The 144,179-nt window shown below is 38.1% G+C and overlaps 3 protein-coding genes across 5 annotated transcripts; 2 read left to right on the plus strand and 1 right to left on the minus strand.

Moving 5' to 3' along the window:
* Positions 1 to 2,191: 2,191 nt before the first annotated feature.
* Positions 2,192 to 61,811, plus strand: LOC121370856 (WD repeat-containing protein 64-like). Of its 3 annotated transcripts, XM_041496365.1 has the most exons (33): positions 2,192 to 2,533; positions 8,540 to 8,670; positions 9,535 to 9,640; positions 17,340 to 17,446; positions 19,447 to 19,476; positions 20,797 to 20,907; positions 21,568 to 21,782; positions 26,064 to 26,106; positions 26,442 to 26,539; positions 27,128 to 27,261; positions 28,033 to 28,160; positions 30,001 to 30,085; positions 31,010 to 31,098; positions 31,597 to 31,656; positions 31,868 to 31,991; positions 32,912 to 33,075; positions 33,900 to 34,082; positions 35,407 to 35,531; positions 38,565 to 38,696; positions 40,010 to 40,121; positions 40,570 to 40,660; positions 41,408 to 41,589; positions 43,936 to 44,041; positions 44,671 to 44,732; positions 45,199 to 45,311; positions 46,086 to 46,203; positions 46,821 to 46,912; positions 47,046 to 47,142; positions 49,316 to 49,396; positions 50,220 to 50,324; positions 54,376 to 54,420; positions 55,748 to 55,757; positions 60,912 to 61,029. In XM_041496365.1, exons 1-32 carry the CDS (start codon positions 2,377 to 2,379, stop codon positions 55,748 to 55,750), a joined length of 3,429 nt encoding a protein of 1,142 aa, XP_041352299.1. In that variant the 5' UTR covers positions 2,192 to 2,376; the 3' UTR covers positions 55,751 to 55,757; positions 60,912 to 61,029. The 3 variants fall into 3 exon arrangements, with proteins under 3 accessions (XP_041352299.1, XP_041352297.1, XP_041352298.1); XM_041496363.1 differs by lacking the exon at positions 55,748 to 55,757 and having other exon boundaries at positions 60,912 to 61,811; XM_041496364.1 differs by lacking the exons at positions 54,376 to 54,420; positions 55,748 to 55,757 and having other exon boundaries at positions 60,912 to 61,811.
* Positions 61,812 to 79,318: 17,507 nt separating this feature from the next.
* Positions 79,319 to 81,493, minus strand: LOC121370858 (testis-specific serine/threonine-protein kinase 2-like). Its single transcript, XM_041496367.1, has one exon. The coding sequence runs from the start codon at positions 81,367 to 81,369 to the stop codon at positions 80,260 to 80,262; it is 1,110 nt and encodes a 369-aa protein (XP_041352301.1). The 5' UTR covers positions 81,370 to 81,493; the 3' UTR covers positions 79,319 to 80,259.
* A 22-nt stretch (positions 81,494 to 81,515) lies between these two features.
* Positions 81,516 to 91,507, plus strand: LOC121370857 (testis-specific serine/threonine-protein kinase 2-like). The gene is made up of 4 exons (XM_041496366.1): positions 81,516 to 81,897; positions 83,182 to 83,330; positions 86,473 to 86,680; positions 90,172 to 91,507. Exons 1-4 carry the CDS (start codon positions 81,586 to 81,588, stop codon positions 90,685 to 90,687), a joined length of 1,185 nt encoding a protein of 394 aa, XP_041352300.1. The 5' UTR covers positions 81,516 to 81,585; the 3' UTR covers positions 90,688 to 91,507.
* Positions 91,508 to 144,179: the final 52,672 nt, after the last annotated feature.

Consider the following 144,179-nt stretch of genomic DNA (forward strand, 5'->3'; position numbering starts at 1 on the left):
AAATGCCATGAACAACATCGTGGTGTAAATGCATCGTCAATGATATGTGCACTCAGTCTGTATAGTATATTTCTACTATTAGTCTGTATCAAACATGAGTAATTTTCGCTTAAAATAACGCATATCATTGTTTATTTACACTGAAAACCAGTTAAAATGCAGCTAAAAACTGTATAACAAAATTATATATGCCCTCGGTAAAAATGAGCAATAATATTGATGACATTACAAATTAAAATTACAATCTATTACAATCTATTTGAGAGGGATGGCCTAGTCACAACTCTCTTTTTTTTCGCCACATCACCTTTTATATTTTCCTTTAGCCCATAAAGCGACTCATAGTGTGCCCCCTCCCCCGCCCCCGCAGTGGCTATACCCCAAAATAAAATCCTGGCTAAAGATTTTCGAATCAATCTTAGCGCTACGATAGATATCGTAAAATCGCCGTAAGCTATGACGTAACTATGACACACGCCGTAACCTACGATGGTTTTACGATATTGTAGCCCTGAGATAGTTTCGAAAATCTGGGCTCTAGGCTACGCCAGTGGTATACCGGAAACTAAGTATACCGGAAACTAATTTCAATATACAATTTTATACAAAATTCGTTTCAAGACAAAAATAAAAAACCGTGATGATATAGCCATAAAATCTATTTGTACTAATATACAATCAAAGGTTTATTACTGCACTTTCCCCCCTGTTTTTTCAATGTTGAAATAGACCAACAAGTTCGCCTATTGCATAAATAGTCTCGACCGATATTTTTAGAACTTGTATGCTCCCAAATAACGTTATAAAAGGCGAAGTGTAATTGGTCGATATTTAAATTGTTATTTATAGATGAAATGTCACCTGGTCATGGGAGTCCACGCAATGCTGTTAGATCTACTGGTGAGACCAGTAGAGCTAATTTTAATCAGATTGAAACAAACGTGTCGAGTCCGGTCACGTAACATGTGATAAACTGCTAATAACCGTTTATAACGTTTATTATTTTGCTTTAAACGAGTACTATAATCTGGTAATGCAAAACAGTTGTTGCAGGATAAAATTAATATGTTGGTTATCTGAACTTTCCTTAGCTTTTACATTTTAATGTTTTTATTTGTATAAAGAAAACAAAAACAAGAAAAAAAGAAAAAACCCATACTGAATCCAAAAAAAAGAAAAAAAAGAGAACAAAAAGTACTACGCTTTAAAGCTTTTGGATTGAGTAGGCTTACTCGTTGAAAACCACAATCCGTGTACACACACAACTGGATTGTTCTTTTATTTATTTTTTTCTTCGCCTCTAGTGGCTTATCTTTTATGCAGTGTCATCGGCAGCCCTGTATTACACGCAGGTAAATAAACATTTCACCCACAGCTAGAGGGTGAAGACATTAAAGAATTAACAATGAGTGGTCTAACAATACTCGGGATAAGTCGTGCGCACCTGTAAATCAAGTGTGCCAGAATTATCTACAATGCACTTGGCTATGCCCACTTAACAACGAACCTGACAACGTAGGGCCGTATCTAGTATGGATAGGGAGGAAAAAAGGGGGGGGGGAGGGGAGAGGGAGGAGGTAACTGCCCCTCCAAAAAATTAAAAAGAAAAGAATATACCATTGTAGTTTAGACGTCTTTCTGTTGAAATAAAGAGGGTAATATTATTTTCCACCGATCTTTTGTAACTGCAAACTGGCGCGGATCCAGAATTATACAAAGGGGTGGGTGGGTGTAACATTAATGCAGAGTAGTTCGGAGACGTTAATAATGAAGACTGCTCACTCAATACAAAGACAAAATTAATTATTTGACCCCCCCAAAAATCGACTTCTTGGGCCTCTGACTAAAAATCCGCACCTAACACCCCTATTAGTTCAGACTTAAATACGCCCCTGTAACGTGAGTGAAACCGAGCAGAAAAAAGTTATCTATTGTTATATTAAAATAAATAATACGTCTAAGAAAAAACCTGAAAAGAAAACCATTGTCCGTCCCGGTAGACACTGCTGTTTGGTTGGGGTCCATTTCTCTCTCTTTCTCTCTCTAAGTTATTTATTTACTGTTTTGTATTCATGACCCGTGTACAAATGTCGGCGATCCGCTTAACGCCGTGGTTGCTAGGGCGCTAACAGCCAACTCCGCATGAATGGACGTCGATAAGCCGTCCTGATCACTGTGGCCGCATGTACAATCTCACAGCTGATAGAAATACTAAAAAAAGAAAGAAGAAAAAAGACACTACTGTGGATTTTAACCAAGTTAACCGCTACTACAGAGGAAGGTATTGTTTTATGCGCGCAGTGTGTCAAGAATGACAGATTCTTCGTGGACTCTCTGGATATTACATTTGTAACGGGAGGGGGGTTGTGACTGAAGATGTCCACTTTGGGGGAATCCGGGAGCACGAGTCTACAGCGGCCATACACGGTGACGTCGTTCCAACACAAACTGGACATATTCGAGGGGCTGATCAGAGAAATAACGTACCAGGACTCCCAAGCTACCCCCGAGGAACGCCGGCAGTGGATAACAGGTACCACAGTTTTTTAGTGTAGGGTGGGTGAAACAAATCAGGATGGTTTATGAAACGAATGAGGCGTGTAAAGTGAAACACAAGTACAGAACCTTCCCCCCCCCCCCCCCCCCCCCCCATACACAGAACAGTTTACACCCTGATAATAATGTCCACTATAGACAGTGAAATGTCCACTATAAACGAAAGGGACAAGAAAAGTATGAACAAATGTACAGAACAGTGGCGGATCTAGAAAATCCACCTCGGGGGGGGGGGGGGGGGGGGGGGGAGAGCAGTGACATGAGGTGGAATGCCAAGGGATCTTTGGGGAAAGTTTGCAAGGGGATCGTAAAAAATGAAAATTAATATATAATAAAATTATAACTATCGCAAAATTTAGGGGGGGGGGCGGCCCCCCTAGATAACAGCGAAGGTCCTACCCCATCTCTGACCTGTACAATCCTAAGGGCTTAGAACAATTCTAAAAGGAAGGAAGGGTCGAATTTAAATGTTAAAATGTAAGATCAATGGAATATATACTTAAGAAAATCTTCGGTTATAAAATTATATTTATATGAGCAGCGTATCCTCTCCCCCCCCCCCCCTCCCCCACTATAAATACACGGTTTTAAAATGTTAAAAACCTAATGTAAAATGTCCTTTACTCCAACTAAGAACATCTACGGTTAAAATATACATAAAATAAAATTAAAAACCCACATTATCCTCATTATTTTAAATAGCTTACAGGCTTCAGGAATCAATAATAAGTTTTTATTTTATTTATGTCTCCCCATTCCAGCGCAAAATGTTCTTTCTTTAGCAGACTTTATCCGGGTTCTATGTCTTACGGCTTTACGATATCAAAAATCAGCGATAAAATTCCTATGTTTGAGTGTACCGAAGTTACCTATTTAATACCCTCTGTGATATGTTGTAACCTACACTCTCAATTACTGGGGCAGTGTTGAAACTATATGTAAATATCTTTCTTAGCGAAATTATTATAGTTATTTAGTTATTTGTATAACAACCCACTTTTCATTACACATGTCGGCACATACCAAATGTAATGCACATAACCTTTGATATAATCGTCCCATTGGGACATCAAAGGCCGTGGTATGTGTTATCATGTCTGTAGCGGATATCCTTTCTAAGACTATATGTCAAAATTACCAAATGTCAGAAATCCAATAGCCGATGATTAATACATCAATGTGCTCTAGTGATGTCGTGAAACAAAACACACTTTGATATATTCATCTTCGGAGCTCTGAATATAACAGAAGGAAGCCCAACACAATACTATAAGGATCGAGTTAAACATGTTTGCTTTAGGAATAACACTTATGTGCTAAACGAAAGTGCTGGAGTGATTTGGAAATTAATCTTTACTGACACGTTTTGGTCATTTCTTTTGATCGTGGTTCACCCAGATCTACCACTCCTTTGCTTTCCAAATACAAACAGCTTTTCTAATTCTACACACTGAAGTAGCTGCACTACAATCAGTTTAGTATGCTAGGATTTTGGCTGAATCCATAAGCATAACACAAATATAACAAATAAACACCTTACCCCGTCCCCCAGGAAGATCTACACACGATAGATAACAAAGACAACTTACAAAGGCACAGTTGTGTATCCAAGCATTAAACAGCTCAGCAGAGTATAATTATACATATATGCGTGTGCGTTTAACACGGTTAATGAAGTTTACAAAGTGTCTTTAACCGTGTGAAATACATATAAAAGACACAAACACGTTTTGTCGTACAAAGGTTTCGCTCTTTTTGAGACAAAGAAGAGGCAAACAAATTACCTAAAGGACGGACGGAGTAACGGACGAAGGGACGGGTGGATGAACGAACGAACGAACGAATAATTACTTATTAACGACTCCAAAACATGAATGAATCTATCGATGTCGGTTTTGGGTGTCGTCACAACTGTCTATGCATATAACCGCGAAGTCCTATCTTGATCAGGTTTAAATGTATGGTCCCAGTCATGTTTGGTAGTGGCAGTCTTCCTGCTAGCGGATCAGGGAGGATGTATGGTTCTGGGTGGCAATCCACGTGTATGTTTGGACAAAGTGTATTTTAACGACATACAATTTACAGTTTAATTACGATTATATAGAGTCGAGTATGTGGCTAAGGACTACAGAGATAATTATTAGAGAGGAATCCCACTGACGTATTTCCATGTGCTACTATTTTTGATTGATTAGCAGCAACGGCTCTTTTATATGCAGCATACCACAAACAGAATAGTACATAACAGTGCACCGCGACTGGTATATGAAAGGCCGTGGTATGTGTTATCCTGTCTGTGGGATGGTGCATATAAAAGATCCTTACTGCTAATCGAAAAGAGTAGCCGATGAAGTGGCGACAGCGGATTTCCTCTCTCAATACTTGTGTCGTCCTTAACCGTATATATCCAACGCCATATAACCGTAAATAAAATGTGTTGAGTGCGTCGTTAAATAAAACATTTCCTTCCTTCTAGTATCTAAGTGCATGAGTGTCTTTATATTTAAAATATACTTATGTTCAATCTCTTTCGTTGTGTGGTCATTAACTTCGAGTTCTTTATTGCTTTGCCGGTTTTTTTTTTTTACTTATCAGCATAATGCAAATACAGTAGGGCCAGATCCAGAAAATATTTTGCAGATGGGGGGGGGGGGGACTAACGAGAAAATGGCACATAGACCAATTCATCAAAATGACACCCCCCAAAAATCTTAAAAGATGAAAATAAAAGACTTAAATATTGGTGTGGTTTTTTTGGAGGGGATTTAAAACTTATTAATGACAAATCTGAATTAATACAGTGTTGCAAAAAAACAAAAACAAAATATATTCACTGTTTAAGTGCATGCTACTGTCAGCTTAGTTCGTTTAAAACTTCAGATCATTGTTAAGCAAAAACATCAAGTACAGTAGTACGTTATATAATATTATTTTCCAAAGTTAGTTTTGGTAAATAGATAGATAGACAGACAGACAGACAGACAGACAGACAGACAGATAGGTAGATATAGTATTGGTATAAAGGGTTGATACTGGCATTAGCTACTGGGAATTTCCATATTAGCTCAGCCGGCAGAGTCCGCGGTTCGAATCCCCTCAATGAACGTTGATTCATCTGGTACACATATATAGATTATGGATGCATGCATGGATGGATTGATGAGTGAATGTATTAATGGATAGATACAGAGATGGATGGATAAACAGTTGTTAGCTTAACAACATCCGGGCGTCTATAGCATGTTTTTACCAACACAAAAATAAAAATAAGAAGAAGAAGAAGAAACACAAAAAGGTAATAAAAAAATAAAAAATAAAAATAAAAATAAAAAGAACAAACAAACAAACAAACAAACAAATAAATAAATAAATAGATTCTAATAGACCAAATCAATTCCTACTGCCGATAATGTTAACGTTTACTAATAAAACTGATATAAGTAGCGTTTCAACACACCCAGGAAGTACAGCAATAGAAAGTGTGGCACCTCACACCTAATCTACCTGCTAGAAAATGGGGGGTGGGGGGGGGGGGGGGGGGGGGGGGGGGGTGGGGGGGGGGGGGTGGGTGACGTATCATTTAAGAGATTTAATTAATGTTTTTAATAGCAACCGTCATTTTTGCTGAAAATTGCAGTTCCATTTTTGGGGGTACCCCGCATTAGTTTCAACCTCTGGTATATACTGCATACCAACTGTATAACAAATAAAAGTGTATTTATTTATTGTCAATGGATAATAGTATTTGCACAAATAATCAGTGTCACATATTACTACCAATTACACCCACAGCTGCTTTTACTCCGTAAATATTTCTCGGTGCACATCGAACTTTGACACGGAACTCTCTTCTTTGGTACTATGCAACCATAAAGGGCTAGGATTTCTGTCTAGACATCTGCGGAGTTAGAATATGTGAGTTGATCATATTAATTTTTGGTGGACATAATACCGACGTGCTAAAACCCGACACCACGCAGTGCTCGCGAGAGGCGAAACTTGAATTACAGGAAAGCCAAATCGATTATCTGTTATGCAATCGAAATAACCCTCGGTTTGATATTGGACTCTCATCGAACGTGTACCACGACACCGCTGATTCAACCAAGGGTTAACAGTTGGAGGCTATACGTCATCGATGTAACTGTCAGGGATGGCTGATTAAATTGACATTTACATTAAACGCGTCTTAATTATTACCTTTACTCAAATATCAACATACTCACGTGTGCAATATTTTATATGTCATTAAGAGGGAAAGAGGAAAGGAGAGAGGGGAAAAAAAACCTATCTCCTTTTTCATCACCAGTCATCAAATTATATTATTAGCAAGGTGATTTAGTTATTAACATTTAATACGTAGTCAACTTTAGATTGTATTAAATTCCATTCGAGTTAGGTTCATGTACCCCCCCCCCCCCAAAAAAAAAAAAAAAAAAAAAAAAAAAAAAAAAAAAAAAAAAAAAAAAAAAAAAAAAAAAAAAAAAAAAAAAAAAAATAATAATAAAAAAAAAAAAAAAAAAAAAAATCGACTACATGTTATTTACAGCCGTTGCTGACACGCGTCAGAGACACATGATTGTCAGGTTAACTATACGTCACAGACCGGTCTACAGGCTGGTAGGTACTGGGTTCGGATCCCAGTCGAGGCATGGAATTTTTAATCCAGATACCGACTCCAAACCCTGAGTGAGTGCTCCGTAAGGCTCAATGGGTAGGTGTAAACCACTTGCACCGACCAGTGATCCATAACTGGTTAAACAAAGGCTATGGTTTGTGCTATCCTGCCTGTGGGAAGCGCAAATAAAAGATCCCTTGCTGCCTGTCGTAAAAGAGTAGCCTATGTGGCGACAGCGGGTTTCCTCTAAAACAATCTGTGTGGTCCTTAACCATATGTCTGACGCCATATAACCGTAAATAAAATGTGTTGAGTGCGTCGTTAAATAAAACACTTCTTTCTATACGTCACAGTGTAATCTATTTCCATCGTGTAGATTTTCATTGGATGTATGACACTGGTGACCTAGTATTTCACCTATGAGCAGCCAGTCGTATGTCTTAAAATTGTTAACACAGGTGCATGTGTAAACAACTATGTGTTATAAAAAATAACGCATGGTGTTCTCATCAACAGGTTTGTAAGAAAATGTTTTAATCCGATGGATCTAGGTGGGTTGTTTTTACCAGAAGCACATTGGATCTGCCAGATTTCTTTCGCTGTCCACCTCAACATCCCAGTCCTTGTCTCTCCAACCGCAACATGTGCTTGTCACTTGTGGTTATCTGTGCCACACACCTGCCATATCCCATCAGTTGTTAGGGGAGTGTTCAGTAGTTACTTCTGGCATTGTTAAGAGGCACTTGTAACCACCTACTATGCACCCTTACTACCGGCGGTCGTTAGTTAGTGCCGTGGGTCAGACCAGCTTGACTTGCCAGACGTGACAGTTTAAGCCAAACGCTGTAATTTAACGTTAAAAATACAGTGATAGCTGAACATAGTTTACACTGTCTAATAACTAGCGTCCTCGACTTTAAACTGTATTAAGAATATTAATATTAACACTACTTGCGTTCACTACACAGGTTGATTTGAATTTTAAAAAATATAATTATTTGTTTTAGGGTGTCGTTTAATTCATATACACAAAACTGCCCTTGGAGATAATCAAGATAACTACATTACACTCCATAACAATAGTCCACGTATTTCAATTGTTCAACTGTTAGCGACCTGATCGGTTGTAATAAACATTACGTAAACTACACAGGACTTGTCTGTTTCATATGTAAATTAGTGCTATGACATGCGTTTATTTTGATTATCTCAAACTTGGCAAGTCCACAAACTATAGGTGCACCCTGCAGAGACCGCGAATACAATACAAATATGTTTTCAATATAATTTTTATACAAAAATGTCTACGTAATATGCAGTAAATTTGATCCCAACTCTAATGTAGGCCTCATTGTTGTGTTTCAGAAAACCTTCGCTTTGACCAGTTCTGTGAGAAAATCCGTGACATATTCGGACCAGACGTCAAGAACCATGATCTTAAAGCCATATATCGAAAAATATCCACTAACCCGGATGCTAAAGTCGACTGGAGTGAGGTAAAACGATGTTGTATATATCCAAAGTAGTGCTTCACCTTTGACCTTTAAGCTATATGAAAACTGCAAAATCACATGGACCTCGTCGGCTTTGCAGTTAAGCCATCGGGTTAAAGACAAGATTTGGATTCGTATCCCAGTACTGACTCCAAACAATGTGACATGACGTAGCTCAACTGTGAGACTCAGCGCTCTCGCCTGCCTCTCTCTCTCTCTCTCTCTCTCTCTCTCTCTCTCTCTCTCTCTCTCTCTCTCTCTCTCTCTCTCTTCTTAACTACTATCGGTCTAAGATCGATCGCCGTCAGTGGGCCCATGTGGCTATTTCTCGTCCCAGCCAGTGCACCACGACTGGTATATCAAAGGCTGTGGTATGTGCTATCCTGTCTGTGGGACGGTGCATATAAAAGTTCACTTGCTACTAGTGGAAAAATGTATCGAGTTTCCTTTCCAAGATTATATGTCAAAATTACTAGTAGACGATAATTAACAAATCAATGTGCTCTAGTGGTGTCGTTTATAAACAAAACAAACTCTAACTTTAGAATAAGCAATACATATGAATTGTCTGATACATCATGGTCTTAGCTTTGTAGCCATGGCATGTTTCAACATTGCCTTGTCCCTGTCCATAATCGTATCAGTATTGAAGAGGCAGTGCCATGTTAGAGGGCATTAACGCAATATTAACATGAACTAATGGGATGCTCACACTTTAATGATGCACTTTAATGCAAAATAATGTGATGACAACATTATCAATCGGTTGACATGCGTTCATATGAATATTTTAATACAAAATAGAATAACTAATTCATACAATATTCATACAGAGGCTATATTTATATATTGTTTTACCACTTACAGCTGTTTGGGTACTTCCAATCAGGAGCGGATGAAGAGGAGATAACTGTCGGTGAAGAGATCAGCGTCTTCATGGTTGCTAAGCGACGACGTGTCGGAGAAGCGGCCGGTAAATTTCTGACATATTTATACACCACGCTGTTCAGTTTATGACACATTCCCTATTATGTACTTTCTCTATGAACACTTTCTATTGATCGAGATAGGCTAATATCATTAATATTTATCCATTAATATTTATCCAGAGATCATCTGTTAGAAGTTAACTATTTTATTTATACTGACATAGCCGGTTACAGGCACGACTCTAGCCCCCACCCCCACCTCCCAATAATTCTGAATCAAAATTATTACTGGTAGTAAATTTTAAGGCATATATGAATTTTACTTGTAGAACACCCTAGAAACTTTGCTTTGCGCAATCGATCTCAGTCAGCCCCCCCACCCACCCCCAATGTCTACTTGCTTCCGCCGTCCCTGAGTTACATGCCTGATGCTAGCCAGATTCTATAATTTTGACCCGGGATTTACACATTTCATTTTCAGAATCTAATTTGTTTCCCCATGTGAAATTAAAGCAACGAAATATTTGTTTAACAACACATCTGCGCATTTCAAATTACGCCTATTTAGCGTCTAAGATATGGATAAAGAAAGAAAACGCAAAATTCAGCACAGTACATACCATGGACATTGATTTACCGGTCAGAAGGCACTAGAAGGAAAAAAACCCCAAAACAAAACACACCCCCCCAAAAAAACCCCCAAACAAAACAACAACAACAACAACAACAACAACAAAAAACCACACAGAAAAAGAAAGAACAAGAAAAACAGATCAAGAAAAAACACAATCAATAGATGATGGTCAAACCTATACGACATTTTATTAAGCTGCACCACGCCCGCATATAAGCACGAACACATATTGCATAATGCTGTTACACGTAACCAACTGTAGACGGAAAGTCCTCATTATAACACTAATTACCAATGATTAGATGGAGTATTGGGTAGCTAGTTACAGCCGTGACATTTCGATTACGTGAAACGTGTTATATTATTGAAAGCATGTTACCTCTTTAGGGCCTTATAGCACCCAATCAAATCCCATAGAAGGCAATAGTAACATCTGTGGCTAAAACTCCTACATCCAGCGTACCAATCAGCATATACACCATGAATATAAACACTACCACCAATCACCCTTGTAGTAAATCAGAAAACATTGGGGCTTAAGCTGCTCATTTCAGACATAGTGGGTAGCGTTTATGATTATTATAGTTTCGCACAAAACGTGTCATGCTATTTTTAGTAGGATTCCACACATGTTTCAAGCACAATGATTGTTGTTATCTTGACACTATTTCAAATTAAATTTTAGAAATTTACTGGTCAGATGAACCAACATTGTAAGATGTATCACCAATGTCAGGAGTTGTGGTATTAACTGCTCTATCAAAAGTTAGGTTCATCTCGAACTTTGACCCAGCCGGATGTTATTTGCTTTAGTACTACCTATAAGAACAACTTGTCATGCCTTTTTTCTATTTATTTTAACGCAGTATTTATTGCTTTAGTACTACCTATAAGAACAACTTGTCATGCCTTTTTTCCATTTATTTCACTCAGTAACGCAATCAAGTATAAATAACATAACCAATAATGACACACACAGCCTCTGAAGGCCGACTGAAAAAAGAAAGAAAAAAAAGTTAGGTGTTACAAAAACGTCGGGGTTGATGGTTTCTGAGATTGCAGATTTTTTTCTCTCACTAATTTAAATCATCTGAGACCACCCACATACGCAAATACCACACACACATGGCGTCTCTCTGTTACCAAGTGGGCGGGACGTAGCCCGGTGATAAAGCGCTCTCTTGATGCGCGGTCGGTCTGAGATCGTTCCCCGTCGATGTCCCATTGGACTAGTCCTTGTTGCAGCCAGTGCACCACGACTGGTGTATCAAAGGCCGTGGTATATGTTATCCGGTCTGTGGAATGGGACATATAAAAGATCCCTTGCTACTAATGGAAAAATGTAGCGGGTTTCCTCTCTAAGAGTATATGTCAAAATTACCAAAATGTTTGACATACAGTAGCCGATGATTAATAAATCAATGTGCTCTAGTGGTGTCGTTAAACAAAACAAACTTCTTCGTCTTCTCTGTTACCAACGTACGTTGTACATTAAAGTAACAGATCCTAGTTGTTTAAAGACTACGGAGTGTTTTGCACTTTTGGATCGTTTTAGATAATTAAAATCAGACATTACTTGCATTTTACTGTTTAGATTATCCGTTTCTGCAAATTCAAAGTGTTTCTGGTCATCCTGGTGATTAAATATCAAGAAATAGATTTTTAATATTTAAAACGCACGTACTGTTATGGAGACGAGCTCTAGCCTATTTTAGAGGGTATTTGCCCATTTCAAAGTCACAGACTAACTTTTTACTCTATTTTAACTTTATCCAGATGAGTTAACCAAACGTAACTTCCAGTCGAAACTAGGGTCTGCGACTTTTAACAGTTGCAAAGCAGTCAATATATTTACATAAATAAGGTTGCATGAACTGCAGACGTGTCTGATACTGGTGTTGACTACTGGCATGGACACGGTTCTGTTAGGTTAGTAATTGTTGTTGATTTCATTTCATTTCAACATATTTTCGTGCTTATATCCAATTAAGGTTCAAGCACGCTGTCCTGGGCACACATCTTAGCTATCTGGGCTGTCTATTCTAGACATTCGGTTAGTTGTTAATTGTTAGTGGTTAGTGAGAGAGAAGAGGGTGTAGTGGTCTTACACCTACCCATCGGGTCCTTAAAACTCGCTCTAGGTGGGAGCCGGTACCTGGCTGCGAACCCTGTACCTATCAGCCTTATGTCCGATGGCTTAACCACGACGCCACCGAGGCCGGTCTAATTACTGTTGAAAGCCCGTGCGAACGTGAAACCATTAAAAATTGTTGGGTGGGGGGTGGGAGTGGGGGTTAATTTAAATTATAACTGCGATTTTCTACGAATTCGGCATCTTGAGTACAACACTGCTTTATAAAATATATTAAATAGAGTTTAATATATCCTGCTTACTTGTAAGAAAATTAAGCCTAAGAAGGTGGGGGTATTAGGGTCATATTTAGCAGGAGAAGGAGAAAAGTTGTCCCTACGCCCCCGCCCCCGCCCCCCCCCCCCCCCCCGCCCCCCGCCCCCGAAAAGACTAAAAATAATGCATTGGTCCTTTAATGTAGCTTGAGAGGACTCTCCAGTATTCTACCCTGGTTAAAGGTGCTATCTCAAAGTCGCATAACGTTGTTTTGTTTTATTTAACGACACCACTAGAGCATATTGATTAATTCATCATCGACTATTGGATATCAAAAGTTGCATAATAGTAAGCTCGAGCCAAAATAATTTAATCAGTTTTGCTTTGAAATTTAAGTGTATACCTTGAATTATATGCCCTAAATTAATTATGCCCTGAATTAAATACACTAACATTTTTAATTTACTATTTTTAAAAATGTAGAATTTGAAGGATGAAGTATGGAAATGACGCGACCAGTTGAGGCGGACGCTTCGTAACGTTATCCCAGGAGAGTGTTGCCAACAAGTTTGCTGTTTTGAGCAACTCATCTGTCTCTGACAGCCTTATCTAGCCGGCGATAGTCAACTTGCAAGATTTTGTGGAGAATCCTATTTCTGAACATTTGAAAAGACAGGGAAATAGTTGAACAGAAAACGATTCTGTTTATACCGGGTCGGGACGTAACTCAGTGGCATAACGCTCGCCTGATGCGCGATCGACCTAGGATCGATCCCCATCGGTGGGCCCATTGGGCTATTTCTCGTTCCAGCCAGTGTTCCACAATACGTGTAACAAAGGCCATGGTGTGTACTATCCTGTCTGTGGGATGGTGCATATAAAAGTGTCCTTGCTGCTAATCGGAAAAGTAGCCCATATAACCGTAATTAAATGTGTTGAGTGCATCGTTAAATAAAACATTTCCTTCCTTCCTTCCTCTTTACACGCGGCGTACACGCACATTACACTTTCGATATTCCTGAATTAATTATGCAAATATCATGTGTGGAATCAATAAATGTGCAGCTATTTATCACAGATAAATGTGAACATAGCGAAAAATGTCACTTGCAACTATGACATAGCAACTTTAATGTTTGCTTCTCTCTAGTTATTTAAGTCTAGGCTTATATTTTCTGTGTTATCTCGTTCCTGTTCGTAGAAAAATCGAAGCACAAAATTATAACTTTGTCACCAACGAGAATTTATATTCAACCATGCAACCTAAGGTCATCAACACGACGCCGGTTACAACAAATTGTTGATAGAAAACAAAATTTGTTATGTTTAACGACACCACTAGAGCACGTTGATTAATTAATTATCGGCTATTGGATGTCAAACATTTGTTAATTATGACTCGTAGTCAACAGAGGAAACCCGCTACATTTATCTTAATGCAGAAAGGGATCTATTACATACACGTTCCCACAGACAAGAAGGCAAATACCACGGCCTTTGACCAGTTGTCGTGCATTGGTTGTGATGAGAAAACCCCCGAATCAGCTGAATTGATCCACCAAAGTGGTTCGATCATGCGACGCAAGCACCTCAGGCGAGCATTCAACCGACTGAGCTAAATCCCGCCCTTTGTTGATGGAAGTAGCAGTCTATTGATTTGGGAATACAGCATCACCGAGTCTTAAATCACAGCGGCGTGGTGTATGGTTGATGCACACGTCGAATGCTAAACTATAAACCATATACCTTTTATGCGCTTTATTTCGATCGCTGTATTCCAGTACGCCGGACATATTGACAAAGTAATGAGAACTTTCGCCGCAGAAGACATTAACACGACTGTTAAGAAAAAGACGCACTGTTCCGGTTGATCGATACAACCAAAGTCGAGGAATATTAAGGGCTATTTAAATATGGTCGAGGGTGGAATTCTGTTTATTTCCAAAACCCAATATTCATGAGAAGTAATGAAATAATTTGGGTTATTATCGTTTAATATTTCCAGTAGAGAGAGTACTGGACCCCCCCCCCCCCCCTCCCCCCCAACCCCCACCACCTGTTTTGATCATTTCTGGATCTGCACTGAATACTAGATTCCAATTGCAGTTCATGGATGCGGGTGGTGACAACATAGGACTTATTTTGTTTTCTGACAGGTTGAAGCGACGACACCATTCTGTTAGTCACCCCTACCCTATCATGTTGTGTTCCCCTTCTCTAATTTTCAAATTCAATCTAGTATGCCGTAAAATGTAATTATATTTATGCTTGGAAGACACGCACAGAGTGATATACAGACAGACAGACAGACAGACAGAGAGAGAGAGAGAGAGAGAGAGAGAGAGAGAGAGAGAGAGAGAGAGAGAGAGAGAGAGAGAGAGAGAGAGAGAGAGAGAGAGAGAGAGAGAGACAGACACAGACACAGAGAGAGAGAGAGAGAGAGAGAGAGAGAGAGAGAGAGAGAGAGAGAGAGAGAGAGAGAGAGAGAGAGAGAGAGAGAGAGAGAGAGAGAGAGAGAGAGAGAGAGAGAGAGAGAGAGAGAGAGAGAGAGAATATACCAAGAATCCCCCCTCCTAAGATATAATGAGAAAAATAAATACATGAACACTTAGACCAAAGTTCAGTCACTATTAAATGCAATATTGAACTGAATGCCAATAATGTGGGATTGAATGTCAGTAACGCAATTAACTTCCTGATGCTATGGATGAGTGTTTTGGTTGCAGTCACTCTTTCTTGTTAGTGTTGGTATGATCCCTTATTTCTTTCCATCAGTAAGTCCACGTAGAGGCATGTTTTAAAAACGAAGCCGGCCCCAGTGAATACGATACTAGAATCAACCAGTGTATAATATCGAATACGGTGTAATAACGAGCCCGCCCCAGTGGATGCAGTACTAGAATCAACCAGTGTGTCATATCGAATACGGTATTATAACAAGCCCGCCCCTGTGAATGCAGTACTAGAATCAACCAGTGTGTCATATCGAATACGGTATTATAACAAGCCCGTCCCTGTGAATGCAGTACTAGAATCAACCAGTGTGTCATATCGAATGCGGTATTATAACAAGCCCGCCCCTGTGAATGCAGTACTAGAATCAGCCAGTGTGTCATATCGAATACGGTATTATAACAAGCCCGCCCCTGTGAATGCAGTACTAGAATCAGCCAGTGTGTCATATCGAATACGGTATTATAACAAGCCCGCCCCTGTGAATGCAGTACAAGAATCAACCAGTATGTCATATCGAACATGGTGTGATAAACAACATCGGTCGAGTGCGTCGAACCAGCGAGTCGAGGTATCGCATGTGTATCGATTACAACTATATTGATTTCAACATGTCCGATATTGCACATTGTAGTACGTTTTATGATGATTACTATACACTATTCCTCGAGCTGTCACCGTGTATCTGTTCCGATGTGAATATGAATCAGCTTTCGTTTTTTGCATGGCAGATAACATACCAGTACCGCATTTCAATCCTGCTTTGAGATAAAACTGAATATATACAGAATAATAATTTTTAGTCAAGTAAAACTTTGTTATTGTCCATTTTTAACTCTCATAAGCAAAATATATAATATTATTTAATATATTTCATATATTTCTTAAATATCAAAATAGACCATAAGTATTTAACATGTATTTATGTCATTCAAAATGTATGTATGGTATTTATAAACGCGTGGACCTACCACATTCATAGGAAAATTATGTATTAAACATGGCGTGACATCTTAAATCCAAATATTTGAAACCTATAAGAATATCATTTATATGTCGTTTAGAAACAGGCAATCTTTAAGCTTAGCTTATGCTAAGAACAAAATGCCGACTTTTGCATGGTAAGATATACATAAATTCATGTCACACACTGACACTATCTGTAAAAACTACAATTGCAAGCGCGACAGACCACACGTTGATAACTTTATCAACAGAACATGTCATTCTAAGTATTATTTCAAAAGTCAATTCCGATAACTCCGTGTGAGTCTACCTCACGCTATTTTACAGTGATAATATTAAAAAAACACTAAAACAAACCCCACTGTTTCTCGCGTTGATGTTTCTGATTATCTAGCGACCGAATATTGCTTACCCCCACCCCATAAAACAAGAAAGAAACGAAAACCTCACAACCCTAGAAACAAATCCCACAACCCCCCAATACCCCCCAACAAAAACAAACAACAAACAAAACCTGAAACGAAAAAAATAAAAACAATAAACAACAAATAAACAAAGAAAATACCCCACCCACCCAATACAACCAGATCGAACTAAAGATATCATCAAACACCAACACCATCAACAACAATAATGAAGCAAAACAATAAAATCAAATGAAATGAAATCAAATAACTGCGGAATCACAAGGTGCACTATTTTCTTCCTTTTTCTTTTTTCTTTTTTCTTATTAATAATTACATGAACTACTGCTGTAAAGTTTGAATCTTGTTTTCATAAAATATAATTACAATGGTCACAAGCTAGACCGTCGCAAACGCTCTGCTATAGATCTACAAAGTTGAATTGGTTTCAACTTCCTTAAGCTATTGCATATCCAACACAGATCGAAGTGGAAAAAAAAAAAAAAAAATAAAAAAAAAAATAATAATTCTACATTGAACTGCGTCAATCTGCGACGGCCAGCGCCGTTTTGCAGTTTTACGGAAACCTATCTTGAAATGAGTGGATATTATCGTAAATCGCCGTTATATGGTTATTAATAGATATTTTATGTTTGTAGGTGACAGGAAGCGTCGGGATACGGTGCAATGTATCAAGTACATCCAGGGGATCGACTCCTACTTAAGTGTGTCTCAGAAGGGGGCGTTATCGATATGGACCAACAAGGTATAGATACTTAACTATATTTAATGATCTTAAGGTGCGTTCTCACCACACAACTTATATTCACAGCTTAGTATTTTATATAATATGAATAGAATTGAGTCTTATAAAATAGCCGGAATTTTTGTTGAATTCTACATGTATATCTATTTATGTATGTTGTATTTCCTATCACTAATCAAAAGTGATTGGCTTATCGCGTGTTACATATAAAAAGGAAAGTAATATTTATTTAACATCACCTCAGATCATTTTAAATTAAGTCTGTTTGGTGTCTAACATATTGTAATTTCAACATTTGGTCGACAGAGAGATAAAAAAAAAACCCCGCTGTGGCAACATCCGCTACCTCTTCCGCAAATGCAGCAAATAATCTATTATATATCCGCATTCCCACAGACAGGATAGTACATACCATCATTTTGGCATTGACCTTGACAGAGTATGATCGATCCTAAGACATCGCATATCAGGCTAGTTATCTGCCACTTAGCTATATCCCATCCCGCTCATGTTACATATGTTTACAAAAAGTCGTGTCGTGGAAGTGTAGCTTTAGTTAGTGCATTCTCTGAATACGACAAAGCGGGTACCCGAGCAGTCTATTATTGGTCTGTAAACGTATAAGAATTATACATGGCTGACAGGAAATAATCACATAACTAAGGTTTCGTTCAAGATTAGATATTCGCGGCAGTTCCATATTTGATAGGTTTATCTCAGCGGCTGTTTGGGTTTCATTATTTATTAATACACTCTTACGGTTGACTACAGAATAAAAATAATGGAATTACGTAAATAGCTGAGATATTTTTCAGCTCGCAAACAAGTGATTTGTTTTTTTTCTTATGATTATGTTCTTTCAATTTGTTGTCCATGTTTTGACGTCACTTGGGATTCAGTTTTTTTCAGATACCTTTCAAGTGTTGATGGGCATTTTTGACAAATTATTATTATTATTTTGACATCCAAGCAGTCATTGATATGTTTGTTTTGTTGTTGGTGGGTTTTTTTTTTTTTTTTTTTTTTTTTTTTTTTTTTTTTTTTTGCCAAATGATCCACACTTAAGGTTAGAGTATCATACATATGAAACCAAAACTTAACGAGGAAAGAAATTAACGATTTTTGGCTCTTTCAAAAAAGAAAAAGGAATGAATTTTTGTTTAACGACAACTCAAAAACATTTTACACTAGTGCTAATTTGGTGTCCTAACATATGATTATTTCGAAACTTGCTGCCACCAGATATGGCCTATTCCTACTAAATAACACTTAATGTTTGCATTTACCATAATTTCACAGCGAATAGCCGATATATGTTTCGTGCTGGGTTGTCGTTAAACATTCATTCATTCGTTCAGTCCTACCAAATAACTTATTGTATGTGGTAATTTTACTCGATTTGCATATCACGATTTTTGATGTACCTGTCGATGGTCCACCGAGGATGTTCAATCACACGACCCATTGCTCTCAAACGAACGCTGACCACGTGCTGAGTTTGGTTTTATTTAACGACACCACTAGATCACACTGATTAATTAAACATCGGCTACTGAATATCAAACAATGGGTAATACTGACATATGATCTTGGAGGAAATTCGGTACACTCCCCCTCCATTAGCAGAGATGGATCTTTTATATGCACACACGTAGGACAGCACATACTATGTCCTTTAATATACCAGTTATGAAACACTGGTGGGCACAAGACAAATTATCAGAGAATGGGTCCATATATGAGGTTCGATCCTAAGGTCCATACATCTCAGGCGAGCGCTGTACCGACTGAGCTATATCCTACTCCTCATGCACTGCCACTGAGTACTGTAACCACCTACATATTATAGTTGAATGTAATAACTACGGTTGATAACAAATCACTGTCTTGATGATTATCTTCCATTCCTATATCTGTACCCCAAATGTACCCCTCATTGTCACCTGAACTCCCAGTAGGAGAGTGTGTAATTAATATTATATTCTTCACTTTTATTGCAGTTAAGACTTCAGTCCTGTGTTGATATAAACGTGAGTATTCGTATATGAATTACTAGTAAGTAATATGCATTTGTATCATAACATGTCTCATACTGCAAGTGACATTGTTTTGAAATACTAGATATATCAGTTAAGGATTGTTTTTGTTATTAACTAGTGTCTTATGTGTTATCTTGTTTCCTTATAATACCATTTTCTTTATCTGTACTGAGAATTTATTATGACTAACATTTTGAGTCAGACTTTAATGGTGTATGAAGAGCATACAAAGTTATGGATCCACCGAGATTAACGTTATTTCGCAGAGTATCGTTCGTTCGAAATGTGCTTCCTGTAAAATGCCGAGAGGTTCCGAGTGTAGTCTGAAAAGCCATGATGTGTGAGCAATGAAACCAAAGACTGACAATGTAATAACAAATTGTGTGTATGCACGAGCGTAAGAAGGTGCCAAAACGTAGGGGGCACACACACACACACACACACACACACACACACACACACACATACACACACACACACATACACACATATATACATATATATACACACACACACATATATATACACACACACACACATACACATACATACATATATACATACATACACACACACACACACACACACACACACACACACACACACACACACACACACACACACACACACACACACATACATATATATATATATATATATATATATAAATACATGTAAAATATATAAAAACCATCACTGCTGCTACAAAGTTGTTCTCCCGCTTCCTACGCCAGTGTGCGTATGTGATGTTTTCCCGCTTTGTTTCCAATACTGAGTGGCGGTCCTCCTAAGGACGAGCACCTGATACTGTGATAGTGGATTATTGAAACAAAAACGATTTGGTCTAAAACATCATTTTGACTCTGCCTTGTGCAGATTTTGATCACAGAATACGATTTTATAACTCAACATTGTCAATATATGTAGTTACACACGTAAAAGGGAAAACAGGCTTCTTAAATTCGGCCCATCATGATACTGATATTATTTGAACATGGTTTGATTGATGACATACTGCAACATCAAACAGACAGCAATGAGATGTGTACGGGCTAGCCAGCACATTTAAAACTGATATGTATGAAAGAAAACCTAATTTTAAAAGGTTATTTTGTCCTAATGCCTGGAGTAACTATATCGTTGATACAAGTTTGCTTTTCTTTGCAACAAATACCTGTTGTGTTAATTTTCCTTCAAATTTAATAGCAATTTGAAAGTATATTTTGTAGCTACGGGATTGTCATTACTTCCAGATATTTTCAACTAATTGTAAGCAATATACTGAATATCTGTTGTATTCCATACTAACAGGAAGCGGCGTGGGCGACAGGGTGCGACTATTTGCCGAGTATTCGGAGGGTGGCCTGTTGCACGGAGAGGAGTATCGTCATTTGGGACAACAGAGCGAAGGGGAAGAACCAGGTAATATAATAGGGATGCTACGTCTCTATTTTTCACCCGGGTAACATATCGTGCATGCCTTGCTACACGACTTGTTACCCTAGCGAGGGTGACAAATCGTGTAACGATTGTACCTTTTTGCATGCTAGACAAAGATTCACGGAATCAACCACTATTTTGCAAAATACCCATTCGATTCTGCATTATGCTGAGATACAACTCTTGGCCCCGTCCCACGAAGTGATCTTAGCCCTAAAATAAACTTAAGTACATAGGGTAGCAATGCGCTTAAGGTAATCGTTGTGCTAAGATCGCTTCGTGGAACGGGGCCATGATCACGTATTACGGTTTTGTTGTTCAGATCTGGATAGAACGTCCATAATGCTGTGTGTGTGTGTGTGTGTGTGTGTGTGTGTGTGTATGTGTGTGTGTATATATATGTGTGTGTGTGTGTGTGTGTGTGTGTGCGCGTATGTGTGCGTATGTGTGTGTGTGTGTGTGTGTGTGTGTGTGTGTATTTAAGTATTATTCTCAACAAAGTACATATTGCCATAAATATTGGAATTTAATTACTTAAATTCAAACATGAATAACTAAAAAGGTTCTTCTTATCCTTCTAATCTCAGATACCAAAACAACGTGATAATATTATACCCTCTATATGATGTTTGTACTTTACAGCACATATTTTCCATCAAGCCCATAGAACACTCTCCACAGTGTATGGTCAGCGTGCCCCTGGCCACCTCCATCCACGAGGACTGCATCCTGTTCGGGGACGACCAGGGCTACGTGAACATCCTCACAGTCACCGCCAAGGACCTGACCATGAAGAACACCAAGGGGGAGAAGAAAAACACACACAGTTATGTCATAGACCCTACTAAACTGGCACAGTGAGTATTTCAACACCCACAGTTAAGTCATTGACCCTACTAAACTAACACACTATTTGAACAAATACAGTTACGTCATAGAACCTACTAAGCTAACACAGTGAGTATTTCAACACCCACAGTCACGTCATAGCCTCTACTAAACCAACACAGTGTGTTCAACGATTATTCTACACGATTATGTCATAGACCCTACTAAACTAGCCCAGTGAGGTCAACGTATATTCTATAGTGACTTCGTAGACCCTACTAAACTAACCCAGTGAGTTCAACATCTATTCTATAGTTACGTCATATACCCTACTAAACCAACACAGTGTGTTCAACGATTATTCTACATGATTATAGCATAGACCCTACTAAACTAACACAGTGAGTTCAACATTTATTCAATACAATTATTGCACCATCCCACAAACAGGATAGCACATACCACGGCGTTTGATATACCAGTCGTGGTTCACTGGCTGGAATGAAAAATAGCCCAATGGGCCCACCGACGGGGATCGATCCCAGATCGACCGCGCATCAAGCGAGCGCTCTGACAGGGTGAGCCCTGCTACTACATTAATACTGTGAATGTACCATTTATTGTACATCAACACTGTGATTTTCCATTTATTGTACATCAGTATTGTGAATTTACCGTTTATTGTACAGCAATACTGTGAATTTACCGTTTATTGTACAGCAGTACTGTGAATTTACCGTTTATTGTACAGCAGTACTGTGAATTTACTGTTTATTGTACAGCAATATTGTGATTATACCGTCTATTGTACATCTATGCCCACAAACCTTTACGTCAACGACTCTACTAAATGAAAACCGTTCGTCGAATCGTCATCGACCCTACTAATTAATTAACAGTGTTCAAGCAATCAACTAAAATGTACACATAAATAGCACACATATTGTTGCAAGAATATTCAACATATCTTTTCTGGAATTTAGTTAAATAGGTACTAATCCACGGAGGCTGGTCAAATATAGCATTATATCAAACTAATGGAGTAAGCGAAACCATAAACTCTCCCTTGGGTATTGTAACTATTGTTGGTTTAAATAACATACGAAACTGTATACAAGAAATATTAATAAGCACACGGCATTGAATGCTTTCGAAATTAATCTATGGAACGAAAGTAAGAGACGTTGTATGAAAATAGCTAACAAAACAACTCATTTATGTATTAATATGCAGCTTTGTAAACTGACCCACAAACTAATCACAAGACTATTCAAGCAGAAGTAATTAGTACTTTGGAATAGGAAAATTATTAAAATAGTCTTTGTAGCATAGAAATGGTTCTATAAATTAGAATACTTTAATGCAATCCTATCAAATGACGCACCTGTTTAATTTGGATCATACTTTGCGGGGGCGGTCACAATTATTTGTTAGTTTAAAAGTACTTTTTTGCCTAGCTGAAAAAACAAAAACCCAACTGCATTACTGTGTCCTGTTTATGTTTTTTTAATACCTATCCCTAAATGTATTTTTTAAAGTTCAAAATCATCTCCCTCAATTGACACGTAGTGGCTTTCTGTCTCCCTTGCTCATATTAATCATTACTAGTAAAGGTTCCCTCCCACCCTACGAACTCATATTAATAATTACTATTAAAGGTCCTCTGCCACCCCACGGTCTGATATTAATCATTACTATTAAGGGTCCCCTCCCACAATTCACTCATATTAATCATTACTAATAAGGGTTCCCTGCCACCCTACGCACTCATATTAATCATTACTAGTAAGGGTTCCTTGCCACCCTACGCACTCATATTAATCAATCATTACTAGTAAGGGTTCCCTTCCACACTACAGACTCATATTAATCAATCATTACTAGTAAGGGTTCCCTTCCACACTACAGACTCATATTAATCAATACTGTTAAGGGTTCCCGTTCCACCGTACGGACCCATATTAATCATTACTATTAAGGGTCCCACCCCACACTACAGTCTCATATTAATCATTACTATTAAAGGTTCCCTGCCACCATACAGTCTCATATTAATCATTACTATTAAGGGTTCCCGTTCCACAGTACGGACTAATTTTAATCATTACAATTAACAGTCCCACCAAAAACTACGGACTCATATTAATCATTATTATTAAGGGTTCCCTGCCACCCTACGTACTCATATGAATCATTACTATTAAAGGTTCCCGTTCCACCGTACGGACTCATATTAATCATCACTATTAAGGGTTCCCCCACACTACACTCATATTAATCATTACTAGTAAGGGTTACCTGCCACCCTACGGACTCATATGAATCATTACTATTAAAGGTTCCCGTTCCACCGTACGGACTCATATTAATCATCACTATTAAGGGTTCCCCCACACTACACTCATATTAATCATTACTAGTAAGGGTTCCTTGTCACCCTACGGATTCATATTAATCATTACTATTAAGGGTTCCTTGCCACCCCACGGACTCATATTAATCATTACTATTACGGGTTCCCTCCACCCGACGGACTCGTATTAAACATTACTAGTAAGGGTCCCCTCCCACACTACACTTATATTAATCATTACTTCTAAATGTCCCCTTTCACTCTAAGGACTCATATGTATCCCTACTAGTAAGGGTTCCCTGTCACCCTACGGACTATCAGTGTTCGTGATCCTACATTTTGTATTACTGTCAGCAATAGAACAGTGGTTATTACTCTATCTGTTTTCTCTCTACTCACGTTGTACTCACATTATACACGCAACAGGACATACACAGATACTATTGCAAATGCCAAGCGCATGTTACGGAGCAATTTAAAAGCTTTTAACGATTAATATGATATGATGTTATGATGTTGACATCAAACATCACGTGCTAATAGCGACGTTAAGTTCAATTTGTATCTGATATGTTAACAGTAAATACGACACTGTAATAATTTATAACCATAATTTGCCATGGTCAGCTTATTAAAAAGCTGTGCCATAAAACATCAATTATTATCGCACACTACCGGGACTGGTCAGTACTTAAAGTTACATATCATGTATCACTGGAAACGTATGTATCAGTTACGCCGTAAAGTGCCCTCATAATGACATATTGATTTTGGAAACCCTATTATATAAGCATGCGGTTTATCCGAGTATTAGTGCGTTGCTTGTTATGAGTGGGTTGTAATTTAATAGTACAGCCACCATCTAAGCGCTCGGTGGATTTATACCCCCCCCCCCCCCCCCCCACACACACACACACATATCCAAACCATATCTTAGGATTGGTCCATCACAGACCGTGAAATATACGTTGTCTTGCCTATGGAAAAGTGTACCAATGCGGCGTTAGCAGTGTCAAACTAATCAAATGCATGTGTTAGATACCAACAGGAGAGAGAGACAGACAGAGAGAGAGAGAGAGAGAGAGAGAGAGAGAGAGAGAGAGAGAGAGAGAGAGAGAGAGAGAGAGAGAGAGAGAGAGAGAGAGAGAGAGAGAGAGAGGGAGGGATTGAGGGAGAGAGAGGAGAGAGAGAGAGAGAGAGAGAGAGAGAGAGAGAGAGAGAGAGAGAGAGAGAGAGAGAGAGAGAGAGAGAGAGAGAGAGAGGGAGGGAGGGAGAGAGAGGAGGGAGAGAGAGAGAGAGAGAGAGAGAGAGAGAGAGAGAGAGAGAGAGAGAGAGAGAGAGAGAGAGAGAGAGAGAGAGAGAGAGATTGAGAGAGAGATTGAGAGAGAGAGAGAGAGAGAGAGAGAGAGAGAGAGAGAGAGAGAGAGAGAGAGAGAGAGAGAGAGAGAGAGAGAGAGAGAGAGAGAGAGAGAGAGAGAGAGAGAGAGAGAGAGAGAGAGAGAGAGCTAGAGAGATAGAGAGAGAGAGAGATAGCGAGAGAGAGAGAGAGAGAGAGAGAGAGAGAGAGAGAGAGAGAGAGAGAGAGAGAGAGAGAGAGAGAGAGAGAGTTCTTTGTACGTACCAATGTACCGCGAATGTTTCAGGTATGCCCATCCCGGGCTTAACTTTTGACATCAAGACCGGGACCTGGGGGGGGGTGGTGTGTGTGTGTGTGTGTGTGTGGGGGGGGGGGGGGGGGTTGAAAGGGTAAAATACCAACAGAAGTAGTTTTCAAATGTGTTGTGTTGTCATTAATCAACTATTCATTTCTTTCGCTTAAAAACTATTTAAAGCCTCCTTTCACAAACCTTTCAGCACAGGCACTAAAGTAACTGTTTCTATTAAAACGATTTAGTAGGACGAAGACAGTTTGAAAAGAAGTTTTAAGTAAATCCGTTTTTGTAAATTTGCTTTTCAGACCCATTGTCAGACGTCGACTCCATGATGACTGGGTACTTAGGGTAAGGAAAACATATTGCTATTGTAAACTATGCAGTAAAACGCATTACAGCCCGACTGCTATAAATACAATACATTACATAACACCAACTGTCTGTATACTTAAGAACCTTCAACGTACAAATATATTATAATATGTGTGCCAACTAATTGTATTTGGAGACAAACTGCTGATAAATGCCAATTTGAGTTCCTTTGGTAACGTTTGTAGACATTTCCTAGTATACTCATATATAAATACACATTGTAAAGGTGACACGATTGGGTTTGTATTTGTTTTAAACTTTATAAAGGACAATAATAATAAAAACAAACAAACATTATTTTAATTTTGCAGGTCAAGTATTTTCCAGAATTGCGGTGTTTTGCTTCCTGTTCTCCCAGCAGCGTTCATTCGTTTGTCTTGGAGGAGCTTGGCAGAATATACGACAATGTGTAAGCGACTGGACTTAACATGTCCCTTTAACATAATGAAAAAAGCAAAAGTAAAATGCAGGCATTACTCAGTTATGAGTGATACACCTTTGGATGTATGTGGCAGCAAACAAGTACAACATATCCTACTTTAAAAAATTGCATTGATTAATTGGATAATGGCATATACTTGATAAATGGTATATACTTGATAATGGTATATACTTGATAATGGTATATACGTGATAATGGTATATACTTGATAATGGTATATACTTGATACTGGTATATACGTGATAATGGTATATACTTGATAATGGTATATACGTGATAATGGTATATACTTGATAATGGTATATACGTGATAATGGTATATACTTGATAATGGTATATACGTGATAATGGTATATACTTGATAATGGTATATACGTGATAATGGTATATACTTGATAATGGCATATACTTAAGTTTATGGCTGTTTTCTAGTACTCTCGCCTACTTCGCAGGTGAAAACAATAAACTTAATATGAAATCAATATTTGGAGTGTGTTCCTATAACTATATTTACATACAGGGAATGCAGTATGAAGTTTCACATTTTAATTGCAGAGAAATACGGGGAGTGTCCGTCCCGAAAGGAGTTAACTGTTTCGACTACTGTAGTCGAGCCAACATCATCGCCACCGCTGGAGTGGACAAGATTATTCGAGTGTGGCATCCGCATATATTCTCAAGACCCACGGGTTAGTGTCTTGTAACGTTGAATACATACTGGAATTAATATTAGAAATAACGCAAAACCTCCATTCATTAACTAGATCTTAGTTGTTGAGGATATTTAACGATTGGGAGAGTTGGACCATTAATCTGAGGCAAATATGTTTTCTTGAACGAAAATAATATTTAAAAAAAATTTCTTTATATGTTTATGACTGTTTAAGCGATTGCATTTTGAAAATATGCACAAAGCACACTAGTCAAGATTGGTATGTGATGTTTACATGCCTATTGTTAATAATATAGCCTCGGCGTTGTTGTAGTTAAGGACGACAGGTGCAGGGTTCGCGCCCCAGAGCCATCTCCAACGTTGAGCAAGTTTTAACCCTCAGTGTAAGGCCTCTTTACTCACTAACAACTAACCACTAACAATTAACCATTATTCCCTTTCTCTTACAGAAATCCCAGATAACTGAAGTGTTTGCTCACAGCAGCATGCCCAAATCTTAAGTGTATTTACACAAACATTTGTAAATAAAATTGAAATGCCTTCTAAAATATACACCAAAACAAATTAAAGGAAGAACAAGAAATTGTCGATTCTTTTTTAATAAAAAATAGATGAATGCGCAGATCCGTGATATTTCTTAACTTGATGTTTTAAAATGAAACTCACTACACATATAAAGCTATTTAAAACTCCTTTTGTATTACTTTCAGCAGTTAATTTTAACAGTGCCTAATTATGTTCTGTTTTAATACGTGTTCACGTGTGTTGTTGTTGTTATTTTCTACAGGCAAACTACTGGGTCACCTGTTCACCATCACCGACGTGGCCTGCAATGAGCGTGATCAGCACATCATCAGTCTGTCGACAGCTCGCGTCTTCCGAGTGTGGGACATCCACACACTCACGTGCCTTCAGGTAGATAGAGGTCCCCATACAAGATCACATATCACACGTTTCATTTCAACTTATTTTCTTGCTTATATTCAATTAAGGTTCAAGCACGCTTTCCTGGGCACACACCTCAGCTATCTGGGTTGTTTGTCCAGGGCAGTTGGTTAGTTGTTAGTTGGTTAGTGGTCAGTGGTCAGAGAAGAGAGTGTAGTGGCCTTACACCTACCCACTGAGCCCTTAAGAACCCGCTCTGGGTTGGATCCGGTACCGTGCTGCGAATCATGTACTTACGAGCCTGTAGGCCGGTTGATATCACACAGTACACATTTTTCCCCCGACTATTTCAGAGAAGGTTTAATGGGCGGGACATAGCCCAGCGGTAAAGCGCTCGCCTGATACGCGGTCGGCCTAGGATCGATCCTCGTCATTAGTTTATTTCTCGTTCCAGCCAGTGCACCACGACTGGTATATTAAATTCCGTGGTATGTCTTGTCTGTGGGATGGTGCACATAAAATATCCCTTGCTACTAATGGAATTTTTTTATCAGTTTTCCTCGCTAAGACAATATGTCAAAATTACCAAATGTTTAACATCCAATAGTCAATTGTTAATAAATCAAGTTGTGTTCTAGTAGTGTCCTTAAACAAAACAAACTTTATATATATAAAACATATATAACATATATATATATATATATATATATATATATATATATATATATTGTTTCCACAATTTGATTGAATATTTGTGTATTTGTACACACATATGTATGCCGTGTGCCTGTGAGAGTATATGCGTATATTTGGGTTTATAAATGTAGAATGCATATGTTTGAGCCCATGTATAATTATATGTTCGTGTGTATGTGTCACTGTGTGTGTGTGCGCGCAGAAGATGTTGCTATTAGGCTATTACGAAAACCATATAAGGGTGGGGTTTTTTTTCAAAATAAATAATTGCTGTCTACATATGCACTCAAACTCCATTTAACGAACTTTTCCTTACTAATTTATGAACAAAAAAGTCAAAACATTCCCACTAGTAGCGTCAACATAACCTTTTCGGTAACGACAGCGTTAAATTTTGCTCGTAGCAATCTTATCTTTTAAGTGTTGGATATTTATTCCTACATCACAAACTATACGTATTTTCCCCCCATATTCGTGTATGTTCATGTGAAAAAAAACCCCAACAACCCAGAACTGGATTAATCCAGGATTTTATATAACAATTCTTTTTCGTAGAGAACGTGGGCGAGGAATTAAATCCGCTGAATTATTTTCTTTTTTCTAACATTTTTCATAGATGTCTAATGACTAACGAAATACCTGGTTTAAACACTAAACTAAAATGATGGAAATATTAAATGAATCCGGTATTTTATATTACTTTTTTTTTCGTACAGAATAACGTAGGCGAGGAATTAAATCCGCTGATTTTTTTTTCTAACATTTTTCATAGATGTGTAATGACTAACAAAATGTCTGGTTTAAACACTAACAGACAAAAAGATGGAAATATTTGTATTTTAAAAATATTGTTATCAGTAGTACGTATGTTCTGTCGCATGATGTGCGGTCGGTCTAGGGTCGATCCCCGTCGGTGGGTCAATTGGGCTATCTCTCATTCCAGCCAGTGCACCACGACTGGCATATAAAAGGTTGTGCTATGTTGTATCCCATCTGTGCATATAAAATAAACTTTGCCACTGACAAATGTAGCGGGTTTCCTCTCTAAAGCTATGTCACAATTATCAAAACTTTGACATCCAATAGCCGAAGATTAATAAATCAATGTGCTCTAGTGGTGTCGTTAAATAAAACAAATTTTAGCATAATTGATTTGTTCTTCAATATTCCGCAGGTGTTCACAGACAACGAGGAACGTCCAGGGGAGAAGAGAATCTATTCAATGTTGTTTGACAACAAATACGACCGGCTATTAACAGGTGCGATATTTAATTTAAAGGTGTGTACTTAATAGTTCAAGGGGCGGGGTGTAGCCCAAAACAGAGGTCGCAGTGTTCCAAATTGTATCCCACCAGTTCAGAGTTCAAAATGTATTAAATATAACCACGTGTGTCATTGGTGAGATGTATGACAGGACTTGTTGTCATAAAATGTTTCATCTGGTGAGACATTGCTCCACGGCAGTCCCACGGTAAGACACCCGACTCCACCTAAATATATTAAACTGCCTTTTTTCTGGCTTTTGGAAAAATTTAATTGTGTTGCTCTTTTCACAAGTTGATCTATGTGCCCCCCCCCCCCCCCCAAAAAAAAAAAAAAAGAAGAAAAAAAAAAAAAGAGAAAAAAAAAAAGAGAAGCAAAATATATTTCCTGAACGAGTCCCTAAGTATTGTCTATTAGGAAGTGGACCATTTTGTTTCTGGATCCACCCTTGAGTTCTGTATATGAGAAAGTGGACTAAATGTTTGGGAATAGTAGATAATGTGACAATATTCCAAGCTCTATACTAACTGTCAACATACTTATACGTTGACCTCCAAATGGCTATAGTTTAAAATGTGTTAAGATGTCATTATTTTTAGCAATATGATTTCTGATTATACTGATATGTTTTTCTAGCTTTATATGTTTAATTACGAGTGCGTAAACATTGTTCACTGTTATGTTGTTGAAAATGGACTAAAGTTTTAAGAGGAGTAGACAATGTGACAACATTCCAAGCTCTATACTAACTGTCAACATACTTATACGTTGACCTCCAAATGGCTATAGTTTAAAATGTGTTAAGATGTCATTAATTTTAGTAATATGATTTCTGATTATACTGATATTTTTTTCTACCTTTATATGTTTAATTATGAGAGTATGCACATTGATCACCGTTATGCTATTGATTCACGCAGGCTCCAGCGTCATTGACTCGTGGCCTCTGACTAGGGCAGTACAAGACACGATGCAGGTTCCACATACCCACGACAGACCACTCAGCCAGGTTAGAATATTATAGCAGACTTTTCTCTCTTTTCTACCAGCTTCGGAGGGAACATGTCGTGGTCAAGTCATAGCCTCTTAGCCTGCCAGGTGCTGAATTTGCATTACGGTACAAACTCCCACTCAGAGATAAAAAATGTTTATCACTAATCGAGGACACTAATTACATACAACAATTCTTTCTCACTAACCACCACCTATCGCCCTGGAAAGAAATAAAACAAAGAAAGAAAGAAAGAAACCTACAAAAACATCCCCACCACAAACACCCGAAAACAAACCGACTATTGTTTGCATTACTAATAAAACAAAACAAGACACCCCACCCCAGCCCCGAAAAAAACCCCTACAACACCAAAACAAAACAACAAAATAAAAACCAAACAACAACAACAACAAGCATACAAACAAACAACTAGGCCTTTTATTAGTTAAAAACTGTTGATATTAATAAGTTTTTCTACTTCATTTGTCGAAATAATTCTCATTACTATTTAAGGTATTGTACAACAGTGAGCTGAATCAAGTGGTTTCCGTTTGCACAGAATCATTTCTGAAGGTACGGTTTTTGTATTATAATATATAGTAGATAAATCGTTCTAATCCTGCTGACAATATATGTAAACATCATCAATACGCTGACATAAGTGTATTCTTTTAATGGTTCGTGCCTTTGTGCTTTTAAAGAAAGATAATTTATTAAGTTTGAAACTAGATTTTATTTCGCATTGTGGAAAGTGATGAGCTCTTGTTTAATATTGTTTATTTAGGTTTGGGAGATGGACACAGGCAAGGTCATATACTCCATTACAGAAGCACACGGTCCAGGAATTGAAATTACTGCAATAACGCTAGACAAGTCAGGTTACAGACTAGTTAGTGGAGGCTATGATGGTATGTAGTTGTTATTCTAGAAAACAATATTTAAAAAATGATTGTTTAAGAGCAACTCAAGTTTGAACAATCAGTGAATCAATAAATGAATCAAACAAACAGACAAACAAACAATACTTCATTTCGTGACAATTAATTACTGATATAATTTTTATGTCCTTCCTATATTTTGGACTTGTGCAGAGATATGCAACTGAAAATGTTAATTATTATTAGTTGTTTAGAATACATATTTGAAAAAAAAGTCAAAACATTAAAGAATAACCACTTCAGATCATCTGATGTTTGTTCTGCTACACATGTTTCATTACACCAATAGATGAAAGAAAATACCAACTATTTTAACTTGATTAAAAGTAACAGACTATGTTTATTTGGTAAAACGAATTTATAATTGTTTATAATATTACATACAATTGCATTTTACTTCATGCAAATGATTTACATCCACTAGTATGCCATCATGAACATGTGTCTGGTTTGTTAAATATCAACGCCCTTATTCCAACAAACCATTCTCTCAATAATATGATTTTCCTCTAGTCGACAGTTAAAGAGTGCGATTTTTCATGCTCCTTGGTTTTTCAAAAATGAAAATCCTTTGATTTGCAACAGAGATAACATATTTGTCATAAACAAATCTACGGACACTGATAAATATTATCAGGGATTATCGTTTTTAATGTCTATGTTCTATTATACTCACGGATTTTAGTGGTTTTGAAATGATGGCATTCATGATATAATGTGTTTTTCATGTTTAATCTACAGGTTCTATTAAGATCTCGGATTTGTGTGTAGGTTAAATGATGGTCAGGTGGCATTCACTATGGTATTCTATGTTTAAATGACAGGTTTTAGTGTGACCTGGTCAAAGGTTGGAATTCACGAAGTAATATATTTTCATGTTTAATGTTCAGGTTCTATTAAGATCTGGGATTTTGGCGCTGGTCAGATGATCAAGTCGAAGTCAGGGCGAGGCGTGGATGAAGACCTTAGCATCACGGGATTGGTCTACTACCGCTGTGAGAATGACCACGTGTTACTGGCGTGTGGGTGGAACAACAGAATCAAGATGATATTGGTTAGTATATCAAACTATGGCTATTTTATGCTTACATGTATACAACGTTTATCAAACTATCCACGGAGCTCTGAAGTTTGCAGATTCATGTAGTATTTTGATAATAATTCTGTCGATGTTTCCTAAATATATTATTCTGAATGTGTTTTTATATGGTTTAATCTATACGATTATGTAGTTTATCTTCGTTCAGTTATCTGAAAGATTATGTCATCTTATCTTTAATCAGTCATTAAAATGAGTATGTCATTTTATCTTTTTCACGATTTCTACATAATTGATGGGTGGGAGTGGGGTGTGTGTGACGTATCCCAGTTCTAAAGCGCTCTCCTGATACATGGTCGGAGTGGAATCGATGCCCCAATGGTCGATTTATCGTTCCAGCCAGTCGTGATTTATGTCATTCTGTCTATGGGATGGTGCTTTAAAAAGATCTCTTGCTACTTATTGAAAAAATATAGCGATTTTTCTCTCTAATCCAAGCATCAGACTACCAACTGCCAGCAGCAAGTCGGCCATCTATCTACTGTCACGACGTTTACGGCTATCCATTTGCTAGTGTGAACACACTTACAACTCGATTTACGCCGTATAACCCATTAGTTGTTAAGTCGGAAATTGGAGAAATTACAACACAACCGTTAAGTTGGTCAACATCGTCGTGACAGTTCATAGTCTGATCCTAGCATTATACTATATCAAAATTACTAAATGTTTGACATCCAATAGCCGATGATTAATAAATCAATGTGATATGGTGGTGTCGTTAAACAATACACACTTTATCTACACAATTATGTGCTTTTATTCCTGTTTGTCCACAGGATCCGAGTGACAGCCACGATCTGCCAGTCCTCCACGAGTTTAGCGACGTGTACTACTGGCCGAGAGAGGCGAGTTTCTCCCTGTGTAGCGAGTCCAAGTCGCCCACCCTGAACGAGACCAAGTCCTCGTCGAGAACCGACACTAGTCTGCCTAACGCACAAATCACCAATGTGTTCAGAAAAGTGAGTCTATACTGGACAAACAAAAATAGTATCCCCACCCCCCCCCCCCAAAAAAAACCCCAAACCCCCCAAAACCCCCAAACAAACTTAAAATGGAAAGAAAAAAAAAAGATGAAAAGAAACGCGAATGTTACTTTTATTTACATTATTCATTTTGAATCCAATTAGCTTTTGTGTCTGTCTACAATTACTAACGTTTTATGAACATTTTTGTTCCTTTTTGATATTCTGTTTACCGAAATAATTTGATCACAAAGAATATATATACACTAAATTATTCGTGACGAAGAATATATAGCAATAAGGAAAACGTGCCAAGATTTGTTTTTATTATAATAGAAATGAAGGGTCCACGGGAATAACCAATGTTGTCCAAACAGGTAGTCAGTATTATAACGGTCGTGTATGTTAAGGTTACATTGACACGCTAAATTAAAAACCTATAATTGTGGTTGGTGGTAAATTATCGTCGGCGAAATGACAAAAAGGTCGTAACTACGCTTTTGGCGAGAAATCACTTTTTGAAATTTCCAGAGTTAGAACGTTCATATTCTGCTTTTGTCAAAAGATCGTAACTATCGGCCTATTAGAAAGTGGTTGACTGTCACATGACAAATAGTCGTATTAAAACTGGTCCAAGAAACAAAATGACAAAACGTCGTATCTACAAAGTGGGAAGCTAGAGTGTGGACATGACGCTCAGCATTGCATTATGTTCACACATTACATGGATTACATGTAAATAAAACCAGTTAATTACACCTGATTGTATGTGTATTTAATCCATGTATAAATCTTGCCTCATTCCTTCAACCTGTGTTAAATTCTAGATCAAAATGTCGTAACTGACATTTTTAACGACATTTCAGGTGTAAAATATCGTAAGTACATTTGTAGACCTGACACATAGGGTAAAACGTCCTAATTTCGGACGTAGCCTAACTATGGTACACCCACTATTAAGTAGTTATCACTATTAACTGTTAATATGTTCGCATAACAACGACTATAACAAAATAACGTATTTTTCGAAAAATATTCAGTTTGTTTTTCTATCCTGTAACATTTTGAAAAGTGTAGTTACGACGTTTTGTCATTTCGCCAACGTTATGCTTCCTTAGGTATAAATATTCCACGATTGCAGGGTTGTAAACTTCAAAAAAATTAAAATATCACATTACCTAAAATGTGACATAACAGGTTAATCCCGTGCACCCTTCAAATACTAGTATATTAGCCCATTTTAAGTAGGCCTATAAATTAAAATTAATTAGATATACCAACATGATATACTGCTCTATATCTTATACAACAATGATTGTAGGACTACATATTGTCTTCCCATGAAGTGACGTGTATGGTTGCATTCAAAGAGGAAGTCCTATTTACCGGGACAGGAAATGGCAGTATCGTTATGTGGGATATGAAAAAGTCACTTGTGAATAGAATGTAAGTATTTCCCATACACTGATCTGTAGTTGTACACCAATTGTTAAAATTTACATGATTGCATGTAAAGACGCAATCAGATAATTTTAAACGTTAAAGCATATTAATCATTTGTCCATTGGCTTTCATTTGCGTAGTTGGTGTGTGTGTGTGTGTGTGTGTGTGTGTGTGGTGTGTGTGTGTGCGTGTGTGCCTGTGTGTCCATGGAAGCCGTGACCCCCAATATATAGTCTTCACACCATTTTATATTTAAAGGGACATTCCTGAGTCTGCTGCAGTTTTTAAGATGTTATCGACTAACAGAGACTTTTTAACGATTGTAATTACATATCAAATATATTTTTCTGCATAAAATATTAGTGGCTGTATATTAAACGTGTTTCTGATCGTTCTAATATTTGTACTAGGTTAAATTTCATTTTATTTCCTAAAATATTATTTTTTCATACGTACGGCATTATTTGAAGACACAATCTAGTTTGGGCTTCTTACAAATATTAAGACGACCAGAAACACATTGAATATACAGACACTGATATTCTAAACAAGAAAATATATTTAATTTGTAAGTTTAATCGTTGAATTATTTTATTAGTCAGAAACATCTGACAATGCAGTAAACTCAGGAATGTCCCTTTAAAATTTAAATTTTCGACAACTGCCAGAAACATTCACAAAAAGGGAAAACACTGAAACATGTACGTCACCAAAACCAGGGATGGATTTATCTTGTAATCTGAAAACCTGCTATTTGTTTTCTTTCGCGTAGACATGGCATTTGTCAGTTGATAAATAAAAACAAATCCTTTCTTTAATGAAAGAGGTTTTTAAAAAAATTACAAATACAACTCTAGACTTTCATGTTTTTATAATGATCGTCTTAAAACATTGATCAATCGACCACCTCATTAATCATCTACTGGTTCTGTATTCACGTAAATCACCTGTTACAGAGTTGGGATTTAGAGCAATATATAAAGGGTCATGGCATATAATGCGATGGTGTATGCAGGTCTGACTATGAGAAGACACATACGCAATGCCATGTTCCCTACACAATACGTGCAGCCTATGGTGTATGCAGTTCCCTCCATGGGAAGATACATACGCAATGCCATGTTCCATATACAATACGTGCAGCCTATCGTGTATGCAGTTCCCTCCATGGGAAGATACATACGCAATGCCATGTTCCCTACACAATACGTGCAGCCTATGGTGTATGCAGTTCCCTCCACGAGAAGATACATACGCAGTGCCATGTTCCCTACACGAAAGGTGTAGCCTATATGGCGACAGCGGGTTTCCGCTTTCTCCGTCTACACAACATCGCAATAAACATTTTAGACACAGGATAGCTGTAGTTATAGTGCACTGATAATAGTGTTGTTATGTTCGTGCCTTCTATTACAGAAAGTAATTGAACTCATATGTTTTAGGCACGCAACTAGCTTAAGAAACTGTTTATTGCTGCTACCTTCAGATGTCTACTTAAGCTATAGCACATTTTAAATCCATACGGTCCTATTCGGAAGTGCGGCTTCCATTCTCTTTAATTATTAAAAGCAATGACCTTTTCTGTAATCAATATGGTAGTCGCAGTTGACACAATAGATTTTCTGGACAAATGTTTATTGATGTCAATGTTTTATCAGTGTACACATATTGGCCAGACGTTGACGCCACTGCTATATCAACAAGTTCTGATATAGCAAACACGACTATTGGAAAGAGCAGAGGTTGAGGCGATGGTGCTTGGCACCTTGACATTTACATATCAGCTTTGTTTTTAAATTTGTTAAAATGGAAACGATTGAATCGGGACACTGATGGTAGCTGTTTGAAAATGAATACACAGTCTCGTGACCTAAGCCACATTTTTCTAGCAGTAAAGGTCATATGCTCGAATCGGTCTGCGTAATGTTTAAAACGTTAAATATTGTTTTATTTAACAACAACACTAGAGCACATTGATTAATCAATCATCGGCTATTGGATGTGAAACATTTGATAATTCTGACACGTAGTCATCAGGGGAAACCCACAACACATTTCCTAATGCAGCAAGGGATCTTTTATATGCACCTTCCCACAGACAGAAAAGAACATACCATGACCTTTGACCAGTTATGGTGCATTGGTTAGAACAAGAAGAAACTCAGTCAGTTGAATGAATCCACCTTAGGTGGTTCTATCCTGCGATCCAAGCACCTCAAGTGAGCACTCAACCAATAGTGTGTGTCCGGTTTGTTTTTTCATCTAAAGTAAAACGTAGGTTTACTATGTGGTTCTGATCATCTTATATTCAATAAAAAAAATACATTATGTGCAAGTTCGAATTATGTGTTATGGTAGGCATCATATAATTAGCAAGCTTTTATGTATTATAAAACATTGTGACCAATGCCTTAACCCTTGGAGGTCAGAGGCCGATTGCCAAAGAAAAAAAGAAAAAAATGTTTTATTTAACGACGTACTCAAAATTATTATTTATGGACATATGGTTAAGGACCACACAGATAATGAGAAAGGAAACCCGCTACGGCTACTCCAATGGCTAGCACCAAGAGATCCACAAACATGATAGCACATAGCACGACCTTTGTTACACCACTTGTAAGCACTGGCTAGAACGAGAAAAAGCCTAATGAGTCTACCACACGACAATCACTATACCACTGGGCCAAATCCAACCCCTTTTATTTTACAAGTGCTTCAGGTAGAAAATAGTCACTGTTACTGTGCCATACTTGATTTATTTTAATTTTAATTTAAAAAATTGTTGTTATTTATTTATTGTTCATGTTGTTCTTTTTCTTTTCATTATTATTGACTGCTCGTTAGTTATTGTCATTCTACGACCCTGGTGAAAAGTTACAGTTTTCGTCGCAGACTGTCTGCGACTATGTTCCCACAACCTTTTTATTTGGTCTGTGTCAATCTGTGTCGGTCGCCGATAAGTTACATATTTTATGGAAACCATTTTTGTTTTTAATGAAACAAAGCGTTGTTTAAAAATGTATTTGCCATTAGTTTCCAGCTACCCCCTGCTGACCCGGAGAGTACAGACATTCAGGTGAGACTACTCCAGAGTGGGGAGCGGAGGGTGAACGCCATCGGAGTTCTCGTGCATAAAGTTAGAAAACCGGATCCTGCGTATATCAAGTAAGCTTTCTTATTTATTGTATTAGTAAATGTGGATAACGAGAGCTAAACGCATTAGAAATTATTGTGCATAATGTTAGAAAACCCAAAGCTTGCACACATCGAGTTCCTTTCCTTATTTAATGTATCGATTAATATTTGCACGTTAACATTATTGAATGTTTAACAACATCCCAGCACAAAAAAAACCCCCAACCGCATCGACTATTGGGTTTCAAACTATTTTCACGTTACTGTTTTCTTTTTTACTTAGTTCATTTACCTTTAATTATTAATGTATCTAGATAACGTATACTGGTGGTCCTCGGGGGAATGATCGGTAATTTGTGGAGCGGGGGGGGGGGGGGGGGGGGGGGGGGGTAATATTCTAAACTGGCAAATGTCAAGCTGAAATTTGTTCAGTAAATAAATAATAAATTGTCGTTGCTCGCTAGTATAATTAAGGCTCTTGCAGTGCTTGGGATAGTTGCATTCACCCAGAACCCCCCTGAATCCAACCTTGGACCCACATCTGCCAAATGTAGAGTTAAGCTTGCATAACGTGACCATGGTAGTAGGGAGCAACGACTAAATCACTATTGATTGATTGTACATGTAGACAAATCAAGGGTTTGCCCGGGCAGTGTGTAACTAGAATATGTTAGAATGATGAGATTGTTTTTCTCAATGCTTAAATTATATGTTTGACCTACACCCATACTACTGATTGGCAGCGCACCAATATTACATCCTATACTGCCATTCCATGTCTCCTCATTCCATGTCTCCTCATTCCATGTCTCCTCATTCCATGTCTCCTCATTCCATGTCTCCTCATTCCATGTCTCCTCATTCCATGTCTCCTCATCGTTGTTTCTTTCATTCCTTATTTATTTAATGCTATGCTCAGGCTACCGACTGTCACGACAAAGTACGCCAACTTTATGCTGTCACAACTTCTACGACTGTTCAGTTGCTAGTCTGAGCGCCCTTACAACTCGATTCTCGTCGTATCCAACTTCTACGACCGATAAGTTGTTAATCTGAGCGCAACAGTCGTAAGTCGGGAGTTTGGGGGAAATTACAACGCAACCGTCGAGTTGGCCTACTTCATTGTGACAGTTGACAGTTTGAACCTAGCATTAAGCAACCATGCATCTCTTCAAAGTGTCTGTTTTGTTGTTCTTCTTGTTATAGTTATAGCTGTTTTGTTGTATTTTGACACGCCAAATATACCCAAGCATTGACTTAATTTTAATGTGTATAAACATTACACAATTATACTACATATATTATTATACTTAGCTAATATTCTTGTTGTAATCAAACTTTAGAAAGCTGACTGAATTACACCATGTAGAGTCGGACCAAGACGAAGTTTCTACGTCCGCTGGCGAAAGTCATCCTGTGTCTAGAGATTCTGGCACAACACAAAGCCACAAGACAGTGAGCAAACACAGATACATACCTACATGCATCTTTATAGGAAACTAGTTTAGTAATGTTATAAGTACACGGTGCAATAGAAAAAAAAGGAAAGAGAGAGAGAGAGAGAGAGAGAGAGAGAGAGAGAGAGAGAGAGAGAGAGAGAGAGAGAGAGAGAGAGAGAGAGAGAGAGAGAGAGAGAGAGACAGACAGACAGAGAGACAGACAGAGAGACAAACAGAGAGAGAGAAAGAAAGCGAGACAGGGAGAGTGCTAGGGACAGAGAGAGACTCACACACAGAGAGAGAGAGAGAGAGAGAGAGAGAGAGAGAGAGAGAGAGAGAGAGAGAGAGAGAGAGAGAGAGAGAGAGAGAGGAAGAGAGATAGAGATGGGAATGGAACAAATAAAGCTATTCTGTCATATGATGAGCTTTTGTCTTCCATATCATTTTTATAATGTTACTTTTAGACAAGTAGAGATGGACCGCCAGGTGAACATGAAACCAGTCAGAAGAACACACCAAGCACCGCCAAATCGCGAGAACAAAGAACCCAACCACGTAAGAGGCAATTCATATTGTTCACTGTAGTTTATCGATGGTATACAACGTTATAAATATGTTTTGATAGAAGGAAGGAAGGAAATGGTTTATTTAACGACGCACTCAACACATTTCATTTACAGTTATATGGCGTCAGACATATGGTTAAGGACCACACAGATGTTGACGGAGGAAACCCGCTGTCGCCACTTCATGGGCTACTGTTTTCAATTAGCAGCAAGGGATCTTTTATATACACCATCCCATAGAGAGGACAGCACATACCACGGCCTTTTATGTACCAGTCGTGGTGCACTGACTGAAGCGAGAAATATCCCAATGGGCCCACTGACTGGGATCGATCCCAAACCGACCACATATCAAGCGAGCGCTTTACCACTGGGCTACGTCCCACCCCATGTTTTGATAGATATGTCAGGGTTGTACAATTACCTTGTTTTCATTGGGAAGGGTGTGGAAATAGGGCGTCATGTAAATCAATGCAAAAACAGTATTCTAGCTTATAAATCAGTTGATATGTTTGGACTTTCTTCTATGGGATTGAGACACAATAATGTCATGAACGTAGTAAATTAATAAAAATATAACTGCTTTCTAAATTAAATGATGAGTTATCATGGTTGGAAAACGTTTACCCCATGATATCTGTAGCAACTACATCCAGATCTCGTTGTTACCTGTAGCACTAAAATACATTTATAGAGATTTCATTTTGAAACTTTTCTTTTCTTTTTTTTACCCCAGATGGACGCGATGTAATAGTGAACATGAGCGGCGCCGAAAGCACGTCGTCGAAGGGTAGTAGTAAACGGGTGCGGATGGAGGATGACAACGTGGACCCGGATGCTAAGATGATCGTGGAGGAGCACCAGCCCCTGGTCGTGACGGCGCACCAGGATTCGTTCATCAGGTTCTGGAACTTTGACGTGAGTTCTTATAAACGTAATTTGCATTCAGTTAGGTTAGGAGAGAGTCAGTGGAGTAAGTGACTATGCCATCGGTCTTAAGGCTTGTAGATACAGTCAAACCTGTCTTAGCGGCCACCTGTACCTTTCGGTCACCTGTTTTAAGCGGCCACCTCCCCCCCACCCCCAAACGATTTATAATGTAAATGCACCTGTAATAAGCGGACATCTGTCTAACGCGGCCAGCGGCCACCTAAATCGAATCCCAAATCCCTAAAATACTGGGATTGAAACCTTTATAGCAGTTCCATCCCAGAGCTAGGTGCATTGGTTTCTCTCAATTCAACTGATTGTGTTTTTTTCTCTCATTTCAACCAGTGCCCCATTCCAACCAGTGGTATGTGCTTTCCGTGGGAAAGTGCATATACAAGTTCCCTTACTGCATTAGGAAAAGTGTAGCGGTTTTTCTCTGATGACTACGAGTCAGAATAACTGTATATTTGACATCCAATAGCTGATGATTAATTAATCAATGTGCTCCAGTGGTGTCGTTAAACAAAAGAAACTTTTGGTTTATCTCACTACCCACTGTCAGCTAATCATTAACCCTTGTCCGAGGCATCTGACGTGTATTATCAGAACAATGTGTTTAAAACGCCAAAATTGTTATCACATTCTAACAAAAACATGTTTTATTTAACGACGCACTCATCACATTGTATTTACGGTTATATGGTGTCGGACATATGGTTAAGGACCACACATATATTAAGAGAGGAAACCCACTGTCGCCACTTCATGGGCTACTCTTTTCGATAAGAAGCAAGGGATCTTTTATATGCACCATCCCACAGACATGAAAGTACATACCACGGCTTTTGTTACACCAGTTGTGCAGCAAAAAAAAGAAGAAATGTTTTATTTAACGACGCACTCATCACATTTTATTTACGGTTATATGGCGTCAGACATATGGTTAAGGACCACACAGAGTTGGAGAGGAAACCCGCTGTCGCCACTTCATGGGCAACTCTTTCCGATTAGCAGCAAGGGATCTTTTATTTGCGCTTCTCACAGGCAGGATAGCACACATCATGGCCTTTGTTGAACCAGTTATGGATCACTGGTCGGTGCAAGTGGTTTACACCTACCCAATGAGCCTTGCGGAGCACTCACTCAGGGTTTGGAGTCGGTATCTGGATTAAAAATCCCATGCCTCGACTGGGATCCGAACCCAGTACCTACCAGCCTGTTGACCGATGGCCTAACGACGACGCCACCGAGGCCGGTCAGTTGTGGAGCACTGACTGGAATGAGACATAACCCAATGGGTCCACCGATGGGGATCGATCCTAGACCGACGGCGCATCAAGCAAACGCTTTACCACTGGGCTACGTCCCGCCCCTTTTTAGGAGAGCGTCAGTGGAGTAAGTGGCTAATAGCAGTTCCATCCCAGAGCTAGGTGCACTGGTTTCTCTCACTATGCGGTGCCAACTACTCATTAACCCCTGTCCTGGACAGACTTCCGAAGCATCTGAGGTGTATTATCAGAACAACGTGTTTAAAACTCTAAACGACAAAACTGTTATCACATTCTAACAATTTTCGTAACTGAACATGTAAAATGTGAAAAGGGAAGATCGTTTGTGTTACCTGGTAATAATTTGATGTAAATTTCTGCGTCTGCAAATATTTTTATAGTTTATAAATCCGAGACTTAATTCACAAGTCTCTCTTAAAGTGACAGAGTTAAACACTATGACGTATTTGATAACCATTAGAATCGTTTCTGATAATTGAAATCCAACATTACTTAAAACTTTATTGATTAGGTTATCAATCTGAAATTTGTCTGGCCATCCTTGTGCTTCCAATACTACAAAAAGGTGAGGGTTTTTCTTCATATTTTAAAAACGCTGGTACCTCTGAAAAGTAATGATTATGGATAGAAGCTCTAGTTTATTTTTAAGGGTATATCCATGTTTTAACGTCACAACCTCTCATTTCACTCTATTGTAACTTTGTCCAAATTGATTGAAAACATATTTTATTGCATAAACAAAAGGATTAGACACCCTTCTGCCAACTTATTAGGCCCTCTCCTATATACTCACAATATAATGGCAACAATTACTTAATTATAATATAATAGTAACGTCCAAATGTACTACAGGTTTGTAGTTTAACCAAACTTGGTGTCCATTTTCATTCGTTGAAACTTCTGTCTGCGACTTTAAGCTGCACGCTTACACAACATCGCATCGTCCTTATAAGTATTTTTGCATCACACCGCGAGACCGTAATGCTGCGAGTTGAAAGTGAATTTCAGTTAGGTCCATGAATGACACCTGTTTTGTGTTGTGCAGGGCGACCTCTTGCGGGAAGTGATGCCGATGACTCGACGGACGGGGACGGCCATCACGGCGCTGTGTTACGACAAGGACGTCAACATCCTGGTTACTGGAGATCACAGTCAGTTTGTTTTACACATGACCCCTAAAACTTAAACATTATTTTTTGTTTAACGAAATGATGTCCCGTACCACTGAACACTTTTTGGGGTGTTTTGGGGTATTCGTTTTTTCACAATAGAGCAAAATTAAATACACGCACTTGTTTTTAATAATTACACCTAACTTTCACTTGTTATAAGTATTTTTAGTGGTAGAATGCGAACGAGTCCTTACTTTAATTTGTACGACTATGACAAACACTAAATATAATATCGCAGCAATGTTTAGAGTTGTCTTAACAATTACCTTACCAGAGGGCAGCAGATGAAATGAGTGGATGATTCGATAAAAAAAAAAAAACAATTTGGGAGTAAAACAACAACAAAAGAAAAAACAACAACAAAATATAACAACCCCCCCCCCCCCAAAAAAAAAAAAAAAAAAAAAAAAAAAAAAAAATCCAACCCCAACAATAATAATAATAATAATAATAATAATAATAAAAAACCCAACAAATTTCACAAACAGCAACAAAAAACCCTACAAAACAAATGGGCAATGCCTGCTCACTATCAACACTTGCAAATAACAGCTAGACTAGAACAAATGTGCAAAAACGCTGATACATATTTAAAATAATTCTTTCAGAGGGTTACATCACTATGTGGGACGTGAAGAAATTTTTAGAAAGTCCGGAAGCTGAGGATGCTGTGAGTTTGTTTGTTTGTATCATTATTTGTTTTGCTTTTTGTTGAAAGTATTAATTTCTTAAATGTTATGCAAATCCATTAGTTCATAGCAGTGGGGTCACAAATTAAACTACACCACAAACACAAATATCTTGGGTAGGGTCTTATCGGGTGGGCGGGCTGGGATATTCACCACGTATTTTTTATGTGGCCTTATATACAAGACAGTACGTGATTATGTCATAAAGACTATATTTAATGTTTCGAATCGGGATGAAAACTTAAATTTTTGTTTACTATTGCTAGATTAAGTCTTAACGATGCTCAAACGGTAAATCATGTAGCTCGTGTATAATTTATATACAAAAATATCGTTAGAGTTTTACACCTGTCCATTTTGGTATAACAAATATTATCCCAGATCCTGAAATCGTCTGACATTTATTAATACTGTAACTCTATATTTTGTTTCGTTTTTTTGACACAGGAGCCGATAAAGCAGTTGATTTGCTGGAGAGCTCATCTAGTACGGATTGTCTCCCTTGTGTATGTGGATGCACACAAATCTATTTTGTCTGGATCAACGGACGGATCTTTGAGGTTTGTCTGATAATTAACTACGGTAACAGACCGATTGGGGACGACTTTAAACGTGAGGTGGGGGTGGGGGTGGGGGTGGAGGTGGGGGTGGGGGTGATAGTGTGTGGTATATTATGAATACGCCTAGAGAGGGTAAACATGCAGGAAAAGGACAAGGCGTGCCCAGCTTCTAATGGATCTTTGTATTACTCATAAATATTGGGAATTGACAGAAAATGTTCACAGGGATATATAACATTGCTATACAAACAAACCTAATAATAATATATTAAAATTATAGTTATCGTACGTGCTGTTTTCAGTTATATGTCAGGCCCATAGCAACTATATCTGAAGTGGGGGCGGGGGTTCACTCCCCAGTAGAGAGGGGCAGTCTCTAATCTCTTGTAGGGGTGGGGAGGCATCAGCTAGATTTTTATCTTAATTTGTATAAAGTAGGACCAAACAATGTACAGTTTGACCCTCAAGTGTGTGTGGGAAGTGGGTAGGTGGGGATGGAGTGGTGGTACAGCCCCCTGCACCCCGATCACCCGGTTTCTACGGGTCTATATGTGAATACAAACAAAAGAAACACTGTTCTTAATTAAAAGTGGCATTGAATTTCTGTGACCAGTTACCACAGCATGAAACCCATTATACATTATACTAGGATATGGTTCTGTATAACATTTATTTCCTTCCATTCAGCAATTAGTTAAATAATAATTTTATAAATTAAAAGTCTAGCTATATAGTTTTTCTTGTTTTATACAATGTGTTCCTTTTCATTTTTAGGGTGTGGTGGGGTAAGAAAGGTAAATTTATAGGTTTCTTCAGTCAGCATCGTCCATTCCTGTTCCCAGTGTCGGAAGAACTAGCTGGCTCGCCGTCTCTACCGTACGATATCACTGAGGTGAGTTCACAACCATGGAGGCATGGACATTAGGCTTTGTTGTTATATCTAGGAATAAATATTACAGAACTCATCCTTCTGTTTGAATTAATTCAGTTAATACCTACGAATAATGTAAATGAATTAAATATCTTAAAGACAGGAAAATATTTATACAAAATGTTTAAAATACGAGAATCTGCAGTTATGATACAGTGAAACCTCTTAAAACCGGACCGTCTATAAACCGGAATTTCCTAAAAAAAACGACATTTTTCACGGTCCTTTTTTAAAATGAGTACAGAATTTAACCCCTATAAACCGGATACCTCTTAAAACTGGACATTTTACATGGTCCGGAGGGTGTCCGGTTTAGAGGTGTTTCAATGTATTTTGATACTTTGTGTTCTCAAATTTTGCGAAGAGTTTTTATAAACATTTTCTTATATTCTCCTTATCTGTGTTATAAGTTAAAACACCCCCCATTATGTCTGTAAATTGTTATTATATACATGTATATCAACTAATGATCTGTAAACGACCAACGATAATAAATAATTAAGCGCTAAAGTTTATTGTACAGCACAAGGTAAGTCTCTAGTAACGGTTATAATTGTTTTCTAATATTTACATTTCAGACTCCACAAGCTCCAGTAGCAAAGAAAACTGCTGGGCAGAAAATAACCACAGTGCAAAAATTTGAATATCCTTTAATATTTGACAACGAAAAGTAAGTAAACCTATTTTAAAATAGTACATATAAAGTAAATACTTTTTTTTTATTAACATTGACAAAATACTTTAGATTTAATTAATATTGCAGGTTTTCCAAATGCATATCATGTTATATTTTTATGGTTTAGATGGCGCCCATTTCGGAGATCAGCTTATATCCGTCAAACAACGCAACGCCCACAGCCAGAAGATAAGAAATTCTTTGGAGCACTTATAAAACCCAGGGTATGAAATACCAAATATAACAGTTCTGTCTAGTCATGATCAGTTCATTTAAGTAATTTCAGTAATTCATGGTCGAATAGTTTGCAATATATATTATCTTGCTATAAAAAAAACCGAATTAAAAGAGTAGGTAGTACTGGATTATAATTCGACTGTATTAACTGTATTTCAAAGCTTAACGTCGATATACAGTTCAATATTCATATTATTTTGCATACTATGGTCCTTGTAAATAAAAGTGGCTTTAAAGTTGTGATACCAGTGTAAACAATGTTGATGTTTATGGAAACTTATAAATAATGTTGATGTTTATGGAAACTTATAAATAATGTTGATGTTTATGGAAACTTATAGCAATCACCGTAAAAGTCGGGTAGAGTATTTTTAAAACATTAAAATAATTATATTGCAGGGCAAAAAGAATCGTGACATCGATACCGTACACACAGACGGTGTCCATTATTTGAGACTAATACATCACTATATAATGATTACACCTTTACAATATAAATAATAATACGCTATAAATATGTGTCACGGGGATCCTATAATACCCGTAACTGAATAAAACACGATTATCCAAATATCTCTCCTAACTGTATATCTATTAGATCTCTCTGTAACGGGCAGTCCAATACCCGCGTGGCTCGGTTCTAGGTATATCAGAGATAATCTTATATAAAGTATATATAATATAGCACGTTAGTTCACTAGAAAACACAACAAAAACACAATACACTTTGGAATCTGTATTAATACTAAGCTGAAAATATATTTGCCGCAGTTAATTAATTAACAACAACAATAATAATAACAACCCAGAACTAATCACTTAATTAGTTAATCTCTAGGTGTCTAGTTTACACAATATTCTAATCACTTCACCGTGATACAACACACACACGTGTGATAATTGAGAAACGCTTCCAGGGGAACTTAATTAATAAAGGAATTACAACTCTATTCCTAACTGGTTAATTTTTAATTAACCCTTAACTACTCATTCAGTAACCTTGTAATACAGAATTAATACTGGTACCTATCACAATAAAGACAATAACATACAGTTTACCTAGGTCCTCTAGGATAACCGGCTAAGCTTTATATTTTTAGAACAGTGAAGCCTACAATTTACTTCGTCAGTTACCGGAAACACTGTCTAAATAATATTGGTATAATACAGTATTAAAATATTTAAAGTCACATCAATCACATCAAGGTTATACAACAGAGCAGAAATAATATTTACCAAGTCCAAACGGACTAACGTTCCCTGTGAGCCTTCCTTTTGTTTCTCCCCGATAAATCTAAATCCTAGCTATTTATTACAAAAACCCAAATATCGCCTGGGGGTACAAGGCGGTACCGAATACCTACAAGTGATATTTCCACAGCGACCAAGACGGCATTTTTCTTAGATGGTCAGACTAGCTGACGCCACCCGCTCGGAAAACAAGGTCGTAAAACAGAACTCGCGGAGGTATTACGTAACTACTGGCCACATGGCCTCGACACCTGGTCCGGGTGTGTATTAGAGGGTACGGTCGCGCGGAGGTATTACGTAACAAAGTGCCCACCTGGTCTAAGTGCATATTGGGACTGCACACGGCCCTCTAAAACAATTAATATCGCCACAGGCGAAAAAAAATAAGAGCATGTTCCGTCACAATATGTATTTAATTTTTGTTTTAAATAATACCTTTCTCACCAAATTGTAGCTTCATGTATTATGAATGAAATGGATGAACAATATACTAGTAAATGAATTGGAAGACTAAAATCAAAGATATCCCTTCTTCTGCCTTAAATAATGACGGTTTAACATGAAATGTCACTAAACTACTTAATAGTGTTTAATTATAGTTAGCATTATCCTCTTCAAATTCTGGTGCCAGTTGCTCAAATGTTAATTAGCGTAACCAGTGGGTAACAGACACGTTGAAAATCACGGACTAAATCAGTACAGATGATAATTGAAAATATAATGTTATAACGTGATTTAAATAACCAAAGATAGTCATACTTAATCAAATCTTAAATTTATTTTTCAGTTGTGCAAAATTAATTAAAAGGAGAATATTGTCTAAACCATGATTAATTTAATAATGCTTGGACAATTAGACCCTGATGTAAATGATGTTATATAAGACTCATAGCAATCTTTGCACTCCAGGCCTACAATCACCATCTTGAAAGTTCCACGACTGGAGAGAAGTTGCAAGGGGCAGTTTTCAGAGCTCTTCCTGTGTACAGGGTGAGATATTGTCCAACTGCTTGTACAATAATACTTTTATTATCTTGTTAATGTTGCAAGTAATATTTGCACATTTGAATGCAATTTTAGCACATACAAAAATGATCTGAATTTCAATCTGTGACCATCTTCTCGTAGTTATTTATTTATTGGATGATCTTATCCAGTGTAAATATATTGACATTACGTATAGCAGTATTAACATTACCGATCTAACAAACACGAACATATTCAACAAAGACCAAACGTAAACCGTTTTAGTCAATAGTTTATAAAAACACGGACTTATTAAACAAAATAGGTGATTTATTAATTTCTCAACCTGAAATTATAAACTTGTTTTGCATTGTATGAAATTGGTTAAGCGGGTATATTATTGCAATACAATTAAATAAAGGTGACAGTACAGGTTTGCAGTTTGTGCTTACGCTCTGTCATTTCATTTCGTTTCGATTTATATTCATTCTTATATCTAGTTATGGTTCAAGAATGTTATCTGAGGTGTCTCTCCAAAACAATAGGCTAGTTTTTAATGATCAGTGACACAGAAATCGGCCTTATACCTACCGATTAAGTCGTTAACACTCACTCTAGAGAGGGAGCCACTACCGGGGTGGGATCTAGTAACCGGGGTGGGAACCAGTACCAGGGTGGGAGCCAGTACTGGGGTGGAAACCAGTACCGGGGTGGGAGCCAGTACCGGGGTGGGAGCCAGTACCAGGGTGGAAACCAGTACAAGGGTGGGAGCCAGTACCGGGGTGCGAACCCACTACCTGCCAATATTATAATGCTAACTTATTCTCGTACTTGTTTTACACAACAGGTGTGTTCACCTGAGACTCCGAGAACCCCAGTTATGAACTATAGCATGATGACAGAGGACGAGGAGAACTACTATGGAAACTCGACCCTCTTTGGAGCTGTTAAGGTTGGTCGCATTGTAAAGGCGTTGTAACATTAATTGTATTTCACCATTGTGTATTAAGTTCACAGGTGATTTAGGCTTAGCATTTACGTAGTCGTATTAATGATCTTATTTGAAGTAGTGAAACAATAGTATTAAAGTAGATATAATTTGTTGTAAAGAATGCAGTATTCAAGACTTTGCATTTTTAATTTTAAATAGATCTACATTTATTACAGTGCACTGTTTAAAAAATAAGTAACTGTTAAAACAATAATGTAATTTGACTTTTGTTTCACACTACAGCTGTGAATGAGTGACAACAAAGAAGGACGAAAGTTCTGCTACATGTACTAATCAATACTTTAATACCAAGAGCTTAATTCACTAAATTCTTTGCAATCTCGCAGTGCAGTGCAAAAGCGACGAGCAAGAACGATGTGATGTTGTTTATCTGAGCATAAGAGAGCTTTCTGAGTTAGGTCGCCCCTCCCCCTCACACCGATCTAACACCTTGATGGAAAACAATAAAATAATACGTCACGTGTAGGTCATGTGTTACATAAATCAATGAGCTGAATGCAAAATGTTTTAAACCGTGTATTTGGTGGTTTTTGTCGTCCCAACCGGGTTTTTTTGGGGTCAGCATCGCCATGGGCCGGGAGATGTTTTTTGCCTGTCGCCCCGTCGGACTGGGGTGGGACCTAGCTCAGTGGTAAAGCGCTCGCTTGATGCGCGGTCGGTTTAGGATCGATCCCCGTCGGTGGCCTCACTGGGCTATTTCCCGTTCCAGCCAGTGCTCCACAACTGGTGTTGTATGTACTATCCTGTCTATGGGATGGTGCATATAAAAGATTCCTTGCTGCTAATCGAAAAGAGTAGCCCATGAAGTGGCGACAGCGGGTTTCCTCTCTCAATATCTGTGTGATCCTTAACGATGTTTGACGCCATATAACCGTAAATAAAATGTGTTGAGTGTGTCATTAAATAAAACATTTCCTTATTTCCTTCCTTCCTGTCGGACTGACAATTATTTTACAGTTATAATCACACATGAGTCAGCCATGTTTTTGTCCGGCAGGTTTTGATTGGGATTGCAGAATGTGTAGCTTTAATACCGAATGTCAGCCGCCGCCATTCTCGATCCCTTAAAGGGACATTCCCGAGTTTGCTACATTGTAAGATGTTTCCGACTAATAAAATATTTCTATGATTAAACATACATTTAAAATATATTTTCTTGTTTAGAATGCCAGTGTCTGTATAACCAATGTGTTTCTGGTCGTCTTAATATTTGTAAGAAGCCCAAACTAGATTTTGTCTCAAATAATTTCGTACGTACGAAAACATTTATTTTAGGAAATAAAATGAAATTTAACGCAATACAAATATTAGAACGATCAGAAACACGTTTAATATACAGCCACTAATATTTTATGCAGAAATAGATATTTGATATGTAATTACAATCGTTAAAAAGTCTCTGTCAGTCGATAACATCTTAAAAATTGTAGCAAACTCAGGAATGTCCCTTTAATAGATCGGAGTTTGTGCTGTTAATCCAGACTGCTCTAAGAGTATTTTTTCAATTTAACGATTGCTCGACACGTGTGTTACAGTCCAAGATGTTCCAACTGCTCAAATTGCCTATAAAACGTCTAACGTCTTGACTCAAGTCAGCATCTTGAAACGTTAACATCGTAGAAATTGCGTGTGGCGTCATTGCAGATTTGATTCTAGACTCCAAAATTTTATAAGCACCTGATCAATACTGGTAGAGAACTAGTACTGTTTCACTGATTTCTAACCGAGTGTTTGAAGGTACCGTTATTGACACCCGTTAACTGGGCATTCATGTGTATGTATGTCTCGTTTGCTTGAAGTGAAAACCGCAGACCCTCTGACGCCGTTTTCGAACCTTGCCATATTAAAATACACTACGTTGAGAGATAGAGACTGTGAATGTATACGGTCAAACTGTAAGTTTTCCATAATTGCTGGCACAGTGCCGTAATCGTAGACGTTTTGTCTTGTCAAATCATCTTTGAAAAGAGCGATGATGTCATATGATATTCGTAAATACGGACCTAACCCTGCTCAGTTTGCCAAGTGGCACCTGTAACACACACCTTCTTTATCGATGGGTTGAAACGAATCCAGTGTTGCCACCTAACATAATTAATCTTAACAAATAAGTGTTCAGAATTAGCGAAATAATAGTTCTTGAACAGATATAGTGAGATATTCACTGAGGTGTTGTTACTACTAGTATTCAAATATGAGAATCAAAGTGGTAGTTAAAGTTTGGTGTTATTTATAATAATTTGAGTTATTTGAATTTTAATAGAACAGTTTTAATACATTAGAGTACCGCTATCATTACCTAAACTCATACTTACGAGTTTAAAGTTTAGATTAACGTTTAAGAATCTGCACCCAAGAGTTTAATTTCACAGTGTTAACACAAGGGTTTGGACGCAAAGTTTCAATACTATAGTTTAAGTTCAGGATTTAAACATGTTGTTGAACTCTAGGGTCAAATTTAACATTATAAACTTGAGATTCAAATATAGCCATTTGGACTATTGGGTATAATATAAGTGTTTGAACTCAAACAAATATATTCAAGAGGCATACTTCAAACTTTTAACGTTTTAAGCTGCGGTCTTGGTAATCTATAGTCTGTCCCATTCTCCTACAAATCTTTTTTTTGTGTAAATAATATCAGTTTTGTTTGACGTAAAAAGAAAAGTAAAAGTGTTTTGGAAATAACACCCCCCAAAAAAAACCCAACCCCCTAAAAAAATAACCACCCCAAAAAACAACCACCCCCCCCCCCAAAAAAAAAAAAACACACAAAAAAACCCCTCCAACAACAACAAACCAAAACACAATAAAAACAACAACAAAAAGAAAAAGACCCACAACTATTTTTGTGTTCAATTTAGAAAATAATAGGCTCAGAAATAAATAACTTGTAGTAAATTCCATATCATGGAAAAATGTCGTTCCCTGTGGCACCTGTAGATAAAGTGTCACTAGACCGGCCTCGGTGGCGTCGTGGTTAGGCCATCGGTCTACAGGCTAGTGGGTACTGGGTTCGGATCCCAGTCGAGGCATGGGATTTTTAATCCAGATACCGTCTCCAAACCCTGAGTGAGTGCTCCGCAAAGCTCAATGGGTAGGTGTAAACCACTTGCACCGACCAGTGATCCATAACTGGTTCAACAAAGGCCATGGTTTGTGCTATCCTGCCTGTGGGAAGCGCAAATAAAATATCCCTGGCTGCCTGTCGTAAAAGAGTAGCCTATGTGGCGACAGCGAGTTTCCTCTTAAAAACAGTGTCAGAATGACCATATGTTTGACGTCCATTAACCGATGATAAGATAAAAAAAATCAATGTGCTCTAGTGGCGTCGTTAAATAAAACAAAACAAAACAAAAACAATAAAGTGTCACACGCGTGTATTCCTTCTCTTTCATAAACTTAACCTGTTGTTTGACGTGTGCTCCGTTTCTCTTTTCATGTTGCATTGTTTGTACTCCTCACATGCGTGCCTGATTTTCAACAATCGGTGTTATTCTTTTATACCTTGTCTTCATACTAACGTTTCATCGCCAACGAATGAATGTGGAGTGATTAACACAAGTGATATCATGTCGCAACCATCTACTCCCAGTGTGTACATGCCACACATTGTGAATATAGACTTATATATCATTATATTTTTATTCGTATTGCACTGAATATAAAACAAAATTTATGTATTTATATATATGTCTGCCAAAACGCAACTTAACTATTTTGTGAACGATATAAATTTGAATTGACATAATTTGATTTCATTGATTTTTTAAAAACTTTTGCTTTTCTTAAATCACTAATTTGCAATGCTTATCTTATTCGCATTTTCTGTGCTTTTAATTATGTTGCACATCTCTTGCTTCGTTTCTGTACAAATGCACGTCTAACCTATTTTTACGCACTACTCACCCACCAGTATCCCCATCTAAAATATCAGGGTCAGACTCGCGCTAACATACCTCGCATGAAAACTTATTATCTTGCTCTGCAGGGCAGCAAGGCTCTTGGCCGAGGTGAAAAGGCTGGGGCAAGAACTGTGAGTAATTTTCAGTTTTACTGCACAATAAAAGGTTCTGTTGATATATAATATAATATATATATATATATATATATATATATATATATTATAGTTACTTCATGTATAAGTATAAAGAGGGGTAGTATTAAATCACTGACAATGTCTTACTAAGCTGATGACACTAATCATGCACAGCCGATTCCAAACAGCAATGGATAGAACCGAATAAAAACCAGGGACTCTTCGGCCAATATCCAAACGGATAATGCTTCGATGTCAACCTACTAAGCAACTATGTGCAAGAAGACCTAATTTTTATCTTGCCTCCAGCAAACTCATCTAAATCTGGAGTCACATCAGTGATGGTGTAGAAAATTCCTTGAAGTGTAAAGCTGTGTAGATTTGGCATCCAGTCTATAAACAATATTCTGATGTTTTTCGTATGAAACAGAATAAGGTCAGCGTGAAAAAGTAATGAAAAGTCTTATTGCTGAAGGTCATGTCGGCACTTGTTAAATCCATGGCTATTACAACTTATTATTAAAGCAACTCTTGGACTCTAGAATAAAATAATCCCATTGCTGCCACAAGGATTGTCCATACCGACATCAGCAATTTTTTTTGGTAATCCCCACACTAGGTAAAATGACAATACCACTATACCACAATCATCGACTAGTCGTAGAGCACTGACGAGTACATGCAACGACATTCTAACACAAGAAAATGAAACTATTCCAAAATGGCTATATTATCAATGGCCATTTCAGAGAACATATCCGTTAATTTTCACTTTCTAACAGCATGTGTTGTTTATACCAAACATTTGGTTTTCGGGTAGAAGGGGAAAATATGGTCAAATGTTTTTACGATATTATAATTAGTATTTAATATGCTTAGAGAGATGTAAGAGTATAAAAGTTAAACAAACTAATCCCTGTAAGATGGCTGTCGCAACACACCCCGTAAGACTCATTCACCACACAATTATTATGATGTGCAAAAATTTCGTTTCAGAGTAATATCGTCGTTTCTAGGCCATATATAAGATTTTAAAAATATTATTATTTAATTAATTATTATTATTATTTTAGTACTTAAAGCTAGGTTTCTGTGCTAACATATCGTACATCTCTAAATTATTCTATGGTAATTAATACACATAATGTTCGTGCAAATTAAAATATCACTTAGATTGTCTGTAAGTCGTTTTATCCTACATGCATATATTTATAGATAAACATTAGTATACTAGTATTACAACACAGATTAGATGAATATTATTGTCATCATAGTTACTTTATGATAATAACAAAGGAGGATGTTTTTTTTGTTTTTTTACCAGTGATGAACAGGTATTTCAAAACTTTACAAAATTTGTATCTAACGAGACTCTTTTTAATCATGTGTGCGGTTGCCGTTTCACTAAAATAACCTCATTGTATTTGTTAGTAGCATAATGCACCATCTAACTGTTAAGACAGAAAAGATAGGGTTTTTTTTTCATACCCGATAATCTCCAAAGAGCAAAATTACCAAAATGTCTGACATCTAATTGCCGATGATTAATAAATCAAAATGCTCTAATGATGTCGTTAAGTACAGGGCTTCTAGATTATGGTAGTCCCACTCCCATGGCTAGTGATATTCAATGTTGCACTAGTAAATAACTACTATTGCTATGCCTGACGACTAGTAATTTTTTTTTTTCAAATGTTGCAGTTAAGTATACTTTTTAAATGTAAATATCTTGATCCCCACCCCTATCACCAATGTTAGTATTTTTAAGCCATATCTCTCTCTTTAGGTGACATATCCGATTTTTACTATTATTTAGTAAAATTGTATTAACTAAAAGTAAAGTATTTTTAAACATGGCTAGTAAATTTTTAAAATCACTTATCCTATGGCTAGTAAATTTTTAAAATCACTTATCCTATGGCCAGTAAATTTTTAAAATCACTTATCCTATGGCTAGTAAATTTTTAAAATCACTTATCCTATGGCTAGTAAATTTTTAAAATCACTTATCCTATGGCTAGTGAATTTTATAAAAATTCTAGAAGCCCTGTAAGTAAAACATTTTTTTAACGTGGTCTCTTGAGCACCAAGTGATTGCTTTGTACAGGTATGTTTGTACTATACTGGACGATTTGGAAACAAAAACACCCAGGTGGTTTCGTAACCATGTGGCCGCAAATCGCAAGTGTCTGCTTTTAGACGAGTTGACCACTCTAATAGGTTTCTCTACTAGACATGTAGTTGTTGTTGATATAATCGTAGATAATAATGTGGATCTTGTTTTGCAGGTTCCAATTTCCTAGGTGCGTTTCGTTCTGAATTTATAGTTCAAATGATTACGCAAAATACACAGAATAGCACGCCATTGTGGTAACGTGTGTTTGAGACGTTTGAAATAATACATATATATATATATATATATATATATATATATATATATATATATATATATATATATATATATATATATTAGTGTGTTTGTGTAACACCGTATATAGTTTTGTCTGTTTATATAATATCATATGTTTATGTCGGTTTATTTAATACCAAATACCACTATTTAGTTATATTGGTTTCGGTTTGCCGTTAGTACTAACACGACTGCCATATATACAGATTGAGAGTAATCAGTTTGTGCATGCACAATAAGAATAACAACTAGTCTGTAAATAAAACAGAGGGAAAAGGGAGAAAAGCAAAGAAGATATTTGGCAAGTAAGGTTCAAACGTGTCATGGGAACCACCGTCCCAGCTATCTGGGTTCTACGTCTGAGATAGGGGAATGAATGAATGAATGTTGAACAACACACCAGCACAAAAATGCACATCGGCTATTGGGTGTCTAGCTTTTGGTGAGAGAAAAAGCTGTGTTGTGACTTTGAGAGAGAGAGAGAGAGAGAGAGAGAGAGAGAGAGAGAGAGAGAGAGAGAGAGAGAGAGAGAGAGAGAGAGGGGGGAGAGAGAGATAGAACACGAGAGAGAGGGAGAGAGAGAGAGAGAGAGAGAGAGATGAGAGAGAGAGAGAGAGAGAGAGAGAGAGAGAGAGAGAGAGAGAGAGAGACACACACACACACACACACACACACTCACACTCACACACACACAGAAAGAGGGAGCCACTACCGCCATATAGGTTACACCTACCGATAAAACAGAAATGATTATTTTATATGTACTTTCCCACAGGCAGGGCGGGGCAGGGCAGGGCATGACAGGGCAGGGCAGTACAAACCACATCATTGATGTATCAATCAGGGGAGATGAACTCTGTGGCACGGGGACATGAGTCCATTCAGTGCCATCGAATGTAATGTACTACTTGGTTTATCTTTTTTGGTATCCAGATATTGAGTATTTTATGACATTGTGTATGGGTCTTAAATGTCAATATATTTTAATATTCTGCTTTGCTATTATCATTAATACATTATTTAGTCCATTGTTCATCGTGGTTACTGATAAATAATATAATACAGTACAACACGAAACAATTACCTTATTATTAATAATAATCTTTCTTATTATACAATATATTTTAAAGGTTATTACTCTTTTTCGTTTCTGTTGGTATCAGAGATTGGTGTTGCATCTATTTTTAATTATGTGTTATATTTTGGTTTCTCTTCGCTAAAATGTGGGAGATATTGATCATTACTGCATATGTATTTTATACCTTTATAGTAAGGACATTTATACGTTTTAATATAATTGCTTACAGACGTTTTATTGGTGTCGATAATCACCTTCAACATTTACAAGGACAAAATTATTTTTTTTTTTTTCAGTTTTAATGTCCTATAATATGATTACATAATCTATTATCGTGTTAATATTAACACCATGACATATTCACAAATGTTGTTCCTGTGGACACCTTTTATTGTTTTGGTTTGTTTATGGACACCACTAGAGCTCATTGATTTATTAATCATCGACTATTGGATGTCAAACATATGGTAATTTTGACAGTCATAGAGATGAAACCCGCTACATTTTTCCATTAGTAGCAAGGGATATTTTATATGCACCATCCCACAGACAGCATAAACCCCTCTGAACCGGGCACCCTCGAGACCAAGTAAACTGAGGTTTTAAGAGGTATCCCGTTTAGAGAGGTTATTTTCTGTACTGATTTTAAAAAAAAGGACTTTGAAAAGTGTCCAGTTTTGGAGGAATTCCGGTTTACAGAGGGTCCGGTTTTGGAGGAATTCCGGTTACCAGAGGGTCCTGTTTTGAGAGGTTTCACTGTATATATATATATATATATATATATATATATATATATACTGATGGGAAGAAATAAGAGACCACATAAGTAGTGGCAGTAAATATTGGCTGTAACCAAAACACTCATCAGTGAAAGGTAAAGTTTGTTTTGTTTAACGACACCACTAGAGTACATTGATTAATTAATCATCGGCTATTGGATGTGAAACATTTGGCAAATTATGACTCGTAGTCATCAGAGGAAACCCGCTACATTTTCCCATTAGTTTCATTAGGGATGTTTTATATGCACTTTCCCACAGACAGGAAAGCACTTACCACGGCCTTTGACCAGTTGGGGTGCACTTGTTGGAAAGAGAAAAAAAACCAATCAGTTGAATGGATCCGCCGAGGTGGTTTAATCCTGCGCGCAAGCACCTCAGATGAGCGCTCAGCCGACTGAGCTAAATCCCCCCCCCCCCCCCCCCCCCCCATCCATTATGTAAGGAAGGAAGGAAATCTTTTTTATTTAATGACGCACTCAACACATTTTTTTATTTATGGTTATATGGTGTCAGACATATGGTTAAGGACCATACAGATATTGAGAGAGGAAACCCGCTGTCGCCACTTCACGGGCTACTCTTTTCGATTAGCAGCAAGGGATCTTTTATATACGCCATCCCATAGACAGGATAGCACATACCACGGCCTTTGATGTACCACTCGTGGTGCACTGGCTGGAGCAAGAAATAGCCCAATGGGCCAGCTGACGTGGATCGATCCCAAACCCACCGCGCATCACACGAGCGCTTTACCACTGGACTACGTTCCCGCCTCCATTATGTAAGGAAGCTAACCATTTTATTTACATTCAATTCCACATCAGTAACGTTCAATCCCACATTATATCTTTGTATTTTATACTTGGGATCGATCCCTGTCGGTGGCCCATTGGGCTCTTTCTCGTTCCAGTCAGTGCACCACGACTGGTATATTAAAAGCTGTGGTATGTGCTATCCTGTCTGTGGGATGGTGTATATCAAATACCTCTTGCTGCTAATGGAAAAATATAATCAGAATTACCAAATGTTTTACATCCAATAGACGACGATTAATAAATCATTATGGCTCTAGTGGTGTCGTTAAACAAAACACGCTATAACTCTTTTTGTAGTTTATATCGACAAAACTACAGTAATGAAATGAATTTGTTTCCATCACTATATATTAGTGATTTCATATGGGGAGGAGACAACGCATTGCATTTTAGAGGTGTTTGTGTGTGTGTGGGTGTGTGTGTGTGTGTGTGTGTGTGTGGGGGGGGGGGGGGGGGGTCCGTGTCATCCTGTCCCAACCCCGCTTCCTGCTACGAATATATCTCCGAACTGAAAAACAGAAGGAGAAAACCCCCCAAAAAACAACCAACGAACTCTTATCAATTAAGCTTACTGTTGTTTCAAGTTTTATGTCTGTGGTAAATGTCATGAAATGGATACTATGACCAGATGAGATAACACCCGTTATAGATTAATAGAACAATAGATAAATATAGAGATGTTAGAGATAGATATAGATACATGCGCGCGCACACACAGACACACACACACACACACACACACACACACACACACACACACACAGACACACACACTCGCACATACATACCTTCACACACGTACCCCCCACACACCTACAACACACACACGCATCTACACACACAGACCCAGACACACACACCTACAACACACAAACACACACATACACACACACATATATACACACACACACATATATATATATATATATATATATATATATATATATATATATATATACACACACACACACACGCACACACACACACACACACATCAAGATATAAGCTGTTGCTCGCCAACTCGCCAAATGCGAATTGAAAGTTGAATTTGACGCATAGATATATCATTATTAATTCGCCAAAACCCCAATTATTCGAAAATTGTTTGTTATTTATGTACCACCATTTTGTACTGTTTCGCGACAGATTTTCTTAGACAATATGGCAAATTGCTAATATTGTATGGGCTTCAGCTTATACAATGTATATATGTATATTTGTTTTTCACCTAGTTGAAACAATTTTAATATGCGAACTCTATATGACTAGTGCCTTGTTCCCGGACAGCTATATTCGCCTGCGGTTGACGATGTGAATATAAGATCTGTATGTGTTAATAGTAAGCGCAGTAAAATATTACCGTATCATCTTTTCTTATTTCAACTTTTCTTTTTATCTTTCAGCAGAGTCAAGTGAAACCGAAGAAAAGTGTGACCAGAAACGTATATGCAGGTGTTCCCACACGCTTCAGTCAAATCGACCCAACGTCCGTGGTTTCTCCAAAACGGAGATGATTTTAAAACAGTTTTACTTACTCTACATAATCATTTATGACGTCAGAATGCCATTACCAGTCTTCTTCTATTGTGAAACATAAAATACTGAAACATTGATCGAAGGTATGCTTGCAAATTGTTCTTGATTATCTCAGATGAATTGCTACTGTATAATTTGTCGGACAATGGAATGACAGGCTGCTGCAATAGAATATACGATGTGTCAGGAGAGAGGAAAAAAAAGTTAAATATAATAATTTGTCTTGAGTGACGACATAACCAGTGGTTCATATTAGAATCGAAAGACAGTTGATTATTTCCTCAGACTATTTTATACGGGTTTGACATAGCAATTACTTAGTGCAAGAAGAAAAGGAAGCGTTTTGGCATTTACGAACTTCCTATTCTGTGGATATTTATTTATCCAAATACTTATACTGAATCAAATAAGAGCATGGCCATAGACATGATTATATATACTAATGACTGGGGGCCACCCACTTTGATGGGGGAGGCAACCACACGGTTTTATGAGACGAGTTATGGGGCGACAGGAAAATATAAAAAGTAGAAACTTGAAACTTACTAAAACAGAGATCAAAACAAACTAGTTACAAAAAAAAGAAAAAAAAGAAAAAAGAAATAATAATAATAATTTCGGCGACATCCTACTGCCTTCATAAGGGAAAGGGGCGGGACGTAGCTCAGTGGTACAACGCTCGCCTGATATGCGATCGATCTAGGATCGATTCCCGTCGGTGGGCCCATTGGGCTATTCTCGTTCCAGCCAGTGCTTCACAACAGGTATATCAAAGGCTGTGGTATGTACTATCCTGTCTGTAGTATGGTGCATATAAAAAATATCTTGCTGCTGATCGAAAGGAGTAGCACATGAAGTGGCGACAGCGGGTTTCCTCTCCCAATGTCTGTGTGGTCCTTAACCATATGTCTGACGTCATATAACCGTAAATAAAATGTGTTGAGTGCGTCGTTAAATAAAACATTTCCTTCATTCTTAAGGGGATTTTAATTCTCTACCTACTAAAAAGAAAGAAATGTTTTATTTAACGACGCACTCAACACATTTATTTACGGTTAGACATATGGTTACGGACCACACAGATTTTGAGAGGAAACCCGCTGTCGCCACTACATGGGCTACTCTTTCCGATTAGCAGCAAGGGATCTTTTATTTGCGCTTCCCACAGGCAGGATAGCACAAACCATGGCCTTTGTTGAACCAGTTATGGATCACTGGTTGGTGCAAGTGGTTTACACCTACCCATTGAGCTTTGCGGAGCACTCACTCAGGGTTTGGAGTCGGTATCTGGATTAAAAATCCCATGCCTCGACTGGGATCCGAACCCAGTACCTACCAGCCTGTAGACCGATGACCTAACCACGACGCCACCGAGGCCGGTCTCTACCTACTAATGCTTTATCCATATTTTATTGTATCCGTTTAATAAATAGAGTAGAACTGGTTTCTGTCTTAAGGTATCGGCTTTATCCTGCGAAGTTATTTTATTTATCATGCAAGCCAACTAAAACGAGCAATTAATGAAATAAACTGTTTTACAACTTTACTGTTTTCCAAAGTAGTATTGCCGCCGAAACGTAGGGGAACACATTCTAACGAACCTTTTCTGTTTTGGGATTTGTGTACAGTTTGTTAAAAATGGTTAACATGAAATGATAGTTTTACTAATTTAGGTTTAATAGGGGTAACGTGTACATTGACCCGGAACATGGATGTTATTTAACAACAGCAATGCCATGCCACACCACATTGCTCGCATGCAAGTGACAAAACATGATTGTTTTGCACTGGTGAAAACAGTTAAAGGTTTCTTTAATGACACCAATGATTTGTTAACCATCGGCTACTGGATGTCAAACATTTGGTAATTCTGACATATGGTCTTAGAGAGGAAACCCGCTACATATTTCATTAGTAGCTTGGGATCTTTTATATGCACGATGCCACAGGCAGGATAACACATACTACGGCCTTTGATATACCAGTCGTGGTGTGCTGGCTGGGATGAGAAATACTCCAGAGAGCTCACAGACAAAGATCGATCCGAAACCGACCGCGCATCAGGCGGACGCTTTACCATGACCTACGTCCCACCCCTTTGTAAACTCATTACAGGCCTCGTGTTAAACTTGAAAGTAATACGGGTGTAAAGTTAACCGTTACAGCAATTGGGAAAACAACAAAGTCGTCCTTATAAATACATAGCTAGAGGTACGGTATTCTAGAGCGTCTGTGAGCTGGGCAGTGCGTTGCAGAGGTCGTTAGAATCGTCGGAAGCAGAACAGATAATTAATTTATAATCAAAGGAACCGCCATAGTTCAAAACAGATTCGTCAAATGACTGCCCAAAGTCAAGGGCACCCCATGAGACATCGCGCACAGAGGAATGACAAATCTGATTACATCTTCTAAGTAATTGTTTTACGATTGACCTACCACCTCCGCGGGTTTATAACTCCTCTCCACCGCCACCAGAGACTGTGTGGGCACGTACACATGCCGGATTCAACCGGAGACCGTGGGTTCTAGTTGTCTGTCAGGCATGTGTACAAGAAATTATGCAGGTGGCGGGCAGGGGGGGGGGGGGGGGGGCGAAGCTACACATAGCTGCAAGTGGGATATTATCAAGTATCGATCTTCTTCGGGCACAGCGAAAACGAACATTTGGGATTGGGGGCAGGTCGAGTGGGGTTGGTGGTGGGGGATGCTGTGTCTGATTAGAGGGTACCAGAGTTTCTAGAGGAGTTTAGGCGCAAGATCCTCGGGGGAAATTGTGAAAACTAGATGTCCTGAAGTGCAATTTCCTGCATTCTTCGGGTGACATATGCAGGTATATGCATATAAAAAAACCCTCCCAAAACTCCCCTTCTGGAGGCGAGCCTGTCGTTAGTCGTGGTTTAATGTGAGGTTTTATGGCTGTAAATTCGAGACGTGACATAGCTGAATTGAACGTAGTACACAGTGCCGCATTGTGGAAGTTCACAGCTTCTGTTGAACAATGGGGTCGACTTCCAGTCTGGTTATGTACAACAGCCCTAAGTTCAGCCAGCATACGTTTCGCTAACGTTCGCAAACTAATTGACTGGTTCCCAACGTAGCCATTTGGTTTACTGTAAAGCGCATAAACCAGTCTAGCGAACGTTTTTTCCACTCTGTCTGGTTGAACACAGCCCAGTATGACGGTCCACGAGGAAATATCGTACAGCCCAGTACACTAAAATATTGTACAGTTATCCTCTCGTTTATTTATACAGAAATATCACAATTTATGTAACAAGGTTTTTATTTATTTTATTTGGATCAGCGTATTCGATTACATTCATATACTTAGAGCAATTCTAATATTCCTGTGCATATACTACATTTTTGAGATCAGTTGGCACAGATGCTTTTCAGCCGTGTTGTAACAAAATTCTGCAAATTACGTCAGTACTTTTATTTAACGAAAATGTAATATGAAACTTGTCGGAAATGACTGAATGTAGTGGTATACCGTGTTTGTTTTAAACAGTATTATGTACATAGAACTATATATCTGAATATTAAAAAAAAAAAAAACCCGAATATATCTATCTATCTATATATATATATATATATATATATATATGTATGTATTTGCATATATAAATGTTTCTATGCGAAAATTGTATATTGTATGTATATGTAATATTTATTATATTTAGTTACAATAACTATCTTACTGTTACATATTAATAATAAAACAATATAAATATATTCATTTGTTTGTGGTTAGTTCAATTATTGGCCTGGTGATAACTTAAAATATTAAAAGCGCTTGGGTGTTGAATATTTTGAGTAGATTTTTGTTATTTTAAATTCACACACACACACACACATACACACACACACACACACACACACACACACACACACACACACACACACACACACACGAAAACACTCTCAACATTGCCATGTATGTACTAGCTACTTAAAATGGAAAATGGTATCATAGAAAGAAAACATATTATGGTAATTAACACATGTCGGGGACTGATCCAGTGGGGCTGACAAAATTAGACAGAGGGTGTCACGGGGATCCTATAATACCCGTAACTGAATAAAACACGATTATCCAAATATCTCTCCTAACTGTATATCTATTAGATCTCTCTTTATCAGGAGTATTTTATCAACGTTTTGTTTATGTTACACACCTAAGCAAGCATTACCCCCCCCCCCCCACACACACACACACACACACACACACACACACACACACACACACACACACACACACACACACACACACACACACACACACACACACACACACACACACACACAAACACATATACATAAACACACATACACTCACCCACCCATTCCCGCTACTGTTGATAGCTTTGAACGGGTCGTTATCTCATTTTACCATCGGAACCAAGTTAAAAAAAGCTGGTCATTACAGCTCTACAAGAAACGTGACCTGACTTCAATTATTGTGTTCGAAAAAACTGTGTGCGAAACCGGATGTTCCATACTGAATCCTGGATCGCAATATCCGTTACAGTGAAATTTAATGGAAATTAAATAGTTAGAAGTTGTTAAAATGCATTAGCATATTTAATCAGCGTTAACTTCCATAAACTAACGTGTAGCTGGTACTAGACTCATTGGCGTAGCTAAAATTTTACATCGGGGTGCCCACACATTGGCGGGATAGAGGTAAAGTTTGTTTTATTTAACGACATAACTAGAGCACGTTAATTTATTAATCATCGCCATTTGGATGTCAAACATTTGGTCATTTTGACATATAGTCTTAGAGAGAAAACCCGCAACATTTTTCAATTAGTAGCAAGGGATCTTTTAAATGCACCATCCTGCATACAGGATAGCACATACCACGACCTTTAATATACCAGTCGTGGTGCACTGGCTGGAACGATAAGTAACCCAATGGGCCACCGACAGGGATAGATCTAACACCGACCGCGCATCAAGCGAACGCTTTACCGCTGGGCTACACTGTCTAGGACTCCTTACATGGGGTCCGACGCCATATACCCGTACATAAAATGTGTTGAGTGCATCGTTAAATAAAACATTTCCTTCCTTTTCGTCCTTGCATGGGGCGACAAAAAACATATAAAAGGTAGTGGGTGAAAAAGACATCTGTGATTAAACTAGAAAAATAATTTTAAAAATCTTCGAAATATGAAAAAGGAGGAAATGGTTATTTAACGACGCACTCAACACATTTTATTTACGGTTATATGGCGCCAGACATATGGTTAAGGACCACACATATATTAAGAGAGGAAACCCGCTGTCGCCACTTCATGGGCTACTCTTTTCGATTAGCAGCAAGTGATCTTTTATACACATCATCCCACAGACAGGATAGTACATACCATATATATATATATATATATATATATATATATATATATATATATATATATATATATTTGGCATTAATACTAATTTGAATAAATGTTGTTATCCAGATATGGGCATTTTCGTTTAATTCGGAGAAAAAAAATCAGCCTGCCCTACCCCACCACCCGTTACAAAAAATGGGAACCCGTACACTTATATCTGAAAGAGTACCTCCCAAAACTCGGTTATTGATATTCTCCAAATTTCATCTTGAAGAATTCATTCGTGTATGGATTGACGTCTCCAACGTGCGTCTAAAATCAACGCAAGAAACATGAAAGTAGCTTCTAACGTGTTAACAACGGAAACAGATACTAATAAGTTAATTGCAATCTCGAAAAGATGCACCTGCTTGGACAAGACAACACACACTGCTGTTGGTGGTGGAATAATGATTTCTGTGGCTTGAAGACACGAGTGAAAAACAGATGTCGTCAACCAGTGACAGGTAGTCAGTCTGGGAGGTGGCTGAACTCGGGAAAAGCGCAGTAAACAATAGCTGAAGGTCGCAGGAAAACAGCAGGCTGCGTCTACAGTCACTTGATTACTTGTACCGGCCTCGGTAGCGTAGTGGATAGGACATCGGTCTACAGGCTGGTAGGTACTGGGTTCGGACTCCAAACCCTGAGTGAGTGCTCTGCAAGGCTCAATGGGTAGGTGTAAACCACTTGCACCGACCAGTGATCCATAACTGGTTCAACAAAGGCCATGGTTTGTGCTATCCTGCCTGTGGGAAGTGCAAATAAAAGATCCCTTGCTGCTAATCGGAAGAGTAGCCCATGTAGTGGCAACAGCGGGTTTCCTCTCAAAATCTGTGTGGTCCTTAACCATATGTCTGACGCCATATAACCGTAAATAAAATGTGTTGAGTGCGTCGTTAAATAAAACATTTCTTTCTTTCTTGATTAAAAGCGCTCTTATATCATAAACATGTTAAAAGTTAATATCTATGTTAAAATTGATATTAATCTGGAAGTAATCAGCTATAAAACCGAATCTGGTTTGAAAAAAGTGAGAGACTGTACGTAACAATACTCTCTAACGGCTCAGGCTTGTAGGAAGGCTATTTCATATATGTTTGTATGAAGGACGCGCGCGCGTGTGTATGTGTGTAAATGCGTGCGTGCGTGCGTGTGTGTGTGTGCGTGTGGTTACACAATTTTAATCCTTCAATTTCCCCAAACGTGATTTTCTAGAATCTGTAAACTTTTCGGCTCTACTTCTTCCACAAAATAATTTGAAATCACGATCAACATTGAGGCAACGGGTCCTAACGTCGTCGTGTCGCTGTGTTATGCTATATTACAGAGGGAGAGAGGAGAGAGAGAGAGAGAGAGAGAGAGAGAGAGAGAGAGAGAGAGAGAGAGAGAGAGAGAGAGAGAGAGAGAGAGAGAGAGAGAGAGAGAGAGAGAGGAAGACCGAGATACTGAGAGAGAAGAGACAAAGGGGTGAAGACAGAGACAGAGAGACACAGAGAGCGAGATACAGACAAAAAGACAGAGGCAGAGAGAGATGTCAGTTAGTGTGGACGTGTTGGCTAACTATATCGACTTCGCTGTAACACACAAACATTAACCAGGCGTTACGGACAACGTGCTTGGAACTTAATTTAAAATAAACAGAATGAATCCGATTCCTTATTCATACTAGGATACCACTTCAATACAACGAAAGGCTTTATACATTTCACGCCTGCCTTTGAGACGCTCACGTAAACATCTAAATTTAATACGCAGTACATAATTTTCAACCGGAAGAATTGTGGAAGTGACTTCGATCTATTGACGAGATCTATTTACGAGTATAATATTCAAAGGAAACCCGATAAGAAACTGAGGGTCATGTCGGTGAAACACAAGAAATACACAGTCTACAATATCATAATCCATCTATTAATAGGGTTTTTTCTTCTTCTAATTTGTGTTCTTGCCTGGGGCGAAACTTGATAGTAGTTATAATATTGAATTTCCCGGAGAGGCTTATTCTTAATTGGAAGTCAAGTTTCAAATTATAGATAATCATTAAAAGGTAAAGTTAATATTCATATATGCTCATTTAGAAACATTATGAATGTGGCCATGAATTTATTTTAAGAGGTAATGATGTACAATAATTGCATTCTAGTAACATATTGTCATTGATAAAGAATAAATAATTCGTTTTAATGATTAACAATTTTACTAAAAATAAGGAAAATCAATTTTCAATTCCTTTGGTTCAATAATTATAATTATTTTAACCTACTGGTAAAAGTGCTTTCAACAATCTGACATTAGTTTCTGATTTCATAAATCTATAAAGCAATTATGTTTTCTTCCTGGTATGTTTTATAAAACTTTTAAAACGAAAAGGAAGAAAGTTAGGCACAAAGAAATATAGAAATAAAAAAGTTTAAATTAGACTGCTCAGCCAAAATATTTTAGGTGATTCGAGCAAGTGAAATGGGCTGCCAAAATAAAGTGTATCAGACCATTAAAAATTAGATCATGTAATGTTTGCCGGACACCTACCAATTAGCGACTGTCGAGTCGGCATTAGTCTAAAAATGTGCACCTGCATAAATAAATATTAAATTTAATATAACTTTTCTGTGGGCCGGGCTTACCCCCCTACCCTTTCCCTTGCCTCTGGGGACTAAATAATATATTTTTTTTTTTAATAAATTATAATTTTTGTATTTTTATTTTTAGACTTCCCCATCTAAATTTGCGTTAATTTTAAATAATTATATAGGTGTAGAGTAGGGATTTCTGTATTTCTTTTGGGAACGCATTCAAAATTATTAATGTCGACATAATATATTTACTCTTTTTGACCTCTATTATAGTTAGGTTTTTCCTGCCCCGAGTCAGACCACCGATTATATCGGAGGCCGGACTGGGGATAGGCGTGCTCGAAACCATAGAGGTATGTGAGCACGTTTAACACATATCTAATCTAATCTAAAAGCACCTGCATACACCAACCGACGCGACAGTATAATCGGGGCAAAAGGGGAGATTAGACGCGAATGTGGAGTCGGCGTTAATCGGTAGGTGTGCACAAGCATTAGACTTTTGAACAAACGGAGAAGTCCCAAGAGGTTGACTAGGGAGAGTCTATCTACGGTTCCGAGTCCCAAGAGGTTGACTTCGACTCGAGCTCGCGATGAGACAAGACGCTGTACCGTGTGCTCTCGATTTACCCGCCCCCAACTACTTCGCCAAAGAGGAAGACGACGCCACCAGCGGAGACTTCCTTCGACGCTACGGCAGGCCTGCTGGACACCGCCATGACCCAGTCGACACCGCCATGACCCAGTCGCCGCCGCCGCCTCCTGTGTCGACTTCTACGCCCATGCCTGCTCCGGTGCAGCGGTCGACTTTACAGACCGCTCCCGTTGAGCCGCATGTGGATGTTGTTGGTGCGACGGCGGCTGGAAAAAGGAAGGCAACGTCTCCTTCAGTCCAGCCAGCGCGACAGCCTCACGACCCTGCACGCAAGGATGACTGGCACTTGGCTTTGGGGAAACTCAAGGCTCAGTTCCACGACTACGTGCAGGGTGACACCACGGATATAGCGAAGCTGAGGGGCCGAATTTCCAACCAGAACTGGAAACCACAACCAGACGGATGCCACTATGAGCTCCACACACTCAGGCTACAAGAGAACAGGACGGGACTCATCGTGACCCACCGGCGCCAGAAGATCTACCGCCAAGCGATTTTACTGACAGAATTGGACAACAACACCATCCATCGAATCGTCAAGACGATCTGCGGCGCCGGCTACGAAGTCGTCCTCCAAAACTTGGCCACGAGACGTCATCTGCTCCCGTCCTTGAGTGTGACACCGCTCCTCAGCTCGCCGTGGGTTCAGCCTCCGCACCCTAACGGCCTTAACGAGGCCACTCACGTGGACATATAGGTCGGACTTTAAATATTTAGACCTTTGTTCAAAATTTTATGTCGAAATTACCTCTTTTTTTTTAATATTATTAAATAGTCCGATCCTCTCTTCTTTCTCTTATTTATTTTTGGACTGTCCTTCAAAAATGCTCCAAATTATATAAATATTCGGCCGAGCAGTCAATTCATTTTATGTTTGGCTTGTAATTTTTTATTATTTTTTAATCCTACTAATTTCTTTTACTAATTGCTATTTTCAAAATTCTGTCCATTCCCCCCCCCCCCCCCCCCCCCTGTTAAACTAGTTATCTATCTAGCTAATTTCTTTTTGACCGTCCAATCTAATCTAGAGACCAAATGTAATGAGTAGATTTATTTTTTTAATTAATTATATTAATTTGAGATGCGCATCAAAATTTTAAAGCCCCACTAATTAATTTTTGGATGTAAATTTCAAAATTGTCCCCTTAATTTTTTCTGTCCCGGGATAGGCCCCTGGCTATCCAGAGACAGGCCCCGGGACGGACATGCTCGAAACTCTAGTGGTATATGAGCATGTAAAAATTATTCGCACTCGCACCAAGAGGTTGGCTAGGGAGAGTCTATCTACGGTTCCGAGTCCCATGTGGTTGGCTAGGGAGAGTCTGTCTACAGTTCTGAGCTGTTATCTGGTTAGAGATGACACAGAACTAGAATCTGCTGGGCATTCCCAAGGTATTCTTCCCGAAGCATTAGCTTCAAAATCCGATGAACGGTATGGTAGTCCATCTCATAATTGTCACCCCTCGTGGGTGTTATCAATACTACCCGTTATCCGTAGTGTCCGACACAGATGAACCTGGTGAACTTCTCTCGATGCTATCAGTTTATTCTGTGATGAGATGTCTGTACTCGGGCTTGATCTTTCCCAAGATCACGGTCCATGGAGACGTCCCTTCCGTAGATAGTGTGTTGACTCTTCTCCTCATGGAATTCCTTGTCTTTAGGCCTGCAAACCACCCCCTATTGCCATCACCGCCCCCAAGGACGGGAGGTTGTGACAACAAAAACCCCCAGGTTGTTCTGGTTCTTAGCTCGCCGGTTCGTCCACGTGAATGATATGATCGTCTACGGCTGCCTTACCCGCCGATTTGGCGCCGGAGATGCTACTGTCTTTGTACGCCGTCGGTGGACCCAATGGGCTATTTCTCGTTCCAGTCAGTGCTCCACAACTGGTATAACAAAGGTCGTGGTATGTACTTTCCTGTCTGTGAGATGGTGCATATAAAAGATCCCTTGCTGCTAATCGAAAAGAGTAGCCCATGAAGTGGCGACAGCTGGTTTCCTCTCTCAATATATATGTGGTCCTTAACCATATGTCCGACGCAATATAACCGTAAATAAAATGTGTTGAGTGCGTCGTTAAATAAAACATTACAGTTCTGTCTTCGTACGAAACACACTGGTCTCGGTGGTGTCGTGGTTAGGCCATCGGTCTACAGGCTGGTAGGTACTGGGTTCGGATCCAAGTCGAGGCATGGGATTTTTAATCCAGATACTGACTCCAAACCCTGAATGAGTGCTCCGCAAGGCTCAGTGAGTAGGTGTAAACCACTTGCACCGACCAGTGATCCATAACTGGTTCAACAAAGGCCATGGTTTGTGCTATCCTGCCTGTGGGAAGCGCAAATAAAAGATCACTTGCTGCTAATCGGAAAGAGTAGCCCATGTAGTGGCGACAGCGAGTTTCCTCTCAAAATCTGTGTGGTCCTTAACCATATGTCTGACGCCATATAACCGTAAATAAAACATTTCTTTCTTTCGTACAAAACAGTGCCTGAGACGGGACCGCCGGCAATAGTTCAGCTTCCAGTTTTGGTATCGCCTGATCTGGCAATGAATCTGTCGTCGAACGTGGCTGTGACGAAGTAAGGGCCTTCGCAGAAAGAGGAGCTGACGGTTTTGACACATACACACCTGGGCCCGTTCCACGAAGCGATCTTAGCCCTAAGATCAACTTAAGTGAATAACTATTTTATGCACTTATGGTGATCTTAGCACTAAGATCGCTTCGTGGATTGGATTGGATAACATATTAACGTGCCTATATCCAATTAAGGTTCAAGCACGTCTCTTCCGGGCACAATCTCCGACTTCACCAGCGACTGGGTCCAGGACAGAAGGGAGGGGGGGTTAGAGTTGAAAATAGCAATCAGTAAAAAAGTTAATAGAATTTAAAAAAAATAAAATAAAAAGTTAACATGCCAAAAATATAAAAAAATAACTGCTCGGCCGAATATTTATATAATTTGGAACATTTCAGGCAGTCCAAAAATAAACAAGAGAAAGAAGAGGGGATCGGACTATTTAATAATATTTAAAAAAAGAAGTAATTTCGACATAAAAGTTTGTACGAAGGTCTAAAAGTTTAAAAGTCCGATCTATATTCCTCGTTAAGTCCGTTAGGTTGCAATGCTTGGAAGGACGAAATGGGTTGCATCCCGTCAAGAAAACCCCTAGATTGACGGTCATTAGACGTTGAAGGTGTAGTGCTGTGCTGAAATTCAGATCTTTCAAAGCCGGATCCATCTGAATGAGAGAGTATCAGACTAGGGTAACATCTAGCCGTCATGGGTTGGTATAGTGGCACGGACGGGCCCGACTCCGGAGGATACGAGATGGTATCAATATAAAAGTAAAGTCTAGAAAAGTGTAGTAGGGGCCGACCCCGCTTTCTATTTCTTCTTAGAGTGGGGCGGTCAATCTTCCAGTGCTGCTACGACAGGCTCGGGCATGTGGAGACTAAACGCGGCCAACCGTCATACGAGTCGCGGAAAAACAAGTCGACATAAGTCAGCCGGAAAAATTACTTGGAGGCAAGGAATCTCGCTAAAAAAGAATCCAACCAGGTGGTGCAGGCTGTCGAAACGAGAAGCGTTCCAGCGTTCAATCAGTTCCAATGGCCGTATACATCCCAGTAGAAAACTGACAAAAAGAAAACAAAATGGAGGATTCCCAAGTCGAGCACACGAATGCACGTGCAGTGTGCACAGGCGAAACACACACATCTTACCGCGTGGAGCTCCAGACTGGGAATAAGCTTCGTGGGAAGAGGTCCTGAAACGCCCCTGGCGAGAGTTTCTTCTCTCAATTTACGTCTTGTGTGTCTTCTTTGACAGTTTCGGTATACAAGGGTGACAGTTGTCTTGTCTCTAAAGTGTGCCACTAGATACATCACAAGGCCACCGAAGCTTGAAATAAACCCAAGAAATGGGTGGGGGAGATTGACCCAGACGGTTTGGAAGAGGCAACGTCATTCTCTGAACGCTAGTATAGAAGAATAGCCATCCAGCCCTCATTAACTTAGGTTATATCCACACGGTCGCTGTGTATACAGACATTTATATGTTATGTGACATATGACGGTTAGTATTTATAAACTTCACCTTTGCACGGAATTCTTAACAAAATGTATGTAGGTTGTAGACTGGACCTGAGCGTAAAACGATCCTTACTAAGTGTGACACTTAATACACACGAAAAGGCTGTCCTGCTTGCAGTGCAGATCAGCAACATGAGAAGAGATCAGAACGATCAGAAACTGTAAAAAAAGGTCTTTCGTGTTGTATTACAGATTTGGCAAAACGGAAATACTAATTATGCAGAGTGAAAGGCGTTTTTATTTATAGGTTTTTGTGAAACATAGCTTGTGTGTACGAGGAAGGAAATAAAGATTTATACATAATGTCATAATAGCAATATTTTGTTTTTAATTAACTAAACAAATGCTGTTTGTGTTCGTTTTTGTTTTGTTTGTTCTTGTTGTTATTGATTTTTTTGCGGATTTTTGTTGGGACACAAAAATACACATACATGCAGAGAGAGAGAGAGATAGAGAGAGAGAGAGAGAGAGAGAGAGAGAGAGAGAGAGAGAGAGAGAGAGAGAGAGAGAGAGAGAGAGAGAGAGAGTGTGACGGAACATGCTCTTAATTTTTTTTTCGCCTGTGGTGATATTAATTGTTTTAGAGGGCCGTGTGCAGTCTCAATATGCACTTAAGCCCAGGTGGACCTTGTTACGTAATACCTCTGCGCGACGGTCGTCGAGCTGTACTTTCCAATACACACCCGGACCAGGTGCGCAGGCCATGTGGCCAGCAGTTACGTAATACCTCCGCTAGTTCGGTACGATCGGGGTATATTTGGCGAACTAGGCGACAGTAAGTCTAGGCTTGTAAGAAAAAAATACCGCTTGGTTACTGTGGAAATATATACATCGTAAGATTCGGTTCCGCGTGCTGTCTCCGGACCAGTCTGGGATTTTTTATAATAAATAGCTAGGGTTTTAGAGATATCAGGGAGAAACATATTGGAAGGCTTTCAGGGAACGTTCGTCCGTTTGGACTTGGTAAATATCATTTCTGCTCTGTTGTATAACCTTGATGTGATTGATGTGACTTTAAATATTTTAATACTGTATTATACCAATATTATTTAGACGGTGCTGCCGGTCATCTGACGCAGTATACTGTAGGCTCACTGTTCTAAATAATTATTAAGGCTTAGCCAGTCATCCTAAAGGACCTAGGTAAACTGTAGGTTATTGTCTTTATTGTGATAGGTACCAGTATTAAGTCTGTATTACAAGGTTAATGATTGAGTAGTTAGGGTTAATTTAAAAATTAACCAGTTAGGAATAGAGTTGTAATTCCTTTATTAATTAAGTTCCCCTGGAAGCGTTTCTCAATTATCACACGTTACTGAATGAGTAGTAAGGGTTAATTAAAAATTAACCAGTTAGGAAAAGAGTTGTAATTCCTTTATTAATTAAGTTCCCCTGGAAGCGTTTCTCAATTATCACACGTGTGGGTGTTGTGTCACGGTGAAGCGACCTACAATATTGTGTAAACTAGACACCTAGAGATTAACTAATTAAGTGATCAGTTCTGGGTTATTATTATTTGTTGTTGTTAATTAACTACTGCAGCAGTACATTTGTCTGCGTAGTAGTAATACAGATTCCAAAGTGTATAGTGTTTTTGTTGTGTTTTCTAGTGAACTAAACGTGCTATATTACATATACTTTATATATAGATCTTATCTCTGATCATACCTAGACGAGCCACACGCGGGTATAACTGCCCGTTACAGAGAGAGCTAATAGATATACAGTTAGGAGAGATATTGGGATAATCGTGTTTCATTCAGTTACGGGTATTATAGGATCCCCGTGACAGAGAGAGAGAGAGAGAGAGAGAGAGAGAGAGAGAGAGAGAGAGAGAGAGAGAGAGAGAGAGAGAGAGAGAGAGAGAGAGATGCATACAGAGAGAGATACAGAGAGAGAGAGAGATGCATACAGAGAGAGAGAGAGAGAGAGAGAGAGAGAGAGAGAGAGAGAGAGAGAGAGAGAGAGAGAGAGAGAGAGAGAGAGAGAGAGAGAGAGAGAGAGAGAGAAAAGAGACAGAGACAGAGAGACAGAGAGAGAGAGATACAGACCCCCACATGCAGACATGCAGGGAAAGAAACACACACACACACACACACACACACACACACACACACACACACACACACACACACACACACACACATTACAAACACAAAGTATATACGTCCGATATATAGTGAACAGTGATTTCCGAGAGGATGTCAAAGAGGAAGTGGCACCCTGACAACGTAAGCGTGTCATTGCTTAAGCAACTAAACTGGAATATTTTCTGAACCATCACGGGAAATAATGATCTGTCCTATACCAGATATATTAAAACCAACATTGTTGTACTCCGTATAATAATCGGCGATAAAGTAAAACAAATGATGTTAAAGGCAGAGTGGCGTCTACTAAATCACCCAGCAAAACATTTCCTTAAAATATAAACATTGAATCTGTCCTAAAAAGTATAATTCCACTTGTTATCGGTATTTTTATATACAATTAAATTGTCTACGTCGCCATAAAAGTCGTTGAATTTTTGCCAAGGCTAGCAGTTTAAACTGTTTTAAACACAGATTATGGAAGCGAGCGTCAGCTTAAGAGGAACGAAGAAGTTTGTTTTGTTTAACGACACCAATAGAGCACATTGATTTATCATCGGCTACTGGATGTCAAACATTTGGTAAGTCTTAGAGAAGAAACCCTCATTAGTAGCAAGGGATCTTTTTTATTCATAATCCCACACACAGGATAGAACATACTACGGCCTTTCATATACCAGTCGTGGTGCACTGGCAGGAACGAAAAAATAGCCTAAATGAGCTCGTCGACGAGGATCGATATCAAATCGACCGCGCACCAAGCTATTTTGGGTCCCAGTCATGCTTCAACGGAAAAATCATTACAAAACGAGCGGACCCTTTGGATATTTCCCGTTCCCAACCGGTACAGCGCGACTAGTATTTCAGTCTGTGAAAAAGTACATATAAAAGATCCCTTGCTGCTGGTGGAAAAATGAAACGAGTTTCTTATGAAGACTGCTTGTCAGAATTATGAAATGTTTGATATCCAACAGCCGACGACTACTTAATGAATGTGCTCTGTTGGTCTCAAACAAACTTTAAATGTATCTTTAGCAAGGCCAATGCCATACAGTCCCCTATGATACAATTCGAAACAATTCGGGAATTCACAGTACAGTGATACAAAACATGCTTTGCAATGGATATTAACCTTTCGTTATTCCTAGGGGCGAAATGTAGCCTGGTGGTAAAGCACTCGCTTGATGCGCGGTCGGTTTGGGATCGATCCCCGTCAGTGGGATCATTGGGCTATTTCTCGTTCCCGCCGGTGCACAACGACTGGCATATCAAAGGCCGTGGTATGAGCTATCCTGTATGTGGGATGGTGCATATAAAAGTTACCTTGCTACTAATTTGAAAATATAGCGGGTTTCCTCTCTAAGACTATGTATCAAAATTACCAAATGTTTGACATCCAATAGCCGATGATTAATAAATCAATGTGCTCTAGTGGTGTCGTTAAACAAAACAAACTTTAACGTTGTCTCATCTTCTAACGTAAACATAATATTGATGGTATCGTGTTTTTCATTTGTTTTACTTTATTTTCCATTATCGTACAAAATAAAGGGGTCGTTTCTAATGTAATGGCTCTGAAATAACACAGGCTAGTATCTCCTTTGACAGTTTAGATGTTTCGTAACAGTTCAGCTACTTAAAACCAATACACAATTACCCTGTTCTGATACCAGCTCCTTCCAATTTGACAACCTCACGGAAACCATCATGCGTTGTATCAGGAAATCGTCTTTTTTCCCTCCCCGCTGCTGAATGGCAGTTTACGAGGTTAATGATGGCGACTGCAAATGTTGAAAGAAAACCAATATTAAAACAGAAATAATTAAAGCAATAATGTGACAGAAAGGTTAAAGGAAAAGACAGGAAAGAAAAGAGAAGGAAAATATTGATCTTAGCATTTATTTCATTGTTGTTGTAGGGGGGATTTTTAAAATGATTATCGTTGTGTTTTCTCTGTTTGTTCGGTGGAGGGGCGAGGGTGGTGGGAGGATGTATAAAGAAACAGTTCATCAATGGTAAATAATTAATAAACATTTCGCACCATCAGGTATAAACGTAATTGAAATATATATTTTTTTATTATTTAAATTAAATCGTGCTGTTTGTTCAAATGTCTATGATGTTTTGGGGCATATTGCACAGGCGTCGGAAGTGGGAGAGAGCAGGACACCCCACCCCCTCAAATTTGAAAATAATGCACCCCCGCCCAAGTTGTGGAGTCTTCCTACACCTATGTATCAGGATATTTCTCCCGCCAGTTAACATGTTCTTAATATTGAATTGACGTTGTAAATATAATCGAAATATTTAAGATGTATTCTATTTTACCAAAACATTACCTTTAGAAAATATGAACATCAAAGACGTTATGGAAAAATTAAATAAGTAATAAAATGATATTTTTTTCAATTTGTTTTAACAGCCGTGCAATTTATAGCAGAAAGCGGAGACACGAGTGCATTCTGTTTGACATTATTACATATATAAACTGCTTTAAGAAAATTAAAATAACAAGTTTTACCCCTTTGACCGTGGACTACTTGGAATTATCCTTGAAAAGGTTAAAGTTGACGATGAATACTGGAACAATAAATATCATATCGCACATTTATTAAACTGACAAAAAATCCCAATTATTATCCGAGTTAAAATTACGTCGATCAGATCATTAGCAATGTGTTATGTCATGCCTTTTATTGTAATAAAAAGATAAGTGTTGGGGGTTTTTTGGTGTTTTTTTAACCTGAATTTTCGAGCATTACTTTTGTTTAACCATTTACAAGGTATTAACTTCGCAGACCCTTGCTCGAACCCGTAAATACAGACACTAAATTTGGTTAATCTACAAACCTGGATAAAGTTATACACAATAGGCTCGCGTGAAACAAGCGCCTCTGACGTTAAAATAGAAAATTACCCTCTAAAAATAGACTATACATTGTAGCTTGGCTCTATAACCGTTACTTCGCAGAGGTCCGTGCGTTTTTAGAATTTTGAAAACGGCATTTCGTGGTGTCACAACGCTAGAATGGCCATAAACACTCCAGATAACACTTTGATAATTAAAATTTGATGTTACTTATATTTTATTGTTTAGATTATCTATTTTCGTACAGCTGAAGTGGTTCTGGTCAAGCAGGTTTTTGTAATACTCCGAAATACATTTTTCACAATTCTAAAAACGCATGTTCGTCTGAGAAGTAACGGTTATCGAGCCAAACTTTAATCTATTTTTAGACGATATATCCCCATTTAAACCTCACATACTTTAGTTTGACTCCATTATAACATATCCAGATGTGTTAAAGTTTTGTAAATTAACCAAACTTAGTGTCCATTTTCACGGGATAAAACTAAGGTCTGCACCTTTAAAATGCATACCATAATATTATTTATAATAATAATAATAATAATAATAATAATAATAATAATAATAATAAAATAATTTTGCCTGCACAATAAAACAACATAAATAGCCAAAAGCTTATTTATTTCGCACAAAACTTACTGTGTTGAAAGTTCCCAACACTCATACATAATCACAGTTTAGACATAATTATTTACAGGAAATCAGTGCATAAAAATATACCTAATCTATTTACAAAAGCGATATTAACATATTAAGTTACATTTAAAATAATCTAAAATACTATTTTATATAATATTGCCGCATTCGCCGTGTTAAATTGTTCATACTAATTTAAACTAGTCCTATATCAAAGAAAAGTTACTCTATCGAAACAGATATAGAAAATTATACGGAATGAGTTAAACAGACCGATCTTAAAAACCATATTAATACAAAATACTCGGTATATATATATTAAAAAAAAATGTATTACACAGCCTAAGTTGATAATTTTTTTTAAATATGAGTGTTTCCATATGAAGTCTACAACCCATGATTCCCTACATATGTGTTAACGAAACATGACATACGTAAAGGTTCACTTGCCTACTGTAAGTTCGCATTTTCCATCCTCGCTAGCAACTGTGGGTGCGTTTTTTTCCTACTGCTTGAATACATTTGATTAATTAGGCCTACATCCCAGCATATTGTTTAATCAACGCCCATGAACATGTTAATTGTAACATATAGTTCGTAAAACCAATGAACGCGCCCTTCAAAGATTCTTTTTAGATTTAATTTTTTTTTTTACATATTTTATTTACTTTTTATAATGTTTTTAGTTTAGTCTGGGCTTGATACTTCTTATGATAGTGTTTTGCAATCACAATCACGATTTGCTAACATGTATAAATACAGCTGCAACATAAAGTATACAAATACATCATGTAGAAACAAGGCGCAAATCCTGAGAAGATATCGCCAACAATACAAAATGTGCAATGAAATTAAAGAATTAACTGAAAACAAAAAACATTAAAATATTGCACTACTTATGAGATGACACTAATTAGCCCTAAGGGGAAGGTTGTCGATCATGCGTGGCGTCGAAGCACAGCTATCTTTCCTTTTATCATCTTTTCTGTCGCTTCGCCTTATTCCGGCCCGCTCACTGTCTATGGCTAGATTCTCAAGATTGTCAACCCTACAGGCGGACCGAATCCAACTGCAACTAATTACAGCCGCAATGTCTGGTCTGTTTCTATAGTCGAACTGAAACAACCAGAGGACAAGAGCTTTGGAATCTTCTGTGACTTTGTGGTATTTGTGCCACGGAAAATCCATCTTCTGCTGTTCGTCCAAGACCCCAGCGTTACCCCTGCTCTCGTCAAACGGCATTTTCCCCGTGATAAATATATACAAAATAACCCCAATGGCCCACATATCCGATTTCTTTGGTTCATACGGTTGTCCTTTTAGAATTTCGGGTGCTGCGTAAGACTTTGAACCACAATACGTTCTGCTCATTTCTCTCGTACAATCTCCTTTCACAAAACCAAAATCGCAAATTTTTATACTATAGGTTTTATCCAGCAAAAGATTTTCCAGCTTTAAGTCCCTGTGAGTTATGTTTTGATCATGCATATAGCCCACGGCTGAGCAGACTTGTGAAATCCAGCATTTTGCCAAGGATTCGTTTAGCGCACCTGACTTTTGAATATACCTCAAAACATCGCCATTCTCTGCATATTCGAGAATCATGTAAACTCTCTGCCCGTCATCAAACATATCTTGCATGGCTATAATGTTTTTGTGTCTCATTTTTGGCCATATTTCCAGTTCTCGTGGAAGAAACCTCATTTCAAAATCCTTCGGTGCTTTTAGACGGTCTACGATTTTTACAGCAACCCTTTCTCGTTCTCGTGAGAAACTGTACGCCAATTTAACCTTGGAGTAGCTTCCACTACCAAGCGTCTTTCGAACTAAGAAACCTTTCCTGGCCAGCACTGCTCTGTATGTTGGTTTATACTTAACAGGTTCATTCTTGGTAGCATGCGACCTCTTGATACTAATTGGTTCCACTTCAGATTTCAAAACTTGCAGTTCTGACTGCAGCGCCGACATGTAACTTGCCTCGTCACTCATTTCGAGGCGGGGACGTTTGTTAGGCGGCATAGAAAATATCAGGTGTCGGTGGTAGTATTCTAATTTGTAAGAACATTACACACCGGAAAAATAGATTTCTCCCTCAACGTCAACGTTCTGTTCTCTTTGGTTTATGGCCGCAGACATTAGTGACGTCATAAACACTGTGACGTAACGTCTTAATACCACATACCTTGACGGACGGGTAAGACCGGATTTGATCAGTAAAATGACTTGTCTTGTGAAATGAAAACACGTTTTTCCGAAAGAATATGTTTGTTGTTTCCGAGCAACCATATTTCGATGTCTGAAATAGATCTAGAACTGAAACAACAAGGATATACCCTTGGTGTTATTCTTGGTGAAGGCTCCTATGCCAAAGTGAGAGGCTCGTTCAGTGAGAAGCTTCAAATGCGGGTAGCAATAAAGATTATTAATAAGAAGCGAGCGCCCAGAGATTTTCGGGAGAAGTTTCTACCAAGAGAACTAGCTGTCTTCAAGACAGTTAGCCACCCTAACATCATACAAATGTTTGAGATTCTTGAAATAGGTAGTAAGGTAAGTACAATAACACACTTGCCAGTGAAGTGTACACTGAAATATGGGCAGTTGCAGTAGAAAATGAAGAAAGGAATATTTTATTCAACAACGTACTCTATACATTTTAATTACGATTGTATCGCGTAAGACATGGTTATGAACCTCTCAGATAATGAGAGGGAAAACGGAATGGGCTACCCATTTCGATTAGTGGTATGGGATATTATATTTTTGGTGAAATATATATATATATATATATATATATATATATATATATATATATATATATACATATATACATATATATATATATTACAGAATACACAAAAATGCCAATGACTTTTAAATTTTATTTTCAAAAACTACAACGGGTTTTGGGCCCCCTCTATTAAAAAAATCATGGATCCGCGCCTGGCAGCATCCCACAAACGCGTTACTGGATGGTACATACATGTACGACGGCCTTTGTTACACCAGCTGTGGATCACTGGCTAGAACGAAAAAAAATAGCCCAGTAGACCCTTCGACAGGTATCGATCCTAGACCGACGTCCTGCCCTTCAGAAAATGAATGAAGGGTCCAATTATACCCATTTAAGAATAGAACATGGCCATTTTCTATGCTTGCAGGTTTGTTTTTACATGAGTCCTGCGTTGTTATCGAAAATAACGTCGCGCATACACAGACACTTCTGGGGCGGGACGTATCCCAATGGTAAAGCCCATGTTGCCCTATCAAACTTCCTGGAACTGCCCCAAGATTAATTTCAAGCACGTTGTACAATCATTTATTCATCCATTGATCCATCGTTCCATTGGTCTGTCCTTCCATGCACGCACTTTATCATTTGTGCATCCATCGTCAGTCCGTTCATCCATCCATCCATCATTTTGATCTTCCTGTCCTTCCAACCACCCATACGTTCATCTACCAATATAGCCATCCACTTGTGTATCCATCTATTTGTCCATACATCCAACCATCCATCATCCATCCATCCATCCACCATTCTTTCTTCGGGTCCCTCCATGCACCCATCCATTGATCCTTTAATCACCCGTCTATCCATCCATCAGTGCATCCATCCCTCCGTCTGTCCATTAATATGTCCGTCCATCGCCCAGCCATACGTCCATCCATCCGTGCAATCATTCGTCTATTCATCAGTTCATATGTCTGCCTGTCTGTTCGATCGTTACTTTATGCTGAATTGCTGATCCTTTAAATACAGTTTATTTCTGAGCTTTTATTCCATGTTACCAAGTTAGAGATACCATTGTTTTATTTTATGTTTAACGACAGATATACATTGTAATGGAACACGCGGGACATGGAGATCTGCTCGAGTTCATCAAACTGCGAGGAGCGTTAAGCTTCGACATGGCACGTACCATGTTCGTTCAGACGGCCACGGCCGTGGAATACCTGCACAAGAAACACATAGTGCACAGGTAAGGTATGCCACTAACACGCGGATGAAAATAACACCTTGGATCAGTTTAACCCGGCGGACGGATTGAACAGAGAAATAAATAAGGGTCTGTCCATAATTTTCAACATTTTCACAAGTGTACAAATAGTACACTTTTGTCCACTCCCCTCTCCCCCCCCCCCAAAAGTGTACATTCCCAAATGAAAAATGTTGATCGACATTTTTCATTTTCAAAAACAAGTGTACGTTTGCACCTTAACACCCCCCCCCCCCCCCCCCCCGCGTACAGTTTGTACGCTCGTGAAAATGTTGGAAATTATGGACGGCCCTTAAATGGATTGGATTAACTAATTATACGCAGGGGGCAAAATAGAAAAATGGAATGGGCGTGCTGTAAAAGGTTTGCCACCGAAAATCATATCTACATATATCTAGGATCATAGATGGATGGATGGGATGGATGGATGGATGGATGGGATGAATGGATGGATGTTTGGGTGAATCTATCGATCGATGCATTACGGGAAAACCCATATGTTCATATAATTATTTTTAAAAGACAAATAAATAAATATACCAATAAATAAGTATATAATAATAATAATTAAATTCTGAACCACATTATTGTTGACATTATTATATCAACAGCTACGATAAACTACTCTCCCGCCTTTAATTACCGTTAGATTTTTCCAACATTTTATCCAGACAGAAATGGTGAAGAAATCATTACATTGACATAGATTCCACATACCAGCTTGTAACCATGCCACCTATATATCGACTTCGCTGAGATAATCCAGGACACAAATAAATATTATGCACTTTTTCCCAGTCTGTCCCACCCCTCCCTTTTTTATTAGTATGGAATACTCTTCAAGAGGAATGCAAGCCTCTGAAGTATGTTACGTCATTAATATGACGTCATGCTGATAACGTGAAATTACATCACATCCGTCCATCCCTCTGGTAGAGTATTCCATAAAAGAAGCAAAATGGCAACCGGTGAAACAATACATGCTTTTTGTTCCAGAAAGATCTTATTAAAGTCGATATAGGTGACATCATTACCGTCTCATATGTGGAATCTGTGTCATCTCTCTGTGGATAAAATGTTGAGGAAATATAGTGGTAATTAAAGGTAGGATAGTAATTTACAGTAATGTATCGTAGTTGTTAACAATGTGCTGCAGACTTTAAAAAGCACACAAAAAACCCCAACAAAAAACGTTTAAAATAAATTAGTTTAAAACTATTTTTGAACAGTAATGCTCAATATGCCAAAGATAAATGTCTCCGGCACGATATTTATTATTGTGATGTTTATTACTGTGGAAATTCTTCGTGAACTGTGTTTTCGAATGGTTATAAATCAATAAATTAATAAATAACAACAAAAACACGAATGTTTCGACACTTCCATTTTCTACTTTTTATCCGCATGGGTGTTTTACTCCATCCATCCCCACCCCCACCCCCCACCCCCCTGTTTCTCGTTTAGGGAGAAGTGATGGAATTTAGAGACGGTCCCTAAATGTCAGAATGTTAAAAGAAAACGGACCGCAGATATTCAAAATGTGAGACTCGTGCGCCAAATGCTTGAGCGTTGACAGGTATTCTTGTGGGGACTACTCCATGGCACAGTATAATGACTGATTGAATCAACAACCTTCAGGTAGACTAATTAATGTATTGTGTTCATACACAAACAGCCACGTTACATTTTGATTTGTCAATGACAGTGATACTCATACTGTAGAGCACCTGTCAGGCTAGATTCGACAGCCTATAGCCAAGACCGATAGAGCATTCAGTCGATCATCACTCATTCTTGAGCGAAGGTAGTTCTCCCGAGAGTAGAGTTGATCGTTCTGCAGTTGTTGCCCCCCCCCCCCCCCCCCCCCCCCCCATTTCACCAGTGTTATTTACAGATTATATAGCAAACATACATACATAGTGCGGGGGGGGGGGGTGTGGATTCGTGAAAAATAATTCACGAACGCCATAGTTGATGGGTTTTTTTATGGCTCTGCACTTCTGACAATATTTGCTTTTACCTAAATATTAATTAAGGCTTAAATTACATATGTATTTGTTGATTCAGATGTTTGTTCATGTAATTAATGTATATTTATGTTACTGTTACTGCAGATAAATGTATATTATATTGTTATTTTTGCTCTGCCCATATTCGGGTGTTATGCAAATAAATTATTCTTATTCTTATTCTTACAATGGAATATCATACTGGGATAAACACTCTGGATAGGCGGTTGAACATGACTGGGGGAGGGAGGGGGCGGCGGGTGAATCAGGCATAAAGACTATATCTTACAGTGGAAAAGTGGAATTTCTAATTTTAGTTTTTAAAATTTATTTATTTATTTATTTATTATTATTATTATTATTATTTTATTTTATTTATTTATTTTTATTATTATTATTATTATTATTATTATTTATTTTTTATTATTATTATTTAATTATTTTTTTTTTGGGGGGGGGGGGGGTGTAGCAAGATTGTGCCACCTCCTAAAATCTGGCGCCCTAGCTGTATACGACAAGAATCGAGTTGTAAGACTGCTGAAACTGGCACTGGACAGTCGTAGAAGTCGAAAGATCGACGAATTGGCCAATTCTGTCGTGTTAGTTGGTAGTCAGAGCCTAGCATTAGCTGCATGCGTTGATCTATTGTAATCGCTCACTGTTAATAGATTCTATATCTGTAGAGAGCTGAACCTGCTCCTACATGCGTTGACCTATTTCAGTATTGTCTCAACGCTCCATTACTTTTCAGTAATGGAGAGATGAAACCCATCTTAATTAACCCACAAAATCACTAGTGTTAAAACTCCATAGTAACATATATTGACATAAAGTTATTATTTAGTGGTGTACTTTAAGCAAGGGAATGTCCGAGTAACTCTCCATTCCTGAAAAAATAATGGGACTTGGTCCTAGTGGGTCTCGTCTCCATTATTTTTCAGAAATGGAGAGTTACTCAGACATTCCCCTATACGTTTTCGCTAATTATTAAATAAATTATATCGCTCACTGTTAAATAGATTCTATATCGGTAGAAACTTGTAGTGTGAGAACCTGCTCATGCATGTGCTGAACTATTGTAACCGCTCACTGTTAAATATACTCTATAATTGTAGAGACCTGAAGTGCGAAAACCTGCTCCTGGACTCGCGCAACGTCATCAAGGTCTCCGACTTTGGGTTTTCCCGGTTCTTTGAGCCCGGAGACAAAATCAGGACATACTGCGGTAGCGCCGCCTATGCCGCGCCAGAAATCCTGCAGGGAATCCCATATGATGCACCTTGCCATGATACCTGGTCGCTGGGTGTCATCCTCTTCATTATGGTAAGTTATTGGAATAGCCAGTAGGGCGCAGTGGATGCATCGTAAAGTGCTGAAAGTGTCATATGATAGGTGCCCTCTTTTGTATCTATTAAAGTGGCTGACCCAAGTTTCCTTCCGTGATAATGGATACTAAGTTTGGTTAATCCACAAACATGTAACACATTTGGATGATATTACAACGGAGCGAAATGTTGAAACGGGGAAATACCATTAAAAAGTAGACTGGAGGTCGTCTCCATTACCGTTACCGTTATATATCTACGTTTCTTAAAGGGTGTATACTACCAAATCAAATCCCATATTCGACAGTAGTAACATATATGCGACTAAAACAAATACCTACAGCGTACCAATTGACATAAACACCACGGATATAAATACTACCACCCCTCGGATATAAATAATACCACCCCTCGGATATAAATACTACCGCACCACCACAACCGTTACCGTTATGTATGTACGTTTCTTAAAGGGTGAATACTACCAAATCAAATCCCATAGACAACAGTAGTAACATATGCGAGCAAAACAAATATCTACAGCGTACCAATCAACATAAACACCGCGGATATAAATACTACCACACATCCATAACCGTTACCGTTATATATATAGGTTTTTTTAAAGAGTGTGCATTACCAAATCAAATCCCATAGACGACAGTAGTAACATATGCGTCTAAAACAAATATCTGCATCGTATCAATCGACAAAAACACCACGGATATAAATACCACCACCTCTCAACCTTAAAGTGAACATTTGGGGTCAAGCTGCTTATTTCAGAGATAACGGGTAGCGTCTATGACTACCTTAGTTCCGCACAAAACTTTAGTACTTTTTTTTTTACAGGTGCCACATACATGTTTCAAGCACAAGGCTACTTGACACAGTGGCCCTAGATGAAATAAAATTGCATAAATATTTTGCCCAGATTAACCTATTTGTTTCACAACTAACACACTCATATTTATCACCAATCACGGAACTTATGGTTTTAACTTCTCTATCCTCGAATTTGGACCCAGCCGGAAGTTATTTGGTTTAATATAAATATAAAACGCATTTCGTGGTACCAGAAATATCAGGATGACCAGTAACACTTCGAATAACATGAAATGGGTAATTTAAACAATAAAATCTACGTAACATCTGATTTCAATTATCAAAAACGACTGTAATAGTGAAAAATACACCGTAGTGTTTACAAACTAGGTCTGTTGTGAATTTTAACCAGTTACGAGCGGTAACCAGTTAAAGGGACATTCCTGAGTTTGCTGCAATCTTTAACATGTTATCGACTAACAGAGACTTTTTGAAGACTGTAATTACATATCAAATATATGTTTCTGCATAAACTATTAGTGGCTGTATATTAAACGTGTTTCTGATCGTTCAAGTATTTGTACTAGGTTAAATTTCATTTTATTTCCTAACAAAGATTTTTTTGTATGTACGAAATTATTTGAAGACAAAATCCAGTTTGGGCTTCTTACAAATATTAAGACGACCAGAAACACACTGAATATACAAACACTGATATTCTAAACAAGAAAATATATTTAATATGTAAGTTTAATCGTAGAAAAAAACTTTATTAGTAGGAAACATCTTACAATGCAGTAAATTCGGGAATGTCCCTTTAAGAGCGGTATCTATATAAGTCAGTAGATCGATTGTCGGTAGAGGTGCTCGTGTCGTAGCATTGAACCACTTCAGTGCACTCGTTTTCTAATTAATTTTTCTTTCCAGTCCCAATCAGTTCCCCCAAAAGTCCGTGATATGTACTGTCCTGTCTGGGAAAGTGCAAACAAAAAATCCCTTACTGCTAATGAAAAAAATGTATTGTGTTTCCTCTGAGACTACGTGTCAAACATAAATATTTGACATCCAGTAGCCGATGTTGAATAAATTAGTGTTATCTAGCTGTGCTATTAAATAGATTAAAATGTGATTCTTATCTATTAACGACACCACTACTCGGCAGTCCACTTATCAAAGAAAGAAAGAAATGTTGTTGTTTTTTAACGACGCACTCAACACATTTTATTTACGGTTATATGGCGTCAGACATATGGTTAAGGACCACACATATTTTGAGAGGAAACCCGATGTCGCCACTCCATGGGCTACTCTTTCAGATTGGCAACAAGGGATCTTTTATTTCCCACAGGCAGGATAGCACAAACCATGGCCTTTGTTGAACCAGTTATGGATCACTGGTCGGTGCAAATGGTTTACATCTACCCACTGAGCCTTGCGGAGCACTCACTCAGGGTTTGGAGTTGGTATCTGGATTAAAAATCCCATGCCTCGACTGAGATCCGAACCCAGTACCTACCAGCCACGACGCCACCGAGGCCGGTCCCACTTATCAAAGGCAGGGTTACACAGATCGTATGATCTGAAATACTCGTTTTCAAATATTTTAAACAGCTATAATTGTCAGTCAAGAAATGAAAGAAGTTTTCCTTTTCTCCATATTTATTGCTACGCAGTCATGGTTCAATATATGTCAAAATATCGATACCAAGTTGCCAAAATAAAAGTACATTTCGGGACATTGTATATGAATATAAAGGTTTCAACACTGCATGACACAACAGTCAAATCCATTCTGATTTCAACAAAACAAAATAAAGAAAAGGAGCATTATTTAAATGGAACTATATTATACACCTACATGTCACTAATTAGTAAAAATAGTGGGATAACCCCTTTGTGCGTTATATTTAATACCATTAAACCATCATTCCAGAATATAAAGGTACATGTATTTTCAAAGCAGACCCTGATAAGCAACAAACGTAGAACTAGTCAAAGTTAAGCATTATTATGCATAATAAAACCCACACAACTATCGTTGTTCTATAAACACGTATGATTACCACTCTTTTACTTCAAAGTGTCCAATAAGAGAAGCAATTCTGATTAAACCTCGGGACCATTCAGGCAACACACTACATGATATGACATCCAGCTCAAGAAAGAGCCCTGTTTTCAAAGTAACATTATGGGAGTTGGCCTCCTTTTCATTACATAACCTAACAGAAACAGTTCTGGTGCCAAGGAAATAAGACTTGAAAAGTGGCACTCCTTTCAATGGAACTATATTCTTTGATTCGCTACAATAGCGGTGTAAGCTCTTAAAACAGACATTCTTTTCCTTTCTCTTGCAGGTGTTTTCGTCAGTGCCGTTCGATGACTCAAACCTGAAGCAGATGAATCGCTGCAATAGTGATATGTTCTCTTAAAACAGACATTCCTTTCTTTCTCTTGCAGGTGTGTTCGTCAATGCCGTTCGATGACTCGAACCTGAAGCATATGATTCGCTGCATTAATAATGTACTCTTAAAACAAACATTCCTTTCTTTTTTCTTGCAGGTGTGTGCGTCAATGCCTTTCGATGACTCGAACATGATGCAGATGATTCGCTGCAATAGCGATATGTTCTGATAAAACAAACATTATTTTCCTTTTATCTTGCAGGTGTGTGCGTCAATGCCGTTCGATGACTCCAACCTGAAGCAGATGATTCGTGACCAGAAGGATGGGCGTCTTCACTTCCCACGAGCGAAGAAACTTCCCGGACTGCTGAAGGAACTCATTCTGGGAATCCTGGAAGCAGATGTCGAGAAAAGGTTATGTATTCCAGAGATGATGAACCATCCATGGATACACAATGACTCACAGAATACTACTTGTGCTATTCCTGGCAGTGCTAACACTGATCTTGCTGAAGCATCCAGTGCAAAACTCAAACCCTCCAGTAATACCAGTTCTAGCAAGAGCAGTAGCATTAATTCTGACATACCTAATACTATCAAAACTAAAAGTTCGAATACTAAATGCAACGATTCCAATGTCCCATGTGCTCGAGCTACCAATACTAATAATGCTAAAGCAAATGTCGCTGGCGCCAGTACCAAAGCTGCTACTGCTAAACTTATCAGTAGCCACGAAGGAAGTGCCAGTACTTCTCCAGAAATGAGAAACAAACTTTGAACTAGCTAGTATGGTGCACATACTGGAATATAAACACACCAATATCATGTAGTTCATATGGTTAATCATAAGAACGTTTTGTTTATTATTGGGCAATTTGACATACTCAGCAAATTGCGTCTGAGCTTGCAGTTTAGTATTCAATATCTCACAGCTCGTTTATTTGTATGTGAGGTTATATTACATTTTTTTATTTGTAAATGTCAATAAATCGTGCTATTGTAATTATTTTAACGTATTAGAATTACATATTATTCATGGGAAAAAAATCACCTAAATACCTGGTTGGCGTTTAAGAAAGACTGAATCGAATTTAAAAGTGTGATACACTTGTTGTATATATATATATATATATATATATATATATATTGTGGTGTTGATGTGAATCATAAGCACACTGGAAAGTAAACGTGTAATGCAATTGTGATATTACACTTATTACTGTCGTGAACATGGGAATAGCAAGCAACTTTGTATAATAGTAATATTGTAATTGTTTATTTACTGATATTGAAGTGGCGATATATACAGAAACAAAAATGCATTCTTACTTTGCATACTCAAAAACTACTTAATTTATAGTAAAGATATTCCAAATGTTAATTATTCTGTACCAACTCCACTTGATCAAGATTTGTTGCATGCATTTTTTGCAGTTTCATAGATTACTTGTTGTACAATTAAACAAAACCCAATGTCTTTATCTTTGCAATGTTAATTTCCAGCGGTTACATTTCCATATACGTCAAGTTTACTATGCTAATTGAATTTGTATGAACTAGGTTTTACCCCCACCCCGTGAAATAAATATACAATGTGATACAGTGTTATTATTACTATTGATGTTCAATTTAAAAGTAATAATAATAATACATTTGTTTCTTTCCAACTTAATTTCGTGCTTATATCCAATTACCCCTGCGCGTGCTGTAACCTCACCGTGATGCAGGGGTGTAACATTCTCTTTGAGAATGGCCAATACAGCACAATTGAAATTTTTAGTAAAAGTCAGTATCTATCTGTGATATTTGTATTTTTGCACAGTTCTTTACACTGTTTTTCTTTAAGTCTTGAATTTTTATATATTGATGTTGATCATCACTTTATTTGTTTGCATAACCATAGTTTGACACCCAATACCCGATGTATTTTTTTCGTGCTGGTGTGTCGTTAAACATTCATTCATTCTTTATATCCAATTAAAAGTTATCCTGGGCACACATCTCAGCTATCCGGGCTAACTACCCAGGACAGTGGGTTAGCTGTTAGTTGTTAATGGTTAGTGAGAGAGAATAGGATGTAATGACCTTACACCTACCCATTGAGCCCTTAAGAACTCGCTCTGGGTTGGAGCCGGTACCTGGCTGCGAACCCTGTACCTATCAGCTTTATGTCCGATGGCTTAACGACGACACCACCGATGCCGGTATAGTAATAATAATAATAATTGTCGAAGAAGAAAAAGAGGAAGAAGAAGAAAAAAAAAGAAAAAAAACGAAAGAGGAAGAAGAAGAAAAAAAAAAAAGAGGAACGCGCCAAAGAATGAGTTGTACTTTCAAACTTTTACAAAATATTGTAATAAATACTTGAAGTATCCATCATGATACTAACCTACTATTGTGTTGTAACAACTAAGTCCGGTGGACACACAACTCACCAGTGTCGATTATCTGTCCAAAGTGTAGATCAAATGGTTAAAAAGTTCAAGTCTGTTTTATTTAATGACACCACTATAGCACACTGATTTATTAATCGTCGGCTATTGGATGTAAAAAGTTCGGTACTTATGACATCAGTGTTAGAGAGAAACCCGCTACATGGTTTTTTCATTAGTAGAAAGGGATCTTTTATATCCACCATCCCACAGACAGGAGAGCACATACCACGGCCTTTGGTATACCAGTCGTGGTGCACTAGCTGGAACGAGAGATAGCCGCATAGGCCCACCGACGGGGATCGATCCTAGACCGACCGCGCATCAGGCGAACGCTTTACCACTGGGCTACGTCCCGTCCCCAGAACAGAGAGCGAGCCACTGCTGCCAACGGATTAGCAACAATGGGTACACACACTACCGCCACATATCAGAGACTTAATTTGATGTTGTGAAACACGTACAGTACAATGTCTACAGCACTCGGTGGACCCAGCCGATGCTATAATACTGGCATCGATGGATAGGATAGGTGTAAGGCCGCTACACCGACTTCTCTCTCACTAACCACTAATCTCACTAAATCACTAACCCTCTGTTATCCTGGACAGTTAGTCCAGATAGCGGGGGGGGGGGGGGGGGGGGGGGGGGGGCGTGTTTGAGCCTTAATTGGATATAAGCACAAACAAAAATAACTACAAATGACTGAATGAAGGAAATGTTTTATTTAACGTCGCACTCAACACATTTTTACTTACGGTTATATGGCGTCGGACATATGGTTAAGGACCACACAGCTATTGAGAGAGAAAACCCGCCGTCGCCACTTCATTGGCTACTCTTTTTTGATTAGCAGCAAGGGATCTTTTACATGCACCATCCCACAGACAGGATAGTACATACCACGGCCTTCGTTACATCAAGACGCGGTATTTCAAAGTGGATAATTAATTAATTATAGTGTGTTCATACCACGTAATGTTTTGATATTTTTAATTTTGTGCTCTCATCTAATTAAGGGTCAAGGATACTGTTTGTGGAATACATTAGTCATATGAGCTCTGTCAATGTCCAGTGGTTAATTTAGTGAGAGATGTGTCGGTGTAGTTACCTTGAACCTCTCCGATACATCGTGAAACCTCAGCCATGAACTCGAGTCCTGCACCTTCCAGACTAAAGCCCGTTACCCTCGGGTAACACAGCACAACACATTAGAAACCGGTTTTGTTATTGTGTAAAATCTTGGAAATATGGCCAAAGATAACAATTACCTCCCCATTTGGTTGACTTCGGAATCCATAAATATGCCGAGACAAGTAGTTTGGCCGTGACTAATTAATAGACTGAAGTTGATAGTAGTCGGGTTGGAAAATATGTAGTTAATAAGCATGTCATCGGAGACTTCTCTGTAGTAATTCCATCCCGTGTCAATGCAATACTTTTAGTGTAAAATGGGTGTATTCCAACCACGTCTAGTGGTTGTATTTGTTTAAACCAATATCCTGGATAAAAGAGCTGGGCCCCGTTCCACGAAGCGATCTTAGCCCTAAGATCAACTTAAGTGCATAGGGTAGCTATGCGCTTAAGGTAATCTTAGGGCTAAGATCGTTTTGTGGAACGGGGCCCTGGATAACAAGGGTTTTCAGGATATGTTATCTCCGAGAAGCAAATATGCATAAAACAAAATCTTCGGGCCTACTTATATTAATAAAAAATGCTATGGCCACTACTGCTGTATTAAAACAAACATGGCGTAAATAATTTTACGCTGTGGCCATATTACAAACTGACGTATCCAGGGCATTGTACACCGCGCTTCCTGTGCGTTTGTGTGTATAATTCTTAATGTCTTAAGTGTGTTCAGCTCCGGGGCATACATTGATTATTGGCTTGTCCCTGGTTTCCTTCCTGTAATATTGTGTTATGATCAGAACCCCCTTTCATGGAGATCGCATTTAATCTGAATCTATCACGCCAGGTTCCAAGAATACCCCGTGAGGTTTAATGTCCGTGTTTACGTGGTAAATATCATATCAAATTATGAACGTCTGTGAAAGAAAACAACATGGAACTTGGAGAAGGTTGCTGTGGCCGGACACACACCTTTACACACACACACACACACACACACACACACTCACTCACGCACTCTCTCTCTCTCTCTCTCTCTCTCTCTCTCTCTCTCTCTCTCTCTCTCTCTCTCTCTCTCTCTCTCTCTCTCTCTCTCTCTCTCTCTCTCACACACACACACACACACACAAACACACACACACACTCCTCCGCCAGCCCTTTCACCCATCCACCACCTTTTGTATCTTGGTATAAAAATATCAATAATTTTTATAACAAAATCCTCTACCTCTCTCTCTCTCTCGCCATACACATACACATATGCACGTGTACGTACACACACGTACATATACACGCAGTTTAGCGCACGCACACTACACACACGCATATGAATGATGAGGTTACAGAAAAAATATTTTAATACAAAACATATTAATGCATTCAGTTTAATTTGCCTCCCACTCCTATAATTATATACCCATGTGTCCATCTTTGTAGCAAATCTAGTAGTTTTGTAACAGTAAAATAATATATTTGAACCATAATAACGCGTTTAAAAGATTTAATAAAACAATGACGACGGACAGTTGTATTACACGTGAATGATAAATGAAAACTCAGATACTGGGTTTTAAAAAGTCTATTAATATATTAAATGTGTATGTAATAACATAAAATACTGTGAATTTGAATATAATATATTGTTTTCGTTTTGAGAAAGGGGCTGGACGTTGGTCTTGCGGTAGAGGGTGTGTACTATCAAATCAAATCCCATAGACGACAGTAGTAACATATGTGACTAAAACTCCTAAACACCACGGATATAAATACTACCACCCTAGTTCCGCACACAAATTGAGTGGGTTTTTTTTTACAGGGTCCCTATACACGGCACACGGCTACTTCACACAGATGAAATAAAATTGCATACATTGTTTTCCAAGATAAAATTATTTTTTTCTATAACCAACACACTCACATTATATCACCAATCACAGGTCTTGTGGTGTTAACTTCTCTATCAAAGGTTCGCTGCACCTCCATCGTTGACCCAACCGGACGTTGTTTGGTTTAGTACTATCTAGAACACTCTATGTACAATCGATCGCACTCTGGTTTGTTTCTCCGATACAAAACACAAAACAAAAGAGACAGAAAGAAAGAAAGAAAAAGAAAGAAAGAAAGAAAGAAAAAAGAAGAATAAGAAAAACAAAGAAAAACGAACACCATGACGTACATAAAAAACATGGCATCTACTTTTGTGTCTGTGGGCAACTGTATATAAAAGATGCCTTGCTGCTTTATCGGTTGGAGATGACTTAAGTGGTGAAAGGAGATTTCCTTCTTTTCTTTCTCTCGATGACATATTGAAATATCCATAACATGTCAGACGCCAAATAGCCGCAGGTTAAAATACGATGTGGTTGTCGTCAGACAAATAATCCTTTCCTTTTCTTTCATTTTCAGAACATTACTTGAATAAATTTCCATTGATACGCTATAAAAAACATGAAGTTTACTTTTTGACAAATCAATAAGACCATCTCTTTTTTTTCGGTCTGTGAACGAGTCTTCCTCTTGTTTGGCGCTTTGAAAGCATTGCGATTTCTTTTCAGCCAAATAAGAAAGAAAAACAATCATGATCACATAAATGAATGGAGCACGCTGATTGGTTAACTGATCCAACATCACTTGTAGTTTACCAAGACAGACAGACAGACAGACAGTTAGTTAGTTAGTTAGTTAGTTAGTTAGTTAGTTAGTTAGTTAGTTAGTTAGTTAGTTAGTTAGTTAGATAGATAATACATAGATAGGATATAGATATATCCGAGAGAGAGAGAGAGAGAGAGAGAGAGAGAGAGAGAGAGAGAGAGAGAGAGAGAGAGAGAGAGAGAGAGAGAGAGAGAGAGAGAGAGAGAGAGAGAGAGAGAGAGGAGAGCGAACCCGTTACCGCGACACAGGTTATATTACGGACAAAAGCACTTTCACTTAAGCAGGCAGTGCATACCACTACCTTTAGCACACCAGTCTTAGTGCATTATTTAGGCGGGAGGGTGGGGGTGGGGAGGGGGGGTGCGGGTGGGGGCGTCGTGCACATCACATCTTAGGGTAGCTCTTTACAAGTAAGCTATATCCCGTTCCATTGGAGAGTAAAATACAGGTAGTAGTTTTCAGATTTTGCCTCCAGATCAAGTTTTAAGTACTTTTTGTGCGCAATAATGCCTGGAGCAAAATGAACACTGATGGTCATTCACGTAACCACCCAATTAAACACATCCCTATCAGTGTAAACATCTCAAACTGAACGTAATCTTGATTGATTTAAATTGTTTATTAAAGTGGGAAATTAAAATATGCATATAATTGTACAATGCTGAAATAAATAATATCGTCGCCTAGCCTACATAGGCTTATTAAAGAAAACTTTTTTATTTGTAGCTAAAATATTAAAGTTATTTAATATTAAAGGAAACCAGTATGTTGATGTTACGTTAATACAAAATGGTGAACTTCCTTGTTGTAGCTGGATATGCACCATTAAATGTTGGCAGGACAAACAAAAAAACAACAACAAAAAACAAAAACAAAAACAAATACACACAACAAAAACAATATGACATAATCCTATATTAGAATGCCACAGAGAGGTTCTGTAAAAAAGGTTGCTAATAAAAACTTTAAAATGTTTAAATGTCAGGTGATGCCAGCATTTTCCTGCAGGAAATTAAATGTGTGTTGTTACATTTTTTTTATATATGTTATGCCTGGGTGGACTTGTAATGCCCTGTTTATATCAGATTTATTACAAAATGCTAACATTGTGGATAATGGGAACTGATTTGGACAAACGGATCTTATAGGCATCCATATTATTAGGTTATCATTATCACAACTGAAATACCCCATGAACAGTTAAAGTTAAAGTTTGTTTTTGTTTATCGATACCGGTAATGCACATTTGGTAATTAATCATCGGCTATTGGATGTCAAATATTTGGTAATTGTGACATATAGAATTAGAGAAGAAACCCGCTACGTTTGCATTAGTAGCTAGGGATATTGTATTTGCGCCATCCCATAGACGGGATAGCACATACCACGACCTTAGTTATACCAGTCGTGGTGTACTGGCTAGAATGAGAGATAGCGCATCAAGCGAGCACTTTACCACTGGGCTACATCCAGCCTTGTTCCCATGACAAATGCTAAAGCGCTGTCAACAGTTGACATCTACGCACAAGCTCGTTATATTACATTCACAGGGGCGGATTATGCTTTAGGTAAGGGGGTGGGGGTGGGGGTTTCCCAAAACAATATGTAAATGTTTATAATTTGAAATTATAAGTGTTACGTGGACATCAATTTAGATCTACGTGGTGTGTTTTGTTTTTGTTTTTGTTTTTTTATAGCTGTGTGTGTGGGGGGTGGGGGGAGGGGGGTGTCCGTGCAACTGGGAACCTCCCAATAATCCGCCCCTGTATGCATTAGCAATACTCTTATTCAACAAGAACAAAATATATCCTAATATTAATTGATGTAATAACAACAAACCACACACCTACTTAAAACTGAATTCCAAATAAAAAGAGGACAAAATTGATTGCAATAGGCGTACTGACTCATTTGGTTTTAACACAGGACGTCTTCATAATAATTAAGGAAGTTCTAAAATGGAATGTTGGTGTATTCGTTACTACTTTGGTTGATTTACGGTTATTAGCTAAGTTAAAAATATAATTTGATTGTATTCTTATAAACAAAACCCCATTATTATTAATGTTAAAAATACCATATCTATCGATAAATTATAGATTGCAAAACATGATCCTTTAATTTGTAATCGATGACATCTAAAATAATAATAGAAAAAGACAACCAATCAAGCGAATCATCAACTTTACATTTCCAGTCGATTGCACTGCGGAGTGTACGTGAGTCTGTCGTGACGACCTAATTGATCGACCTAATCTAATATAACAAAGATCAAACATTCGCCAGGCATTAGCTGTAATAACAATGGCTGATCCTATTGTTAGCCGGCCGATGTCGCAGGATGGAATTAATGATTGCTTCTGTACGAATTGACATAACTCGTAGGCGTATTTATTCACAATGGCGGATCGCTTCCGGATTAGACATGATAACCTTCCGCAGTCCGAGATAGCGACCCGTGTGCAAAAATTATTAGTTGATTATGAACCTTTCCGGAGCGGTCGAACACTTCTATGGTCTGATATTATAAATCAAATTATAGCGGTAAATAGCTAAATTATGACTTGATGAATCTCGCTGACTTTGCCATTAACTTGGATTGTATGACATGCTGCAAAAGAGCAGAACATTGTTTAGATAGAAACAGTAATGTTAGACGGGGAAAGTGGATGTTTTGATATGAATGTTTTTTGTATTTTTTTCCTTTGAGGCTAATTTCCTGTTTTTTGTTGTATGGAAATTAAGTATTTTTGATGATGTTCCATATCGTTCACAATCCTAATAATTGATATGTATATTATAATTTAAGTAAATGAGATAGAAGTATTTCATGATTGTTTTAAGAAAACAAACTACCCCCCCCCCCCCCCCGAACAACAAGAAAATAACAAATTATCAAATAAACTATCAAACAAAAACGAAAAACAAAACCCACCCATCTCCATCATACGCATCAACTGGCTTTGATGTTTTTAAAGTTTTATTTTGTTTATGTGAGGGTTTTTTTCTTTTTGCGGCACTTTCTGTATCTCTTCAAATACTACAATCTAATCAATGAACCCCCTAACCCCACAACAAAAAAACAACAAAAAAGCACACCCCAAAACAAACAAAAACAACAAAACAACAATAACAAAAACCCGACATTTACCCCCCCCCAAAAAAAAAAAACACACACAAGTACAACAACAACCAAAAACAATAGCAGAACCTCTCCCCCCCCCCCCCCCCACACACACACACACGCCTTAACCTGGTTTGCGTTTACTACACGTTTGTTATCATACTTCAGTTTATTAATTAATAAAACTCTTAGTAAGGTCAGTTCTGGACTTTATTCTCGATGTTGTTGATAGACTCTAATAATCGTATCAATACACGTGCCAGAAACACTTCACGCCCAGCTCTGACATCACACCTCCATAAGAACACGGACTGGGAAAACTGACAATCTGTCTGATAAAGGTGGCTGAAGAATTTCTCGGTCACAGAGAATATTACATGACTGGCCGCTAGATTTTATCTTACGAGTTGTTTTGCACGGGTCACGACATTCCACTTTTCGTCTAAGTAATCGAAGTAAGAATCTACGCTTTGTTACATATGATTCCCCACTGCAACTGGTATTACGATTCTGGTTTTGGAGGCGTGGGGTGTGGGTTGGCGGCGTAAAAATATTAGTGGCCTAGTGGCGCCAAATAATCAAATATATCTCTGGTTTCAAGATGAACCTAATTATCGAAAGCGAGGTGGATAATGTTTACAAACGAACAGTAAGATAATTGGCATCTAACTGACACAAATGTAGTATTTTTTAATTATATATTCTTAAAATAAAATTTAAAAAAAGTTCAAATTCAATCTGCATTTAACGCGAAATTTGATTGATTAATCAAATCCATTTGCGACACTAAACCTAGCATTAACGTGTCTAAACATTGGGGGACCCGTCATGTCTCTTTGCATATCCATACGCTACTTGTCGCTGTTTGGTTGCACATACTTACTTTTGAAAGCCTGTCTTGGATACATTTGCTGGGAAATTCGGAGAATATGCCTGAGACAGACGTGCCTGAACCTTCAGAGAATGTAAACACGTTGCAAATGATTGACTGGCTTTTAAAATAGTATCACCTTCAAAACTTTTCTGAAGCAAAATGCGTGTTCCTCTGCATTTTGTGACGTAGCTGTTGTTGATAAGGGTTTGCGTAATGCTAGGGTCAGACTGTCAACTGTCACGACGAAGTTGGACAAGTCGACGGTTGCGTTGTAATCTGTCCAAATGCCAACTTTCGACGGGTGCCCACAGATTAACAACCAATCGGTTTTAGGACGTTAACAGTGTTCTAATAGTCGCCAGTAACCCTCAATTTGCGACATTAAAACCAGTATTAACGTCTGCAAGTGGTTAAATATAACATAAATAACCATTAACTAAAAATGTTTTTAACGCAAACTTTATTTAAGTTGATTTTGTGCATGGAAGTTATGAAACGAATGCAGTTCCTAAACATAACCGTCGCGTAGCCCTCTCGACATTGTCCTATTGTTTTTAACAGAATATATTCTGACATAGAAATTATACTCTTCAAAAGAAGAAACGCAAAACCACATTGTCGTAACATTTGGAGAATTGATTTAATTATTGAATGGTGAGTCCGATAATTACCAAATGTTGCAGGATTGTTCACAATTCACTCTAGTCCATTGTGAGTAAGTGATAGGACACACCACCAAGGTCAAGGTCATCTGGAGTCAATACCGGGTGTGGCCTCCGCGTGTGTTGACAACTGCCTGGCACCGCCTGCCCATTGAAGCAACCAGAGTACGGATGACGTCCCGGGGGATGGTGGCCCACTCGGCCTGCAAGGCTGCTGCCAGCTCGGGCAGGGTCTGGGGCTGTGGTTGTCGCTGTCGGAGGCGTCGGTCCAACTCGTCCCATAGATGCTCAATTGGGTTCAAATCCGGTGATATCGATGGCCAAGGAAGGACATTAATGTTGTTGTTCTGTAGGAAAGCCGTTGTGAGACGTGCTGTGTGAGGCCTGGCGTTGTTATGTTGGAACACTGCGTTGGCGTTGGCCATAACTGGAACGATGTGTGGCCGGAGGATCTGGTCAATGTAGCCCTGTGCATTCATTTTGCCCTGCACGTGGACCAGGTCAGTTCTGCCAGTGTGTGAGATGGCTGCCCACACCATGACACTACCCCCGCCGAATCTGTCCACTTCCTGCACGCAGTTTTCCGCATAACGTTCAACACGACGCCTATACACGCGACATCTTCCATCATGACGTCCGAGCAGAAATCGGGACTCGTCACTGAACCACACCTGTCTCCATCGCAGTTGAGGCCATTGTCGATGAATCTGGCACCACTGCAGTCGGAGTCGACGGTGTTGTGGTGTTAAGATGACACCTCGAACTGGACGTCTGGCACGAATTCCTACCTCACGTAGGCGGTTCCGTACGGTCTGGTCGGATATCCTGCGCAAACCTGGTATTGCTGCGGCTGTGGAGGTGGCAGTAGTCAATCGTTCCCGAAGGTGGCGTACCCGGATGTAGCGGTCCTGCCCGGGGGTAGTGACCCGTGGTCGACCGGATCTAGGGAGGTCACGTGTTGATCCATGTTGCTGGTAACGGTCCCACAGTCTGGAGATGGTGCTTGGGGACACATGGAATTCCCTGGCAACGGCCGTTCTGGATTCGCCTGCGTCTAGTCGGCCGATGGCATTGTTTCTCTGCGGTTCACTGAGACGTGGCATGTCCTGGATTGTCAACTGTCGGCCAGATACAGAGGCCAGGCAAGCGAACACCCTGCACTTTTATACTGTCGGTGTTCATGTTGCACGTGCAGACAACGCACGTGCAGTGGTGACATGGTTTGCACGTGGCTGCGTTTTTGCGAATATTCACATTTTGGAACTTTATTGTACAGTAGCTGCGTTTTATCGAATGTAACCGTGGGAATGTGTTTGGGACATGCAATGACCTTATATTCACAAAGCATGAACCGGTAGGAAACATAAAATCGGAGTTATAACCCATTTGTACCCTTTTGCGTTTCTTTTTTTGAAGAGTATATATTGAAATGCGTGCAAACATAAATGGTGGTATGCAACCTAAATGCAAAGGGAAGGTGTAATTTGCAGTGTAATATATATGGCTCATGGTAAATCTATCCCGGGTTCAGTCTAAGAAAGGGAAGAAAGGGATTAATATAATAAAACAAATAATTATGACACTGATGAGAACGATATTATGATGTTTTACGGAACGCGTTAATATTAAATAGTAAAACAAAAAACCCCCCAAAAAAACCCCAACAACAACAAAACAACCCAACCCAAAACCCCAAACAAACAACAACAAAAAAAGAAGAAAGAATGAAAGAAAAGAAACAACAAACAAACAAAAACATTAAAAATGGTTTATTCGGTACACTGGTACACTGTTGTAGAAATGTCCATTTAAAGCAAGAACTTCTTAACACGGTGTTTACGACGCACGGCATTTCATTAAATCCAAAACCATGTCCATCCAATACTATCAAACAAATATGTGTTTAATTTTAACTCATGTCAATAGGCAATCATCAGCAACAATAAAAAAAAAAAACCCAAACAAAACAAAAAACCATACAATCTTGCATCCAATCGATAGTTTGAATTCACAAAAAGGTCTATTTTAGACATTTAATTGGAGATCGTACTACGCGAGCCTTTTTTCTTTATTAATACTAGAATTTGTCGTATTCATTAGTGTTTAATTTTGTGGAGGCAATTTATAATAGTTTTTCTCTACTTTGATCCAGCCGAAGCCGTGGATCTAGACATATTGAATAGAGATTATTTCTTTGATGTCGCCGACTTAATACGTCTGATACCATATGACATCTATCCTTCTTATTCCACAATGAAGCCATCTTGTACTTTTACACACTTAATGCAAGCCTGACAAAGGGCAATTGTTGTAAGCAAATAATTAATAACTATATAAGACAGGAAATTTAAGTACTCCTACAACAGTTTTTAATTATTTTTTCTTGTTATTTTTTTCTTCTTCTTATTTTGTTTTCATATAAAGATTAATATTTCGATGTCTAACAAATTAATAACAATAATCGTACTCCTACATACTCCTGCCAGAGGCTACGCTAACCCTTTCTGGACTAAGAAAAAAGAAAGACATGTTTTATTTAACGACGCACTCAACACTTTCTATTTACGGTTATATGGCGTCAGACATATGGTTTCTGGACTAAGATAACTGTGAATAAAATATAGACGTACATCACCGTTCTGTGGTCTACCCCTAGATTACAAGAGAAACCAGACATTCATATCATTTCAACTTATTGTCGTGCTTATATAGAATTAAGGTTCAAGCACGCTGTCCGGGGCTATCTGTCCATACAGTGGGTTAGTTGTTAGTTGGTTAATGAGAGAGAAGAGGGTGTAGTGGTCTTACACATACCCATTGAGTCTCTCTGGGTGGAAGCCTGTACCGGGCTGCGACGCCTATACCGACTAGCCTTATGTCCGATGGCTTAACCACGACACCACCGAAACCAAACAAAGGATGTATGGTCTGAACTCGGAATCACGAAGCTGAGAACAAAAGATAACAACAGTACTCTTTGCAAATGAAAACCAAAGGTGGAATGTAATTCGTCAAACACTGATACTCCGGTGGCAATTTATCATCGATTTCACCGTATTCCAGCCGAGTTATAGAACATCACGAATGACAAGGAGAAGAAGAAATAAGAAAAGCTGATATGAGAATAAAAATGTGTAAATTTGAAAAACAATATTCACGTCGAAAGAAAATACAACTTGATAACACATTTATATTATGGCAGCTTTTGTCAGTTGTCACGTAGCGGCATAGGCAAACCTGTTACAAGAGACATCTTATGCAGAATAGTCAATACTGTACGTGTGGTTTTGCCAGTCATTCAATTCGTAATTACAAAAAAAAAAAAAAAAAAAAAAAAAAAATGCAAATGAAACTTCAAGCAGAGAAAGCGTGCTAGCTAGGTGTATCATATCAAGTCAAAATAAGCATCGTGCATATATAAAAACTATAAAACTTCACCTTTTAAATTAAGCTGAGAAAAAAAATAAAAAATTAACTGTTCGTTTATGATATAACAGGGACAGGACAATATTTCCGTTAGTTCTACACGTGATTTATAATTCTGATCCAACTTGTTTTTATATATTATGTCCTGTATAGAAATGCGGTGAAGCTATACTGATTTAGATTAAATGATGTTTTGTTGTCTCATGAAAACACAAAACAACTTTTATGAAAGAATATCCTGGCACATATGTATCAGCTTTTCTGAAACAAATACTTAATTAAAATTTTGAAAAATATATGTTACTTTTGTTTTATTTAACGACACCACTGTAGAACTGGTTTATTAATCATGGGATATTTGATGTCACATATTTGATTATTCTGGCATATAGTCTTAGAGGAGACCCGCTACATTTTTTTTCCATTAGCAGTTATGAATCTTTTACATACACTTTGCCACAAAGAGGACAGCATTAGGCACACCAATATATTGATATACCTGTTCAGTGTTTCTGCCAGAAAGAAAATTTTGGGTATGGCGCTATGGAATTGAATGCAACCACAGTCAACAGGGGGTATGGGGGGCCTCCCCCAGAAAAAAAATGGATTAAGTTTAAGGTTAGGGTTAAAAAAAATCATACATAAATGATAAGAGTAATTAATTTTGTCAAAAGGTTAAATCTGCAAAACAAATCTGGGTATGGCACCATACCCATTTTACTCTCTGTCAGAAACCCTGCCTGAGTAACTGTTGTGGGCACTGATTCGAACGCAAAAAACTCCAATTAGAGAACGGGTCTACCTAAGGGATTCCAACCAATGACCCAACCATCTCAGACGAACGCTCTACCCACTGAACTAAATCCCGCCCATTCATATATTAAGTTTTAAGCACGCTGCCCTGGGAACACATCTCAGCTACCTGGTTGTTACTTGTTAGTGGTTAATGAGAGAGAAGAGTGTGTAGTGGTCTTACATCTACCTATTGAGATGTTAAAACTCGCCCTGGGTGGAAGCCAGTACCGGGCTGCGAACCCAGTACCTACCAGCCCCTATGTCTGATAGCTTAACAACGACACCACCAACGCTACCCGACTTTTCGCTCTTCCTGTCCCCGGAGACAGTTCGCGCGTAAGAATATTAATTAGTAATATGTGTGACTACCTCTTTAGTGTCCAGAATGTAACTCACGTAATTGTCATCGCTATTGGATGTCAATTATTTGGTAATATTGACACAAAGACCTAAAGAGGAAACCCGATTTTGTTTTCATTAGTAGCTAGGAATTGTTTTATATGCACTATCCCACAGATAATATAGCACATACCACGGCCTTTGACATTCCAGTCGTAGTGCACTGGCTGGGGCGAGAAATAGCCCAATAGGCCCACCGACTAAGATCGATCCTAGACCGCTTTACGATCAGTCGAGCGTTTTACCATTGTGCTACGTTCCGACCCTGCAGTACTATACGTCATCATGGCAAACGCGTCCTTGTTTAAGACGCTTACTAGTACATTTATGTGATTGGTTAAAATTTGCATCTGAATTATTGTTTCGAGTGGTTACTAAGGTTTAACACATATTTTCCAGAACATCAGTTAAAATAATAGAAATCGATGTAGTGGTTTTACAATTCCTGATATAATTGTGTACCAAAACATCACCATACCATCAAGACAAAATCTAAGGTACAGACCTATTACCTAAATATTTCATTTCATTTGGTACTTATATCCAATTAAGGTTGAAGCACGCTGTCCTGGGCATATAGCTCAGCTATCTGGGTTGTCTGTCCAGGACAGTTGGTTAGTTGTTACGATTAGTGAGAGAGAAGTGGGTATAGTGGTTTTACATCTACCCATCGAGTCGTTAGAACTCGCTCTGGGTGTGACCCGGTATCGGGCTGCGAACCCTGTACCTGCCTGCCTTATATCCGATGGCTTAACCACGACACCACCGAGGCCGGTCTACCCAAATATAAAGCACACCAGGGTAATCACCCTCACCCCACCCCCACCCCATGAGATAGCAGGTCCCTTTATGTAGTTATTTTTAATTCGACTTTCGTTAATCGTACCTGAACGCTTTGCCCAAGTCTTGGCTGTTCCTATATGAACAAAAAAAACCTGGTTGGTATTTCGTCTACTTAGACACACAGCAATGCTTTAAATTATTTTCCACTGACCCGGGGGATGTCTCGAGAGTTTATGGGATCCCTGTCTGGAATTTTACCCCCTCCTCGGAAATCCTAGCTGCGCCCTGTTCAATCATTGATGACAATAACACGCAATAACACGGTTCAAGCATACGTGCAAATAATCCTAACGTTATTGTCATATTACAGCTTAACAATTCTCTGACAAAGTAATGCTTTCCAAACTCCCCATTTCCGTTGTCCTCTTTATACATCGTATCCCCTGCGTTGTTTGAGATATCAGCTAAACCAAACATTTCGGATTCTGTTAGAACTCTGATCGACAAACCGGATGTTTTGTACAATCTACGCTCTTTATGACATCTTGACACATGTCGATTACGTTTACATTATTTAAATTCTCTAATATGTACTTCTACTTACAAACAGCTATAAACAGCTTACAAACGCTTACACAGGCATTGGCATTTTTACTGTCATGCCCGTTAGTGCCAGTTATATTGCCTTTTTGCGAGTTGACGTGTTGGAATCGTTCAGAACGTACGCCAATAACGCGAGTTCTGTGGAAAATGTTTATCGGTAGTGAACATAATGGAACCCTGACCGTTAAGTGGTGTGCATGTTACAAGGTTTTAGAATTCTGTGACATATAAAAAAACGCAAACAACACATGCATCCATGTATTTATTACAAGCCATCTTTGTATTCCTAAACTATGGTGGTAACAAAAATCTTACACATATCCTGTCAGTGGGCAATTTCCTATGATCATGACTATGGTGGTAACAAAAATCTTACACATATCCTGTCAGTGGGTAATTTCCTATGATCATGACTATGGTGGTAACAGAAATCTTACAAATATCCTGTCAGTGGGAAATCTTACACATATCCTGTCAGTGGGTAATTTCCTATGATCATGACTATGGTGGTAACAAATATCTTACAAATATCCTGTAAGTGGGCAATTTCCTATGATCATGACTATGGTGGTAACAAAAAACTTACAAATATCCTGTAAGTGGGCAATTTCCTATGATCATGACTATGGTGGTAACAAAAATCTTACAAATATCCTGTAAGTGGGCAATTTCCTATGATCATGACTATGGTGGTAACAAAAATCTTACAAATATCCTGTAAGTGGGCAATTTCCTATGAACATGACTATGGTGGTAACAGAAATCTTACACATATCCTGTGAGTGGGCAATTTCCTGTGACCATGACTATGGTGGTAACAAAAATCTTACACATATCCTGTGAGTGGGCAATTTCCTATGACCATGACTATGGTGGTAACAAAAATCTTACAAATATCCTGTAAGTGGGCAATTTCCTATGATCATGACTATGGTGGTAACAAAAATCTTACAAATATCCTGTAAGTGGGCAATTTCCTATGAACATGACTATGGTGGTAACAGAAATCTTACACATATCCTGTGAGTGGGCAATTTCCTATGATCATGACTATGGTGGTAACAAAAAACTTACAAATATCCTGTAAGTGGGCAATTTCCTATGATCATGACTATGGTGGTAACAAAAATCTTACAAATATCCTGTAAGTGGGCAATTTCCTATGAACATGACTATGGTGGTAACAGAAATCTTACACATATCCTGTGAGTGGGCAATTTCCTGTGACCATGACTATGGTGGTAACAAAAATCTTACACATATCCTGTGAGTGGGCAATTTCCTATGACCATGACTATGGTGGTAACAGAAATCTTACACATATCCTGTGAGTGGGCAATTTCCTATGATCATGACTATGGTGGTAACAAAAATCTTACAAATATCCTGTAAGTGGGCAATTTCCTATGATCATGACTATGGTGGTAAAAAAAAACAAATCTTACAAATATCCTGTGAGTGGGTAGTTTCCTAGGATCATGACCATGGTGGTAACAAAAATCTTACAAATATCCTGTAAGTGGGCAATTTCCTATGAACATGACTATGGTGGTAACAGAAATCTTACACATATCCTGTGAGTGGGCAATTTCCTGTGACCATGACTATGGTGGTAACAAAAATCTTACACATATCCTGTGAGTGGGCAACTTCCTATGACCATGACTATGGTGGTAACAGAAATCTTACACATATCCTGTGAGTGGGCAATTTCCTATGATCATGACTATGGTGGTAACAAAAATCTTACACATATCCTGTAAGTGGGCAATTTCCTATGATCATGACTATGGTGGTACAAAAAAAACCCTTACAAATATCCTGTGAGTGGGTAGTTTCCTAGGATCATGACCATGGTGGTAACAAAAATCTTACAAATATCCTGTAAGTGGACAATTTTCTAGAATCATAACTATGGTGGTAACAAAAATCTTACAAATATCTTATGAGTGAGCAATTTCCTAGGATCATGTTTCAGGGTCAGGGATTTTCAGTAAATATTTTTAACAGGTAAATAGAGAATAGCAAATAGTAAATATATGATAGTAAATATATGATGTGAGAGGCTACACCATCACATAAACAACCATTAATTGTAAAAGTTTATAGGTGCTGGGGTTTTCATCGTATGAGCGAAGTAGCGGTAAAGCCATCGACTTCGCGACTGGCAGACTCCGGGTTCGCAATCCGGTACTGGGTCCATCCAATAGCGAGTTTACATGGCTGGATGAGGAAAACTACTGTACAGACTTATTGTTTACTTACTACAAACAACTAACCATTAACTAACCATTAACGAACCGTTAACTAACTATTAACCTCCATCCTGGACAGCCAGCCTAGACAGTCACGATGTGTGCCCATGGTAACCTGTCTGAACCTTTATTTTAAAGTGGGAAATGAAATGACAAAGACATCAGATATATGATGCCAAGGATGGAGTGAAAATGATAGATATCATTTAAGTGATAGGGGTATTACTTAAGCGACAGGATGTCGTGCAAAATGCAGGGTTAGTACACGCCAGGGATATAATGAACATGTGTTAAAATATATTGCGTATATTGCAAGGATAACAAGAAAATGGCAAAGCATTATGTAACTGACAAGGATATTAATACATAAATGACAAGAATACCCTTTTATCGGAGTTATTTATAGTTAGGCTACATATTTAGAAACAAAACGAAGCCCAACTAGAGTATGCATAACAGTGTTTCTGTGTTAAGATACTTCGTCTTTCATTTAGCTGAAATAACAAAATAGAGAAAACGAGAGCTGTTCACGGTAATAAACAATAGCGATCATTCGATCGTTTAGTACTCTAATAATAACCACATTTAATTCATCGTCTACCGGATGACAGCGGCACGTGTGAACAAATTTGAAAAGGTGAGAATAGCAAAACGATTTATGAGTAAAACGATTTAACAAAACAGTGTATTGTCTTGTATCGCATAAAAACAGACAGAAGAGGTTAATCGAAGTCCTTTGTGTCATTACGTGTCTTTCACGAGCAAAATTCACAAATACAGATACAAGGTTACATTTAATAATGATAAAATACACTGTTCGTAATGCTATTGCTATGTACTTTGTTAAATTTATCTATTTCACGATACTGTGTTCCTAAGCTTTTTAAAAAACTTTTTTGCAATTTGTGTCATATTTTATAAATTAAATAAATAATTGACACATTTAAAATATTTGTAAATAGTGACATGCAACCTTTAACACTAATAAAAGACTGGTTACCGTTTTGCATATTATTAGTATTAAAGTAACAAATCTTTGGATTCCAGTGTAAAAAACAAAATGGCGGCAAAACAATGAACTTTTGTTTTTCCAATGTTTACACTTTATAACTTTAATAAAGTTATATCAGTAGGTATATTGATGTCATGGATGGGTCAGAGATTACTGGTGGCCAACTATTTGTTAGTGAAATATTGCATGTGATAGCAAATCGAAAGAAATGACTTGTAGATGTTTCATTTGTTTTTGTATGATCGTAGGACGTAGCGTAATTTTTTTATTTTTTTTTATTATTATTAATTTTTTTACCACTTGCCATCGGGATTGCACAAAGTAACTTTTACTGGCCCGAATCCAAAAAACACTGGCCTCGGGTATCGGGCCACCGTATTCTAGAAGGCCTGGCATAATCTTCATTAGGTAAATATAGGCTAAATTAAAGGGAGTTTCCAACCATTGCAACATATTTCCAAATAATAAACCCTTTTTAGCAACTAAAGTTACATCTTAAATGTCATTTTTTGTATATCCAATGTGTTTCTGGTCGTCCTAATGTTTGTAGTAGCTAAAATCTCATTTTACTTTGGAACATATTTCTTCATAAATACAAATGTATTTGGAGGCCAAATGCAGTTTGGGCTATAACAAACATTAGGATACAAGAAACATACACACTATGTGCACCATATATACAACAATTAATCGTAAATTTAGTAGGTGCTGGGTTTTTCACCGTCTGAGTAAAGTAGCAGTAAAGTCATCGGCTTCGCGGCTGGTAGGCAGCTGGTTCGCATCCCGGTACTGGGTCCCATCCATGTCGAGTTTAAAAGTCCCGATGTCACTCACCCCAACATTTGTTTTAAAGAATCAACAACATATGTTATCATAACAGTATCTATTATTGTTAGTAGATTCTGCCATCTCTCTCTCTCTCTCTCTCTCTCTCTCTCTCTCTCTCTCTCTCTCTCTCTCTCTCTCTCTCTCTCTCTCTCTCTCTCTCTCTCTCTCTCTCTCTCTTTCTCTCTCTACCAACAACAACGAACAAATTTACAGTTTCGATATGTTAAAACTGCCCAATTAAATAGAACTTAATTCTGATTTATCGGTGTAATGATGATCGACTAAATTTACTGAGGTAATATCTGGTAACATTATGACGAGCTCGACGCGTAACTGAACATGAATGAGAAGTTGAGTTTATTACGGTGTATTACCAGATTCCTTCTGTATATAAGGCACCGAAACGCCTATAAAAACATTTCCAACTACCCAGTCACTTGAAACCTTCCTTCACAACCAAAGTAAGCGGATATAACTTTTTACGCGTGAATGTGTGCGTGCGTGTGTGTGCGTGTGTGTGTGTGTGTGTATGTATGTATGTATGTATGTATATATATATATATATATATATATATATATATATATATATATATATATATATATATATATATATATATATATATATATATATATATATATATATATATAGTAATATTGCTTATATATCTCCCGAACGCCAGCTTATTAAAAGGAGGGGTGGGACGTAGCCCAGTGGTAAAGCGTTCGCTTGATGCGCGGTCGGTACAGTATCGATCCCCGTCAGTGGACCCATTGGGCTATTTCTCGTTCCAGCCAGTGCTCCACAACTGGTGTAGCAAAGGCCGTGGTATGTGCTATCCTGTCTGTGGGATGATGCATATAAAATATCCCTTGCTGTTAATCGAAAAGAGTAGCCCATGAAGTTGCGACAGCGGGTTTCCTCTCTCAATATCTATTTGGTCCTTAATCATAGGTCTGACGCCATATAACCGTAAATACAATGTGTTGAGTGCGTCGTTAAATAAAATACTTCTTTCTTTTTTATTTACTAAAAGAAATTGGATTGGATTAGGGCAAATCCAAAAATGCTATATTTTCTTTGGTCTTTACAACATATTTGTTTTTGGGATTAAATGCATAATGCCCATATAATTGATTTATATTGGTTATTAAAATTATTTCCCTGGAAAGCAGGGAAGCTCTAAAAACGACTATTAAACGTCAAACATGTGGGGTGGATTTACGAAGCCTTTATTGTTTTGTAAACGAAGAGGTAAGTATAATGTTATTATGTAGGCTTCGTAAATTCGGTCTGTAGTATGGAGAGTTAGATAAAAAAACAACAACCTCACTTTAGACACGATAGTAAAGGAGTCGGAAATCACTTTAGCCACGATAGTAAGGCAGTAGGAAATCACTTTAGCCACAATAGTAAGGGTGTGGGAACTCACTTTAGCCACGATAGTAAGAGTGTGGGAACTCGCTATAGCCACGATAGTAAGAATGTGGGAACTCACTTTAGCCACGATAGTAAGGGTGTGGGAACTCACTTTACCCACGACAGTAAGGGTGTGGAAATTCACTTTAGCCACGATAGTAAGGCAGTAGGAACTCACGTTAGCCACAATAGTAAGGGTGTGGGAACTCACTTTAGCCACGATAGTAAGGGTGTGGGAACTCACTTTAGCCACGATAGTAAGAGTGTGGGAACTCACTTTAGCCACAATAGTAAGGGTGTAGGAACTTACTTTAGCCACGATAGTAAGATTGTGGGAACTCACTTTCGCCACGATAGTAAGGGTGTGGGAACCCACTTTACCCACGACAGTAAGGGTGTGGAAACTCACTTTAGCCACGAAAGTAAGAGTGTGGGAAATCACTTTAGCCACGATAGTAAGGATGTGGGAACCCACTTTACCCACGACAGTAAGGGTGTGGAAACTCACTTTAGTCACGATAGTAAGGGTGTGGGAACTCACTTTAGCCACGATAGTAAGGGTGTGGGAACTCACTTTAGCCACAAGAGTAAGAGTGTGGGAACTCACTTTAGCCACGATAGTAAGGGTGTGGGAACTCACTTTAGCCACGATAGTAAGAGCCACGATAGTAAGAGTGTGGGAACTCACTTTAGCCACGATAGTAAGAGTGTGGGAACTCACTTTAGCCACAAGAGTAAGAGTGTGGGAACTCACTTTAGCCACGATAGTAAGAGTGTGGGAACTCACTTTAGCCACGATAGTAAGAGTGTGGGAACTCACTTTAGCCACGATAGTAAGAGTGTGGGAACTCACTTTAGCCACAAGAGTAAGAGTGTGGGAACTCACTTTAGCCACAAGAGTAAGAGTGTGGCAACTCACTTTAGCCACAATAGTAAGAGTGTGGGAACTCACTTTAGCCACGATAGTAAGAGTGTGGGAACTCACGTTAGCCACGATAATAAGAGTGTGGGAACTCACTTTAGCCACGACAGTAATGGTGTGGGAACTCACTTTAGCCACGATAGTAAGGGTGTGGGAACTCACTTTAGCCACGACAGTAAGAGTGTGGGAACTCACTTTAGCCACGACAGTAAGGGTGTGGAAACTCACTTTAGCCACGATAGTAAAGGTGTGGGAACTCACTTTAGCCACAAGAGTAAGAGTGTGGGAACTCACTTTAGCCACGATAGTAAGGGTGTGGGAACTCACTTTAACCACGATGGAAAGAGTGTGGGAACTCACTTTAGCCACAAGAGTAAGAGTGTGGGAACTCACTTTAGCCACGATAGTAAGAGTGTGGGAACCCACTTTACCCACGACAGTAAGGGTGTGGAAACTCACTTTAGCCACGATAGTAAGGTAGTAGGAACTCACTTTAGCCACAATAGTAAGAGTGTGGGAACTCACTTTAGCCACGATAGTAAGAGTGTGGGAACTCACTTTAGCCACGATAGTAAGAGTGTGGGAACTCACTTTAGCCACGATAGTAAGAGTGTGGGAACTCACTTTAGCCACGATAGTAAGAGTGTGGGAACTCACGTTAGCCACGATAGTAAGAGTGTGGGAACTCACTTTAACCACGATAGTAAGAGTGTGGGAACTCACTTTAGCCACGAGAGTAAGAGTGTGGAAACTCACTTTAGCAACGATAGTAAGGGTGTGGGAACTCACTTTAGCCACGATAGTAAGAGTGTGGGAACTCACTTTAGCCACGATAGTAAGAGTGTGGGAACTCACTTTAGCCACGATAGTAAGAGTGTGGGAACTCACTTTAGCCACGATAGTAAGAGTGTGGGAACTCACGTTAGCCACGATATTAAGAGTGTGGGAACTCACTTTAGCCACGACAGTAATGGTGTGGGAACTCACTTTAGCCACGATAGTAAGGGTGTGGGAACTCACTTTAGCCACGATAGTAAGAGTGTGGGAACTCACTTTAGCCACGATAGTAAGGGTGTGGGAACTCACTTTAGCCACGATAGTAAGAGTGTGGGAACTCACTTTAGCCACGATAGTAAGAGTGTGGGAACTTACTTTAGCCACGATAGTAAGAGTGTGGGAACTCACTTTAGCCACGATAGTAAGAGTGTGGGAACTCACTTTAGCCACAAGAGTAAGAATGTGGGAACTCACTTTAGCCACAAGAGTAAGAGTGTGGGAACGCACTTTAGCCACGATAGTAAGAGTGTGGCAACTCACTTTAGCCACGAAAGTAAGAGTGTGGAAACTCACTTTAGCCACGATAGTAAGGTAGTAGGAACTCACTTTAGCCACAATAGTAAGAGTGTGGGAACTCACTTTAGCCACGATAGTAAGAGTGTGGGAACTCACTTTATAAACCGGGAGCCCAGGGAGTTTTAATTAGCATTTAAACCGGGAGCCCAGAGAGTTTTAATTCGCATTTAAACTGGGAGCCCAGAGAGTTTTAATTAGCATTTAAACCGGGAGCCCAGAGAGTTTTAATTAGCATTTAAACTGGGAGCCCAGAGAGTTTTAATTAGCATTGCGAGTACAAAAGGTTTGAGACCTGGAATATGTAGGTGTGGACTGTGGGACCCCCAAACAGCCATTCTTAAGTGTCATCTCCTGTACCAATCCGAGGGGCCGCCCCTCAAAATAACCCAAATTTTAAATTTAATTAGCATGGTTGAGTACACCAATCAAACCTACACCAAAATGTTCTCTGTTGATGTACTAATTAAGATTCACCATTCTTAAGTGTCAACTCCTGTACTTAATCCACTTAAGAACGCCCCTAATTAGCACTAATTAGAAGTTTAATTAGCATGGTTGAGTACATCAATGAAACTGATGCCAAAATATTCTTTCGGGTACCCTGACTAAGGATCAGTGATTCTTAAGTGTCAACCCCTGTATCGAATCCAGTTAAGAATGGGTCAAAGGTCAAAATCCATCCAATTTCAGGTTTAATTAGTACAATCGAGTACATCAACGAAACTAACGTTAAAATTTCCTCTGTTGATGTACTAATTAAGATCCACCATTCTTAAGTGCCAACTCCTGTACTTAGTCCACTTAAGAATGCCCCTACATGTAATTAGCACTAATTAGAAGTTTAATTAGTATGGTTGAGTACATCAACGAAACTGATGTCAAAATATTCTTTAGGGTACACTGATAAAGGATCAGTGATTCTTAAGTGTCAACCCCTGTACCGAATCCACTTAAGAACGGGTCAAAGTTCAAAATCCACCCAATTTTAGGTTTAATTAGCACGATGGAGTACATCAACGAAACTAATGTTAACATTTTCTCTCTTGATATACTAATTAAGATCCACCATTCGTGTCAACTCCTGTACTTGGTCCACTTAAGAATGCCCCATATTAGCGCTAATTATAAGATTAATTAGCATGATTGAGTACATCAGTGAAACTGATGCCAAAATATTCCTTAGGGTACCCCGACTAAAGATCAATGATTCTTAAATATCAACCCCTGTACTGAATTCACTTAAGGTCAAGGGTCACAATTTGCCCAATGTTAGGTTTATTAGCATTCACGAGTACATCAAAAATTAACATGTTCTCTGTTGGTATGATAAACAAGACCCGTGATTCTTAATGTCAACTCCTGTAGTTAAAGGGAGGATCAACTCAAATATGAGCCTGGTGTGTTGGAAAGATGCATACCCGAACGACCAACACATACTAACACTTTAAGAAATGAAAAACACGTAATTTTAGAGTTAATAAAAAAAACGTGATTATTCCTGCTAACTGGGGCAGCCATTTTGTTTCGTTTTTGTGACGTCCGGTGGTATAGCTTGGGGTGAAGTGACGTCAGCTCCGTCCAATGCCTCTATGCACAGTATAAACAAACGCTCTAATTTACGATAAGGTGCTTCGCTTTCATCAACCTGACTTGTAAAACAACATAAATGACTTGATAGTATAATAAACTATTTAACTAAATATATTTCAATTTGCATCAATAGAACGAAATGGAGTTATAGTATTTTACTCTTTTAAAAAATCCAAAGAAAAAAATGCATATTATTAGGCCTATTGGTAGGGTACGTTCGAGCGAAAACAACCACTCACGATAGCTTGGGGTGAAGTGACGTCAGCTCCGTCCAATGCCTCTATGCACAGTATAAACAAACGCTCTAATTTACGATAAGGTGCTTCGCTTTCATCAACCTGACTTGTAAAACAACATAAATGACTTGATAGTATAATAAACTATTTAACTAAATATATTTCAATTTGCATCAATAGAACGAAATGGAGTTATAGTATTCTACTCTTTTAAAAAATCCAAAGAAAAAAATGCATATTATTAGGCCTATTGGTAGGGTACGTTCGAGCGAAAACAACCACTCACGATACCCAAATGGTAATTTTCTTTTCTTTGGGACTACGTAATTGGTCAGTTTTGTGATTTTAGATGGGAAAGTCTACTTAATCTTGAAAGGGTTTTACAGAATTACTTACAGTAATAAAGCAGGACGGCTGATAATGTCCATTACAATACCCTATGATCTTAATAAAAGAGGCACGTCCTTTTAGTGTGTCTAGACACAGTATATGGGGACCGTCTAAATATACACCTGCCAATCAGGATCCACAGGTACAGGCCACGGAAAGAAAAGACCAGTTAACCAAGAAAACAGTATGTGGGATAATTTATGTACAAAACATAAGACAGTTATTTCAACACTTTGACAATGGTGGTTTATTTTGTATTGAAAAATAATATATACTTGGTGCTGGCTTACTGGGATGGATACTATTACAGAACATTGCAATGCATCCGCAAAAATCAGGTATGTTTTGTTTCTTCAGTTCGAAGACTAATTCCTGATGTAACACGTTAGGTATTACGTAACCACCAGCTCGCCAGAGGGCGTATTCACTAGGATGGCAGACCTTCGTTTTTGAAAAACCCAGGAGTGCTAAAAATCGCACTCCTCAAAATGCTTACGAGGGGAGTGGAAATGATACTCCTCAAAATGCAGAGGAGGGGAAAATCGCACCCCTCAAAATAATCAGAATTAGAGGCAAGAAACCGAGAGGAATTGCACCCATGAACATTATTAAGTTTGAGGAGTAATGATTTCTAAATTAAATATCTTAAGAGTTAATGTTTTGTGTTTTCAAAATAAATATCCTAATTTAACTAATATGATAGTTGTTCTCAAAGATGAAGGAATGGGCCATTGCAGTCTTTCACAAGAAAAAGAAATACCATGAACACAACATTTATCGATGTCTTATGCATTATATGCATATTATGTTGCATTAAAATTCTGAATCATGATAATCTGTTGACTATTTATGAATAAAAAATAAGAAATGTCTACGAGTACATCGCTATGTTATTAACGAAAATAAAACCTGCTTTAATAAATTACATTTTTGTTTGTGTACGCGTTTACTGTGATATCAACATGTATAAACATTATACATTATACAGTAAACATTATATATATTGGACAACGTGCCTAGTATTTTTCCTAGCTGATTGGCTCAGAGTAAAGATAACCAACCAATCGTGTTTCAATATGTATAACGGGAGAGACTAAATCGTAGACACTGAGAGTCGTCAGCCAGTGAGCGTCTACTGAATATTCATGATCAAACGGTTGATCGACATCGAGATTTTACGACATCGAGTAATGTTCTGGTGTATACATATATAAATTATTCCAACTGTAGATATTAATGTAACAAGTATTTAATAATATACAGTGTGCTTAATAAATTGTGTAATTGAATGTTACGTAGCGTATATCAATGTCGTTGTTTGTTGTTTTCCTGCTCTTCTTCTGTGGGATAATCCCGCCGATATTTTGATGAATTTTACACCAGTGGTTACGGTTATCTAAACGTCAAAATTGTAATGCACGTCTGTACAACTTAATTTCATAAACAAATAAACAAACAACAACAACAAAAATCATTCAACAACTACAGAATGTATAATTTAAAATAATTACTGTATAAATGAGTACAGGTCAAACCGATTACAAAAAATGTTGTCCACTACTGTTAATTATAATTATTTAATTATTTGTAATAACAATTGTCCTAAATAAAAATAATAACAACAACAACACAACAGTAGTTACGGTAGGTTTTTGGAAAATTATAAATTTAAGATTTCAGTAGGTTGGATTATAAATACATTATCTCACTACCAAGTACACATGAAGTCATCCACTGATGTAGTTAACAAATTACACACTTCTTGGCTAATGTCTATTTCCTCAAAGTAAAAGTCTACTTTTGTAGACACAAAATTAATCAATTATCTAAGTGATCAGAGTAGATTTCTGTTTCTTTATTTTTTTAAATATGATTTTTATTAAATAGATTTGAATAAAGTACCACTGAAGGTTCATTTACCTTTAATATACATATACATACATGTATACATACATACATACATACATACATATACATACATACATACATACATACATACATACATACATACATACATACATACATACATACATACATACATACATACACACACATACATACGTGACAGTGTGAGTGTGTGTGTGTGTGTAACCGGCCTCGGTGGCGCAGTGGTTAAGCCATTGGACTACAGGCTGGTAGGTACAGGGTTCGCAACCCCGTACCGGCTCTAGCCCATAGCAAGTTCTTAAGGACTCAATGCATAGGTGTAAGGCTACTACACCCTCTTCTCTCTCCCTAACCACTAACCAACTAACAACTAACCCACTGTCCTGGGCAGACAGCCCAGATAACTGAGGTGTGTGCCCAAGACAGTGTGCTTGAACCTTAATTGGATATAAGCACGGAAATAAGCTGGAAATAAGCTGAAATAAATGTGTGCGTGTGTGAAATACATATGTATAAGTAAACACTTTTTTTTTTTAATGACACCACTAGAGCACATTGATTCATTGGATGTCAAACATTTGGTAATTCTGACATAGTCTTAGAGAGGAAACCCACTATATTTTTTCATTAGTAGCAGGTAATCTTTTATATGCACCATACCACGGCTTTTGATATACATGTACCAGTGGTGGTGCACTGGCTGTAATAAGAAATAGCACAATGGTCCAATAAAAATGGACCGATCCTAGACCGACCATGCTTTACCAGTGGGCTACGTCCGGCCCCTCCAATTTATGTAGACACTGAAAATTAAATATGAATATGAATTATTCATCAACTATCTAACTGATCAGGGTAGATTTCCATTTTATTACATATGTGCATTTACATTTCCATTAAAATTATATTATTATTTTTTAAGTGGATGTGAATAATCTTACTGTATGTTTACTACCGATGTCAGTGGTAGTTTTCAGAAAAACAGACATGTAACATTTCAGAAGGGTGGATTTTATGATACTTACATGTATCTACTGAGGGTACATGGATATCATCCACCGAGGGTAGTTTTCCTTTAATATGTTATATTACATTACACATATGTTGGCTAATGTATATTTCAGCTACGTAAACACCGTTTAATGTAGACATGACAATTCAATATGAATGTGATGGCTTAATCTATTATTTAACTGATCAGGGTAGATTTTCTTTTCATGTGTAAAAGTTTGATTTTTTTTTTTTTTTTTTTTTTTTTTTTTTGTAACAAGATGTCAATAATCTTACTGCATATTTACTATCCATGTCAGGAGTGGTTTTCAGAAAAACAGACACGTAACATTTGAAAAGGGTGGATTTCACCATACTTAACTACCGAAGGTATATGGACATCATCCACCGAGGGTAGTTTTCCTTTAATATGTTATATTACATTACACATATGTTGGCTAATGTATATTTCAGCTACGTAGGGTTTAATGTAGACATGACAATTCAATATGAATGTGATGGCTTAATCTATTATTTAACTGATCAGGGTAAATTATCTTTTCATATCTTTTTTTTTATTTAAATAAATAGATATGAATAACCTTACTGCATATTTACTATATATGTCAGAAGTAGTTTTCAGAAAAGGAGATCCTTAACATTTCAAAAGGGTGGATTTTACAGTATATGGTACCTAACTACTGAGGATACATGGATATCATCCACCAAGGGTACTTTTCCTTTAATATGGTACATTACATTACATATATGTTGGTTAATGTATATTTGAGCTGAGTAAACACCTTCTAATGTAGACATGACAATTTAATATGAATATGATGGCTTAATCGATTATCTAACTGATTAGGGTGGATTTTCTTTTCATATGAAAATTTTAATTTTAATTTAATTTAATTTTTATTATTATTTTTTTTTTAATAAATAGATATGAATAACCTTACTGCATATTTACTATGTCAGGAGTAGTTTTCAGAAAAGGAGATTCTTAACATTTCAAAAGGGTGGATTTTACTGTACCTAACTACCGAAGGTACATGGATATCATCCACTGAGGATACTTTTCCTTTAACATGGTATATTACATTACATATATGTTGGCTAATGTATATTTCAGCCAAGTAAACACCTTCTAATGTAGACATGACAATTAAATATGTATATCATGGATTAATCCATTATCTAAATGATCAGAGTACATTTCCAAATTAAAAGAAATTATTATTATTATTATTATTATTTAAAAATATATGTGAATAACCTTATGGTACATGTATGTTTACTGTCAGTGCTAGGGATAGTTCTAGGAAAATGAGACACTTAAGATTTGAGTAGGGTGGATTTTACAGTACCCAACTACCGAGGGTACATTATCGTCCACCAAGGGTACTTTTCCCAAAAGATGTTATATTAATTTACATATTTGTTAACTAATGTATATTTCAGCTAAGTAAACACCTTATGTAGACACTATATGTGATAGATTAATCCATTATCAAAATGATCAGTGTAGATGTCTAAATTGTATGTAATGTTTTTATTTTGTAATCAAATATATGTGAATAACCAACCTTACAGTATGTTTACTATCTATGCTAGTAGTGGAGCAACTTAGCTGATCAATTGTGCACTTTTCTGTGAAAGCATGAACATTGGCAAATGGTTAGATTAACCCAATACAAGGATATTTAGTCCAGGGCCCACTGGAAATTGCACCCTGTATGGCTGCCATCTTGAAATCCAAGATGGCCACCATTGTGGACCTGTTTTGTTTAATATCTCCTTAACTAATACACATATCGAGAGAGTTGAAATGCCTATACCCACATGTTAGGGGACTAGGAATCCAGTGGTGACAGAAGTGTTTGCAAATTGTGGCTGCCATCTTGAAATCAAAGATGGTCGCCGTCCACATGCTATTTTGCCAATCTGATTAACAGCTCTACTGGGTCTGACAGTAGATCTAACAGCATTGCGTGGACTCTTATGTCCAGGTGACATTTCATCTATAAATAACAATTTAAATATCGACCAATTACACTTCGCCTTTTATAGCGTTATTCGGGAACATACAAATTCTAAAAATATTGGGCGAGACTATTTATGCAATAGGCGACCTTGTTGGTCTATTTCAACACTGAAAAAACAGGGGGGAAAGTGCAGTAATAAACTCTGGATTGTATACTAGTATAAACAGATTTTATGGCTATACCATCACAGCGGGGTTTTTTTTTGTCTTGAAACGAATTTTATATAAAATTTTATATTGAAATTAGTTTTCAGCATACTTCGTAATTCACCCGAATCATTTCATATACCCTCGGCATAATCCCGAATGTTTTCAAATTCTTTTCAAATCACTGGCATGATTTTGCAAGTAAGGTTTTGATTGGTCGAATGAAAGGTCAACTGGACCTCATCCAACGGGCTGCTGTTAGATCCACATGTAATAGTGGAGCTAATTTTAATTAGATTGCTATTTTGCTCAATATCTCATTTAGTAGAAAAGATATCATTACAGATTTAACACCTAGACTGACATATCAGGGGTCTAAGAATCCAATGGTGACATCGAATATATGGCTGTCATCTTGAAATCCAAGATGGCCTCATCCACAAGCTATTTTACTCAATATCTCATAAAATATAAAATATATCAATACAGTTTTTAACACCTATAATAACATTAATCATCGGCTATTGTCACTATAGGTACTTGTGCGATCATACATCAAAATGACGAATCTTGCAATAATAGTGGTCATCCTGTTCTGTTATAAAGACAGGCTGCAGGTTCTGAAATCAAGTCTTAAATGAGTGGCAAGCAGTGTGGACCATACCACTAACAAGTCAGCAGGTGTGCAGGCAGAATTAATGGAATTTTCTGTAAGGAGACTGGAATTTTAGGTGATGGTAAAGATCTTGTCACAAAGGTAGTGTTGGACAGCTCATTATTTTATATAACGCAACTGACAGAAACAAGCGGACACTTATAAACAATGGGGAATGGGGAAAGCTAACGAAACATGAGTGGCACCCAGAGGCATCAATGGCTTCACTATGAGAGCTGACTGATTTCTTCAAATGCACTTGCAAATTTATGGCTCATTAATAGGAGATGGTATAAATATAATATAAAAAAAAACCCCCCAGAATTACAGGTAGTGAAATGTTTAAGCAACACTTTGACAGCAAATTAGAATTTACATTGTCAAACCATTAACAAACATAACTGAACACATTTTATTCTGACTGAGCACATTGAGTTTGCATCTTTTAATGTCAGGATACCAAATTTTAAGTATGTAAATACTGTCTGAGTTTCCAATAACAATTACATTGTATCTAATCACATTAAATATTTATTATAAGCAATTCCTTATTTTTATAAACCATAGTCAAACATTTAAAACAACAGAACATGTCGATTAGATTTGGATGTCCAAACATATGTATTTCAAAATTTTCTTGTGGCCATTTTGAAAAATATGGCACCACTCCACCCGTTGCCCACTAATTTTATATACATGTTGTAGTACCTATCATAGCATATATATATATATATGTATGTATGTATGTATGTATGTATGTATGTATGTATGTATATATATATATATTGTATGTATGTCGAGGTTGACTATTACATACATAGATATTAACGCACTGGCGCAGGGGATAATTAAATCCTTTCTGGCCTCAAAAATTGTCCCATGCCGTTGCTGGGACTCGAACCTGTGGCACCGATTCGCCCGCAAATTGCAAGACTAACCACGATACGCTCTGAGCTATCGAAGCTTCCATAAAAAGGAAGTTTCTTTAACTCAACCATATGTATGTATGTATGTATGTAATGTGTATGCAATCCCGCATACGTGCATGAATATATATATATATATATATATATATATATGTATGTGTGTATTTCATTCTTCTCTACACTATATGCCTACAGTTTATGAGAATAAAGGTCATTGTCTTTATGATAATCTCGAAGAATTACCACTCGAGTGTGCAAAATTTGACACATAGTTACCGGCCTCGGTGGCGTCGTGGCAGGCCATCGGTCTACAGGCTGGTAGGTACTGGGTTCGGATCCCAGTCGAGGCATTGGATTTTTAACCACGATACCGCTCTGAGCTATCGAAGCTTCCATAAAAAGGAAGTTTCTTTAACTCAACCACTTGCACCGACCAGTGTATGTACTGGTTCAACAAAGGCCATGGAGTGCATGCTACATACATACTGTGTACAGCGCAAATAAATATATCCCCTATATAAGAGATATATCGTAAAAAGAGTATATATGTGGCGACATATATATCCTCTATAAAATATGTGTGTCAGAATGACCATATTCTTCGTACAATATATGCCTACAGTTTAATAAGATAAAAAGGTCAATGTGCTCTATGATAATCTCGTTAGAATTACCACTTTGCAAAATTTGACACATAGTTGTTATCTATGGATTCTGACACTGTGGGGGGTTCACATCGATAATCCACTGGGTGCCATCCTTGAGAAAACAAAGAAGAACAATTTTTATATCTACCCCATGGTTTTAGGAGCCAGGAAAGACACTGGTGCCATCATAATTGGTGTCATCATAATTCATGAGGGCGGGTAATGCGTTCACTTGATGCACGGTCGGTCTAGGATCGATCCCTGTCGGTGGACCCATTGGGCTATTTCTCATTCCAGCTAGTGCTCCACAACTGGTGTAACAAAGGCCATGGTATGTACTATTCTGTCTGTGGGATGGTGCACATAAAAGATCCCTTGCTGCTAATCGAAAAGAGTAGCCCATTAAGTGGCCACAGTGGGTTTCTTCTCTCAGTATCTGTGTGGTCCTTAACCATATGTCTGATGCCATATAAGCGTAAATAACATGTGTTGAGTGTGTCGTTAAATAAAACATTTCCTTCCTTCATAATTAAGATTTCATAAATGGGTCACCTGAATACAAGATGGTTGCCAATATGGTGGTTCAAATGGAGAAAATGGCAATAAATTGCTTATTGTTTGATACAGAAAAGTAACTCTTGCATTTAACCCATGGTTTTAGGGATCAATGAACACAATGAAAGTAGTTCTTCTATACCTGTTAATTTTAATTTATTCAAGATGGCCACCAATATAAGTAATGAACCGAGGAAGGTGGAACTGTTAAAAGTAACAGTCACACAAAAGACTTGTTGGTTTAAAAGGATGACCTACATGTAATAATGAAAAACCGGCCTCGGTGGCGTTGTGGTTAAGCCATCAGACTACAGGCTGGTAGGTACAGGGTTCGCAGCTCCAACCCAGAGCGAGTTCTTAAGGGCTCAATGGATAGGTGTAAGGCCACTATACCCTCTTCTCTCTCACTAAACAACTAACCCACTGTCCTAGACAGACGGCCCAGATAGCTGAGGTGTGTGCCCAGGACAGCGTGCTTGAACCTTAATTGGATATAAGCACGAAAATAAGTTGAAATGAAATGAATAATGAAACACTATATTAAAGTGACCCTTTATTGGGTTTTTTTTTTTTCTCTCGGGTACTGTGTGTGTTGTTTAGTGAGCATGATAGTTTTGCCAGTTTGCAATGGAATTCAGTTTTACCTGGTCTGGTTTTTTATTTTTATTTTTACAATAATGGTATTTAACACTGGGAATAAATAGCAAGTACTAGGCCACCTAAAATAATGTTACACTGCAAATTAACAAAATTACATCATGCATACTACACCATGCACAACACTACCAAATATCTTACATTCTATTGGCCAAGAAAAGGTCACTGTAAAATAATGTTACAATGCATTTTACATCTGTCAATCCATTCAACTGATTGGGTTCTTTCTCGTTTCAACCAGTGCACCACAACTGGTCAAAGTCCATGGTATGTGCTTTCCTGTCTGTGGGAAAGTGCATATAAAATATCCCTTGCTGCATTAAGAAAAATGTAGCGGGTTTCCTTTGATGACTATATGAGTCAGAATTACCAAATGTTTGACATCCAGTAGCCTATGATTCATTAATCAGTGTGCTCTAGTGGTGTCGTTAAACAAAACAAACTTCTTCTTTATATCTGTCAAATTATTTTATTATTATTAATTGATTATCTTAAACCCACAAGTTTTTTCAATGACTGTGTTAATCATTTTACAAATATACAGTGGCACTTATTTTTAACAGTTCCATCTCCTTAGGTACATTGCCTGTATTGGTTGGCATCTTGAAATAATTAAAATTAACTTGTATAGAAGAATTGAACTACTTTCATCGTATTCCATGACCCCTAAAACTATGGGTTAGATGCAAGAATTACATTTTAGTACCGAATAATAAGGAAGTTATTGTAATTTTCTCAATTTGGACCACCATATTACATGGCCCATTTAGTTTAAATCTGAATTTTGATAGCACCATTGCCCTCCTTGGCTCCTACAACCATAGGGTAAATGCAATAATTTTTGTTTATCTGTCAATTTATAAGCAAGCTATAGCCATTTCCCTGATTTGGCCACCATTTTGTCCACCATCTTGGATTTTTCTTCAAGGGTGCCCAGGTGGCACCCAGTAGATTATTGATGTGCACCAAATTGTGCAGACTTTGAACCCAAATTGGCATTTGGCTATTCACATTTTTTTATTTTATTTTTATTATAATAATAATAAAAAAAAAAAAAAAACAATTGTTATAATATGGAAATCTACCCTGATCATTTAGATAATGGATTAATCCATCATATACTTATTTAGTTGTTAGTGTCTATATAAGAAGGTGTTTACTTAGCTGAAATATATATTAGCTAACAAACAAGTAAATTAATATATACCATATTTTGGAAAAAGTATCCTCGGTGGATGATCTTGTAACCCCGGTAGTTAGGTACTATAAAATCCACCCTATTGAAATCTTAAGTGTCTCATTTTCCTAGAACTATCCCTAGCACTGATAGTAAAAACATACAGTGAGATTATTCACACACATATATATATATTTTCAAATTAAATAAAAAAAAAAAAAAAAAAAAAAAGTAATTTAATTCTTATAATTTGGAAATCTAGCCGTATCATTTGGATATTGGATTAATCCACCATATACATATTTAATTATTAGTGTCTACATAAGAAGGTGTTTACTTAGATAAAATATACAATAACTAACGAAGAAAGGAAATATTTTATTTAACGATGCACTCAACACCTTTTATTTATGGTTATATGGCATCAGACATATGGTTAAGGACCATAGAGCGATAGGAAACCCACTGTTGCGCACTTCATGGGCTACTCTTTTCAATTAGCAGCAAGGGATCTTTTATATGTACCATCCCACAGACAGGTTAGTACATACCACAACCTTATATATGCCAGTCATGCTGTACCAGAAATCACATAGCTAACAAATACATTAAATTAATAACGCATATTACTGAACAATAGGCCTACACTCAGTGAATGAATATTAAGGGTTAATTAAAAATTAACCACGTAGGAATAGAGTTGTCATTCCTTTATTAATTAAGTTCCCCTGACAGCGTTTCTCACATTATCACACGTGTGTGTTGTATAACGGTGCAGTGATTGTATCGTGTAAACTGACACCTAGTGATTAACTGGCCGATTAGTTCTGGGTTGTTCCATTATTGCCACGTAACAGTTAACCGCAGCAAATAAATTTGCCAGCTTAAGGTTAATACAGATTCCAAAGTGTATTGTTTTTTGTTGTGTTGCCTAGTGAACTAACGTGCTATATTATACCTGCCGAGCCCTCCAAGCACCATCTCCAGACTGTGACCGTTACCAGCAACATGGATCTAAACACGTGACCTCCCTAGGTATTTCGACCACGGGTCACTACCCCCGGGCAGGACCGCTACAACCTAATACGCCATATTTTGGGAAAGTATTGACACTAGATGATCTTGTACAGCCTCGGTAGTACCGGTTTACCATAAAATCGACCAGAATGAAATCTTAAGTGTCTACATTTTCCTAGAACTATCCCTAGTACTGATAGTAAACATAAAGTATCTTTATTCTTAATATTAAAAAATAGTAATACTAAAAATTGAAAAAGTGGTGCCTTGTTATAATTGAAAATGGCCTTATTAGTGCGATAATAGAGGTGTGGAAAGTGATTTTTATTTAACGATTTCTGCTCAACACATTTCATTGATGGTTATATGGCGTCAGACATATGGTTAAGGACTACACAGATTTTGAGCGGAAACCCGCGTGCCACTACATGGACACTCTTCCGATTAGCAGGTAGTGATCATTTTATTTGCGGGCAGGATAGCACAAACCATCTCACACACTGGCACCCATTGAGCCTTGCGGAACTGACCTGGATTACAAATCCCAGGCCCACGTCCGAACCCAGGACAACCTGAATGCACAGGGCTACATTGACCAGATCCGGCCACACATCGTTACCAGTTATGGCCAACGCCAACGCAGTGTTCCAACATGACAACGCCAGGCCTCATACAGCACGTCTCACCAACGGCTTTCCTACAGAACATACAATATTAGTGTCCTTCCTTGTGCCATATCGAAATATACAATAGCTAACAAATACATAAATTAATATACATATTAAGGGAAAAGAAAGAAAGAAACGCCTTTGTACAGCGACAACCACACACATTTTATTTACGGTTATATGGCATCAGACCTATGGTTAAGGACCACACAGATTTTTAGAGGATCTTTTATTTGCGCTTCCCACAGGCAGGATCATCCGTACTCTGGCCTTTGTTGAACCAGTTATGGGCACTGGCGGTGCAAGTGGTTTACACCTACCCATTGAGCCTTGCGGAGGCCACACTCTGGGTTTGGAGTTGGTACTGGATTAAAAATCCCATGACCTCGACTGGGATCCGAACGCAGTACCTACCAGCCTTAGACCGATGGCCTACCTAGACGCCACCAATTAAGGAAAAAGTACCCTCAGTGGATGATCTTGTAATTGGTGGTTAAGGACTCTAAAATACACATTAAATTAAATTAAATCATTTTCCTACAACTATTCCTAATGGATAGGAAACATACAGTAAGGTTTTCACATACCCGGTATATTTTAACAAAAATAAATGAAGAGAGGAAACCCACTGTTGCCACTTAACATGCACTCAACACTATTTTGGCTATATTCAGACAGCAAGGGATCTTTTATATGTACCATCCCACAGACAGGGTAGTACATACCACAACCTTTGATATGCCAGTCATGCTGGTACCAGAAATCAATAGCTAACAAATACATAAATTAATATACCATATTAAGGAAAAAGTAGGCCTACACTCAGTGAATGAGTAGTTAAGGGTTAATTAAAAATTAACCAGTTAGGAATAGAGTTGTAATTCCTTTATTAATTAAGTTCCCCTGACAGCGTTTCTCAATTATCACACGTGTGTGTGTTGTATCACGGTGAAGTGATTAGAATATTGTGTAAACTAGACACCTAGTGATTAACTAAGTGATTAGTTCTGGGTTGTTATTATTATTGTTGTTGTTAACTATTAACTGCGGCAAATATATTTGTCAGCTTAAGGTTAATACAGATTCCAAAGTGTATTGTTTTTTGTTGTGTTTTCTAGTGAACTAACGTGCTATATTATACCTAGAGCCGAGCCACTCGGGTATAGACTGCCCGATACAGAGAGATCTAATAGATCTAATAGATAGTAGATACAGTTAGGAGAGATATTTGGATAATCGTGTTTCATTCAGTTACGGGTATTATAGGATCCCCGTGACATAAACTAATATACCATATTTTGGGAAAAGTACCTTCAGTAGATGATCTTGTACCCTCGGTAGTTCGGTACCATAAAATCCACCCTAATGAAATCTTAAGTGTCTCATTTTCCTAGAACTATCCCTAGTACTGATAGTAAACATAAAGTATGTTTATTCACAAATATTAAAAAATAGTAATAATAAAAATAGAAAAAAATAACAACTTGTTATAATTTGAAAATCTACCCTTATTAGTTAGATAATGGAAAGAAAGAAAGAAATGTTTTATTTAACGACGCACTCAACACATTTTATTTACGGTTATATAGCATCAGACATATGGTTAAGGACCACACAGATTTTGAGAGGAAACCCACTGTCGCCACTACATGGGCTACTCTTCCGATTAGCAGCAAGGGATCTTTTATTTGCGCTTCCCACAGGCAGGATAGCACAAACCATGGCCTTTGTTGAACCAGTTATGGATCACTGGTCGGTGCAAGTGGTTTACACCTACCCATTGAGCCTTGCGGAGCACTCACTCAGGGTTTGGAGTTGGTATCTGGATTACAAATCCCATGCCTCGACTGGGATCCGAACCCAGTACCTACCAGCCTGTAGACCGATGGCCTACCACGACGCCACCGAGGCCGGTTTAGATAATGGATATACATATTTAATTATTAGTGTCTACATAAAGTGTTTACTTATCTGAAATATACAATAGCTAACAAATACATAAATTAATATACCATATTAAGGAAAAAGAAAGAAAGAAAGAATTTTTTTATTTAACGCACTCAACACATTTTATTTACGGTTATATGGCATCAGACATATGGTTAAGGACCACACAGATTTTGAGAGGATCTTTTATTTGCGCTTCCCACAGGCAGGATAGGACAAACCATGGCCTTTGTTGAACCAGTTATGGATCACTGGTTGGTGCAAGTGGTTTACACCTACCCATTGAGCCTTGCGGAGCACTCACTCAGGGTTTGGAGTCGGTATCTGGATTAAAAATCCCATGCCTCGACTGGGATCCGAACCCAGTACCTACCAGCCTGTAGACCGATGGCCTACCACGACGCCACCGAGGCCGGTCTAAGGAAAAAGTACCCTCAGTGGATGATCTTGTACTGTTGGTGGTTACGGTACTCTAAAATACAGCCTATTAAATTCTTAAGTGTCTCATTTTCCTACAACTATTCCTAGCATGGATAGGAAACATACAGTAAGGTTATTCACATACCCGGTATATTTTAACATTAAGGAAATGTTTTATTTAACGATGCACTCAACACATTTTTATTTCTGGCTATATGGCATCAGACAGGAAGGGATCTTTTATATGCACCATCCCACAGACAGGATAGTACATACCACGGCCTTTGTTACACCAGTTGTGGAGCACTGGCTAGAACGAGAAATAGCCCAATGGGTCTGACAGGGATTGATCCCAGACTTACCTCACATCAAGCGAATGCTTAATCTACTGGGCTATATCCCGCCCCACTTTTACAAAAATAGAAAATGACAATTACAAATAACAAATTGTAAATATACCCTGATCATTTAGATAATGGATTAATCCATCATATTCATATTTAATTTTCAGTGTCTGCATAAGAAGGCATTTATTTAGCTGAAATTAACATTACATATAAAATGGAAAATCTACCCTGATAAAATTGCAAAATCTACCCCAGTATATATAGTACATGTGCAGCTTTGGTGCAATCTAAAGAAAGAAAGAAATGTTTTATTTAACGACGCACTCAACACATTTTATTTACGGTTATATGGCGTCAGACATATGGCAAACGCACGTGTTAACTGAAACTGACAAACAGGCTGTCGTCTGTGCTTTTGCCGAGCTATGGCGGCACAGGCGACTAATCAAGCGTATATGTTTGACGATATCCGTTCATAGCGAACACACACGACTTTTTTAAAAGTGCATTTGAGCTTGTATTTCACATTTGTACATGATGTTATAATATGGTAACCAGAGAATGTAACTTTAAGGACCACATAGATTTTGAGAGGAAACCCGCTGTCGCCACTACATGGGCTACTCTTCCGATTGGCAGCAAGGGATCTTTTATTTGCGCTTCCCACAGGCAGGATAGCACAAACCATGGCCTTTGTTGAACCAGTTATGGATCACTGGTCGGTGCAAGTGGTTTACACCTACCCATTGAGCCGTACGGAGCACTCACTCAGGGTTTGGAGTCGGTATCTGGATTAAAAATCCCATGCCTCGACTGGGATCCGAACCCAGTACCTACCAGCCTGTAGACTGATGGCCTGCCACGACGCTACCGAGGCCGGTTCTGGTGCAATCTAAAGCCCTGACATTAGCCAAATATCATGTACCACATTGTTTAGGTCAGTTGTTCGGTCAATTTAACCTCACCGTACCTATAGGTGGTAGATTATGAATTAACGCACGATTATATATTCATTTTTTACATATACTGTATATATATTCATGTGTTTACATATCTGATACAGACGTTAACCCCCCCCCCCCCCCAAAAAAAAAAAAATACACCACACCCAAACTATGCGATATATTATATTATTCACGTATTATTAATATTGTGTCACGTTTACACACGATTAACTTTACAGCGTTGTTTGTAGTCCGATACATCTGTCATAAACTCACTGTTACTCAGTTGCCGAGTTGACGGCAGGTGTATCGGACTACGTAGGTACGTCCAAAACATCGGAAGTACAGATTAGAAGAAAAAAACACATTGAAAAACGCATTTTGTATTACTTAATATTTTATTAAATGCTCGTTACAATAACACAGCTCTATACTTGACATAATTTACTAGGGAATTAGGCCTATTCCTTCATATTTTATGTTTATTTCCCGCGGAAAACATATCAGACTAGTTTAATGACACATGGGGCGTGGGCTTACGAAAAAAGGGCGTAGCTTAAAATCGCATTTTCGCGAGATGTTACATCCTGGTGGTTACGACTCATTATAATAAAAATAATACTGTCTACGGTACATCGCATGTTATTAACGAAAATAAACTGCTTTAATAAATTACTTTTTTGTTTGTGTAACGCGTTTACTGTGATATCACCCATGTCTAAACGTATCATATACAGTCAACAGTAATATATAATTAGGGACAACGTGCCTATATTTTTCCTAGCTGATTGGCTCAGAGTTAAAGCTTAACCAACCATCGTGTTTCAATGGGGGGGTGTAAAACGTAATCTGAGTTCATTGTGAAACAAATGGAAAGTTCGGGGCTTTATGTTGATTGGATTTAATAACATTAAAAATGGCAGAGTTAAAAAAACAAACAACACAAGCGTGATTTTTGTCAATTTAGGGGCGCGTTTATTTTCGCGCTCCGTCAGATGTGAACGTGTGTTCACGGGCGTGAAGCGCTCGTGCCCGTCAAAAACGAAGGTCTTTGATCGTACCAAATTGCTTGCGCCATTATATATTAATGCCGTCACTTTAAGCATTTTTTATTAACTATACGATTATAACTTGTGATATTAAGCAATACTGTGCATTATCATTCGTTGACTATGCTAACGGGAGAGACCTAAATCGTAGACCTGAAGTCGTCAGCCTGAGGTCTACTGAATATTCATGACAACGGTTGATCGACATCGAGATTTTTACGACATCGAGTAATGCTTCTGGTTTATACTATATAACTTACTCCAACTGTAGAATTAATGTAACAGTATTTAATAAATATACGTGGTTGCTTAATAGATGGTGTAATTGAATGTTCGTAGCGTATATCAATGTCTTGTTTGTTGTTTTCCTGCTCTTCTTCTGTGGGATTATCCCGCCGCTCTTTTGATGAATTTTACACCAGTGGTTACTGTTATTTAACGAACGTCCAAATTGTAATGCACGTCTGTACAACTTAATTTCATAAACAAATAAACAAACAACCACAACAAAATCATCTCAACAGACTACAGAATGTATAATTTTAAAATATTACTGTGTAATGAGTACAGGTCCCCGATTACAAAAATGTTGTCCCATTACTGTTAATTATAATTATTTAATTATTTGTAATAACAAATTTTTTGTCTAAATAAAAATAATTAACAACAACAACACAACATAAAGGTCCGGTAACCGGTTTTGAAAATTATAATTAAGATTTTCCAGTAGTTGGATTCTACAATCCACTTATCTCACTCAAGTACACTCAGACGTCCCACTGATGTAAGTTACTCATTACACACTTCTTGCTAAGTCTATTCCTCAAAGTAAAGTCTCACTTTTTGTAGCTACAAATTACTCAATTATCCTAAGGTGATACTCAGAGTGATTTCTGTTTCTTTATTTTTAAATATGATTTTTATTACAATAGATGTGAATAAAGTACCACTGAACAAAAAAAGGTTATTTAACCTTTATATCATACATACATGTATACATACTGTATACATACATACAGACATACTACATACATACATACATACATACATACAACATACATTACATACAACACACATACATACGTGACAGTGTGAGGTGTTTGTGTGTGTGTTAACCGGCTCGGTGGCGCAGTGGTTAAGCCATTGGACTACAAGGCTGGTATGTACAAGGGTTCGCAACCCGTACCGTCCTCGAGCCCATAGCAAGTTCCATTAAGGCTCATTCATAGGTGTCAGCTACTACAGCCTCTTCTCTCTCACCTAACCACTAACCACTACAACGACCCACTGTCCTGGGCAGACCGCCCAGATAGACTGAGGTGTGGTGCACAGACAGTGTGCTTGAACCTTACTTGGCTCTAAGACGGAAATAGCTGAAATAAGGTGAGATAAATGTGTGCGTGTGTGAAAAGACTATGTTAAGTAACACTTTTTTTTTTAATGACACCACTAAGCCATTGATTCATTGATGTCAACATTTGGTAATTCTGACATAGTCCTTAGAGAGGAAAACCACTATATTTTTCATTTAGCAGTAATCTTTTATTGCACCATACCACGGCTTTTGATATACGTACCAGTGGTGGTGCACTGGCTGTAATAAGAAATAGCACAATGGTCAATAAAAATGGACCGAAAAAGATCCAAACGGGCTTTTTGAGGTAACATGTCCCGGGGATTTGGTAAGGTGCACTTGGACCTGCACTAAAAAAAATAAACGCAAACAATGGTCCAATAAAAAAAAATAAAAAAGAAGTCGAGGAAATTTTCCTGAGACCAGACCATACTTTAACGGCACTGGGCTAGCGAATCCGAGAAGGCCCGGCAAAAAAGAAGGGAAAGTCCAATTTCTTTAGACTAAGAGCTAAATAAAAAATGAAAATATTGAAATTTATTCATCAACGTAGCTGGAACTGAGTCGTTAAAGTTTTAATTTCATTAATTACATAGTGAGTGCAATTGTAATAACATTTCCAGTGACAAAATTAGATTATTATGTGGTTGGTATTAATTTGAAATGGATTAAAAGTAACCATTAAACTAAATCAGGGTATATTTACATGTCCAATTTGTTCAGGGAAGAAAGTGGTATCTTCAGAAAGGAATATTTTTTTTTGTACCCAATGTCAAGGAGGATAACGCCCTAATTCAACAATACATGTCCCAATTACCGGTTTTCAGAAAAAAGGTAACTAGCCAGATAGAGTACCAATGAAATGTATGAACTCCCTCCCGATGTATAAAAATTATTGTGTCTATGTCCACTCCTCAACCGAGGGTATTTTGCTTTCCTGGTGGTCTATTACACACAACAAGTTGGAGACTATATGGGTACAATCATGTACACAGGGAAGGGGAAAAACTCACCACGATTAAACCCGATAGCGGGCTTCCAGAAATGAATTTCAGATAAAATCATTCATATATGCATGTGATGGCTTTAATCTACGCGATCCTCTGATCGGTCCCGCTTTTCTTTCCAACATGTAACCAGACCTGGCACCTGCTATATGTATTGCAATATATATGCATATCTATTATCTTTTTTTATGTCGAGGTATGACTATTACACATAGAGATTACGAAACTGGCACAGGGGATAATTACATCCTTTCGGCCCTCAAAAATTATCCCTGCCGTTGCTGGGACTCAACCTTTTCACCGATTATTAACTGATCAGGGTAAATTATCGTTTCATACTTTTTTTTTATTTAAATAAATAGATATAATAACCTTACTGCATATTACTATATATGTCAGAAGTAGTTTTCAGAAAAGGAGATCCTTACATTTCAAAGGGTGGATTTTACAGTTGGTACCTAACTACTGAGGATACATGGATATCATCCACCAGGGTACTTTTACCTTTAATATGGTACATTACATTACAATATGTTGGTTAAATGTATATTTGAGCTGAGTAACACCTTCTAATGTAGACATGACAATTTAATATGAATAGATGGCTTAATCGATTATCTAACTGATTCGGGTGGATTTTCCTTTTCATATGAAAATTTTAATTTTATTTAATTTATTTTTATTATTATTATTTTTTATACATAGATATGAATAACCTTACTGCATATTTACTATGTCCGGAGTAGTTTCAGAAAAAGAGATTCTTAAACATTTCAAAGGGTGGCTTTTTACTGTACCTAACTACCGAGGTACATGGATATCATCGACTGAGGATACTTTTCCGTTAACATGTTATATTACATTTACATATATGTTGGCTAATGTTTATTTCAGCTAAGTAACACCTTCTAAATGTAGACATGACAATTAAGATTTATATCATGGATTAATCCATTATCTAAATGATCAGAGTACATTTCCAAATTAAAAGAAATTATTATTATTATTATTATTATTTAAAAATATATGTGAATAACCTTATGGTACATGTATGTTTACTGTCAGTGCTAGGGATAGTTCTAGGAAAATGAGACACTTAAGATTGGAGTAGGGTGGATTTTACAGTACAGTCCACCAGGGTACTTTTCCCAGAAGATGTTATATTAATTTACATATTTGTTAACTAATGTATATTTCAGCTAAGTAAACACCTTATGTAGACACTATATGTGAGAGAGTAATCCATTATCAAAATGATCAGTGTAGATGTCTAAATTGTATGTAATGTTTTTATTTTGTAATCAAATATATGTGAATAACCAACCTTACATTATGTTTACTATCTATGCTAGTAGTGGAGCAACTTAGCTGATCAATTGAGCATGAACATTGGCAAATGGTTAGATTAACCCAATACAAGGATATTTAGTCCAGGGCCCACTGGAAATTGCACCCTGTATGGCTGCCATCTTGAAATCCAAGATGGCCACCATTGTGGACCTGTTTTGTTTAATATCTCCTTAACTAATACACATATCGAGAGAGTTGAAATGCCTATACCCACATGTTAGGAGACTAGGAATCCAGTGGTGACAGAATTGTTTGCAAATTGTGGCTGCCATTTGAAATCAAAGTTGTCGCCGTCCACATGCTATTTTGCCAATCTGATTAACAGCTCTACTGGTCTGACAGTAGTATCTAACAGCATTGCGTGGACTCTTATGTCCAGGTGACATTTCATCTATAAATAACAATTAATTCGACCAATTACACTTCGCCTTTTATTGGGGTTCGTGAACATACAAATTCTAAAAATATTGGGCGAGACTATTTATGCAATAGGCGACCTTGTGGTCTATTTCAACACTGAAAAAACAGGGGGGAAAGTGCAGTAATAAACTCTGGATTGCATACTAGTATAAACAGATTTTATGGCTATACCATCACACAGCGTTTTTTTTTGTCTTGAAACGATTTTATATAAAATTTTATATTGAAATTAGTTTTCAGCATACTTCGTAATTCACCCGATCATTTCATATACCCTCCGCAGAATCCCGATGTTTTCAAATTCTTCAAATCACTGGCATGATTTTGCAAGTAAGTTTTTGATTGGTCGAATGAAAGATCACTGGACCTCATCCAACGGGCTGCTGTTAGATCCACATGTAATAGTGGAGCTAATTTTAATTAGATTGCTATTTTTGCAATATCTCATTTAGTAGAAAGATATCATTACAGATTTAACACCTAGACTGACATAGCAGGGTCTAAGAATCCAATGTGCATTGAATATATGGCGTCATCTTGAATTGAACTACTCTTTCAGACAATCGTATTCCATGACCCCTAAAACCTATGGTTTAGCATGCACGAAATACCTTTTAGTACCGAAGAATAAGGACGTTATTGTAATTTTTCCCCGCCTCGAATTTGGACCCACATATACATGGCCCTTTAGTTAAATCTGAATTTGAAGCACCATTGCCCTCCTTTGGCTCCTAACACCTAGGGTAAATGTCAATAATTTTTTTTATTTGTCAATTTTATAAAGCAAGCTATAGCCAGTTCCCGATTTTGCCACGCATTTTGTGGTCCACCAGCTTGGATTTTTCGTTTCTCTTCAAGGGTGCCCCAGGGCACCCATAAGTATGGAGTTCACCAAATGTGCAGACTTTGACCCAAGTGGCATATTGGCTATTCCACAATTTTTATTTTAATTTTATTAAATCATATTTTAAAAAACCTCAAAATTGTTCTCATAATGGAAAATCTCCCCTGATCATTTAGATACATGGACCATATTCCTCCGGCCACACATCGTACCAGTTATGGCCACCGCCAAACGCAGTGTTTTCCAACATGGACCACCGCCCAGGCATAAACACAGCACGTCTCACCACGCCTTTCCTACAGAACCACAACATTAATGTCCTTCCTGGGCCATCGATATCCACCGGATTTGGAACCCAATTGAGCATCTATTGTGAACGAGTGGGACCGACCCGCCTCCCGACATGCGACAAAAACCGCCCCAGACCCTGCCCGAGCAGCTGGCAGCATCCTCTGCAGGCCGAGTGGGGGGGGGTGGGGCCACCATCCCACGCGGGAAGTCATCCGTACTCTGGTTGCTTTCAATGGGCAGGCGGTGCCAGGCAGTTGTGTCAAACACACGGCGGAGGCCCCACCCGGTATTGACTCCAGATTGACTCTTTTCAATTAGCAGCAAGAGATCTTTTATATGTACCATCCCACAAGACTAGGGTAGTACATACCACAACCTTTGATATGCCAGTCATTGCTGGTACCCAGAAATCAATAGCTAACAAATACATAAATTAATATACCATATTAAGGAAAAAGTAGGCCTACACTCAGTGGATGATATTGTACCCTATTGAAATCTTAAGTGTCTCAATTTCCTAAAACTATCCCTAGCACTGATAGTAAACATACAGTAAGGTTATTCACATATATTTAAAAAATAAATAATAATAATAATAATTTCTTATACTTTGGAAACCTACCCTCATCATTTAGATAATGGATTAATCCATCATATACATATTTAATTATTAGTGTTTATATAAGAAGGTGTTTACTTAGCTGAAATATATATTAGCTAACAAATAAGTAAACTGTGACGGAACATGCTCTTAATTTGTTTTCGCCTGTGGCGATGTTAATTGTTTTAGAGGGCCATGTGCAGTGCCAATATGCACTTAGACTAGGTGGGCACTTTGTTACGTAATACCTCCGCGCGACGGTGGTCGAGCTGTTCTAATACACACCCAGACCAGGTGCGGAGGCCATGTGGCCAGTAGTTACATAATACCTCCGCTAGTTCGGTTACGATCGGGGTATTGCTGGCGAACTAGGCGACGACCAGTCTAGGCTTCTAAGAAAAAATACCGACTCTGGGAGTTGTGGGAAATTCACATGATAGGGGGAGGACCGCGATGTGCCCCCAGCCGATATTCGGATTTGTAATAAATAGCTAGGATTTAGATTTATCGGGGAGAAACATAGGAAGGCTGCAGGGGAAAACGGACGTCGTCCACTAAACGAAATATATAAGTTCAGTCCGGACGTGGTAAATATATTTTTTTCTGCTCTGTTGTATAACCTTGATGTGATTGATGTGACTTTAAATATTTTAATACTGTAGTATACCAATATTATTTAGACAGTGTTTCCGGTAAACTGACGAAGTAAATTGTAGGCTTCACTGTTCTAAAATTATTAAGGCTTAACCAGTCATCCTAGAGGACCTAGGTAAACTGTAGGTTATTGTCTTTATTGTGATAGGTACCAGTATTAATTCTGTATTACAAGGTTACTGAATGAGTAGTTAAGGGTTAATTAAAAATTAACCAGTTAGGAATAGAGTTGTAATTCCTTTATTAATTAAGTTCCCCTGGAAGCGTTTCTCAATTATCACACGTGTGTGTGTTGTATCACGGTGAAGTGATTAGAATATTGTGTAAACTAGACACCTAGAGATTAACTAATTAAGTGATTAGTTCTGGGTTGTTATTATTATTGTTGTTGTTAACTATTAACTGCGGCAAATATATTTGTCAGCTTAAGGTTAATACAGATTCCAAAGTGTATTGTGTTTTGTTGTGTTTTCTAGTGAACTAACGTGCTATATTATACCTAAAGCCGAGCCACTCGGGTATAGACTGCCCGATACAGAGAGATCTAATAGATATACAGTTAGGAGAGATATTTGGATAATCGTTTTTCATTCAGTTACGGGTATTATAGGATCCCCGTGACATAAACTAATATACCATATTTTGGGAAAAGTACCTTCGGTAGATGATCTTGTACCCTCGGTAGTTCGTTACCATAAAATCCACCCTATTGAAATCTTAAGTGTCTCATTTTCCTAGAACTATCCCTAGTACTGATAGTAAACATAAAGTATGTTTATTCACAAATATTAAAAAATAGTAATAATAAAAATAGAAAAAAAATAATAACTTGTTATAATTTGAAAATCTACCCTTATTAGTTAGATAATGGAAAGAAAGAAAGAAATGTTTTATTTAACGACGCACTCAACACATTTTATTTACGGTTATATAGCATCAGACATATGGTTAAGGACCACACAGATTTTGAGAGGAAACCCACTGTCGCCACTACATGGGCTACTCTTCCGATTAGCAGCAAGGGATCTTTTATTTGCGCTTCCCACAGGCAGGATAGCACAAACCATGGCCTTTGTTGAACCAGTTATGGATCACTGGTCGGTGCAAGTGGTTTACACCTACCCATTGAGCCTTGCGGAGCACTCACTCAGGGTTTGGAGTTGGTATCTGGATTACAAATCCCATGCCTCGACTGGGATCCGAACCCAGTACCTACCAGCCTGTAGACCGATGGCCTACCACGACGCCACCGAGGCCGGTTTAGATAATGGATATACATATTTAATTATTAGTGTCTACATAAAGTGTTTACTTATCTGAAATATACAATAGCTAACAAATACATAAATTAATATACCATATTAAGGAAAAAGAAAGAAAGAAAGAATTTTTTTATTTAACGCACTCAACACATTTTATTTACGGTTATATGGCATCAGACATATGGTTAAGGACCACACAGATTTTGAGAGGATCTTTTATTTGCGCTTCCCACAGGCAGGATAGGACAAACCATGGCCTTTGTTGAACCAGTTATGGATCACTGGTTGGTGCAAGTGGTTTACACCTACCCATTGAGCCTTGCGGAGCACTCACTCAGGGTTTGGAGTCGGTATCTGGATTAAAAATCCCATGCCTCGACTGGGATCCGAACCCAGTACCTACCAGCCTGTAGACCGATGGCCTACCACGACGCCACCGAGGCCGGTCTAAGGAAAAAGTACCCTCAGTGGATGATCTTGTACTGTTGGTGGTTACGGTACTCTAAAATACAGCCTATTAAATTCTTAAGTGTCTCATTTTCCTACAACTATTCCTAGCATGGATAGGAAACATACAGTAAGGTTATTCACATACCCGGTATATTTTAACATTAAGGAAATGTTTTATTTAACGATGCACTCAACACATTTTTATTTCTGGCTATATGGCATCAGACAGGAAGGGATCTTTTATATGCACCATCCCACAGACAGGATAGTACATACCACGGCCTTTGTTACACCAGTTGTGGAGCACTGGCTAGAACGAGAAATAGCCCAATGGGTCTGACAGGGATTGATCCCAGACTTACCTCACATCAAGCGAATGCTTAATCTACTGGGCTATATCCCGCCCCACTTTTACAAAAATAGAAAATGACAATTACAAATAACAAATTGTAAATATACCCTGATCATTTAGATAATGGATTAATCCATCATATTCATATTTAATTTTCAGTGTCTGCATAAGAAGGCATTTATTTAGCTGAAATTAACATTACATATAAAATGGAAAATCTACCCTGATAAAATTGCAAAATCTACCCCAGTATATATAGTACATGTGCAGCTTTGGTGCAATCTAAAGAAAGAAAGAAATGTTTTATTTAACGACGCACTCAACACATTTTATTTACGGTTATATGGCGTCAGACATATGGCAAACGCACGTGTTAACTGAAACTGACAACAGGCTGTCGTCTGTGCTTTGCCGAGCTATGGCGGCACAGGCGACTAATCAAGCATATATGTTTGACGATATCCGTTCATAGCGAACACACACGACTTTTTTAAAAGTGCATTTGAGCTTGTATTTCACATTTGTACATGATGTTATAATATGGTAACCAGAGAATGTAACTTTAAGGACCACATAGATTTTGAGAGGAAACCCGCTGTCGCCACTACATGGGCTACTCTTCCGATTGGCAGCAAGGGATCTTTTATTTGCGCTTCCCACAGGCAGGATAGCACAAACCATGGCCTTTGTTGAACCAGTTATGGATCACTGGTCGGTGCAAGTGGTTTACACCTACCCATTGAGCCGTACGGAGCACTCACTCAGGGTTTGGAGTCGGTATCTGGATTAAAAATCCCATGCCTCGACTGGGATCCGAACCCAGTACCTACCAGCCTGTAGACTGATGGCCTGCCACGACGCTACCGAGGCCGGTTCTGGTGCAATCTAAAGCCCTGACATTAGCCAAATATCATGTACCACATTGTTAGGTCAGTTGTTCGGTCAATTTAACCTCACCGTACCTATAGGTGGTAGATTATGAATTAACGCACGATTATATATTCATTTTTACATATACTGTATATATATTCATGTTTACATATCTGATACAGACGTTAACCCCCCCCCCCCCCAAAAAAAAAAAAAATACACCCACCCAAACTATGCGATATATTATATTATTCACGTATTATTAATATTGTGTCACGTTTACACACGATTAACTTTACAGCGTTGTTTGTAGTCCGATACATCTGTCATAAACTCACTGTTACTCAGTTGCCGAGTTGACGGCAGGTGTATCGGACTACGTAGGTACGTCAAAACATCGGAAGTACAGATTAGAAGAAAAAAACACATTGAAAAACGCATTTGTATTACTTAATATTTTATTAAATGCTCGTTACAATAACACAGCTCTATACTTGACATAATTTACTAGGGAATTAGGCCTATTCCTTCATATTTATGTTTATTTCCCGCGGAAACATATCAGACTAGTTTATGACATGGGGCGTGGCTTACGAAAAAGGGCGTAGCTTAAAATCGCATTTCGCGAGATGTTACATCCTGGTGGTTACGATTAAGTATTTCCCATGCATAACAGGCCAAATGCCTTAATTGTCCCCTCCTTTAATCCACTTTCCCTTGCGAACAAAGGATCCAGTGTAGTCACTACAGTCTTGTGAGTGTCATCAACTGCTTTTGCATGAAGGCATATCTTGGTATCCGCCTCCTCGTGGTTATTTCTAACGTCATCGACCATATCGCATTTGAGAACTCCATCTACAACTTTGCCAGGAACTGTGGCAGTTGGATTTTGAATGATTTTGATTTCAAGGCATCACTAATGACCTTTGGTCTCCTTTGTTCAGGTCATGTTATCAAAAAGAAAAACCTCCCTGATATCTGCTCAACATAAGCACAGGGAAGGCTGCCATTGACGAGATTCGGGAAAGTCTGCTAAGCGTACCAGAAAATGGACAGTCACGCCATCGAGAATGCCTACAGTCCTGCATTAGTGATCCCAACAGATTTGAAGAGAAGATAACAAAATCACAGCTAAAGACCTTTACAAATGATTGTGTGAAGAATCAAAGAGCTAAAGACCACAGAATAGCTTAACTTAAGGGTACAAGAGATCTTATGGGTCACCTTGTGTTACTAGCAACCAAAAGGAATCTGAACTTGCCATTCATATTTGAATATCCACCCGAATTCATACGGGCATGCATTGTAGACGGCAAATTTCTCCTTCATACATTACCTCACTGTCTACCGCCAACTTACGGAGGACTTGCAAGAAGCATTATGATTCGAACAATGTAATTCTCTATCATTCAAGTTACCTCGTCTTTGACAACCATCTTTGAAAGATATGGAGCAGAAGAGGAGCAGATAACAGGGAGTTTTTTGTATAATTCAAAACCCGAACAGATAACAGGGAGTTTTTTGTATCATTCAAAACCCAACTGCCACAGTTCCTGGCAAGAGAATGGCAGAGCCAGCAATATGCACATGTAATTTGAAGCCGCCAGCTCTACCTTGATATTCCTGGGGAATGCTATCATTTCAAAGTTGTAGATGGAGTTAGAAATAACCTCGAGGAGGCGGATACCAAGATATGCATTCATACAAAATCAGTTGATGACACTCACAAGACTGGGGTAAAAGAAGACATAGTCATCCGTGCGTCAGATATTGACATAGCAGTCGTCATATTGTATCACTGCAGAAAGTTTGAGTCGCCACTGTGGATGGATGTTGGTACAGCTGTCAAAT

Source organism: Gigantopelta aegis, chromosome 4 (genome assembly GCF_016097555.1).
Source record: "Gigantopelta aegis isolate Gae_Host chromosome 4, Gae_host_genome, whole genome shotgun sequence".
NCBI classification, from domain to species: Eukaryota; Metazoa; Mollusca; class Gastropoda; order Neomphalida; family Peltospiridae; genus Gigantopelta; species Gigantopelta aegis.

What these genes read in the sequence shown, in the direction of transcription:
- LOC121370858 (XM_041496367.1), bottom strand. Translation starts at nt 81,369, where the DNA reads ATGCCGCCTAACAAACGTCCCCGCCTCGAAATGAGTGACGAGGCAAGT.
- LOC121370857 (XM_041496366.1), top strand. Translation starts at nt 81,586, where the DNA reads ATGAAAACACGTTTTTCCGAAAGAATATGTTTGTTGTTTCCGAGCAAC. An exon ending in TTCTTGAAATAGGTAGTAAG is followed by an intron (nt 81,898 to 83,181) that starts GTAAGTACAATA and finishes GTTTAACGACAG; the next exon opens with ATATACATTGTAATGGAACA. An exon ending in AAGAAACACATAGTGCACAG is followed by an intron (nt 83,331 to 86,472) that starts GTAAGGTATGCC and finishes CTATAATTGTAG; the next exon opens with AGACCTGAAGTGCGAAAACC.
- LOC121370856 (XM_041496363.1), top strand. Translation starts at nt 2,377, where the DNA reads ATGTCCACTTTGGGGGAATCCGGGAGCACGAGTCTACAGCGGCCATAC. An exon ending in GACCCTACTAAACTGGCACA is followed by an intron (nt 21,783 to 26,063) that starts GTGAGTATTTCA and finishes TTTGCTTTTCAG; the next exon opens with ACCCATTGTCAGACGTCGAC. An exon ending in GTCCGGAAGCTGAGGATGCT is followed by an intron (nt 44,733 to 45,198) that starts GTGAGTTTGTTT and finishes TTTTTGACACAG; the next exon opens with GAGCCGATAAAGCAGTTGAT.